Source organism: Clarias gariepinus, chromosome 6, assembly GCF_024256425.1.
Source record: "Clarias gariepinus isolate MV-2021 ecotype Netherlands chromosome 6, CGAR_prim_01v2, whole genome shotgun sequence".
In the NCBI taxonomy this organism is placed as follows: domain Eukaryota; kingdom Metazoa; phylum Chordata; class Actinopteri; order Siluriformes; family Clariidae; genus Clarias; species Clarias gariepinus.
This window is the reverse complement of record NC_071105.1, coordinates 21,070,480-21,214,658: the sequence shown is the minus strand read 5'-3', so window position 1 is coordinate 21,214,658 and position 144,179 is coordinate 21,070,480. Positions and strand designations below refer to the sequence as shown.

At 36.7% G+C, this 144,179-nt stretch overlaps 7 protein-coding genes across 9 annotated transcripts in view; 2 read left to right on the top strand and 5 right to left on the bottom strand.

Moving 5' to 3' along the window:
• oxtrb (oxytocin receptor b) overlaps positions 1-3,310 on the top strand; it is an 11,133-nt gene extending 7,823 nt beyond the window's left edge. The window contains exon 3 of the mRNA XM_053498621.1: positions 3,000-3,310. Within this exon, the coding sequence (XP_053354596.1) occupies positions 3,000-3,226 (227 nt within the window). The 3' untranslated portion in view covers positions 3,227-3,310. The remainder of the gene's footprint in view (positions 1-2,999) is intronic.
• Positions 3,311-23,625: 20,315 nt separating this feature from the next.
• tespa1 (thymocyte expressed, positive selection associated 1) lies at positions 23,626-37,916 on the top strand. Of its 2 annotated transcripts, none has more exons than XM_053498531.1 (12): positions 23,626-23,839; positions 25,331-25,501; positions 27,720-27,762; positions 28,180-28,220; positions 28,409-28,465; positions 29,022-29,061; positions 29,161-29,217; positions 29,299-29,397; positions 29,516-29,724; positions 31,629-32,749; positions 36,723-36,810; positions 37,224-37,916. In XM_053498531.1, the coding sequence occupies exons 2-12, from the start codon at positions 25,342-25,344 to the stop codon at positions 37,322-37,324; spliced, it is 2,016 nt and encodes a 671-aa protein (XP_053354506.1). In that variant the 5' UTR covers positions 23,626-23,839; positions 25,331-25,341; the 3' UTR covers positions 37,325-37,916. The 2 variants fall into 2 exon arrangements, with proteins under 2 accessions (XP_053354506.1, XP_053354507.1); XM_053498532.1 differs by having other exon boundaries at positions 23,627-23,839; positions 29,302-29,397.
• Positions 37,740-43,478, bottom strand: tarbp2 (TAR (HIV) RNA binding protein 2). The gene is made up of 7 exons (XM_053498533.1): positions 43,063-43,478; positions 42,188-42,514; positions 41,572-41,641; positions 41,376-41,493; positions 40,045-40,172; positions 39,024-39,216; positions 37,740-38,396 (listed from the first exon to the last, which is right to left on the bottom strand). Exons 1-7 carry the CDS (start codon positions 43,107-43,109, stop codon positions 38,239-38,241), a joined length of 1,041 nt encoding a protein of 346 aa, XP_053354508.1. The 5' UTR covers positions 43,110-43,478; the 3' UTR covers positions 37,740-38,238.
• A 3,296-nt stretch (positions 43,479-46,774) lies between these two features.
• On the bottom strand, positions 46,775-51,147 carry zgc:66479 (uncharacterized protein LOC327541 homolog). The gene is made up of 4 exons (XM_053498731.1): positions 50,798-51,147; positions 49,427-49,905; positions 49,073-49,220; positions 46,775-48,047 (listed from the first exon to the last, which is right to left on the bottom strand). Exons 1-4 carry the CDS (start codon positions 51,065-51,067, stop codon positions 47,091-47,093), a joined length of 1,854 nt encoding a protein of 617 aa, XP_053354706.1. The 5' UTR covers positions 51,068-51,147; the 3' UTR covers positions 46,775-47,090.
• Positions 51,148-53,655: 2,508 nt separating this feature from the next.
• Positions 53,656-76,548, bottom strand: LOC128526651 (immunoglobulin-like and fibronectin type III domain-containing protein 1). Its single transcript, XM_053498732.1, has 24 exons — positions 76,460-76,548; positions 73,597-73,652; positions 69,918-70,040; positions 68,978-69,117; positions 65,761-65,860; positions 65,632-65,655; positions 60,962-61,007; positions 60,645-60,834; positions 60,372-60,485; positions 60,099-60,267; positions 59,733-60,005; positions 59,071-59,640; positions 58,814-58,938; positions 58,482-58,623; positions 58,072-58,365; positions 57,677-57,973; positions 57,291-57,470; positions 57,016-57,144; positions 56,598-56,906; positions 56,425-56,510; positions 56,033-56,225; positions 55,539-55,832; positions 54,392-54,718; positions 53,656-54,271 (listed from the first exon to the last, which is right to left on the bottom strand). The coding sequence occupies exons 2-24, from the start codon at positions 73,607-73,609 to the stop codon at positions 54,267-54,269; spliced, it is 4,143 nt and encodes a 1,380-aa protein (XP_053354707.1). The 5' UTR covers positions 73,610-73,652; positions 76,460-76,548; the 3' UTR covers positions 53,656-54,266.
• A 17,973-nt stretch (positions 76,549-94,521) lies between these two features.
• Positions 94,522-113,777, bottom strand: igfn1.3 (immunoglobulin like and fibronectin type III domain containing 1, tandem duplicate 3). Of its 2 annotated transcripts, none has more exons than XM_053498728.1 (26): positions 113,688-113,777; positions 107,113-107,174; positions 106,872-106,994; positions 106,620-106,759; positions 106,423-106,522; positions 106,284-106,325; positions 106,138-106,183; positions 105,824-106,007; positions 105,560-105,673; positions 105,297-105,459; positions 104,929-105,201; positions 103,672-104,184; positions 103,374-103,520; positions 103,020-103,166; positions 102,618-102,775; positions 102,371-102,512; positions 101,946-102,239; positions 101,556-101,852; positions 98,395-98,574; positions 98,184-98,312; positions 97,778-98,086; positions 97,588-97,673; positions 97,260-97,452; positions 95,263-95,559; positions 94,843-95,169; positions 94,522-94,662 (listed from the first exon to the last, which is right to left on the bottom strand). In XM_053498728.1, the coding sequence occupies exons 1-26, from the start codon at positions 113,714-113,716 to the stop codon at positions 94,658-94,660; spliced, it is 4,500 nt and encodes a 1,499-aa protein (XP_053354703.1). In that variant the 5' UTR covers positions 113,717-113,777; the 3' UTR covers positions 94,522-94,657. The 2 variants fall into 2 exon arrangements, with proteins under 2 accessions (XP_053354703.1, XP_053354704.1); XM_053498729.1 differs by lacking the exon at positions 113,688-113,777 and adding an exon at positions 112,429-112,480.
• Positions 113,778-114,464: 687 nt separating this feature from the next.
• igfn1.1 (immunoglobulin like and fibronectin type III domain containing 1, tandem duplicate 1) lies at positions 114,465-142,055 on the bottom strand. The gene is made up of 25 exons (XM_053498245.1): positions 141,985-142,055; positions 134,647-134,731; positions 132,394-132,513; positions 131,870-132,009; positions 131,675-131,774; positions 131,512-131,553; positions 131,300-131,339; positions 130,991-131,171; positions 130,015-130,128; positions 129,712-129,880; positions 129,339-129,611; positions 127,727-129,193; positions 125,732-126,238; positions 124,649-124,773; positions 124,209-124,353; positions 123,828-124,121; positions 123,264-123,560; positions 122,992-123,171; positions 122,755-122,883; positions 122,043-122,345; positions 121,844-121,929; positions 120,226-120,418; positions 118,820-119,116; positions 115,404-115,730; positions 114,465-114,860 (listed from the first exon to the last, which is right to left on the bottom strand). Exons 2-25 carry the CDS (start codon positions 134,693-134,695, stop codon positions 114,856-114,858), a joined length of 5,583 nt encoding a protein of 1,860 aa, XP_053354220.1. The 5' UTR covers positions 134,696-134,731; positions 141,985-142,055; the 3' UTR covers positions 114,465-114,855.
• Between the last annotated feature and the right edge of the window lie 2,124 nt (positions 142,056-144,179).

Below are 144,179 nucleotides of genomic sequence, written 5' to 3'. Positions count from 1 at the left end.
ATGGTACATATTTCTCTCTCACACCACTCCTCAGTGGTCACCCATTGTCAGGAAAGCTGTGTATCCCCAGTAAGCTGATGGTTGGTTCCCCTCACTGAGAGGAGATATTTACACTTCCAACCATGGGCTAAAAAGCCTCTAACTCCATCAAGCCTAAGGAAATTAAAGCTGCATGTGCCATCATCAGTCCTAATGTCCTCATGCTTGTCTCTGAAATGACTGTATGTTGTTAAACCTTAACTGTCCATTAGGTCACTTACTGTTGGTAACAATATAGCTGAAAGCTTTCCTGCAGGTAATGCCATATTGTGTATGTATCGTCTAATACAAAGACTAATGAAAAAGGTAGTTGTATGATGGCATTATTTACTGTGGATGTAATAAGTTTAATTTGTGAGGTTTGAATTATATCCCAATTTAGTATCATAGTACACCCTTGCGAAAGGGCATTCATTAGCTGTAGTCAACAAATTACACCTAAAAACAACTTATACATTCAGTTTTAATTGTGCTTGCATGGAATGGCACATATGTAAGTGTTTGGCTTATATTTAACTACATGTCTATTTATTAGAAACATCTTGGGGTATTTCCCCTTGTTAGTCACAGGCCATTAAGCCCTGTCTTGACCTGTCCAAAGTCTGTTGGAAACATGAAAAAGAACATTGGAACAGTGTTGCCAACTATTTTCAACGAAAAGTAGCTAAAGTCTGCTCGAAAAGTCGCCAAATGTCGCTAGATGACGTCATGCGTATATATATTGATGACGTAATTACGTCGTATTTGCATTTTGCGTGTTTTCCCTAATCCTTCCTCATGTGTCCAATATAATTATGTACCTAAGCTTTGTAACAGTGAGTAATATAAGTGCATCGGAAGAAAAAATAAATAAAAAAAATAAATAAATAAAATGGTCAAATTAAATAGTTTTATTTCAAGCAAAGGAGAAGCAGGTAAGTGATAGGTCCGTTGCAACACCGTTTTCACATGTGCAGCTCATTCACATCCATGTTAGCTGCTGTGCAGTCACGGGAATATGCTGCTCCTTTCAGCCGGAGCTAGCGTTTACTGATCAGAGCAGACACAGGGAGATGAGTAACTGTACCGGGAAAGCAAGACCTCGTGCTTACAGGACAGTACTGGCGACATTTGGAAACTTGCTAAGGTTTGTCCAAAAGTTGCTAGATTTGTCACTAGGCGCTTTAAAAAAAAAAAAAAAAGTCGTCAAGGCGGGATCACTTAACGGCGGATTCGCGCATGGGCAATTAATTTGCAGTCAAGACTCGTAGGAGTGAGCATCTCCTGCTGTAACTGCAGCGGGGCGGGGGGACTCCTGCGAGAGGACAGGCCTGTCTGTGAGTGCTTTGGGACGGGGGAGGGGCCGGCGGCGGCAGCTGCTGTGGCAAGTTGAGAAGAGTCAGTACAGACACATCAGAGTCTCCAAAAGTCTCCAGTAACACAAGAAAAAGTCGCCAGATTTGTCGCTAGTCGCTTTTAAAAAAAATTGTCGCTAGAGGGATTTGAAAAGTCGCTAAATATAGCGACAAAGTCGCCAAGTTGGCAACACTGCATTGGAACATAAATATGTATAGTTTTACATAAACACATAATTTTGTTTGAATTATTTCTCTTTTTTATAAGGAATGGGTTTTTGCCCATTTGCTTTGCTAAACAAGTGTTATATGGATTAAGAAATATGTTGTAGAAATCAGTTATTCTAGTCATTTTAGGTAATTAGTGAAATGTCTTTTCTTTATATTTTTATCATTAGCTTTAGCAAGCAAAAACATAAATGCTACTTAAGAGCTTTATATTAATATTTTTACATTTTAGAGATTGATATTTTAAATTAGCCAGTCCTTTCATCTTATTTACAGAAACACATAGAGGTGGTTAGAAAATTTACTTTCTATACTATTAAATGTTAACTTTCCGGTTTGCTTTGTGGGGACCACCTTTACACCTAATATTGAGTAGGTCCCCCTTTTGCTGACAAAACAGCCTTGACTGTTGACCTCTGAATGCCTGGAATCAGACTATTAGTAGCAGACCCTATAAGTCCTGAAGTTGTGAGGTTGGCGCTCCATGGATGCCCAATGTTTTTCCAGAACTTCCCTCAGATGCCTTATTGGATTGAGATTTGGAGACTTTGCAAGCCATTTTAACATCTTAAACTATTTGTGTTCCTCAAACCATTCTTCCCACAGTTTTGGAGTTGCTCTGACCCAGTCATCTAAACATAACAATTTGGCCCTTGTCAATAACTCTCAAATTCATTTCTGCTATCAACAGAAAATCTTTTCAGAAAGATTTTTCAGCTATCAACACTGCTAACCTCAGGATCAAAGTGTTCACTTGCTGCCTAATATATACCACCTACTGCCAGATGTTACTGCAATGATGTAATTACATAAGGCAGTTTTGTGACCTTAAATGTGATATTACTTTTATTTAACCATTCCACAAATTACTAGCCATTAATAGGGAGACAAAAGGTTGTTTAAGGTGACATAACGTTATCAGATGTGTTTTCTTGCAAAAAGTGCTTCCATAACGGGTTCTGAATGTAGGTTTCGGCATGCATAGCACTATAGCATCATTCTTTGATCCATGCTAGAGACGGACAGTTAGTAATGATTATTAAAACACCTGTCACCTGATTGATACATTTAATTAAATGTCTCCATGCTGTTACTGTCTATTATCACCGCAAATTGAATAGTTCTTGTCCAATCAGATTACTTGTTTGGAACTAAATGTTGTATAATAGCATCTCTATATTTTATATATTTTATATTATCTCTATCATTTCTATATTTTAAAGAATCTCATTATTTATGTTATACACTGATCAGTTGCTTGGCTACAAATTAAATTCATGAATATATGGTTATGGATCTTAGATGATTATTTTTTGATGATTATGAAATCATTTAGAAGTAGCAAATAATAAACAATAATAATATTGTGTACTAAACTTACATTTTCCTGTCTTCTAGCAATGGCATTCATTATTGCCATGCTGTTGGCTAGCCTGAACAGTTGCTGTAACCCCTGGATCTACATGTTCTTCGCTGGTCACCTGTTCCATGACTTGATGCAGGACTGTCTGACAGCATTACGCTGTAACTGTATGGTGCAGCAGAATCCTAACAGCCATTCAGCAGGAATAATGATGAAGAACACTGGGAGTCAGAAGAGCCTTACCCAAACATCAACTACATAAAACACCAGACTGCAAGGAAGACAAGAAACTGTACTGAACTTTACTGACTTGTTTTATTAAAAAAAAAAACAAAAAAAAAACATATAGTCAAAAACGATCATTACTATCCAATTCTTTAAAGAGACAGAAACTACCTGAATAATTATGCATTTAAACATAAAATACCCTATTATTCACATTTAAACACCACCCTATTCCATAATGTTTTATTTGTGTTATTGCACTGGAGTAATTGTAACAGTCAAACTTTAGTAGTGAAAGCACTGGCATGACTTTTATTACTAAACTACTTACCTTTGACACAGATCTCTTTCAGAGGTACTCTGGGGACATTAATAGGTCATGTCCAGTTCATTTTGAACCCGATTGTGGCTTTTTTTCTTACCCATTTTTCAGAGCTTGTTCAACTCCCTTATTTAACTGAATTAAACATAATTCTCACACAATGTATTACATCTTCTAAAACAAAGACCTTAACATATGTTGTAAATAAGATGTATTATGACAGTATATAAATTACAGTGTAAAAACATTTTAATAATAAAAATGAAAAAAAGAAGAATATGTTTTTAATACTTTTATATACTATACATATATTATATTATATTATATTATATTATATTATATTATATTATATTATATTATATTATATTATATTATCACCTTTCTCCAACATACTCTTTATTCTTATAAAATTCTATTTAAAAAAATCTGGATGATTAACGTCATATTCCTAAAGTGTTGGGCCACAACAACACATGATAAGATCTTCTATGAGTTTTGGTAAACATTCCACAAGAGTTACAGGGGTCAAAATTTTCTAAATATATGGCACTGTAATGCTCTAGAATTTGAACTGATTTTAAACCTGATAATTAACAGAGTATTTACTTAGAATATGAATGCATCTAAACACTTTGGCAAAGCAAAGTAAAACCGAATATCTATTAATCAGCCATAACATTAACACCACTTCCACATTAATTGAAAAACATTGATTATCAATTATGGAGCAGTAGTAACTGTTGGGATAAAAGGCAGGTCTGTCTGGCCAACCCCACAGAAAGACCAATGCAGCACTAAATGCTAAAAAATAGACAATGCTGACCATGACAGAAAGGTATCAGAACACCTGATGGACCACTGCCTGTCACGCATGGGGCTTAGTAGGCAACTACTTCAAGGTTGTTGACCCGGCCTCCAAAATCACAGCACCCAAAGGATCCGCAATTAACATCCTGATGCCAGACACCACAGCATACCGCTAGAGGACCGGTGAAGCTTGTGGGTTTAGAGCCCTTCTTTTGGCACAAATGGAACCTTAAACTTAAGTGGCTTTAATGGTAATGGTTTTAAAGTTATGGCTAATCAGCGTATGATTGAGTGTACAATCATATTTATAGAAATCATATTTGACCAGAAAAGAGAGAATACTGGAAAAACTTTAATAGCATTACTGCTTTTTTCAGTCAGAACACGAAGTGCATTAAACCAGCCAAGTACATCTTTTCAAACTGCCAATCATGTTGCATCACAGAGCTGCAAAACACATTCAGAGGAAGGTGCTATCTGCCCTTTTGTTCTTTGTGAGCTCAGGGGCACTCACAATTGGTTATGAGTCATTCTGATATCCAGACAAGTGTGAGTATGCCATCCTTCCAACCTAGACAGATGACAATGTTTGCTTACTTGGCTCTTGATCATCTATAGCTGTAGGGAACATGACAGGGATTTGAACTCACGATCACTCAACAATTGGGTGAATATTTTTCCTTTGTGCCAAGAGGTAACAGATTTCATTGTCATCACAATTCTTACATATAGATGATCTAGAGTGTCAGAGGAAAGATCTGAATTTCCATCAAGGGTGAGAGATTTTTGTTGTCATTTATTCATTTAACTATATTTATTGTGCACAACACTTAAGACAACCATTTATTTGTGATTTCCTGTTTTATATACTGTATAATATTCAATGTCCTCTAAAGCTTGCTGATCTGGAGTCAATAACTATGTCTGAATGTGGATGTAGTTTAAAATTGGTTTGCAATGAGAACAATGTGGCAGTGAGCAGGTGTAAAATGAAGCCAAGCTACAGCAATCTGAAAAAACTTGTTTCCTTTGAGTAGCTGGTAAGCAGATATGCCAAGGGGCAAAGGAGAAAATAAAGTCTCACATGCATTCTCCCTCTATGGTAATGTATTCCCTGATTGTTGCTGCCAGAATTGTTATACTGCCCTCAAAAGCAGAACAAAAGTTTAAAGCTAAAAACAAAAGCACAATTTACTTCCCATCCAGCATGATACAATCACCCAGTGTTATTGTAAAGACTCACACAGATTACAGAAGACACTACCTAGCTGACAGAATGTCAAAGCAGGCCTGTTTGAAGATTTCAGTATTGTAATGCTAGAGAATCTTGCTAATTAGTTCTCATTAAACAGTTTATTTCTAAGTTATAAGTAATGATAAATAGTTTAAACTCACTGCTTGGCCATGTAAGTGGACAGATTAACGTGGACAGATACACTATACATTAGATAACTTTTGGATACAGAAAAGCTAGTAGGTTTTTGTTTAAAAGCAACACAAATCCAATTAATTACATATGCTGATTTGTTTGTATTATTTAGAAATTAATTTTACATTGAACTTACGCCATGTTATATTCTTTCCCCTTGGTAATGCCCCTTCCCATACCGTCATATAAAATGATAACACAAATAAGGCTACTGGAATAATTCTTTTAAGTTATGGATTAAACAAAATAAATAAAGATTGAACGAATACAACCCAGACAATCTACACAGAGACAGGGAGACTTAATTCCCTTCTATGTCAACATGGACAGTTTATTAAAATATATTTTTTTGAGATATCTGAAAAAAAAATCAAAGAATGATAAAAATGAAAGTGAATAATAAATAATCTAACATTCATGTGTTCTGTGAGCACAGGTGCATCAGATACCCCCACCAATGCGGTTCCGGAGCTAGTTCAAGAGCCGTTGCCCAATTTCTAAGCAGTTTTCATACAGCCAAAGCACTGGCCATCAGGCAGAAAAAAAACTGTTCTATGGCAGCAGAAACACTTTGCTGAGCCAGGACAAACAACCACTTAGGTCAGGAGCCCCCAGGATTATCATGACCAACTTGATGTTTGTGACAGCCATCTTTAAAAAATAGATTTAATATGCAATAGGCAGCTCAAATGCTTTGTAGTATTGATAAATCCAGGAGAATTGCTCTCAAAGCCATGTTGAAGTTTGCATTTGTTGTTGTTGTTTTGTTTACCACTATTATTTTTTTGCAGCAATTTTTTTTTCCTGCTAGCATTGCTGCTAACATTGCTGAGAAAGAGGAGACGTACAATGACGTATACAGTAACATTATGATGCGTCTCTCTAGCCAATGGAAAAACAAAATTAGTTCTTAGGTAGTTCGCAAATGAACTAGCTCTGTACAGACACTAGCACCAGACAAGAACTACTGAATCACCTGCTGGTGGTAACCAAAACAACAACAATGGCAAACTTTAACATGGCTTTGGGAGCAGTTGACTTTGACTTTTCCCCCAAGGTGAAACAAACTCAAAGTGAAAATTCCCTATAGTAGGTATAGAAAAGAGTCAGATATAGTCAAAAGAGTAAAATATAATAATGAGTCATTTTTAGAAAGAGGGATGATCCTTTTCCAATTCAGTCATTCAGTTTTTTTTCCCCTTACATGTTTGTGTTATATCTTTCACTTTGATGTTAAAAGTTGCATTGAGTAAATCCAGCTGGATCAAATAAAAACTGTGTTTATCACCTTTTAGGCTGCAAAGCAAGAAAATGTGATTATTTTGTCATTTTGTTTTGTTAGACTGTCACTTACTATCTTCAAGGCCATAAGGAAATTTCAGGGCTTTCCCAAACCCCTGAGCACAGTGCATCATGAAAGAGACTTATTTTCCACCTACACAATGTGATTGAGGATATTACATGTTTTTTTTTAATGCAAAAATCCATACTGTCCTTACAGGAGAGTCTTTTGCCGTGTGATGGTTATTGTAAAGCATGTTTGCAGAGTTATGCAAAGAGTTGAAGACACAGAGCTGCAGACATAGAGAGAGTGTCAGGGACATTAGAAAGGGAACAAAAACTAAAATGATAAACACGTTAACCCGCAGAAACAACTATGATGGCGTGATAATAAAATGAATAAATAAATAAATAAATAGTGAACACCTGCAGATCTGGGTCTGTACATTGTCAACAGAAGAATATATGATTATCTATCATTATAACAAATTTACCCTCTTTTTTTTTCAGTGTCTAAGGTGGTAAAGATGCTGATCTGCTTTTTCACTACAGTGTTTATGTGAATGGACAATGACAGGTTCTGTGTGATATAAACACCAAGTTACATGAAACTCTCTCCTGAGGTCTAATTTATCATAAGGTGCTGTAAGCTTCTCTCATGCTTTGTGCCTAATTATACTATCGATTCCTTTGTCTTGCTGATGTTGTTCTCTTGGCACAAGTTATCTCAGCTATTTAACTTCTCCCTGATGCCTTTTTTGTTCTATAAGTGTATAGTCCCATCACAGCAGTGTCACCAGCAAACTTGATGATAAGTTCTAAAAAGCCATTAAGAAATTTAAAGAATTTTAGATGCTGTTCTGGATGCTAAATATGTTCATAGTGAATCACATCTTAACTGAACAAAGCCATTCCTTTAAATCATTTTTGCACTATAACTTTTTCTGGTATTATGGTCTTCCTGTTCTCCTGCAATCTATCTGTGTAAAGCTATCTGAAAAGCATATACTGCCTATAGAAAAAAAAAAGTTTTAGTATTTAAAATACTTAAGAGCCTTTGACTGGATAAAGCGAGCAGCTTATTGGCCTGCATCAAACAAAGAAGAGATTGCTAAAGGTATTATAATTGAGATACAGTAAGAACTGTGCCATGCAATATTAAAACATAAGAAGATAGTGGTGACCTGTTAATTGTGCAGAAAAAAACATGGTCAGGAAATCATGGATGATCCTGATCAGAGATCACTTAAACACTTGGTGAAGATGCATCACAAAAAACCTAAAGAAATCACAGCAATGTTTAATAGTGACAACAAAAGCATTTCCACACACAATGTGATTGAAACTAACAGGATTGGGACTTAACAGCTGTAGCATGAGAGAATCTCTTCTTAGTAAGAGCATAAATATTGGACTTTGAAACAATGGAAAAAGGTCCGACCCTATTGACCCTATTCCAGAGTGATGAGCGTGTCGGGGTAAAAAGGAAAGTGACTTGTGGCATAAATAAATGTTGTCCACCAATGTCCTTTGGGTTTAAATAATTAAAAAGTATATATTTGATTGTCATAGTTTAGTTTGACATCACTATTCGTGCATTTTTAGATGATCCTATGTGTGTGGCATGATCTTGAAGTGAGGGACTTGAGCATTAAAAGTTATGTAATTTAAATATTGAAATCATCTATCAATGCATCTCTGTTCCAAAAACATGTATATATTTTAATTATATTAACTTGATTCATAAATGAATGATTTCGACATGGCGTGTTGCATTTTTTTAGGTGACAATGGTTGACAAGTCATATGATAACACTAGGTGAATAAAATACATTGAAATTTTGATGTTATGTTGATAATTATGTATTTTTTAATGAAGCATGATTTATAATTTTAATGTAATGTATGCATATTCCTCATTTTGAAATTACTATAAACTACCAATGGAAAGCCAATGAGGCTTTAACTGAAAGAAAAGGTTACAGGTTAAAGTGATGAGATGTGATGCAAGAAGAAAAAAAGAAACTTATAGGACAGGAAGCAAATATTCACAAAGTTGCTTTTATGCACCATATGGTCAAATGTTTGAGGACACCTGACTATAATATTTTAACATAACACATCTGCTGTAAAAATAACCTCCAAGGTACAGTGAAAGCTTTCCACTAGTCTTTTAAGGGGGCTGGGGGGAATTCCCCTTTGTTGGCCACTTCATTTTTTTAAGCAGGAAGCACAGCTGACATCAGAGTAATACATCTTGCTCAGAGGTCTATTTATACTCTTTCTTTTCGTAAAAGATGCATTGGGCAAACACCATTGTACCAAATACCAGAGTAGCCAAATAAATAGCATTACATCTATAAGAACTGTAAAAGCTAAAAAGATGAAATATCTCTGTCATTATTATAAACAACTGTACCAGACATTGTGTTCTTTTCAGCACTATTAATGCTTTTCTAAATCCCTCACAACCTGTGTCTTGTTAAATCCCCTAAAAGATATGAGTTAATTTTGTGGACAGGATTAAGAATGCTAGAGCACGAATATTATCCCTTTCTTGTAATCATCAGTGCTACATGCTTCGCTGATTTTACCCAGTTATCCTTCCCTTTTTAAATGAGATTATTTGGGCATATGAATTGTTTAGTCTGTCCTACCGATGTTATGCCTCCTTATTTTAAAAGAGATTTGTGATGACACTGAATCAGTGATTCAGAAAATTTTTAATATTAGTCTGACCACAAGTGTTGTGCTAGGCTTTAAGCATACAGTGGTACAACCATAAATTTAAAAAACTAATCTGGATCCCTCTATTCTGTCTAACTACAGATTCTGATCTGTTTTGATTTCTAAAAATTTTTTAAGTATTGGAAAATATTATCTCTGTACACTTGATGGGGAGAAGTTTCCCTGTTTATCTTGGTGACTCTGTATCCTCCTCAGTGGGTCTCACATGTGGGGTCCCTCAAGAGTCTATTTTTAGGCCATTGCTGTTCTCACTTTACTTACTGCCGTTTGGATCCATTATTAGCAAGTACAGAATTTCTTTTCATTGGTATGCAGATGATATTTAAATGTATCTTTGTTTAAAACAGAGGGAAAAAAATCAGTTCAGTGTAAAAGCATGGATGGCCTTAAATTTCCCAATAAGTATTAATGACAATAATACTGAAGTGCTGGTATTTGGACCTAGTGTAGCCTGTGTTGTGACCCTTTCATAGCTGTTCTCTCAAACTAACTGCTAGAAGCCAAGGTGTTTTACTGAATAGTCTTTTAAACTCGATACAGTAAGCTCATTTGTTTGTAGCTTAGACTGTTGTCTTTGCTTAAGCCAATTTAACATAAAAAACATCTTAAAAAGGTTATAAACATTTTTGTTTAAAGTCAGCTTGATTATTGTAATGCCCTCTAAGTTGGTGCTGGCCAAGTCCAAAACGCTGCTGCGCCTTTTTTAGCGGGAACATGTAAGCAAGTTCACATATCTAAACTTTGGAATGATATGCCACACAAAGTCACTCACTCATCATCTATACCGCTTTATCCTATATTCAGGATTGCAGAGCCTGGAGCCTATCCTTAGGCTTAGGTCACAAGGCGGGGTACACACACACACACACACACACACAAACACACACACACACACACACACAAACACACACTCATTCAGACACTACGGGCTATTTGAGAACGTACTTTGCTGTAACCCTGTTCCCTGAAAAGGCGGGAACGAGATGCTGCGTGAAAACGCTATGGGAAACATCTTGTCATGTTGCCGGTTGTGAAGCACCTGTGTATCAAACACGCCAAATTTTTGGCTTATACACACACACACATAGTGGGACGCAGCATCTCTTGTCGCCTTTTCAGGGAACAGGTTTACAGCAAAGTTACCCGAGACGTTCCCTTTCAAAGGCTACACTCGATGCTGCGTGAAAACGCTATGGGATCGAGAGTGCCAACGCCACCGCACTGCAAATGTCTGGACTACAGGGGTTTTGTAGCGTGTGCGCACAAGGCCGAGAAGGTCTCAGAACTATGTCTGGGTAGCTGACTCGAGGACCCGTGAGCCCGGAGTAGCATGAACATCCAGACTATAAATGTAACAAATGTGTGCGGAGAGGACAACCCTCCGTGTCACACACTTGCTGCAGAGGAATACCTCTTGCTAGTGCAATAGATGAGGCAATCCCCCTGGTTGAATGAGCCCTGATTCCTAGAGGTGGAGTGAGCCCACGCACCTCATAGGAGAGGGCAATAGCCCAGTGTAGTGGCGGCTGCCCCCCGGTTGCAGCCCCAGACCATGTAAAAGCTGCTCTGACTTATGCCACTAGCTGATGCGGTGGACATAAATCTGAAGAGCACATACTAGACACAATAAGTGAAGTCTCTCCTGCTCCAAAGCTGTAAAGGCAGAGGACAGATGGCTTCAAAAACAATAGGGTGCATGTTGGCAAATGTGTGCGGAGAAGACCAACCCTCCGCTTCACACACTTGCTGCAGGGGAATACCTCTTGCTAGTGAAATAGATGAGGTGATCCCCCTGGTTGAATGAGCCCTGATTCCTAGAGGCGGAGTGAGCCCACGCGCCTCATAGGAGAGGGCAATAGCATATCTCACGCAGCTTGCGGCCCCAAAACATGTAAAAGCTGCTCTGACTTACACCACTGGCTGATGCAATCTAAAGAGCACGTACTGGACACAGTGAGTGAAGTCTCTCCTGCTCCAAAGCTGTAAAGGCGAAGGACAGAACGCTTCAAAAACAATAGGGTGCATGTTGGGAATGGAACTTTCGGAAGATAGTTCAGTGAGGATGCAAAATGGCCCTGACTAGTCTAGGCAGGATGGGGAGACTGACAGATCTCCGATCCTCTTAGAGAGGTAATGGCCATTTAGAAAAACCATCTTGAGGGTCAGAAACCTGAGGTGCTGATTCTAGTGATTCAACAAGGGGGCACAAGCCCAAGGATAAATTTTCCTGCAGAAACTCCAGCACTGAAACAATTCGGCAGTGGACTGGGTCTACCTGCTTCGTCATGTACCAACTTTCAAATACATTCCATTTGAGGCTCCATAAGCTCTTCTAGGGGAGGCAGCCCTAGCACTTAGAATAGTCTTAAATAGAAATAGAGCCATCATTATGAGGCAATTGATGTTCTGCATGAGAAGATGGCCTCTCCAGCTCCCTTGGGCCGGACGTTCATCTAAGACCGCACCCCAGCCTATGAGGGAAGCGTCTGTCGTTAGCATCTGCGACAACAAGACGAACTTGAGTGGGACTCAGAGTCAGAAACCGGGGTCTGAACCACATAGGAAGGGTACGAAGCACCTGGCGCGTAGCCCTTATTGGGAATTGGCCCTAGAGTGAAATCCCCTGGTTCTTAGCCACAACTGAAATGCTCTCATGTGCAGAAGGCCCAAAGGTGTCACCGTGGATACAGCTGCCATGAGAGCTAAGATCTCTGAATGTGATGGTCACTTTCTGGTCTAGCTTCATTTCCTTAAGGGTGTTGAGGATGGATTTGACACGAGCGGGAGACAGCTGTGCCCGCTTACGCTCGAATCCCATGTGACACCCATATATGTTGTCCTCTGAACAGGAAAGATCACGCTTTAATGGCGTTGAATCTCAATCTTAAGAAACAAAGATGAGCTAGGATGACATGCTGATGTCGAAGCGCTAGCTACTGAGACTGGGCCAGCCAGTCATGTAATTCAAATACGGATGCTCTGGAGTCATAAGAGCCAGAACTACATCCATGTATTTTGTGTATTTGCGGGTGAGAGTGCTAGACCAAATGGAAGGACCCGATACTGGTAAGCCTAGCCCCCGAAAGCGAACCTCAGGAGCCTCCTGTGTTGTGGCAATATTTCTATTGATTTATTTTTAGATAGCGGTAAAGCCGGCAAAATCTAAAAATTGGACGCAGCCCTCTGTTCCTCTTGGGAACCAAGAAATATCGACTGTAGTAGCCTAACTCGCTGTCTGGTATGGGAACATGTTACATGGCCCCATTTCCCAGCAACTTCTGTCAGCAGATGTGCACTTTCCAGTTTCATGGAAGTTGAGACCACGCCATTGAAACGCAGAGGGTGATGTGAGAACTGAATCCTGTAGTTTCTTTCTACAGTGCTTAGTACCCAAGGAGATATAATTAGCAGTAGCTTCCACGCTGCCAATTTCTCAGAAAGGGGCAAAGTCTCGGCGGCTTGGTTAAACGGGGGGGATGTTAGATGTTCGGCATTCTGAAACATGGCAGGAAAAAAAAACAAAGAACTAACATTTTATTGGAGACTGGTGTTGCTCGAAACACCAGTGGTGGTGGTGGAGCAAGAACACCGATCTCCTGGGGGTGCCAGGGAGAATACTTTCTCATTCTTTGAAAGGAATTCTGCATGCCTCTCCCCATTGGGGGGCCACCCCCCATGGTCCTGGGCACATGAATATGACAATATGCCACTATGACCTCTTTTGAGGCGGATTGCACAACGCACCCCAACCTAACGAGGGAGTGCCTGGCTCAAAAACACTCTCCTTGTGTGTTTCATGCCTCGCAAAAGTCAGACCCAGTCGAGACTGGGTGGCCGACAGTCCTGACTCTTGAGCACGGCGAGGAAGAAATTTCCAGAGGGCTTGTTATATAACTTCGCCTCATGAACCTAGTGGCGACCAAGGTAATGACATCGCCAAGTAAGCCGGAAGGCGAGATGGGGGCATCAAGGAGGAATGCACGATCCTTCTTCTTGATGCCCCTGAGATTCAACCACAAGTGCCTCTCCGCGGAAACCATCGCAGCCATAAAACGACCGTTAGCACGAGCTTCTGCTTTGTTGCACGAAGAGACAAGTCTGTGGCCGGGCATAATTCCAATACGCCCTACCTTGAAGAGCCCCGCCAGTACTCAAGTCTCTCAGGAAGTCAGCCTGGTAGGCGTGCAAAACCGCCATGATGTGCAATGGATCACCAACCTGACCTGCTGCCTAAAAAGCTTTTCCCTCCAGGGAAGATAAAAAGTCTACACAGCTTGAAAGGAAGTAATAGCTTTTCAGGAAGGATTAGGTCCCAGGAGAGAAGTAGCCTGGAAGCGTCTCTTCTATCTGGGTGTCATCATATAAGCCTGCGCTTCCACCTCAACTATATTTAAATAAATAAATAAGTTAATGGCAGGAAAACACGAGATAAATACATTTTACTCCATGAAAGGGTTAACTCATATGGAGATTGCTAAAAAAAAGGGGAGAGAGCGTCGTTGAGGCTCCGCCCCCCGGCCACCTGACAGAACCTGCCGTCTATGTTTTTTTTTCCTTTTTTATTCATTTATTTATTTATTTTTTAAATGCTTAGAGGTTATATGGCTATTACCATCTCCACATAAGCAAGAGAGGATGTTTTATCCTTGCCCATACACAAAAAGCACCAGGGCGCGCTTGAAAGCGGACAGAGGAATTTCCCGATCCGATGAGAACGCGAAAGAAAGGAGTTTTAAATCCGTCTCTCACAGCTCTGCCAGATGCACGAGTTCAAGCCCCAGGAGTGTGCGGTGGCTCGAAGCTTCTCAAGGAATGTGAGGCGCGCGCGTAGCACTTAATTGAAGCAGTAAAGTGTAGAGATCTACACTTCGACCTCCGACATGGATTATACACGCGGAGGGACATCTCTGCCATTATCGGTCAGTTAAACACTTATTTTGCTGGTTAGACACAGACACGCACACAACTAGGTGAAGACAAGAATCTGAGGAATGTTTCCGGTTTACTCCTATTTATAACCTTTTAACCTTCTAGCATTTTATCCGATGACGTCACCCGACCGAGGTTATAAAAGCCAAAAATTTGGCATGTTTGATACACACATGCTTCACAACCGGCAACATGACAAGATGTTTCCCATAGCGTTTTCACGCAGCATTGAGTGTAGCCTTTGAAAGCAAACGCCAATTAACCTAATCTGCAGATCTTTGGACTGTGGAAGGAAACTTGTGTACCTGGAGGAAACCCATCGAGCACAGGAAGAACATGCAAACTCCATGCACAAAGAGTCTAGCCAGGAATCGAACCCGGACCCTGGTGCAAGCCGCCCAGCCCAATACACTTTATATATATATATATATATATATATATATATCATTAAATATTCAGGTTGTAATGGAAACAGTTTTAGATGAGATTTTATGCTGTTTATTATTATAATACTGTCTAAGAATAATAATACTAAGAATATCTAGACAGAAGTGCATTATTTTATACCAATAGTTTGGTAAAATAAATAGAAGACCAAAAATACATCCTGATAATTATACGAGTAGACTGTAGATATGCAGGAGCCTATTTTAAAATCACCTGCCATCCTCATGTCCTAGTTCTTTATATTCACATCAGGCTACTGTTGTGCCACAATTAAGGCAGTGTGTGCTGAGGTGTCTATGTTATCCCCAACTCTTAGCATGTCCCACAGGCTTCACCTGAATGTGCATTCCAACTACATGACCAGTAGGGACATTTTTCATGACACAAAAAATGACACCTCAAGTTGCAGCTGAGTGCATATGTTGTCCCTTCTAGCATTAGATCACTAATCGTTTGTCTGTTGATCACGACTTTATTGCTTTAACCCAACTAATTATGCAGTCTGCATTTCAATTGATCCCAAAGGTGTTCAGGGCTTTGTGCAGGCCATTCGCATTCTTTCACTCCAACCTTGGCAGCCCATGTCTTTATGTTGCATCACAATTTGCCTGCCCTGGATCTAAAAGGCTCAAACATGTTTTTAGCATAACAATGACTCCATGCACATTATTATGCTGTAAAATGGTTGATGCTTTTAGTTTCAGTGCAGCCAAATTGTAATGCTACAGCATGTAAAGACATCATTTAAAGATTTCCCAGGACGTTGTTAGATTTTAAACTTAGCAAAAGCATCTTTAACTGTCCGGCCTTTTTAAAGACTGTGATTCATCTTCTGAGCTAATAAAAAAATTGCAAAAATATGTTTCTATGGTGAATGAGATGGTAGGTGATCTAATCTGGAAAAATGCTCTTGGGTATAATCCAGACACATAATTTTCAGGTAAATTCTAATAAAATTAAGTAGGGAAGAACACATAACAGTGTTTTGAGTATTAATGAATGCCATTGTCATAAAGTTGTATGTGATAGAGTTAATGTGGTGTCCAAACATATAGTGCTTTTGTGTGTAAATGTCAAGCTCAAAATCATCCATTTTGCCAGAAAAGCATCCTGTGGTTTAATAGTTCCAGACAGATGTTGCATACCTGGAAGACTGTTTCATCAGTTTCTCATTGACAAATAGAAAAGATATTCATGGTTATCAGCCATTTAGCAGAGGCTTAAGACCCTCTTGGTGATCACTGGGGCTTGTGTACTGACCTTTGATTCGACCCCATTGACCCTGCTTGACTGCTCCCACCATCTCTCAGGGATCGAGGAAGACATGCGTCTACACTGTTTTCTGTGTTGGCTGCTAGGTGGAATGAACTTTCTCTAAATGTCCGTACAATCAAATCACTGGCAATCTACTTATATTTAGTACCCTTGTGAATCAGAGTAAGGATTGATTTAATGATTTCAACTTCAAATGTAAAGTGGATAAGATAAGAGCGTCTGCCAAATGCCTAAAAGTAAATGTTCAAAATGCTGGAAATGTTCTAAATTTTAAACAGTTTCTTAGTAATTCAGCATGCATGCAGCAGACAGACCATTAAACACTCACATGACTAGTGCAAGTAATAACGGACACAAATATGGTAGTTAAAATTCAAACTCACATCCTCTTTCCTTAAGAAAAAAAAATCACGAGGTTTACACGGTTTCAATGCAATGTAAACATCTGCAAATTTCAATACCAGTCAATAATGATTTCATTTTCTTCAAATTCATGAAACAAGTGTTTCTCCAGACTATTTAAACATTTCACACAGCAAAACACCAGCACATGAGCAAAAGCTTGTCAGTGTGGACCAAGAACAGAAAACACCATGCCTTCTTGTGAACCATGAGTAGTAAATAATAAAAAGTTCAGGCTAGACTTGTGTTATAATCTTGAAAATATTTTTATGCCTCAGGTGAAAGTAACCATTTTCTTTAAATACCACAAGTAGAGTCTATAAGATGAAAGATGGTGTGATATGACCACCTCAAAGAGTGATATGATAAGAGTCAATGATAAAAGAACATTATCATTGTTGTTATAAAACCAAAAATTCTGTCAGAGCTTTTATGTTATAGAAATTTTATTTGGCAAATCAGATTTGAGAGTTTATCTGTGGTACAACAAAGATGAAACCCTTTTAAAAAAAAACAGAATCAGAGGTTATTCAAAACACTGATTAGTATTTTCTAACACATGTTACCCTGAGAAATTAACACCAATTTAATAAGGTCTTACCAAAGCTCAGTTACCTTCTCAGATCTGATTGGTCAAATTAATGTTCTATAAAATAATTGCCCAGACAATCGTAACAACTGATTCACAGAGACATTTGTGGAAATTAATCTATGTTACATACATACTGTACAGTATATATACACACTAGACACTTTATTAGGACCACATGTCCACCAATTTATTCATGCAACTATCAAAACAGCCAACTGTCTGGTAAAAGGAATGTATAACAGCACACAGATGCAGGACAACTCAGTGATTTTACGGTTGTTGGCGCCAGATGGGTGGCTTTGCGTATTTCTATAACTGCTGATCCCCTGGGATTTTCATGCTCAACGATATCCAAAGTTTACTTAGAATCTTGCAATAAATAAAAAACATTCAGTGAGCCCGAGTTCTGTGAACACAATTTCCTTGTTGATGAGAGAGTAACTAAAGAAGGATGTGAATGTTTCTCACATCTTGTAAAACCAAAGATAAGCCCTACCCAGTATTAATATAATGAAATGCTCCTAGTAAAATGTTTATAACGAAATACTCAGTGAGTGTATATTTACTACAATGCCATATGTCATACATAGTGGCCATTTACATTTAAACTAGACTATGAAAAAAACTTACATTTAGCTAGTGGGCCAGCTGCTACTGAAAAATCTCAAATTGGGAAACTTGCCTAGGTAGCAACAAAGATGATTTACTATATCATTCGGTTTAGCAGCTCAACAGATGTAGTGATGATTCCAATAATGGCTGAACTTTAAAAAAAACAGTACTATAAAATATCACTATCATGTTGTTTTAATGAGCAGAAGAAAATTTTAAACGGTTTTAAAAGTATCCCCCCAAAGTTACGTATGCAACTACTTAAAAAAAGCTTAGCACATTGGAAGTGTAAAATATATATCTTTGATATTATGTTCATCTCACCCAGAATCTTCTCATGGCCAAGGAATATGTGCAACATGACACAAGTGTTCCTCATGATCTTTGGTCGAATCAGTCTTAGCAACCTATGCTTAGTCAGGGCTTCGAACATTAACACTTATCTGGGGCAAATAAGCTTTGTATTCTGTGTAATGACTTGTGCAGTGGTCTAGTCAGGAAAGTAAAGTTTTTTGAGGGTGGTCTACCATACCCAGGAAAAGGACTCACCCATTGGGAGTCACAAAAAAAAACAACAAAAAAAAAAAAAAACATGTGTGAATAAAAAAATTCTTTTTTTATGGGTCATAATGACAGAATGTTATGGTGGACTGGGAGATTTAGCACAAGATCTGCTAAAATGTTTACACCAGCAGCAAAAAAGATTTTCAACACAGTTGGAAAGAGGAAAAAGAGGACTTGTATCAAACTGTCCATAATTTTCTGAACACATACAAAATGTAAATCCATCCATTTATCTAGGAACCTCTGTAGTCCGACTAGGGACTGTAGAGGCCAGTGGTGTGGCAGTCTGTAAGTGGGTGTGGGCACTGGTTATCGGCAAAGAAACAAAATGTAGAAAGTATTAGTTGTGAGTGGCCTTTCCATTAATTATGGTTACAAATCAGTGTATGACTCTTGTCATCCATGCTACCATGCGGGTTCTTAATGTGAAGGTTCAGTCCATACAGCAGAGAGCAGAGACAGTATTGTGTGTGTATTTTAAACATTAATCACTCCTGCTTTTATCCTGCTTTTAAATTGTATTGTTGTAAACTTGGCTGCAGTGTACACTTATGCTTTGCACATCCTTTCAAAGCCAAATCCTCTGAACTTCCCATTCTCATCAGTCATCACTTGAACACTCACCCCAACAATTTTAAGGCTCCATTTAAACTCTAGAATATATAAACAGTTTGACAGCAAAACTCTTACTTGAAGCACAGAGTATTGCAAACTGTTAAAAAATATTTTGTTCATGTTTTATTTAGTCATAAGTATGTTTAAATGAAAAGAAAATTGTATTTTAGTTATCCCTAAATTAAAAAAAAACATGATGCATATGACCACCTTTCATCTCATTATCTTCAAAAAGGTCAAAGATGATTGTACATGCTCTTATGAAAAATATGATTCTTAAAACCAATTTATGTTTTCGGATAAACTGAACAGTGCAAATTAGATTCCATGTTGAAAAATTATGATTAGCAACCTCTGCTGCTAAGGTCTGGTAAAGCTGAAATACAGTTTGCAGGTGTCCTTTCGCTCCCAAAGTGTCTTGTCCTGCCATCTAGTGTTTGATAACTGCATTACACCAAAATACCTGCAAACGTTGTGAACTTGCCAAGTTTACTTACTTGACATCCAGACTGACTGGAACTAGAGCTGTCTAAAACACCACAGCCAAGAATAACAATACAACCCTCAAATTAGTCCTGCATAAATGCTTGAATTGGTCCTACTATCAAACTCACAAAGACACATGCCAGTTTCTTTCCCCATAGTTTTTTTTTTTTTTTTTTTTTTTAATGTCGGCGTGCAAACACTAAGCATAACAATTGCTGAAATTGTTGAAAATAAGTAGTGAGAAATTGAGCTGATAATAGGGGAGAGCAGTTAAAGTAATCCCTGTAATGCAAAAAACGATCAAATATCTATGTGGAGTTTGGTTCCTACATTTGACTCAGCTGAAATATAATAACTTATTGTATTTATGCATTTAAATCCTTTACACCATCTGCATGACCATATGTCTTACTCATGTGTTGCATGTGCAATTGCAACAATACAATTCAGAGCAAATGCATGTTTTTAAAAAGTTGCAGTGCTATGAAGCAAAAATTAAACACCAAGGGTGATCAAATATCAAACACCAAGGGTGAACAAATTATGTTCCAATGAGAATTTGGTAAAAAAAAAAAAAATAATAATAATAATAAATAAATAAATAATTATTAATATAATAATAATCCACTGACTGAACTTATTAACACTATTTATACTGTTTAAGCCTGCCTTTCCTTCTCTACAAATTCCAAAAGATATAAGAAATAATTTTAAATATTTTTATATTTTACAGTATTATAGTCCATGTTGAAACAATTGCATCACACAATTCCTGTATATTTTTTTATTTGTATTTTCATGCTGCAAATATCCCTTTCTACCATGTCCCAAAGGCACTAATAAGTTCAAGACATGGCTATTGTTGCGACCCAGTCAAGGGTTGGGCTGCACAGCATGAGTTAAGGATCGGGGTTACAGGTGATTCAGGGAATATGTATTTGGGTGCCCTTGGTGCAACAGGGGATGAGACACAGACATGTGATTCCCTACACCATTACATCAGCTCCATCAGCCTGGACTGTTGACACAAGACAGGTTGAGTCAATGGGTTCATGTAGTTGCTGCCAAATTCTTATCCTACCATTTGTGTGCATCAGCAGAAAATATCATTACTAAACTACATTTTCCAGTTTTGATGAGTCAAAAGTTTGATCCTTAAGTTTCAACAGTGTCTGCTGCCGTCAAAGTGTCGCCACTGCAAACTATCTGATCTGCACACAACTTGGCACAGGTTTTTCAAAAGGACTGCCCTTCCTGACGCAACTCTCCCATTTTATCCTGGATTGGGATTTGGGCACTGCACATGTCAGGCAAGAAACCTACCACTCAACCACCAATGCTTAAGTTTTAATGTGTTGCACATGTTAAGATGCTTTCATTCTCACAAGTGTATGTACAGAGTGGTTATTCTTTCCCTTTAAACCTGTCTGATTATTTCTTGTTGACTTTTGTGTGGATAAAACTCTCATAAGATTACAGATACAGAAATACCCAAACCAACCTATTTATCACCAACAATCATGCCAAAGTCAAAATCATTTTTCCTTCTTTTATGATGTTTGATGTTAAATTTTCCCAAAGGGCCTTACCTGTAGCTGCATTTCATGCATTGCATTGCTGCCACATGATTGGCTGATTAGTTAATCGCTTGAATGAGTCAGTGGACAGGTGAAGAAAATCATATCTTCCTCCCGCAAATCAATTTTCTCTTACACTGAGACCTGTGTATCTGTGTGCCTTATCAGACATAGCTGGTAAATGAGACGTATGGGTCTATGCTCAAACACTCTACCACCTGTTGCTTTTAAACTTATCTGGTCAAGTTAATATTTAATGACATTTACGTCTCAGATGGCAGTTGGTGACTAATTCTGCCACTAAAAGGCAGAAGTAGAGAAATAAATTTTTAATCTTAGGGCTGGAAGAGACAGACTGGATTTGCAGGTAACATCTTGGTACCATGTAACCTAATGTAGCTTAGTCATAAGTGTAGTTTAAGGTGAGATTTCAGTTTTGTTGGCACTCGCAGCAGCAGGGGCATTGTGGGTGCTGTAGCTACACCTGGGATAACCATATCATATTTTTTGTTTGTTGTAGTTTACCTTTAGTAGCTTTAGGGTAGCTTTGCTGAACCTATTATAATGGATTTTTTTGTTTTTCATTTCATAAACCCCATGTGTTGATTTGAAGATGCCAAATAGTAAGGTACAAATTCTGACTCATTCTAATTTGGTCTGTTTATCTTTCTACCTATGCAATGTTGATTCATGTAGCTAACATTAGTTGTATGGACCAACAGCACACCGTTGAAAAATAACAGCATGAGTTTTTGCGATGTACTGTACCATAACTTGGCTGAGGTGTACCCAAACGTGTGTGTGTGTCTTGCTGCTTGAGTAGGCCTGCTTGTGATTCTTGCATGTACAGTTTAGCTGAATAAATCAGAATAACATTGTTTTTTTTTCTATGTGATTTTTTTCGATGCCTTTGTATGTTGTAATTTTGATATGTTTTTATGCCAGTGTATAAAATATTACATAATTTCCTGAAATCATTGTGCATTTTTATTGTATTATATAATACAGAAATGTACAACTGGCCAATCAACCACAGTAATATCATGGTCAGCAAACCAATTAGTTGTAGTTTTTTCACTGTGGGCAGGTGCTAAATCCTGCTGAAATTCGACACTGGTATCGCCACAAAGCTTAAATCAAGAAATGCTCTAAAATGTCCTGATAGATTGCTGTGCTGCCTTGATAAAATACAGTGACCAACACCAGCAGATGACATGGTGCCCCAAATCATCAGTGACTGTGGAAACATCAAACTGGACTTCAAGTATCTTGGATTCTGTGCCTCTACACTTTTCCTTTGGACTCTGAGACCATGGTTTCCAAATGAAATGCAAAAAAACTTTGATCTAAAAAGTTGACTTTGAAACACTGAGCAACGGTCCAGTGCTTCCTTTTTTGGTCTGGGTGTGACACTTTTGATGTTGTCTGTGGTTCAGGAGTTGCTTGCTACTCTGAATGCAACAGTTGTAGCTTATTTCCTGAAAACAATCTGTGCATGGTGGCTTTTGATGCACTGACTCCAGCCTTATGTCACCTCCTGTAAAGTTCTCCCAAGTTCTTGAATTGACTTTGCTTGACGATCATCTGAAGGTAGTAGTCATTTCTGTTGCTTGTACACCTCTTCCCAAAACATTTTCCTTCTAGACAACCTACATGAATACGCTTCAATACAGCACTGCAAACAGCCAGCACCTTTTGTGATTCCTCTGTGGCTTACCGTCCATGTGGAGGGTGTTAATGATCATCCTGTGAGAAATTATCAATTCAGCAGTCTTCCCCATGATCGTTGTTGTTTACTGAACTAGATTGGGAAATTCCTCTGGCTGAGCCAGTTACCTCCCACAGTCCAAAGACACAAAGATCTGGCTAATTGGCTTTCCCAAATTTCCCATAGTGTGTGTGAGGTCCCACATTATAAAAAGGGGATAAGTACAATGGTACATGAGATAAACTTACATTATTTTAGTTTACATGTAACGAATACAAAATTTCACTTTTTGAATAAACTTCTAAAATAATTTTTTTTTTGAGATGCACGTTAGGCTGAGCTGAATATTCCACCTTGTGTTAAACACTAAATGCCCCAGTAACTGTCTCGGAGGAGTAACTGCGTATGCGCGTGCCTGTGCGCGCGTTTAGGTGTATAATCATGCTGCGCTAGATTAAACTTTAGTGCACATTAGAGGGCAAACCCTAAATTTCAGAACACCCTCGTTTCAATATCACCAGCAAAAAACAATCTCAGGTTGTTTTATTGTTCGTACAACGTTTTGGTTAGATCACCGATTATAAGACCGATGGATTTCCTTTCGGTTAAGCGACACTGCAGCACTTCTTCCTCTCGCTGCTTCCGTCATGTGTCGCGCGTCACAACCGTGAAGAGTGTCAGCAGAAACAGCGCGAAAGTTTGCGTCGGCGGAGCAACAATGCCTTAAAAAAAGGCTGTTTGTCTTCCAGGGTTTTTAATCGGTATGTAGGACTTGCGATGCGCCGCGGTGATAAGACATGACGTTAGCACAGCGGTGAATTGTTAAGATGCTGGAATTAGGAGCGGTCTTGTGAAGGTAAGTGTAACGCTCCCCTTGCAGCCGGAAAAAAAAGCAAGGCGAGGGAAATATAACGTTAAACTGTTGCTGTGAAAACACGGAAATTAGTTTTCTTTGCTTAAATAAGCAGACGTTCTCATTAAATACACGCTATACCACGGCCTATATTCTGAGCGCCGCGTTTCCACTTGAGTTATTAAGGAGGAAGTTATCATCTTGTTGTCTGTTGCTTCGTGTCGCTGTCATTGTCTCTGGTGCGAGTGACGGCGCACTTTGACATAAACGTTGGTGTTTTCGCTTCTTAAACCGGGGAAATTCTCTTTCTTCACTCACTTTATTTTGAAAGAGGATGTCTTATCACCTGTAGTGTTAACCTGCTAGAATATTTTGAAGCGAACTTGTTTTGAAGGTCACTAAAATAACCAGTTTGATTTAAAGCATAACCTTTATGGTATGTTAGTGATTCTCTCTCTCTCTCTCTCTCTCTCTCTCTCCTATTGCTTTGATTTGATTGACTTCATTGCTGCTTCACATTCCTAGAATTCCTTTCTGTGTGGATTTGGGCGTTGGAATCAGGGACACTGGATTAGATTTCCATAACCTACTGGTCAAAAGCAATTTTACTAAGGCAAAAAGATGGTTTGGCCTGTCACAAGGTTAAAATGTTACTAGCCAGTCCTCCCTCAGCTTTAGTAAACTGGTAATAATGGCTAGTTGCCAATAATCAAGTGCTTGGACAAGCAATGTTTTTGAATGTAAATCGTTACAACACATTTTACTCACTCACTCATTGTCTGTACTGCTTTTTACTGTATTGGTTGCGGGGGCCTGGAGCCTATTTTATGAGACTTTGGGCATTAGGCGGGGTACATACTGGATGGGGTGCCGGTCCATTGCAGTGGGCGCACGTACACGCACACATGCACATTCGTACACTACAAGCATTTTGGGAATGGCGGTAGCCTAACCTGCAGGGACAGAATGTATCTTTGGACTGTGGGAGGGGAGCACCTGAAGGAAACCCACCAAATACGGGGAGAGCATGCAAACTCCATGCACACAGACCGGAGACAGGAATCAAAACCGGACCCTCTAGGTGCAAGGCGACAGTGCTAACCACTTAGCCGCCCCAAACACGCGTCATTTTAACCTTTTATTTTTTTTTCTTTTTTTCTCAGTGTAGCTACTAACAAGTGTGTAAATGTATGTGGTTGGTCCTATTTAATAGTCTGGTATCCAGATGTCTCTGCCACCCCACATCCAGTGGTCCTAGGATAGTTTCTGTATTCATCAAAACCCTGGCTAGCATAAAGCCATATTGAACATGAATTAATAAGTGAATGGAGATTACATTTTCTTCTTGAAAAAAAAAAAAAGATATATAAAATCTTGGAATATATAAGAAGTCCAGGTCCATATTATCTCTTGTACATGTTTATCTCTATCTTTAATATGCTCTATTTTTATTACATATTACAGCATGCGTATAACGTCTATCTTACCTTTTAGGTCTATTAATAATGGACAGTCCATGTTCTGTAAATCGACGGCAGGCATGGGCTCAGTGCAGCCGCCATTGGCTCACAGTGGAAGATGCAGAGCTGCATGCATCTGCATCAAGTAACTTGCGTACCACTCCAGGTGCACAGCTCTCTCTGCAGGATGAAGTATTTCCTGAAGGTATGATGCAAAGTAGTATGAACAATTGAATTTTATACATTAGTGTTTTACCTACAGAGAAAAGTTATAATTTTAGCAAAATGATCGGGATACACTTTTATAAGATGAAGATTACTTTCCAAGTCTGACATGTAAAGCTTGTAAAGGATCAAATCCAGTGTGTTGGTGTGCATATGATTTCAACTATAATGGCTTTTTGTTCTGTTTGCTCAAGCATGTTGCCCATGCTTGTAAAAAGGAACATATAATAAACAGATATATACATATATTTAGCTATTTGGTTAAAATTTACATGTTTAATTTGTGTTGGTTTTATGTAAGTTCAAAATCATATTTGTACCATTTTCTAAATTTTTTACAAATTATTAACTTTATTATTATTATATATTAACTTTTGTTAAGCAGCACTGTAATATTTGTTCATTCTTTTTTTTCACTCTTGGGATTAAGTATTCTAGTGGCCTTTCTATACTGTAACTAGCTGCACATATTTGTGATTATCAGTGATATCATGAGATTGGATGCATGCTGAGTTTGCTTGTTTGCTGATGTGTTCATAAATATTATAGTTAAACTGAGAATGTCATGTTATCCCTCAGCACCTAGTTTGGAACTCTTTATTTTCACTTTCTGCTTTTTCATTGTAAGCTGAGCTACTGGATTTGCTAGTCTTTACCTTATTAAAAAATATTATATATATATATATATATATATATATATATATATATATATATATATAACATTTATATCACCAAATCTTACTTTTATTTCTTGTTTTATATCTTTAAGGACATCTAACAGGACACTCTCATGTCTTTTGGCAAGGTTATGGTCTCTTGTATCAGGGCATTTCGAATTATTTTTGCAGTGACGAGCCACTTTTCCTTGTTTGAAATTGGTATCTATGATTAAAAAGGAGGATTTTTTATTTTAATACCTATGGAATGAGCCCCAGGCCAAGCAACAAAATGACTTTACCATTGCTTTGCAGAGCTTTAAAGTTGTGGAAAGATTACCATTGGACTGTTAACCCTAAGTATTCCTAGCTATATCTAAAAAGGATAAATTCCATTTTAAATACAATTATAAAAGTCATTTTAAGTAGTTACTGGTGTTGGCATCCAGCACTTATGGTAATCAGTGATCTTTGAAAAATAATTTCCTGTCACGTGATAACTTTGCCTATTATCAACAAAATTGCTCCCTGAATGTTGCACCACCCAGACTTTTAAGAAGATGAATTAACTTACATAGTTACCCACATTATTTTAGACGAAAGATATTGATGTTTCATTTTTTTTTTTTCAGCTTTAAATTACTCTTGTAAGGTTTTTGTGAACTGTTTAATTGGTGGGCGTTTTATTTAGATTTCTTTTTCTTAAAAAAGCAAGCTTTCTTATTTATTAATTTTTTTAAAGAAAGCATGATTATGTGGTAAAGTTTTGATCGGCAAAACCATTGACATTTGAGTTTTATTGGGATTTGTTTAAAGAAAAAGGTTATTTTTATTAATGGTTACAATCTCATTGCCTGATATTTTAAACCGGGTAGATACTGTAGTTCTAAGACACGGTTTTTAGCTCCCAATTAAATCAGTAGGTGCTAATTGGACTAAAACCTGCTACAATTAGTACTGTTAGTGTAGTACATAATGAAAGTATAATGCCACATCAATACTGATCTGTTGCATGTTTGAAGAATATCTTTGTATCTTTTAGGATGGATCAGAAAATTGTAGCTTTATTATTGGTACTCTGTACTAATTAAACAGTTTGCATGAAGACAGGTTGTCTCATGTTTTGTGTAGGAACTAATGGAAAAAGTTTAAAAAAAAATATTGTGCTTAGTAATCTAAATGCAATGTCAGTGACATCCTGTTTGTGTTGTATTACCAAGTACTTAGAATAGATATTGCATAATGCCAGCCATGCTTTTGTATAAAAACAAATGAGAACAATATTTGCAAAGGTTACAGTGAACTGGAGGTGTGGTGTGGTGTTTTTCTTGATTAAGGCAAATATGGCAACCACTTGGCTTGTATTAAGGGAAGGCTTCTAACAGAATTGGTTGAATTTTATAAATGTGTTTGTAAGAAGTTACTGTGTAAGCAAATTATTTTGTGGGCTTGTTTTTATGCCTATAGTCAAAACACAAATAATCTCTCTCTCACACACACTCGCACACACAGGCTAACAGTTGTTTATATGTATTTCCACAGGATGCTCTACAGGAAAGATTGAAACGTGGCTCCAAAGCTGTGGGTAGGTTTAAGTGGAAACTTGTGAATCTGATAAGGTTATGACAAAAATAAGAGGAGAAATTAAATACCAATTAAACCATTAAATAAACTGGAATTTAAAGCAATGACATGTAGAAACATAACCTGAAACAATTACAGCTGGACCTTAGAAGAGAAGCAGGATATAGAAAATGTGAATGATCGTAGTGTTTGAAGTCTGTCTGTCTGTCTGTAAGCGTTCTCCATGAAGTTGTGATTCATTTTCAGTCCAGCAGGTTATTGTGTGTTGCTTTTTTTGTTTTGTTTTTTTAATCTGAGAATCTTCCTGCATGACTGCAATTCGCCCACGAACCATGTTGATTCAGATGTGATAGAAGTAGCTGTTGTCATTTTTGCTTTTGCCAGCTCTCATACTTGTTGTTTATATGTATAAATTCAGAAATGATGCCAGTCAAGAGAACCCAAGCCAGCACACTCTGGGTAAGTTAGGGGGGAACCCTGAAACAATATAGAGCAGTTAGAGCACAACAGAGTTACACATCATCTGCAATAAACCTTAATGTTCCAGAGATCAAGTGGCAGAACAGTCACAATGTATTCTGTACAAATCCATTTTCTTTTAAAAGCATGGTGTTTTCTAAGAGGTAATAAACATATGTCTTTTCTAGAATCTTTGCTGAAGACTGCTAACAGTTTTGAGGATGACCTAAGCCTTGGGGCTGAAGGTACATAAAATCAGTCCTATAGAACAAAACTCCTATAAGTTTTTTATTTATTTATTTATTTTTTAAAGCAGTTATAATATTGATATTTGAAGCAATGTGACCAGTGGTATGGGTGTCATATAAGGTATAAGCATATATATATATATATATATATATATATATATATATATATATATATATATATAGGTATATAAATTTTTTATTTTTTTTTGTCCGTCTGGGTCCTGCCCATAAATTCCATAGGATGAGGCCTGCATAGTTTTAGGCAAGTCCTAACTTGTTAGCTGATTGGATCACTTCTCTCAGTATTTTGTAAGTGATGCGACACTTATTAGTGAGTCTTTCTGAAAAAATTGCCACTGTGGTAATACAAAAAAACAACAACAAATTTAGTCATTCCTCACACCTGGACGTAACAACACAATAATCAATAGCAATAATCAGTGCATTAACTTGTACGCACACGCCCAAATGCAATAAAACAAGATTCATAATTGTTAATGTAAGAAATTCATTATTTTATGATACAATTTTATATTATGTCTTTCTGTTCCAGCTACAGGAGTAGAGTTTGGATTGCAAGATGAAGAGTTTGGGTAAGGAACGTGTTGCATTCAGTCATGGTGAAATCTTTCCCTTGAGGGCTAAAGGTTATTTACAGAGATACTCACTTCTTTTACTGGATTTCTCTCCAGGCCCTGTCCATTACTCCTGCCCCCTCCTAAATCACGTCGCAAAGATTTACACACAAGGTTTAAAATCTGTTTACATCTTTAACAGCTGTTATATCAATGTCTTTTGTCCTAGTAATTCCATATTTCCTATATTGTCAGCAGCACACCTCAGCAGAAGCTTAATCTGCCATTCAGAAACATGGGCCACAGTATGGCATCTAGTATCTTCTCATCCACCACCAATAAGACTGCTTCCAGGTCAGGCATCACAAACAAGTTGTGATTCTCCAAGTGGATTTTCAACTAAAAGCATTGTTTCCATTAACCATTGTCCCCCCCTTATTGTCTCTCACATTTTTCTTCTTGCATACACAAGTGTGTCTGAGGTCCTGCAGTTGTGTGCTGAAGATGCAGAGGAGACTCTGTATCAGTTAGGATTTGGTTGTGAGGAGCCACAAGTAACGGCCCGTATTCCAGCTCGTTTCTTCACCTTCCCATCACAGCTCCGAGGCATCAACTTTCGCCTGTTCCTCGAGTCACAGCTGCGGCGCATTCGTGAAGAGGACCCTAGCCTCTCACTTGCAAGTAAGAAAGACTAGTTTTAATTAGCATGTCAATGGTGGTTTGAAGAAAACATAACTTCAGCCATAAATATTCCACCTTTGATGGTCGTGATCTCATTTCTATATCTTGGAGCATGTAAGGAATTTGAAAGCAATCATCTTCAGATCAAGAAAAGTTTTAAATCAGAAAACCAATTTACATTCAGTTATTAAAGTAGTGGTACATTCAAGGAGAAGTTGTAAAATTAAATGTTGGGAAAAGAACATTACGGTCACTTTTCACGAGTGAGTTGCTAGGCAACTGATCATGGACACAAGCTAATAACTGAGGATAATGATTCATCTATACAGACTATGTAAAGGCACAGTACAGTAGAAATGGGTGATTTCAATGCACATTTCTACACTATGTATAATTTAATTTGCATAATTTCTACCATTATTGAAACATTTGTCACAACAAAATAGTAATAAAACAAACAATACTGCAGAAGTAAAGTGGTGGGCAAAAGTATTGATACAACATGTGACATTTATTATATGCACTGTCATGCACAAAATGTGTGATCTCACTAATTAGTTCTCACCTATCTGGAGCACGAGTTGTGCATATTGAAAGCAGCTGGTTTAGTTGATGGATGGCACAAATATGGTGCAGGACTTTGCTTTGCTTTGGGGTGTCCACCTCTGTATGAAAATAGCTAAAACTTGGGAATTCTCAAGTGAATTACAAATATCTCTGGCAAGAATCTTTACATGATCTTCAGGAAACAATGAAGCAGGCATGGATTGACCAAGTGACACCAGAATACTGCAGATGTTTTTTTTATTTTTTTTTACTTTTTGCCAGATCTGGCAGTTTTTAAAGAATAAAGGACTTAATGTTAGATATTTACTGTTGTACTGTATAGCAAATGGCGGCACGGTCACCTTGCACTCCAGGGTCTGGGTTCGATTTCTGTCTTGGGTCTGGGTTCGATTCCAGCCTTGGGTTTGAGTGCATGCAGTTTAAGCATTTTCCTTGTGCTTGGTGGATTTCCATGGGGTAGTCCAGTTTCCTCCATTGTACAAAGACATACAGTGTAGGCTAATTGGCAGTCCCAAATTGCCGTGTGTGTGTGTGCACGCCCTGTGATGATTGTCAACCTATCCAGGGGTAGGCTCCAGCCACCCTCCGTGACCCTGTATACAGGTTTAAGCAGTATAGACGAAGAGTGAGTGTAAAGACTTTATTTCATTGCATAAAATGAATTATCTTCATTTTGTCATTATTTGAAAAAAAGTTTAGAATGTCATTAAAACATCAAATTTCACTTGTCTCAATACTTTTGGCCACCACTGTAGTCAAGATCAGGCTATTTGAATTTTTTTTAAACACGTTGAACATGACCTTATCATGGTCCTTTAATCTGTTTATTAAAAAAAAAAAAGGAACTGTAGTGTAAAAAAAGAAAAGAAAAAAACTTGACTAGCAGCACAAGCAAATTTTTGCATGAAGAAATAAACTGCAGGTACAGTGAAATCCACCACAACAAAGCCTGCCAAAGAACAAAAGTGATGTGGTCCTTTCTTGTGGTAAACTGTTGGCTGTAAGGCTTCCAGGGAACCGTTTTCCCATGTCCACCTACTTCTAGTTTTTATGAAAAGAGCTTTTCTATTCTATGACAGCATTTGCATGACACTTTTTTTCACTATTCATGAAACAGTAGAAGGCCTTAAAATAATCAAGATCACTGAACATACAACCTGAATTAGGTTTCATGAAATTAATCTAAAACTGATGATTCATGTGAAACCATTTATCATTCTAAGAAGTAAGTAAATTTGCAATACTAATAAGTGTATTACATGTTTGGTGGATCATGATTTGCCTGTGTAAAGATCTATCTTGACATTATCTTCCATACCTCCCCACCCCCTCTCCAGGTCGTTTCCGTCAGGTGGAGGTGTTAACAGCAATGGCCAATGCTTTCTATTCTCTCTACTCCCATGTATCTCGGACACCTCTTCAAAAGCTGGGGCCCCCCGAATTCAGCTTTTCTTCACCCACTGTGGAACGAGGCATCGGTCAACGCTTCTTTGGCAGCATTCGTACTGAACCACGGTCTCCTGTGGAGCGTCTCAAAGACACGGTGTCCAAGATGTGCTTATACACACGCGGATCGGACTCTACCTCTCCAAATTATTCTCCTCGAAAGAGAAACAGCCTTCCCGATGTGGCTGAAATGATGATGGGAAGTGTGAGGGGGAGAGAGACCCATGACCAAAATAAAGGAATGTGTAAACCAGGGCAAGAAGTAACTCACAATGTGAGTGATGAAAAAATGAGCAACCATGACAAGACTACTAGTGCACATAAGCAGAGGATCCAGCGGTGGTCACAGTCAGGGCAGAGAGACGGTGTTAGAGCAAAGGGCTCCCTGTTTAAGTCGGATAATGCATCTCTGGAATCTAGGCATATTCGGAATTCATGGGATACAGACTTTGATGAAGGTTCCTCCAATTCCTTTTTACATTCTGAATCCTCAAAAGATCCTTCTGATACTAATGCACCAGCTCCTATTATTACTTATGATACAGTTTCCCCTTATGTAGTGGAGCATGTACATAAAGCACCTTATAGGTGGGTAGAGACACATGGTGCATCAGTAATGGGTTTATCAACAGCTGGTCATATGCTGAACCCAGACTCATGTGCTAGGACACTTGAACACAAGCCAGTTATCACTGATCCAAAATTATCACCAGCATGGAACAAGGGTGAGCTTATGGTAGAAATACCAGCAACGTCAACAATTTCAGAAGGTGATCCCGTGTCCCTTCACTCAAGCATCACAAAAGAGGCGCCGTGTCAGATCATGGTAACTGGATGGGAGGATGATGCTGTTCTCCACAGTGACCCATTTGAGGACAATACTTATTTCATGTACCCTGGTAGTGCTGTGCAGATGCAATCAGACCAGCAGAGGTACCTGAGCCCCAGCAACCCTTCAAGTGACCTCATCAGCTGCCAGCTGAAACAGGCTAACTCATTTGAGTTGGAGGAGGTATGAGCTACCCATATCTTCCTTTTTTTTTTTAAATATATAAACGTAAGACTTTTTATTTATGAAACAGGTGATGTGTTGAAGCCTTTGTATGCTAAAACAGACATGCATTGTAAATAATAAACAGGGCATGCTGTTGAAGTTGACTTTTATCCAAAAGTGCCATGTCCTGAAGTGTTTTATTTCTATTATACCATAGCAATTTTATTAGTTACTTATAAGAAAACAGTTTGGTTTAACTTGGATTATAAAAGCTATAAACCACCCTTCTTTCAGTTTTTAAAATAATTTTTAAGTTAATAATAATTTCTGTATTATTATGGTTCTTGAAAACCACAAATTCTCCTATGTTGGAAAACTTAATAGCTTGTTTGTGAAGCACTTCCTTCGCATATATCAATTTCTGTATAATAATTGCTATAAAGGTTTTGTGAATTATTTGTTGAAATAGAAATATGCTGCCTATTCAATGTTTCAAAATGGGCAAATTAGTGGCATGCATCAAGCAAATCTTAAAATGGAACTGGATGTAGAACTGTCCAACACAGTATTAAAACATGAAAGTATAGTGCTGAACTGTCAGCTTTGCAGAAGAAATGTGGTAAAAAAACAAAAAAAACAACGCATGACTGTCATCACATTTAAATAAACCTTGGAGTTGCCACTTCACTTTAAACTTGGTTCCAGTCCAAGAATTTGGTTGAGTGGGATTCCAAGGGTGCTTCTATCTAGTGGAAAAATATTGGTACGTTTCATTGTTTGCATCACTCTGCTTGTCCATGTTCATTACATAAAATCTCTCCTAGTTTGAATTATAATTATTTTTTAACAGTATTTTTATTTTCAATTTATGAAAGGTTGTAAGCCGAAAATGAAATGGAAGCAGGGAGCCTAGTTTCAAGGGAAAGTTCCATTAACAGCACACAATGTGCTTAGCAATTCATGTGTGAAAATAACCTTTCATGTTCCCAGTACCTCTCTGAATCCTGGAGTATGCCTGTGCCATCAGGGATCATCAGTGTGGTCTTTCGGTACATTCAGGTAGCCAGCTAACTTAATTTTATTGCCACATAACGTTACTGAGCAACAGAAGCAACTCCAGATTATAACACCATACGAATGTACAATCATGGCCAAAAGTTTTGAGAATTACATAAATATTGGAAATTGGAAAAGTTGCTGCTTAAGTTTTTATAATAGCAATTTGCATATACTCCAGAATGTTATGAAGAGTGATCAAATAAATTGCATAGTCCTTCTTTGCCATGAAAATGAACTTAATCCCAAAAAAACATTTCTACTGCATTTCATTGCTGTCATAAAAGGACCTGCTGAGATCGTTTTAGTAATCGTCTTATTAACTCAGGTGAGAATGATCTCCAGCCTTGTGCTCGTCAAAATTATGTCAGGCTGATTGGGTTAGAATGGCAGACTTGACATGTTAAAAGGAGGGTGATGCTTGAAATCATTGTTCTTTCATTGTTAACCATGGTGCCTTGATGAGAAACGCGTGCAGCCATCATTGCGTGCCATAAAAATGGCTTCACAGGCAAGGATATTGTGGCTACTAAGATTGCACCTAAATCAACCATTTATAGGATCATCAAGAACTTCAAGGAAAGAGGTTCAATTCTTGTTAAGAAGGCTTCAGGGCGTCCAGCTAAGCCAGGAGCGTCTCCCAAAGAGGATTCAGCTGCGGTATCGGAGTGCCATCAGTGCAGAGCTTGCTCAGGAATGGCAGCAGGCAGGTGTGAGCACATCTGCACGCACAGTGAGGCGAAGACTTTTGGAAGATGGCCTGGTGTCAAGAAGGGCAGCAAAGAAGCCACTTCTCTCCAAAAAAAAAACCATCAAGGACAGATTAATCTTTTGCAGAAAGTATGGTGAATGGACTGCTGAGGACTGGGGCAAAGTCATATTCTCTGATGAAGCCGATCTTTCTGATTGTTTGGGGCATCTGGAAAAAGGCTTGTCCGGAGAAGAAAAGGTGAGCGCTACCATCAGTCCTGTGTCATGCCAACAGTAAAGCATCCTGAGACTTTCATGTGTGGGGTTGCTTCTCATCCAAGGGAGTGGGCTCACTCAAAAACACAGCCATAAATAAAGAAAACCAAAACACCCTCTAGCAGCAACTTCTTCCAACAATCCAACAACAGTTTGGTGAAGAACAATGTATTTTCCAGCACAATGGAGCACCGTGCCATAAGGCAAAAGTGATAACCAAGTGGCTCGGGGACCAAAACGTTGAAATTTTGGGTCCATAGCCTGGAAACTCCCCAGATCTTAATCCCATTGAGAACTTGTGGTCAATCCTCAAAAGGCGGGTGGACAAACAAAAACCCACTAATTCTGACAAATGTTATATCACCTGTTATCACCCAGATGAGGATGGGTTCCCTGTTGAGTCTGGTTCCTTTAGGTTTCTTCCTATTGCCATATCAGGGAGTTTTTCCTTGCCACTGTCGCCGTCACCCTTGGCTTGCTCATCAGAGACATTTCAATTTATCATTCATTTATTCATCTCATTATTATCTAGACACATTTTTCTCACACATACACAATTTTTTATTTTTTTTTTACTGAAATTGAAAAAAAATTGTTTATTTTTGTGAAGCTGCTTTGAGACAATGTCCATTGTTAAAAACGCTATATTAAAAAAATTGAATTGAACAAACTCCAAGAAGTGATTATGAAAGAATAGGTTGCTATCAGTCAGGATTTGGCCCAGAGAGCATGTCCAGTCGAATTGTAGAGGTCCTGAAAAAGGGCCAACACTGCAAATACTGACTCTTAAAATAAAAGCCTTTGAAACGTATGAAGTGCTTGTAATTATATTTTAGTACAACAAAGAAACAACTGAAACAAAGAAATAAAAGCAGTTTAGCAGCAAACTTTGTAAAAACTAATATTTGTGTCATTCTCAAAACCTTTGGCCACAACTGTACAGTGGCCACTGTGCATGATGGGAACATTGCTTCATGTTCTTCCCCTTTTATCTCTGATGCACCGATCACTCTGTAATAGGGTCAGCCCCGTTTCGTCATACCACATTTTCCATTGCTCCAAAGTCCAATTTTTATGCTTCCTAGCAAACTGAAACCTTTTTCCTGATTTAGCAATCACTGACCATTAGTTTTCTAATGCCCACACAGCTATTTAGTCCCAATCCTGAGTTCACCGTTATATTTGGAAATGCTCTTACACTATTAAACATCACTGGGATTTCTATTGCCGATTATTATGCAACTTCAGCAAAGAGTGTTTAATCACCATTCATGGATTTTTTTTTTTTATCACATTTCTTCTGTTCCTACAGGTTGTAATATGTTTAAGTTCTTTACTCAATTTCAATAATTCAAAATCTTCTTGACTTGATGCAGGTCATAGAACCGTTCTAAAGGTATAAACCTGTTTTTTATTTATTTATTTTTAAATAATTATTATTATTACTACTGGTACAATTTTTTTCTGGACAGCTCTCCCCAGCTGTGCTACTGTTGGATCACTGCTCTGCACATTTTAGTGTTTTCCTGGCACATACCTTCAATTGAGAGAAAGCAATAAAGCTGTTAATTAGCTGATTAGTTAAATGGGGGTGCTGTGAGCTGAGAAAACACAGCTGTGAAAACAGTAAAATGTCTTTTTTTTTTTTTTTTTTTTTAAATAAATCTAATACACTTACAGTGGTAGCTCAAAGGGTTAAGACACTGAATTACTGATCAGAAGATCGGCGGTTCGATCCCCAGCTCCACCAGGTTGCCACTGTTGGGCCCTTGAGCAAGGTCCTTAACCCTAACTGCTCCAGGGGTGCCATATCATGGCTGACCCCAGTTACGCTGGGATATGCGAAGAAGCAATTTCCCTCAGGGATTAATAAAGTTCTAATTATTATTATTATTATTTATTAAGCATGCTTCTATGAAATAGTTAATTACTTGAGTCTATTCTGAATAATCATTAATCTGTTGGTTAGGTGCAGAGTGTGGGAGAGGAGGAGAACTCATCAGTGGAGCAATGTAGTGCATACACCCTATCAGTCATGACATCTACAGATCAGAAATGTGAGTCATACAAGTTACACTTTTTTTATAACACTGTTTTTACACTTTAATAGCACTGTCTTGCAAAAGGCTTTCCTGCATATTGAATTACTTTAGGCCATTTCTTACTGAGACGAAATTTACTGTAATTCTCTCAGAGGAAAAAAAACTTGTGAACTGTATGTTCGTGTTAAAAAAAATTAACCACACATGAGAACAAGGCCTTATTGCTGTTAACATCGAGACATGCACACGGACTTGCTGCTGTTAACACCAGCGCACACAGTAACAAAATGGTCTCTTACAGGAAGTCATGAAGAAAACCATGAGAGTAGGAAGCCACATTCTCAGAAATTTGCATAGCAGAGAGTAAAAGGAAAGCACTTGCTGCAATAGATTAATGAACTAATTTTTATGTATTCATTGACTGTCAGGTTCACCCCTGAGGGGGGATAGTTTCCAGTCGGACAGCAGTGGCTATGCTGAAGAGGAGACACACAATTCTGTCACTTCATCTAGTAGAGAAAATAGCTGAAGACCAAACCCCACACTTCACTCATCCCTAATGATCTATTTTTTTATAAGAAAATGCATAGGAGCTTTCTCAGTCATACCTTATTTGTTTTACTTTTAAAGCTGAAATAGCCTTCCAACTGCAGCAGAAGGCACAGATATTTGTGTGTAGGCTATTTTTTTTAATCACTTGGCTGTGTGAAACATTCGGCCCTTTTGAATGTATTGCAGTTAGGCAGTACTAACATTAAATTAACTTTTTTGTTAATGTGGTTTTCTCTGGGATTATGTAAGTACATGTTTTAAATATTTATTTTGTTTTATTATAAATTATTTATTTACACATCAATGCTAATCAGTTAAATGGACAAGCAAATGCCTTTACATTGTTTTTGTTTGTTTGGTCTGGTTGTACCAAAAAGGAGAGCATGCAACACTGAATTTAAAATGTTTATTAGTTAAATGTTTAATTCTGCACAAAAAATTAAAACTACTAAAATTGTAATATACAGCACATGATCTTGTACAATATCATAATTGATCATAAAGGGAAAGGGCAATTTTGCAACATGTGAATCCAACAATCAAATAAAGAAAGATGGAGGTAGACTTGATGTACTTTTTTTTTTTTTTTTTAAGTTTTTGTTAAAATACAAAATTAATCTAGGGAAATGTTACGTTTTAAAAGGTCAACTTACCAAGGCCAACAAAACAAGGCCCTCAATAAAAATCAGTCCACAAACATTTTTGGATACAAAAGACTTCATCAGTTCATCTTTCATTAGAGCTCATGGAGAAAAGTCAAGTGTCTTTGGGGCATGAAGAATGGTTTGCCAACATGATGAGCCTATAACCTTCAGTAAGCCCCCAGTTTACAGTACTGTAGTTGACAGTGCTGTTGTCTCTAAGCCCATGTTTCTGATAAAGAGCACACGATCACTTTCCCCCGGCCATGATCTTGAGGTATTGGAGTGCGTTGTGTGCTGCACTGGCCCTTGCTTCATCCTGACTAGGGGCGAATCCATGACACACAGTAATAGGCTGCGTGGACAATTCCACAAGACACTGGTGCAGGCCACTCAGACTGCGTTCCTCTAGATAAAAAAAAAACTTTTATTTAGATTTTTGTCATAAAATGAGATGATTTACAGAGGAGAACCTTCACTCTCAAAGATAATAGACAACAGCTTCTTTTGTGTAATGATGAACTGTATTTACTTTTTAGAGTCAACTTTCTTTTCTCAATTTGGAGATGGCAATGGGTAAACAGAAATCTGCATGTTTTTTGTTTATAACAATTTGGAATAAACTCAGCTGATGGGACAATTATAAGAACTCTAATAATTTAATATAGTAGTATGGCGTCTAATCTGGCACCAATTAGTCTAGACACAGTCTTCATATTAAATTCATATTTTACTTCATAAAGTAAAAGGTGGTTCAAGTTGCAATGACTCAAGTAGTGATGACTACCATTACATGAATTCCATTAAAGTGTAAAACTAAACTGGATCTTGTACTTAATGTATTAGGTAAAGGCTGGTTCAGGCTTGTGATAACTACCATTACATGAATTCCATTGAAGTGTAAAACTAAACCTTGTACTTAAGATTCTGAACTTTTACATTCACTTTTCACATGCAGCTTTTTATTTTCACTATACAAAATTACATAATCACATCAACACAAAAATTTAAAGATGAGGTGACTATGATGCTCACCTATATCCAAATAGCTGACTTCAAAGCGCTGCTCTTCAGACAGATCTTGAAGCAAAGAGCAAAAGTTGGAGTTGGGCAGGCCCAGGGGGTGACTACGCAGCTGCAGTATCTTTTCTCCTGCTGAGTTGCGCAAAGAATCCCATGTACATCCAAAACCCTTGCATTTCCCTCCCTCTAGCCTGCCACCTATGTGCTAAAAAAAAAAAAAAACATATGGGGGGAAAAAGAAAATTATTTAAGGTATTTTTCATTGATCATGTCATGTACAGGTGCATCTCAATCAAAATATCAAAACATGATTTATTTAATTAATTTATTGAATAAAACTTGTTATATAGATCCTCGTTATATAGAATTATGGCTTATAGTTAATAAAAACCCCAAATTCTTAAAATTATTTTTTAATAACCAATTAAGAGAGATTTTTAACACATGTTGGACTACTTAAAAGAATGAACATGTACAGTACTCAATACTTGGCCAGAACTACCTTTGCAAGCAGTGCCACAGATCGATTGCCTCCATCCCACACCACAATGCAGCATGGGAAGGAGGCAATCGGTCTGTGGCACTACTGAAGTGAAGCTCAGGTTGCTCTTGATAGTGGCCTTTAGCACTTTTGTCTTGTTGGGTCTGGTGCGTCACACCTTCCTCTTCACAAGATTCTATATGGGGGTTTAGGTCAGGTGAGTTTGCTGGCCAATTAAGCACAGGGATGCAGCCAGCCTAATGAACCAGACCATTTAAAGGCCCAGGAAACCTTTGCAGGTGTTTTGAGTTAACTAGCTGATTACTGTGCGACACCATGAGTCTCCAATATTCTTATTTTCTGAGATACTGAATTCAATAGGTATAAGCCATAATCAAAATTAAAAAAACTAAACACTTGAAAGGTACAGGTCTGTGTGTATGAATCTATATAATGAGTTTAACTTTTTTAAATAAATTGCTGAAATAAATTGATTTTTTAATGATGTTTATTGAAATGCACCCGTATTTTTTAAGTGCAAACATCCCTCACCATGTTAAAGGTATCATCCTCCACCTCTGCTTCATGGCTACTGCGCATGTCTACAGGAACATCGTGGATCCGTGAAAGCATCTTTGCCGCTGCATTCCTCTTGGCAAGCTTTTTTGATGTACCACTACCTGTGAAAGTCAAGTAAACATGATTTCTTTAAAAAAAAATTTTACAACACAAATCCTTATACGCCAGTATTGTGTAGGTTCTCCTTCAAGTAAGCTTTGTCACTTTAACCATATACATTTAGTACACAGTGAAACGAAACAACGTTCCTCCAGAACCAAGGTGCTACGTACATGCAACATAAATTAGCAGAAAAACTAAACTTACTAAGAGGCCTAGTTAGCTGGCTAGCGGAGAAAAGACAGACTGACCTGACAACATAAATTAACAAAAACTAGCTAGCTAACCCAGGTTTTTTTTTTTAAACAGACAAGTGCATGTGCAAATGTGCAAACAAGAGCAACAAAGTGACAGTGCGACAAACACAACATAACATAAGACTCTATGATGTTGAGGTAGTGGAGAAACAGTAAATGTTCCTTAACGTAGCAGCAAGAATTAAGAAGTTAGTGCAAAAAGTAATCCAGTAACGAATATTGTGCAAAAGAGCATTTACAGGTTGGTGTGTACAATAGTTTGGTAGTGTAGATCAGTGTTTTTGCGCTTGTGTTGATAAGTCAGTTCAGTCTCAATGTTTTAAGGTAGTTGAGTTAAGCTGAATGATAATGTTTGTGTGTGTGTATTATCAGTCTAGTCCCTTTTTGTTGAGGAAACGGATGGCTTGTGGAAAAAAGTTGTTGCACAGTCTGGATGTGTGTGCTCGAATGCTTCAGTACCTTTTTCCAGATGGCAGGAGTGTGAAGTGTGTGTGTGAGAGGGGTGAGAATTGGACCAGTTTGTTCATTGAGATGTGAGGAGTTTAGAGGTCGGGGTGGCAACCTTTGGCTCTTAAACCAGGACTTGTGATGAAATTTCTCATGAATGAACATGTAAAACTGATTGACACTTATGTAAGACTTCAAGTAGGATATAGCGTTATTTTATCTGCAGTAAAAGATTTAATGGTGCAAACATTTTAAAGACAAGCCGTACATCTGTGAATGACAATCCTGGTGGAGGTGGCTTAGAGCACACTGTATTTGTTACCATGAACATTCAAGAAGTAGTACTCCTGATCCTTAAAAATCAACAGATAACTTGCCACCCACTTGCTGAAAAAGACATCTGTCTGTAGGAACTTTACACACAATAGTTTTCTCTAATATACTAACTGAAAGCCATTTACAGGAAATTAAATTTTAAAATGAACTTGAGAACATACATACCAATCTCAACAAATTTCTCTACTTTGCACGTCATTGTGAACTCTTTGCGATGTGCTGGCCCAGACTCTTGTGTGACTGTGTATTCTGGTAAACGCCAACCTTTCTGCACCACCAGTTCCTATAAAAATAAGTAAATATTTTACATTGTTGTTATGCACTGGCAAAATTAACTTAAAGTCTGAAAATAATCTCTCACTTGCAGAGCTCCAACTGGATTGCATTCAGCTTGTTGGCTAGAACTGGATAACTTAATCTCTGACTGGGAGCTGTAAGAAACACTCAATTCAGTCCACACAGTATACAGTCAAACCCTAAAATACTTGTTTAATATTCTGGTAGCATGAGCAGATAGCTCAGTGGTTAAGGCATTTGACTACGGTTCGGAAGGTCCCAGGTTCAAACCCCACGACCACCATGTTACCAGAGTTGGGCAAGGCCCTCAACTGTTCATTTGTATAATGAGATAAAAATCTTGCCTACCTTAAGCAAGGCTCTCAACTGTTCATTTGTATAATGAGATAAAAATGTAAGTCGCTCTGGATCAGAGCGTCAGCAATTAAGTTTCTATATATCTATAGTTCATCAGATGTCAGAATTCTCAAAAAAGCAATGCATGCTAGGCAGTTTTCTTAACACTTTCTCTTGTTGTTGGAAGATATAGCTTAACATGACCAAAAAGAAGAGCAATATAGTTACTGCCATACCATAACACAACCATAACAGCCAGAAAAACTGCAGGGGACACTAAATAAATGGTGCATTCTGATTACACATTAATAATAATAATCCATACACATTTAGAACATCCTTACCAGTCTCCCTCCAAGGGGATGTCTATGTCTTCAAAGTTTTCTCCCTCTATCACACTGCCCTTTAACGCCTCCAGCATCCCCCCTTTCAGCATCTTGAGAGCAGCTTCAGCGGCCTTGTGTTTAGCAGCTTTCTTGCTGGGGCCCTGGCCTGTGCAGCTAATCTCTCCCACAGACACGCGGAAGGTGAAGTTGGGCTGGTGGGCCTGACCTTCGGCCTTCAGCAGGTCATACACCGGTGTCTTGCCTATCCGCGTTCCATACTCCTGCAGCAGACTGATGGGCGTCTTCCCAGGATTCACAGCCAGCATTTGCTCTATACTGAGAACACTGACATAGAGGGGGTTGAAAGAGTGCGCGATAGAGGAATATCATTACAAAGCACAAATGTACTACCACCATCTGCAAACAATTCAGTCCTCTGTGTGTGTGTATTAACGCCTACTATCATTTGCTGTGGGGAAGCAAAGCTATCAATCAGCTACAAAATTAATAAATGGATAAGTAATCAATCACAATTACAATCAGACTAACGTGATTGACAATTTAACAGCTAATAAAAAAAATCTCAATTTAGTCAACATAGTATACAGCCTGGCTGATATGAGCAGACTATCAATAAAGCTAACGTGAAGTATATTACTGTTGCTCGTGTTAACTACAACATACCAGCCTTTATAGGAAAATAAAAACGCTACTTAAAAATGGACAAATGTGTTAAGTGGAAGGGTAAAACAACACAATTTGCAATTACATATCCATTTTTCTTACTCCCCATACTGCAGTAACGTAAATAAATGTATAAGACCCACTAGTATGCTAGCAACGTTAGCGAACCAATCTAAGCTAACAGGCTAACAGTCTGAACAGAAGCTTACCTGGTGCACCCAGAGTTTCTCCTGTCCGGGCTTTTCTCCTCGCTCATTCCACAATAACAAACAGAATGCCCTGTGGATTAATATCGCAAAATCCCCCCCAAAGAAATAAAGACCCCCTTAATATCATGAGCTTATAGTTTTGCTTGCCGGTAAACCGGTGAGGCGAGAGAGCAGCTCCTGCTCGTACACACTCACATGATCACACAACGCACAGTGTGAAGCTAGCGACACTGCAGGCCGAATACACACGCTGGTGTACATGTAGCGCGCGTACAGGTTGTACAAGTCGTTACCTTTATGCCTCGTGTAGTATTCGTTTATAGGAAATCCAGTTACATTTGAGGGTCTCTAGTCTCTATTATAACACAAATATATAAAATATTATTTTGAACAGTGAAGCGCGCAAAAAGTGAAGTGCGCATGCGTACGACGCAAATGTGCACGGTAATAAATCCTGTTCGCTTAAACTGTGATATCACGATTCAGACGTTTAAAAAATGCCATTTAAAAATACACTAACGTAATACACAGATGTACACAAATGCAATAATCACAAACCGATGAGGTTTTAAGGAAACGCATTACATTAACACAAGAAAATAAAACAGGAGACCTAACTCATAATTCCGACATACGGCATTTGTGACACTAATATCTCTTGGTGTCTGAACACAAGAAAAGAAAAGCATCTTAAATAGAGATAAAAAGTAATTACAAAATAAGTCAGCAGTGTGTGTGTGTGTGTGTGTGTGTGTGTGTGAAATTTCACGTAAGAAGCTATGTAAGCCCCTGTGGTCTTGCACCTCTAGGGTTGAGGGTTTGAATGCTACCTGAGGTCTGTGTTTTCTGTCTTAACTTGGTGGGTACTCCAGTTTACTCCCACAGTCCAAAGACATGCAGAGTAAAGTAATTGTCATTTCCAAATTGCCAGTAGTGGGTGCTTGTGCCTTGCAATGGAATGGCACCACATCCAGGTTGTATCCTCCTTGAACCTTGAGTCCCCTGGGATAGGCTTCAGCCCCCCACAAGTTTACACACTTTTTGTGTTCTTGGGTTTTGGCATCAGTAGTGTTCTACCTTGTAAAATAAAATAAATAAGTATAGTTGCAATAGACAGCTTTTCTCATACTAATTTTAGTATGTCTATACTTCTCGTTTTTTTTTTCCAATATGTGACCCTAAATCGTTTGCTCCTCCGTTATTTCTTATAATAAAATCCCTGCAACTATGAGTAGGGTGTGAGGCAGGAGGAAGGAGACAGATACAAGCAATTACTAAACAACCCAAATGACAAGCAAGTTCCGCAAACAGACAGTCAGCACTGTTCGTGTGATATGAGGATGACAAAGCAATCGTAAAAGCGCAAACAATTTTGCAGTGTTAGGTTATTGTGTCCATTTATTCGCTCACCCACTCACTCACTCATCTTCTATACCGCTTTATCCTGTATTCTGGGTCACAAGGACCTGGAGCATATCCCAGGAGGCTTAGTGCACGGTGCCAATCCATCGCAGGGCACACACACATACACACACTCATTCACACAATACGGGCAATTTGGGAACACCAATTAGCCTAACCTGCATATATTTGGACTGTGGGAGGAATCCGGAGTACCCGGAGGAAACCAAGCATGGAGAGAACATGCAAACTTCATGCACACAGAGACGGAAATTGAGCCTGGCCGGGAATCGAACCCGGACTGTATCTATTTAATAAAGTGAAATTACATTTTAAATAAATCATGTATAATATCCCATACAAAATATAACATGATTTTGCTCGGAATTAACTGAATTTTAATTAAAAAAAAAAAGAAATCCTCAGTTTCTTTCCCATTGTTCTGTATCTGCTCCTCCTAATTCATCACAATGTAGTCACAGGACATAGCAGGGAGGAAAGTGCTAGTAGGCACAGTGTAGCACAGGCTAAGGGGAGTTAAAAACATCATCTGTCATCAACCTCAAGGACAAGAAAACCATAACCTCATTAATCTTTGGAATGTGTTCTGTCGATGTTTTTACTTCAGGTGTAAGTAATGATACATTTTGCAGTTTTTTAGAATTTTTCTCAAACCAGTCCATCTGTAACCTGAAACCATGCCATGCCATTCCATACAGGAAAAAATTATATTTGATGTGAACATTGACTGAAGTGCTTAAACCTATCTGCAAAATTTTATGTATTGTGCTGATCCCACATTAAATGCATTAATGCGCTTAAATGTTTTAATGGCACAAAAGATTAATATGCACTTTTAAGTGATTAAACATTGGCATCTCAATTGGACAGGGTGCCTTTTTATTTGTCCTGGCTTGCTGCACAGCTTCTGTTTATGATGATTGGTTGTCTTCTCAAAGGAGCAGAACATCATAACCAGATGCCAATAAGCAAAAGGGCTGTTTTACACTAGTGACGATTAATTCATACTGTTTGAGGGTTGTTCCCCCTGGCATTTGGCTTTCATATTAATAATGTTGTGCCATGCCAGAGAACACTTGCAAACTTGCCTACTATTATTGATATTTTGGTCACAAAGTCAAGAAAGACCTGAGGATGAGATATCTGACGAGATTCTGAATAATGCTCCACACTGATGTTAGTTAGCAGTTAACTTTCACATGCCCCAATGCACCATATTACCATTTTCAAATCAGGTTTGCTGATCTCTGCCTGAGCATGGTACAGAGTATTCAAAATACTGTTCAGTCACTGACACCTACAGTAAAGCAATGACTATGATCAGATAGAAAAGATGATCATCTTAGTGTTGAATAATTTCTTTGCAACACCAAAATACAATATTTTAGGCAATTATTGGATAGAGATAGAGAGGGCCTAGGTATTTTTTCAGATGATTATATAATACCTAGGCCCTCTCTATCTCTCACTCACTCACACACACAATTGGGAGAAAACCAGAAAGACTGAATTAAACCTGTGCATACACACAGAGAATTTCCATTTCACACAGAGTAACCTAAGCCCAGATCAAACCCAGCAGCGTCAAGTGGTGTGACCAATCGTGGCCCTACTCCTAAATGCAGTCATGCTTCATTTTTCACTAAACTGACAATGCTGGTTCTTTGATAATTTTTTTGAAGAGCTTATAGCAGCCTCTACAGGCTTAAAAAACAAAGTGCCCATGAATACGTGCACACTGCCAAATATAAACCCCCCTATTTGTCACTACATTGGTAGCTTTTAAACCTTTTTAGGTTTTTAAGCTTTTGTGACAAAGATGCCATCAGACACCAGAGCTTAGTTTGCACTTGGGATCTGCTGGTAAATATATGTTTACTGTAAATAAAATTACCATTATGAATGACACTTGAGGATTTCTGAAACTCATAAATGAGATGCATGTGCCCATGAGCAATCTCTGGATATGGCACCAACCCCATGACCTTACTGCTGTAAATATGTGTGGTGTTACATTTCATGTGACAACTGCACATAGACCCAGAAGGGTAGGGACAAGCAATGTGGTATAAACTCTAGTTCATTTTAAATGACTGGTCTGATATGGATGGAAATTAAATAGAATCTGTGAGGTAAACAAGCCTTTTTGTAATAAAAAACAAAACAAAAAAACCCTGTATTTTAGAGGTACCTTATTTTACAGGAAAAAGGGGAAAAAATATTCTTGTGTTTAAGTTTATATGCACTAAATGAACACTAACCAGAGGAAAGCAGGACTAAAGAATTGTATTCTCCAACAGTCTTTTTAATAAAGATTAGTGCAAATGACATTCTTAGAAAAAAAAAAAAAACGGTTCTTCACTGTACTTAAAGATTAATTGAAAAATTGATCATTGTATATAAAGTGTGTGTTTAAGGGTTCTATAAAAGCCTTTAACTGTTCTTTTAGAGGGCTAATCAAAGAACCCCTAGGGGGGCAAAATGTCTTACAAGTATAGGAAGATCACATACTGTACTTTCACACAAAGGTCCTTAAAACTTAAATTGAGAAACTAACATGAGAAATACTGTAGTTCATATGCAGTTACATGTTTCTCCTTCAGCCATTATTCTGCTTTTAATGTTTCTTTAGCAGACTTTGCCAAAGGCTCCTCCACTTCTTCCTGCTCAGGCTCAGCTGGGATAATGTCTCTCATTTGATCGTCTACATTCCCATTTGTTGCGGTGTCTGTCTCATCTGACAAAATCGGAATCTCCTCCACCGCAGTCCCAGATTCTTGCTCTGTATCACCATCTTCCTGGGACTTTATTTCTGTAGTTAATATTTTATTTAAAATCTTTTGGATTTCTTCTACAGTATGATCTGTGTTTTCCTCATCAATTATATGTGTGGGCATGTCTGTTTCCTCTGAACCCATCTGCATTTCCTGTGCTGAATTCAACTCTTCTTGCTTCACCGCACTAGTTTCCTCTGTTTCAGTAGGGGTGGTGCTTGAATCATTTAAATTAATCTGATTTGCATCAGGCACCTCTATTGGCTTCTCTGGTTCACTTGTAACAATGTTTGCCTTTTCTGAATGAATTCTAATATCTTCCTCATTTACTTCCACTTTCTTATCCACAAATTCCCCTGTTTTAAGAGTCACTTGATCTAAATCCTCCAAAGTTGTCTGCAGCTTATCATCAACAGTCTCCTTCATTTCATTTGTGACCGTGTGTGCCTCCTGTAAAGTCTCTTTCTCCCCTGAAATATGCAGCTCTTTTTGTTCTTCAGTAGCCCCCACTTCAGTTTCTGTGCCCACTTCGGCTGAGGGAGATTGACTCTCTTTTGTAGGCTTATCCACAGGCCATTCCTGTGGTTCGAATTCTTCAGCAACTGGTTGCTTCCCATTAACTGAATCCTCTTCTTTTTCTCCATCTTCCACTTTAACCTCTTCTCTAAATTTGTCTTTTTCTTTAGTATTTTCCATTTTTTTTCTCTCTTTGTTGTCTGATGTGGTGACCTGTTCCTCAATGTGAACCTCTTCTTCAGGTCTGCTGGATTGCTGATTTTCAGACAGGCGCTAAAATATGACACAAGCAAAAGATTACAATTGGGCAATAAAATTTGCAGGTAAGCTGTACACAAAGTCTAATCACTTTCAGGTATTGGTTGTCCCTGGCCACTGCATGTCGTTCAGGGCATTCAGTATCTGCTGTGGCATAATTTAACCCTCCCTCCCTAGCTCACACCTTAAGTGTTTAATTTCATAACACACACACACAAATACTACAGTAGGGCAGGAGTTGGCATACAGACTGGGCAGGGTGCCAATCCATTACAGGGCACACACACTCATTCAAATACTATGGGGAATTTGGGAACGTCAATTAGCCTAACCTGTATTTCTTTGGACTGTGGGAGGAAACCGGAGTACCCGGTGGAAACCCATCGAGAAAACACGCAAAATCCCTGCACACAGATCCAAGGGAGGAATCGAACCCAGACCCTGGAGGTGCAAGGCAAGAGTGCTAACCACTGAGCCACCCCAAATAAATTACCTATTTAACAAAAATTAAGTCAAAAAGAACAAACAAAAAAACATGTGGCCACTACTACGTAAGTACCCCCCCACCCATAATTCAATGTAAATCTAACTTAAAGCAACAATAACTTTGAATAGTTTCCTGTATAACTATCAGTCCCTCACATTGCTTTGTAGGAATTTTGGCCTATTCTTCCTTATAACAAACTGCCAAAACTGCTTTTGTAAAGATCTGAACACTTGCTGAATTAATCAATCAAGGCCTGCTGATTAACAGCAACTAGCTGCAAATTACCCTCTTAAATTCTGAGGAAGCAGGAAGGGCGGGATTTAAGTATTGCCCACATGTTTTTTTTCTTTTTGGCTTTATTTTCATTTTAAAGTTGTATTTTAAGTTATATGATGTTCATCTGAGGTTGTATTTGCCTAATATTAAACCCACTATGATCACTGATGATTCTTGTTATGTTTTTACACAAAAACACATAGTATTAAAGAGGAGGGGACTAACTTTTGAAAATGACATACAAATAAAATTTCATTGTTGTCAGCCCTGCTTGTACCTGGTTCTGTAAAGCCTCCATCTGAGCTGTGAGGTGGACATAAATTTTGTCTGTATTCGTCTGAAGATCTTCCAGACGATGGTATAGAGACCTCAGCTGTCTTTCAAGTTTGTGAGTCCGCTTAATTTGTTCAGATTCCAGCAGCTCCCTGAGAGGAAAAACAGTGTGGTTAAAAAACAAGCCATCCTTTTCATTTAGATTAAAAGTTTATACTATTCTTTTGACTAGAGCTGTTAAAGTACTTGAAATTCACAAGTACAAATTTGAAATCCACAAAAACTTTTATAACAGCTATAATACATTCACCACTGGGACTTACAGGAAAATAATTACTACAAACGTTTTTATACTCACTTAATATCAATCACCTCTTGTGTATTTGTAGCAAGTAATTCCCGGTTGGTTGCAAATAAATCTTTTATTTCATTGATCTCCCTCTTTTGACCCTCTAACCGGGACATCAGACCATCGACAACAGAGATCTGCTCGTCCAAACGTAAATTGGTGAATGAAAGCTGGCTAGAAAACCCAGACATCTGAAGCGATAGCTCTGTATTAGTACTCAACATGGTGCTGACACTCTGCTTTACAACCTCAAACTCAATACTTTTGTTCTTAATAATTGCACTTAGGGCAGCGATGGAGATTGTGTTCTGCTGAAGCTCTGCCAGTTTGTCGTTCATCTCGGTTTGCAGGGACCACACTTTGTTTTGAAGGTCTTTGGACTTAATTTGCTCAGATGTGGCAAGGGCAAGTTCAACCTGTCTCTGTGCTTTAGCATAGGCATCTTCCAGAGCCACCAGGCGTTCTTCAAAACCACCCTCACTGGCCAGCTGATAAAAGAAACAAAAAGCAAAAACCCAGTATAAACATAAAAAATAAAAAAATACTTCACACATGATTCACAATTTTACCTACTTATAATCAGCTGATTACATGCCTATCTTAAGTGTCATTTACATTGTACTGAGAGTCCTATTTTTTTTTTTTTTTAGCAAAGATAGCCAATAAGAATACCTTTGACAAATAAATAAATTTTAAAATTGTAATACGAAAAGCTACAGAACAAAGATCATTTAAAGGAACCTAAAGTACAATTACATGAATAACACCAGATTAACATGTCATCATGAGTGGGAGAGATGACTCTGTGTGTTTACTAAGAAATGATAATCATGTAGAGGGTGTTTCATAAATGATGTTACATTCTGCTAAAAGAGTTCAGATAAAATGTATATGTAAAGACAAAGGGGCCAGTTTTATAGTTTAGCTTTGTTAGTGATAGCACAATGTCCTTTTTGTTTTGTTTTTTCTTCGTTAAATTAAAAATAGACGCATCACATATCATGCATATATTATGTACTTATCTATGCTATGGGATTTTGGTAACTTTTTTATACAAAAGGCAGGGAATATAAGAGAAGAGGCACCTGCTCTCAAAAGCAGTGTTGTACAAAGAAACATGACACTACTCGAACTGGCCTAGTGAAGCTATTAATGGCCTGAGGTGGTCATTGGGGAGTTTAACACAGTCACAGGCCATGTGCTATCTGGTCAGCTCTTGCTCTTTCTGTACATGAAACTGATAAATGTGTGTTTTGTTTACTTTTTTATTTACTTATAAAAACCACAGCTTATTTAAAGGTTGTTCTATGACACCAAATAATAGTTTTAAATAAGCTTTTTACTTTCCCACGCAGGTAAAGGTCGAACATTTGCGCCTACCTGTGCTGCGTTATCAGGCTCTAGTTGCTGCTGCAGCTTGATGATTCTCGCCTGCATGGACGCCAGCGTTTCCGACAGACTGTCGATGGTTTGTTGGTGATCGCTACAGACCCAGCCGAGTGCTGACCCGCCGACAGCGATGATCAGCAGTAAAACACCCGGGATTACATACTCGCTAAATCCTCGGGACGAATGTCCCGCAGGCGGCTCTAAAGGTAACCAGTTATCATCCTGTTTACTGCTGCTACTCTTTCCTCTGCGTCTCGCCATCGCTCTCCTTACACAGCTGCCAGGTTTACACCCGTGACCCGCTCACCCGGAATAAGCGCCCCCGGTGTGGAGATCGTCCTCCAGCGGCTCGGCACGCGCACTACAGGCGGTTACAAGGTCAAGCGTGTGTGTGTGTATGTATGTGTGAGTCGTCGCTTCTGTGTGACGCTGACCTTTCCAACCTGTTGCTCCGTCAGTATCTTCTATTGTACAGCCGTGAGCAAAAGTTTTGAGAATGATACAAATATAAATTTTCACAAAAATCTGCTAATTCAGTGTTCTTTTAAATTTCATTTTGTCAGATGTTGCTATGAAGTTACATTTTATGCATTTCATAGGTGTCAAATGCTATTATTGAAAATGATAAGAGTCATTATTTGCAGTGTTGACCCTTCTTTTTCAATACCTCTGAAATTCGCTGCCTAGCATGCTCTCAATTAACTTGTGAGCCACATCCTGACTTATGGCAACCCATTGTTCCATATCATTTTAGTTTGTCCACCCACCTCTTGGAGATTGTCCACAAGTTCTAAATGGGATTAAGATTTGGAGTGTTTCCTGGCTATGGACCCAAAATCTCGATGTTTTGTTCCACGAGCCACTTGGTTATCAATTTTACCTCATTGCAATGTGCTCTGCCATCATGCTGAAAAAGGCATTGTTCATCACCAAACTGTTCTTAGATGGAAGAAGAAGTTGTCTTGACGAATGTTTATATTTAATGAATGAAAAGTGCATTACAAATAAAACGTATTATTATTATTATTATTATAAGAGTAAAAAAACATTAGCTGTACCATTTAATATTGTGAATGCCATCATCAACAAGTGGACAAAATAAAGCATACAGTATGGTGACATTCCCCAGATCAGGATATTTCTCCAAAACTGATGAAAGATGTATTGGATAAGCTGCCAAAAAAAATAAAAGGAATTAAATGAAGTAACATTAAAGGAGCTGCAAGAATATCTGGTAATAGTAATACAAAAAAGTAGAAAAGGAGAGGATAAATTTGCCCACAGTGGAACATGGGTATGACAGCATCATGCTATGAGGCTGCCTTTATTAAGCTGGAACTGGGGCTCTTTTTCTAGTTAGAACAGTACTTATATATTTTATACAAAATAATATATTATACAGAACTAGAAATACTGATATATTTTTGCCCAGTACCTGCAGGCAAAACATGCTTTAACAAAGTATTAGTTAAATGTTTAAAGAGTGTACACACTTCTCCAACCATCTTAATACCCCCTAAGTCCCCCCTGTATTTATGTTTGTTTTGTTAAGTTACATAAAAGGTACAAAATTTCTGACATGATTATCCTGTTTTTTTTTTAACAACACAAAAACCTGCAATTTTAAAAGGGTGCAGCAGTAGTTTAAAGGTGTTAAATATTGTTTCAAGCCATGTCACTAGCAACTATTTTTGCTGCATTTGGGACCATGATGCATGTCACCATAATATTTTGAAATAGAATTTAAATATAGAGATAATGCTACAGCAATCAAGCTTTGTGTACAAGACAAATAAGATGCACACATGCTGCCTGTGGTTCTCACTCAATGTTAGAAAATGAAGAAATCACGGAAGTGACACAGTCAGATGTTGTAAAAATGGACATTAAGCAGCATAATTACTCTAAGCAAATGTTAATATTTTGCTGTTTTTGAGGTGGATTTTGCAGGATTATTTTATGACCATAAGCATTATTTCAACATCATTTTATCAAAGTCATTTTAACTATCAAAAGTAAATTGTGTTTTGGGTTGTTCTGGGTGGTCGAGTTTGCGTGGTTAGCTTTCTGGCTGGAAATTTGTATGGATGCATGTTCAACATTTTGTTCTTTCAGCCTTTTGTAGAGAAAAATAAATTACCCTTAAGAGCCCTAAAGCTAAATGCATTTAATGATTTGTTACATGAATTTTGTGTTTCATTTAGGATTTTCTGAATAAGAGTATTTGCAGATGCCTGAAAATGATATAATCTGTTCATTGGTATGCATCTTTATTTGATCTACATTACTGGTTCCCAAATATAATACTAAAATTATGGCAGGTGGTCCTCCAGGACCGGAGTTGAGAACCACTAAACCAACTTCTACATTTCTTAAAAATAAAAGAAACCAGAGAAATTGAAAGAAAGATGCAAACTGTGGACAATTCCAAAATCTAAAAGAGCCTGCATGCTTCCTTTTAAATGTTAGGGTTAAGATTAGGTGTGGCTAACAATAACTAGCTGCATTGATAATGTGATTGGAAGGTTCTCACAATAATAGAAATATGTGTGTGAGTTAGAGACACAGACCTAGTAGTGAAAGTGAGAGAGCGACAGAAAATGAGAGAGAAAGTTATAAACTCAGTATTGGGCTGTTTTGCTACGAAATAAAAAAGACAAAGAAACAAAAAGTAAAATATGTCAAGTGTACGCCAATGGATCTTGGAGGATAATGAAAAACATAGCTATCTAGCGGCCTTGATGCAAACTACTTCAGAACACCTTAGAGTTTTATCACTGTGTTCTTCTGCTGATATACATTTATCATAATTATACCACACTGTTGTTGATTGACAGCAGTATATTTTTTATTGTATTTTTACAGAAACATGCAGGCAGGGAGAACATGCCAAACTCTGCACAGACAGAAACCAAAGCTCAGGATCAAACCTGCAACTGAAAGGCAGTAACACCACTATACAGTATAATATGAAGCGAATTATCACAATCACAAAAAAAAATTATTTATAAATGTTGTTTTCATATTTTATTTCATAATGCTGCAAGGCACAATAAGATTGTTGTTGGAGATTTTACTTTTAAATTTATTGAAATGTTTTGGTTTGAAATAAAATAAGATAGTGGCATTCAAAATAATAAAATAAACCGTTCAAAAAATTCAAAATAATGTATTTTTAAGGCTGATTGAGATATTGTCATTTACCATGCAAATCAAAATAAGCTGATTATTCCAATTTCGTGTAATGTCAGTTTGTTTTAATGTGTATCCTATTGTTGAGTAATTCACTAAAAAGACATAGCTAATTTCAATACTTAAAGCACACATTCATTTCGACACACGCAGTTTTCCCCATTTTTTCCACAAAAAAAGGAGTAATGTGTTAATAATATAGCATATAGCTTGCTTTGATCCAGGTTCTCTAGCTTTTGTTTTTCCACTTTGCTATAGGTAGTTTCTTTCATTCTGGGGAAAGAAAAAAATGGACATATTACTTAGTTTGGTCACCGCCCACTTGACACAATAATCAATAAAATAAACTTTGTTTTAAATATCCTTCTGTTCTGTTTCAATCCAAATGCACACCTCTTACTGTCAGCTTGGTAGAACTCTCAGCATGGCCCAGAGAGTTCTCTGCCACAACTTTGTACTCTCCTGTGTCTTTGGGGCCCACCAATAGGATGAGCAGGGAGCAGACTCCACATGTGTTGGAGATGTAGTAATTGATATTTGTGTTGATATTAACATCATTGTGATACCAGGTAACATGAGGGGTGGGATTGCCACTTACAGCACAACTCATGTAGCATTCGTAGCCCTTTGGAGCTATATGTAGTTTCAAAGGCACCGTGAATTTGGGAGCTGCCTGGAAGTTCCGTTTCTTTGGTTCTGGTGGGTTTATTATTAATTTACCTTGAGAGAAGAATAACAGCATTTAGTACATGATTCCAATTATCTGGAAAGACACAAAATGCATCGTTCATGGTCTATAAATTAATCTCTGGCACTGTTGATAGGTCATTTTATTAATCTAAACTGGTTTGTGAAAGCAAGTGCTAAATCAGATGCAGTATAGCTTTTAAAACTTTCTGGTTGGTGGCTAACATACATTGATCAGCTATAACATTAACACGATCACCAGGTGATTTAAATATCATGGAGTATCAATTAAATACCAGTAAACTGGTGACATGACCACGAAACACCAAGACGCACCCATGGCCACAGGGTTAAAAAAGCCAGCATGTCAAGTCCAATCCCACATAAAAAGCCAATGCAGCACAAATCACCAAAAAGTCAATGCCGACCATGATAGAAAGGCACCAAAAAATCCAATGCACCACAGCCTACTGCGCACAGAGCCCAAACTCCCCAGATCATGATCCAGTAAAACACCCATGGGATGCACTGGAAAAAGAAGTTCAGTGTGTGAATGCCCCACCCAACAAACCACAGCACCCAAAGAATTTGCCGGCAATGTCCTGCTTCCAGACACCATATCATTCCCTAAGAGGTGATGTGGGGCCACAAAGGGGCCATAGCCACCCTGGTGGCACAAGGGTAACCCAAAATATAGGTTGTTTTATTGTGAATATTTTTAATGTTATATCTGATCAGTGTACTAATTATATTTCATAAAACAAGAAGTACTGGTTTAAGATATCATTCATATTATACAGACAAAATACAGGGTGTGGAAAAATATATTTTGTGAAATTATGTATGTCCAAACCTTTCTTTTTAACAGCTCCCCATATTGCAGACTCAGATGGTTCAGAGAGCCCCATATCATTCTTAGCATATACACGGAACTTATACTCTCTACCCTCTATAATAACGATGGTAAATTTGTGGTTAAAGAGATGGTCTGCTACTGTCCCCCAGGTCTGTTTAACAGAGTCTCGTTTCATCACCATGTAGTGGAGCCGGTCATCTCTTTTCTCATCAGGAGATGGAGTCCAGGTGAGGGTTAAAGTTCCCATAACATTCTGCTCAAGTTGAACTTCTCCTGGAGGTTTGGGCTCATCTGAGAATATTTTAATGATACAGTATTATTATTAAATAAATCCAAGCCTAAATCTTGGGAGGTAATAAATACCAGAAATAACGGAACCCCTTTCAATTTAGAGCTGGAAGTGCTTAACATTGATAAAGGCTACATTTTTAAATGAAAAATGTAAAGGAGTCATGCACATCATATGGCACTTATGATACTATTTTTATTACCAGTGACTCTAATATCAATGTCGAACGTTTCCTGGCCGACCATATTTTTGACAATGATAGTGTAAATGCCACTGTCTGATCGATCGGATGTTGGAATTAGCAGCTGGGAAATTTTCTCAGAATTAGTAATTGTCACATGTTTAGCCACAGGCACATTATCCTTCAGCCAAATGACGTCTGGTAAAGGTGAAGCCTGCAAGTAAAAAGGACAATAAAAAAACCTGAATAATATAATTCAATAATGCACCCATTTAAAGATAATTTTTATTAAATGTATGTTAACCTGTTAACAAAGACCAAAATGTATCAGTAATATACAGTATGGTGTCAAGCTACACTGGATCTCTACAAGTTTTAAACAATTGTCAGTGACTGTCTATAAACTATAGTACCTCAAAAGGTATGGAGGCCCGAACTGTGTTTCCAGCTTTTACAACCATTACATTTTTCATCTTTCGTTCAGTGAATTTTGGTTTTACTGTAAAAGCAAGTTAGATTGAAAATGTTAAGTTATGGTAAATGTTTTTAAAAACAAAGGCAACAACAAAACAATATTTGTGCCTACCAGGTGGAGGCATGGCAACAGTGTAGTTGTCAAACACTTTCGGAGGTCCCTCTCCTCCTTCATTGGTTGCAATAACCCTTACCCAGTAGGAGTTTAAGGGTTTCAGACCTGTTACAGTGAAAGAAGTCTGAACAATGGCATTTGTATTGCAGCGGCTCCACTCAATCTGGTCTGTAGGTCTGATTTCCACAAAGTATCCTTTTACTTCATCTTCAATTCCATTCTCCACATTTGGTTTAGTCCAAGCCAGGCTTAAAGTGTTGTAACTAGAGTCAGTTACCTTGAGATCTCTAACCTTCCCAGGCGGCTCTATGGTAAGAAAAGTCACATCGAATATCGAAAAGTTAGACTGTTATTTATATCTGTTACTAGACAGGAAATATGACCAATCTAATTGTCATAATATGCTGCATCATACTTTGGGGGTCTCGTGCAAATACACTTTCAGAGGGGCCACTTGGTTCTCCAGGACCACACGTGTTAATTGCAATGACTCTGAATTCATACTCCACTCCTTGCATCACATCTGTCACTGTAAACTTTTTCTCTAAAAATAATACAAAGGTAAACATTTTTGACTTAGGGTATTGAATCTTAGTAACATCTGTATCACTATGAAAGATTTTAAGCAACTAATGGCACATAAGTACAAGTTATGTTTAAGAACATCTTGACATGTAGTGGACAAAAAACCTCTAATCGGCTCATCTGGAGGGTTCACATGATTCCAGGTGTTACTGCCCTTTTTGCGTTTCTCCAGATTGTAGCCTATAATACTTCCCCCACCGGTGTTGGTTGGCAGGGCCCATGCTAGCTTAATGCAGTCCTTAAAAGCACTGACCACCTTAGGACATGCAGGCTGACCAGGGAAAGCTAGGGAAACAGACAGTTGGATGAAATGGTTAAGCATCAACTTTATCCAAGTAGCAACATAAGATGTTGATGTTGCTGCAATTTTATTTATTATTTATTTATTTTAAATTTTTTTAAATACCAATGGATACACAACATTGTGATACACCCCAATGGATTACACTTAGTTTGGTTAAGGTTATACGGTTCCATATTTAAATATGTACCCAATGTGCCAGCTGCAATATCATTAGTTTCCATGATATCACTAATCCCTTCTGAATTCTTGGCACTGATCCTGTAGCAGTACTTTCTGCCACGCTCAATATTTGTGTCTCTGTACTTAGGTTGTCCAGGGATTTCTCCAATTTTAGTCCAGGTGTTGCGTCCCACTTGCTGTCGCTCCAGGATGTAGTTGGTTACAGGGCAGCCTCCATCATCTTTTGGAGGCCTCCATTTAATTTCAATAGCAGATAATGAACTTTCTACAACATCTATAGGCCCTTGAGGTGGTGTTGGTTTGTCTAAACAAACAAGAAATATAAAGATTATCAAAAGGTTTTTATTACTTTCTAGGTATCTTAACCACATTTTACAATGCTGGTTAAAAAAAACAACATACCAAGAACAATAAGGTTAGATGTTGCCTCAGTGGTAGCAAATTCATTTTTAAGTTTGATTTTGACTTCGCCTGTGTTTTTACGCTGACATTTATTAAAACGTAGTCGGCTCTGAGTGTTGGAACTCTCAATCCTGACACCGGGGCCTTCCAAAAGCTCTATTTCATCTTTTAACCACTGCACTCTGATTGGTTCCTTTCCTGAGAATGGAAGCTTGAAAATGGCATTTTCACCGGCTTTTACAACAACACCTTTTGAGAACTTAGCCATGGCATCTGCATCAATTTTTGGTGGATCTAAATATGAGTGGAGAAGGTAGAGAGAAGTTAACTTCTGTACAAAGACTTTGGTTGTTTAAGTGATCTGATTACAAAGGGGAATAAAAAAGAAAATTATTATCTGACGTTTTTACCTTGAATAATTAATGAGGCCTCTGATTTACGTCCTTCTGCTTCAAACCTATACACGCCTGCATTGCCCTCCTCACAATTCCTTATTTTTATTTTGTGAATGCCACCTTCCTTGGAAATAGTAATTCCGTTCATAGACTCTAACTAACCCACAAAACATAATGAAAATAAAGTACATGGGAAATGTTTTTTTAAAACATTTATTGTACTGTTTTAAGAAAAACAGATTAAAAATGGATTAAATTAGTTTCGTAAAGACAGAGTACCAAAGGGTACACATTATGTCCAAATGTTGCTGTGTCTTTATAAAAATTTGGCTGTTAGAATGGACTACCTTTTGACCATCTTTGTACCAAATTCCAACAGAATCTTTACTGCTGAGTGTGCAAGATAATTCTGCTGTCTCTCCAATATTGGCAGCAGTATTAGATAGTCCACTAAGAAAGTGGACCTCTGGTTCTGAAAACAAAAAAACAGAGGAAACAAGGTTGACTGTTGCTATTTATTGCATAATGGTCATATTAATTTTTGGATTACTACTATGGTATAAACCATTCATTTCTGTTTATTAAGACCAGATCTTAAACATACCTTTCTTTGTGTCAGGGACCAACTGACCACTTCTTAGGTGCTTTTTATGTTTCATGTCTCCAGTTCCATCCCCATCCGTCATGACACCACCTGCTCCATCCCCACTTCTGCTATCTTCCTGTAATCCACTTACTCCATCTTTTCCTAATTCATCACCTGATAGTCCATCTTTTCCAGATCCATCACCTGATAGTCCATCTTTTCCAGATCCACCTTTTTCTGATCCACCAAATGATCTACCAACTGACAGTTCATCTTTTCCAGATATATCTTTTTCCAGCCCGATACCAGATAAGTCAGCCTTTATTGATCCACCTTTGTCTGAACCATCCCCTAGAAGTCCATTTTTCCCCAGCCCATCTTTTTTTAAGTCACCTTTTCCCTTTCCCCCTTGCCCACTTCCACCTCCCATAATTCCATGTTTTTCAGTCCCATCTCCCATGCTAGATCCATCACTAGGTCCTCTGTCTGTTTTGGCTGTTGTGCCATGCAGCTTCCAGGCCTGCTCTTTACCCAACTTTTTAGCATTATCTGTACCTCTCTGGTCTTTCCGAAGGGCATTTGGGTCTTCTATATAAAGAAAGCATAATAAATGGAAAATATGTAGAATTACATATTTATTTTAAACCAATGGCACTATTAAAAAAAAAAAAAACTTTTACCTTCCACACTCAAAGCTGCTTTGGATGAATTAATTCCAGCAATAACTGTGTAAGTACCACTGTCTACTGGTTCACAGTCCTTTACTACTAATCGGTGAGTAAGCATATCTTCTGAAACAGTTATATCGTATTTATCCCCCGGCTCAATGAATGCATCATTGGCATACCAGGTAAGTGTTGACACAGGATCAGATAATGCGCATTCAAATGAAGCATCTTTGCCTTTGATCACAGAGACATCCTCCAGACTGCTATCAAATTCAACATCTGCAACTGTGAAAAAAGATGGAAGCAAAGTTGGTTGTGCTGCTACAGTGCAAACTTTGGATGCACTCTAGACGTTTTGAATTTTAAATTTAGTCTTACTCTCCAATTCAGTTGAAAACATGTTTGAATCTTCCACATTCAGTTGATATAGGCCTGCATCTTCTGGGTCAACATCATTAATGGTAAATGTGTATTTATCGCCGACTTTTTTCAGATTGTATTTAAAAGAACCTTTAGTGCCATCACCATAGTCAATTAAATCACCATCCTGGAAAGAATAAGTTTAATTAGATAGTGTCCACCTAAGTGGAGTTATTTTATAGTAATATCTACATATAGAAATATCACTGCAGTTGCACTTGTGTCTCTCACCTTGTAAAGATAAATTTTGCTATTGGGATTCTTGAGCTTCATTTCAAGTTCAAATTGAGCTTTTCTATTTGGTTTGAGCAATATTGGTTTCATATTTTCAACCTTTTCAACATACTGGGAAAAATAAAGACAACAGTGGTAAATAAAGTACAGTGTATAAGCTTTGCAACTAAACAAATCTAGCTAAATGAAAAAAATAGTAAAAAATAATAAAAATACATGGTAAACACTTTAAATTCATCTTTGACTGCAACAGTGTGAAGGTGTTCATACCTTCGACTGTGCGTCCTCTCTTTCCTTTTTCATCTGGTTAAGTCTTTTTAGCATCCATCGGTAGTCAGTAATCCCAAAGTCACGACAAATGCGCTCATAGTCTTTCTTCTGAGCACTCAATAATACCTCCCAAAACTTTGGGTCCACCTCACCCTCTTTCATGGGTTTTGCTTTAGCCTTTTTCACAACTCTGTGCAAAAGTGGTAAAGATATTTGATACCAAAAATTTTAAAAGCGGCTTTCTATTCATACATATTAATTTTAAAAACTGTAAAAAAAAATGTAGATCCTTTAACTATTTGATTGTGATACTTTACACTGTTTTCTTCAGCATTTTTCTAAAGTCTTCAGGTTCATTTTGTCCTGAATTAAACACACGCACACGCACACACGTACACACACACACACACACACAAAACAAGTAAATCAATGATAAATAAACCATATCTGTTTGACCATGAGCCATTTAATTTCTAGTCTAAAAAATATGCCATTATCTTTTAATTTAATTTAAGCTTATACTAAATGTTGCAAATTTAGTTTTGAATGACTACATTGTGCATTTGGCAGTGAATTGCACCCTAGTGTTATGTTTTCGTTTTTGCTGTTGTTATTATTGTTGTTGTTTTTTTGTTTTTTTTTAAGGACTTTTAGTTGTTGCTATTGGTCCCAGCCTTTACAGTTTTAGTTTTATGTGTGATTTAAGTTTAACTATTAGTGAGAGGAATTTATTTGGCTAAATTAAGCAACAAGAACCTTCCCTTCCCGAACGGCTCTTCATTTAGTGCTACTCCTGCCTTTCATAATTCAGCTGACATTAGTAATGTTTTGACCTGTGATTGGAAATGTATGCACCTTTAACACTTAATTTATTTAATGTATTTGTACACACTTGAGCACATTTATCCAGCATCCAACATTATTAAATTATAAAATAAAATAACACTGAATAGAAAATATTCAGCCACTTTATGGTGTGCTTATGGCTGACCATTGTGGTAAAAAAAAAAAAATCAACCTGTGGTGTATTAGAAAAATAAAAATAAAAAGACATCGAAAAAGAAAATCAGGTCCCTGACATGAGCTGGCACTCATCATTCACATAAACGTTCTGGCTCATAGAGCAGGAATTCATCACTATCAGTCATATTATTTAGTATCTGGTCTTGCAGCTTTTCTTTTGTAATCAATTTGTTACTGTTCTGTTTGGTTTACTACATTCATTCATGTTTAGTTTATTTTTCTGTGTGGGTGAACTGTTTTGTTTATGTTAAATAAAGTCTACATCTGCTATTATGTCATGTGTCACCCACCTCTCTAACATGACGGAATTAAAATGTTATAACCTTACGGCATAGTAAAATGCAACTGGTCGGCACAGGCTATTATGCTTGAATTACATCATGTTATGTCCTGATTAGCTGTAAAATAAATCTTGTTTGCCATGTTCGCCTAGAGCCAGCAGCAGTAAATGGCAGACCATTTATTCTTCCTGCTGGTTACTGTTTTATATCCTTACAATGACTGCATATATAGAGATCTGAATTGTAATACAAACATGAAATTAAAACCTTGGCCCGAATTGTATTGAACTGATGACCTTAGCTGTTAGCCCTAAACTAAGCCATTTTAACCTTGTTAGCCCTGAGCTAAGGCCTATTAGCCTTGTTAGGCCTGATCTAAGTCCTGTTTGCCATGCTAGCCTAAAGCAAAGTCCTATAGGCCATGTTAGCCCTGAGCGAATCCATGTTATTCCAGTTAGGCCTGAGATATAGCCAGAGATTTTTGTGAGTGTAAAACCGTTTCCTGTTAGCCCTGTTTACCTGATTCCTGTTTTGCTCTGCCTAAGTCATAGTCTGAGAACCCAGAATTATGCTAAACTGACTCAAAAGCACATGTCATGCCGGGCCTGAATCATACCATATCATACTGATTTACACCCTGATCTGCCAAAAATATGCCCTACACCACCTGTTGACTTTGTGTTGGTACTGTGCTCTTCTCTAATTCCCACAAACAATTCCCTGGGCAAATGAGCCCTGTGTTCATGCCCAGGTCTGCCACAGGCCCCATTCCAAGTCCCACCCAGACCCATGTCACAGCCTTGGCACTGGAGGGATTGACCTAAGACTTTGAGGGTATTGTCCCAGGCTACCATAGGCATGATGTCAGGGTTGTACAGTATGTTTTCTTTGATGATGTCTAAGCAGTTATTAATTTTTTTTTGGATGAGAGTGACTGTTAAATGCTTTTTTCATAATTGTAAAATGTATTCTCAATGATTAAATTCAACAGGATGTCTGCATGAAATGTAAAGATAGTGGACATATGTCCTAGGTAAAAAATACCAGGACAAGCCATGGTTTTATAGGAAAATAAGCAACAAAGAGGGTTAGTGTGCTGTGACCTACAGTTGGTTATTTTATTGTATCTGCTTATCCTGACATGTTTTATTACTCTTTTATTAGTAATAAAAAAAATCTTATATAATAGTCTTTTGAAACAATTACATAATTTGTATTTAATTAGAAATTCACACACTATTTTTATATATAATTTTCTGCATAAACAAGTCTCAAACCACCCCTATATGGGGGCAAAGGTTTTACTGTGACAGATTGCAAAGTGTCTTAAGATACAATTTAAAAATTAGTTGTTTATGTAACAGCCTAAGCAGCAACTTAATTTCCCCTCTTGTCTAGTCCAACCACTCAGCATTCAGTTCACTGACCGAATTGTCTGTCATCACCTGCACCAGGTTTTCCCTGTTTATGCCTTAGGTAAGATGCCTAATGTTTTCATGCTTAAATGAATCATACGTCACTGAAACTGGTCAGGTACAGGGACTGAACTGAGAGTTAAAATAATCATCCAGGAGGCATGGAGAACAAATTTTTTTTCTAGGACTACATTAAAAATGACAAGAAAGTCTGGTTCTTTAGAAGTAAAATATGAAGAAAGGAAGGGTGGCTGAACACATGACATGACATGACAGTACTGTAGGTAAATTTAATGTAGTTGCTTATCTGCAAAACAAGTTAGTTCCGTTCTTCTCTCTTTATATCTGCTGAACATTTACGTAAGGTGCTTATACATATCAGACTCAACAATCTCCTCAAGTTCTCTCACACGCTCTTGCTTCCTCCTCTACACTGGCTTCCTGTAGCTGCCCTCTGAAGATTTGAAACAATAATGATTGGCCACAAATGCTCCCTTCAGGGTTCCAGCATGAGTTGACTGGACACCACAAATTTCTGTTCTGGTCCTCTGGTAGTGGAATGAACTTTATTTTGCTGTCCAAACATGGGCTGTCTTTAAACAAAGACTTACCACTTAAATTGAAAGTTCTATTGAAAGAATCCCTTATCCTGAATGTTTTCTTGTCATGCTGCACTAATTCTGCTTAACAGGATTTTAGCTTGATGGCCTAACCTAGTGAACTATCATAAGAAATATTTTAAAGACTGCAATACACTTCTTTAAGTCATTCTGTATAATGTAAACTACTAAATACCCTTAAATGCTGTAAACAGGCAGTGTATTGCAGGCCTCTTAAATTTGACCCTGAATGGCTAAAATGTATTCACTGATTTTCATAACAGCACACCTCTGACAATATTGATACAATGGAACCTCGGATTGCGAGTAACGCAGTTTGCGAGTGTTTAGCAAGACGAGCAAAGATTTTTAATAAATTTTGACTTGAAAAACGAGCAAGTCTTGGTTTGGGAGTACGGAGTATTATGTATCACACATGCGCTTCTTTTTTTGCCACCGAGCGTCACGTGATCACAACTGAGCCAACTATTTTTCTCTCTCATGTGCTGCGGAATTGTGAATAATCGTCTCCCCTGCTGGGTCTTAGTGCTTGTCTCTCTCGGGTATAATCAACATCCGTGCACAGGTGTACTGTTTACTATAACACTGTGACCACGTGTGCGTGTAAAACATATTTTATTCTGTGTTTGTAAGCGCGTGTGTACAGCGCATGTGTACTGTTTCTTATAACACACGTGTGTGCGCGCGTGTAAAGCAAAAGAAAGTCTCATTAGAAGGTTAAAAATCCATGTTCTCTCTCAGCCTCAGTTCTCTCTTATGTGTGTGCGCGTGTAATTTAACACCGTGCCGGGTCACACACACTTTTTCTCTTTCTCTCTCGTCTTTATTGTGTGTGTGTGTGTTTGTTTGTGTGTGTGAAGCCCCTGTCTCTGCTTCACACATACACAAACACACACTTTGCTCCTCACAGAAAGACTGCTTTGTCGCGATTCTTTTTAAAGTTAAAATCCAGGTTCATTTGTTTGTTTGTTTTACTTCACAGCAGTGTTTTCATTAGTATGCGCTCACACGAGTGTCATTAGCGATGTTCCTTGGTAATTTTCTAACAAAACACATTAACTTTTTGTTAATGTGTGTTTATGTGAAGTCCGAAGGAGAAAGGTTTACTGTGTAAGAAAGTGTCATTAGAAGGTTAAAAATCCATTTTCTCCCTCAGCCTCTCTTATGTGTGGGCGCGAGCATAATTTGACACCGTGCTGGTTCACACACTCTCTCTCGGGATGGGAGGGGCTTCACACTCACACACACACACACACAGAGCCCCTGCGCGCATAAACAGAAACACAGGAAAATCTATCTGGATTTATTTTGACTTTTTTTAAAGGTAAAGTGCTGGTTAATTTGTTTTATTTTTACTTAATATTTTGTGTTAATTATTTTTATGTATTTATTTTTTTGGGGCTGTGGAATGAATAATTTGAGTTTCCATTATTTCTTAATTATTAATTATGCTGGTAATCCAAGGTTCCACTGAAGTTGTCAGAGGTTTATTATAGTATATTGCAGGGATTTTTAGAGTGGATTTTCATGTTATTTAATCCTGAAACTTGATTTTAAAAGAGATCATTAATTAACAAAGTAAAATTTATAACCATTGCTATATTAAAGCTTTATGTATGGAGAATATTCTTATACATACAGTACATACCTGGCCTGTTTTTCCGGATGTCATCTGAAAAAGAAAATAATTAAAGCTGGGATAAAAGGACACTTATTATTATTATTATTATTATTATTATTATTATTTCTATATCTTTAAGTGTAAATTATGTCTTACCTTGGATAACCTTAAGCGTTGCTGTACAAACAGCTTTTCCAAATGTGTTTGTAGCAAAACATTTGTATACATCTGCTTCATCAGCTGTTACATTTAAAATCTGTCATGAACATTAACATAATCTGTATAATTGAATATATACTAAAAGATTTCTTTTTTTGCAAAGCATATGTCTATTTAAAGGAATTTACTTACTGTTTTAAACAAATGTTGTTAGTTTTATTAATGAATCCCTAGAGTATGTTGTCATGGTCTTTTAGCTACTGTTCGAATATTTGGACACTATAGTTAATATGAGGCTGGGCCTTATGTACGATTGATAAATTGATCTTTAAGGCAATTTCTTTATCTCTTCAGTACTGACTTTCAAAATAATTCCCTGTTACAATCATGTTTTGTCTTGAGAACTGTCACCTGCACACAGCTGTTTTTTCAAAGGCTCTACTTCCTTCCTCAGCAGAGCTTTTAATTATAAGGAAATTACATTGCTGTAGCATTTGCTTGACGACAAGAGGTGAATAAAATTTTGTTCATTGATTCTCCATTGATTGATTCTTTTACTGATTGCAACTTATTGCAGGTCCTGGCACAGTGTCTTAGTTGGCATAAATGAGTGTGGACTGTTTCAATAATTACTGCCAAGTATTAGCATTAATACAAACATTGAGTTAAAAACAAACCCATTTTCACTATACTTGGCATTGCTGATATGCTGTACACTGGTACTGTAAGTGAATTGTTCCAGAAGAAAAGACCCAAAGACCCAAAATGTCCTTCAATTGTACATAACTATCTATTTAGGTTGAGATAAATTTTTGTGCAACACACAACAACAAAGTTGAAGAAGCCCACAGACAAATTAAAACTATTTTAAAGATCAGTAGTGGTACAGCACTATTAGACCTATATTGTGGCCTTGATTAGCCCAGTGATATTGGTGAAGTTTGAATGCCACTGAATCATACTGAAAAGAAGATTCTTGGTACATTTGTCTATATACTGTATAGTATAAAACTAGGTGAGTGCCTGGTGCTCGGGCCACTCATGTAATCCAGGTGAGTTCAGCCTGAAATGGAAACATGGAGACTTTATTTGATGTAGAGTTGGGGTCAGGTGCAATGAAAGTGAGGCAGCAGGCATGTAATTAACAGACTTAGATGGCCAGACCCTTAGAATGGAACATATCTTTGGAAATGTGAAATGACACTTCACTGGTAGGTAATAAGCTTCAGTTAACATGTAAGATGGAAAGGTATGGATTAGAAATTGCAAGCTTCCCATCCAAAAACATAAGGGTTTTCGTAAAAAACTACAGAGTTCCACCAGCTGAGAGGAATGGAGGCTGTGGAATTATTATAGGTCTTGTGTCCAAGCCACACATTGTTAATAACAAACTTGTTGCTTGTAAGTGTACATCTTACTTTTGAACTCTGAGCCAGTGGTAAGTCCAGGAGAGCCCTGTGGTTTGCTTAGAAGAGAATGGAAGAAGCTTCAGAGAGATTGAGATTAATTAAATTTTAATTATTTCCTCCATTACGGAGTAAGAGCATTCTAAGTGCAATCTACAGTAAATGGACCACTACTTAATCATATAGAAAGCTGCTGTAGCTAAGAGATACTAGAGGTGTTGAAAGCCATCAAGTTAAAGAAGGATGCCTTTCAATATTACTTGATAACATATTTAAGGGTAGAATTTAGGAGCAAGCATCTGGGTTCCGTTCACATCTAGGAACATTGAACCACTTTACCTGTTGTACAGCTTTATAGGGACATAAGACTGTGTTAATACTGTATACACACCTTTGTCAATTTGGAGAAAGCCTATGACCAGTGTTGGGTGTAACACGTTACAAAGTAACTCATTAGAGTACTTGGATTACTTTTTTAATGTAACAAGTAATCTATCAGTTATTTAGTTACTTTAAAAAAAAAAAAGTGTGTGTGTGTGTGTGTGTGTGTGTGTGTGTGTGAAAGTCGTCCTACAAGCCCCACCCTGCTAACCCACCCCCCGCTGTTATTCCTGCTGTTATACCCCTATCTCACCTATGCGGTTTGACTACGCGAGGACCGACGCGCGAAAAGATGGAAACCTATGGGAAGCCAAACATATAAAAAGTGGGATGACACTTCGGCACCCGATTTAGCCCTCCTGGGCCACTCTGATAGAAATAGACTCCACTCACCATAAATTTACATTTTACCCCGCTGTGATGTGCACATACAAACCAGACATGGCAAGGCACATAGTGGAAACGATTTTAAACAGTCCTGACATTTTAAATAAGTTACCACCGAACACTGCATTTTCATAAAGGATAAATAAACATAATAAATTTAATTAGTTCAACTTCATAATGTCTGCCAAAGTCCTTATAGCCTAAGCATGAGAAAACAGCTTCCACTTTGTGCACTCTAAACCACAGCAGGATCGCGCATTGCTGCCCAGTGGGGCAAACGCAGGTTTGTGATTCGAGCAGCGTCGCTCAAGTTGGTCCGCACTGCGTGATCCACCGGGATGCGCAAATAAACCAAAACATCTCTGACTAAAACAACATGCATGAGGAGTTTCCATTTCCTGCAATGGAAAAGTACTCTGACTAGTTACTTTAATCAGAAAGTAACGCTGTAATGTAACTGATTACTTTTTAATGACAGTAATTTTGTAATGTAATTAGTTACTTGAAAAAGTAACGTCCCCCAACACTGCCTATGACCATGTGTAATTTGTTGTGGGAGGTGCTGCAGTAGTGTAGGTAACCTCCATCACTCTCTTGTGCAATTCTGTCTCTCCATTAGCACAGTGAGATTTGAAAAGAGAGTTGTCTCAACTTCACTGGCCCTTGCAGGGCTGCAACTACAACTCAACCAGCACCGAGAACCAGTGCATTACTTTCCCTCTTTTTTTCAATTTTTTCACATAATTATTGCTACTCATTATATGAGTCTGTTTTCTGTCCACTAGCATGTCAGCAAATCACTACAGTATCATGGTGGTTCAATGAGTAGCTTTGCAGTCTTACAGACTCAAGTTCCAAGTTACTTTCTATGCAGTTTCACCTGCCCATGGGTGTTTCCTGGAGGTTTTCTCCATCTTTCTAAATATTTTGGAAATCAGAGCTTATTGACGTGATTGTGATTGTTTATCACACCCCATCGTTCCCAGAACAGGCTGTAGGAAAAAGCATTTTCTAATGTGAATGAATGAATAACATTTTACCTGCAATAAGTATAGTCCAGTCTCTTTATCATATTTAGTATTGTATTTTACTGGATCAGAAATTTCTCCCTTGTTACGTGCCCATGTGATGGTGGGTTTTGGCTCTCCAGTCACCAATGCTTTGAAAGTGGCTGATTTACCTGCAATCAGGAAAAGTTATATCATAGCGGTGTTTTAGTTAAAAACAAAGCTGGGCTCCACATATCTAATGTTTACTACAGTCATGGACTATAGGCAGTCATTGTTTCATATCTTTGCTAATTTGTTATAAATTACTTATAATAAAATTATACATAGTAAAAAATCAATATAATCCAGACCCACATTTCTTTGTTTCCCTCAACCGATGAAACACTTTTTAACCAGTAAATTTTTTACCCAGCCATTAGTTTTTAAATCATTTTAATCTTTCATGATATTGATGGTTGATAAAACCGCAGTTTTTTTTGTTTAAATCAAATGTAAATCAGGGAATTTGTCTGCTAGTAAATATTAATGAGTTTGTCCAGTGTCATACTGTAAACTCACTCGTTTCACTCTCACTCATTATCTATACCACTTTATCCTGTATTCAGGGTCACAGTGGCCCTGGAGCCTATCCCAGGAGGCTTAGGGCATGAGGCAGGGTACACAACAGGCAATTTGGTAATGCCAATTGGCCTAATCTGCATGAGGAGACCAGAGTACCCAGAAGAAACCCACCAAGCACGGGGAGAACATGCAAATTCCATGCACACAGAGATGAAAATTTAACCTGGCTGGGAATCAAACCTGGACTCTGAAAGGCAACAGTGCTAACCACTACACCACCGTGTTGCCTCATACTGCAAACATAACTATTAATTGCCAAAATTATTATTTATTGTTATTATTATTATTATAGAGGTAAGATAAAGCAGATCTGTTGTACTTAATTCTATAAAAAAAAATGTATCAATACCTGCTTGAATGTTTATAGCCATGGGTTTCCTGGTGAAATCTGGGGTACTTTTTCCAGGTGGTATTTGTTCAACATATTGTGTGATAATAACACCAGGTATTCTGGATCTTTTCTTGATTGCCACTGTTAACATAAAAAAAGCTATTAAGAATCTACATATAGAAAAGTAATAAGCATTCAAAAAGAATTTGTGTTAGTAATATGCGTTAGGCGTCTGCATTCTAATTAAAATTATTATATTTGAAAATGTAAATTATAATTTGTCAGCCACAAGGAGGCAGTAAATTGCTAGAGTTATGGTTAATCCACACTCACAGGATACAAATCATTTTAATATCACAGTTAATTAACATTAACTTCTAACTAATAGCAGTAAATGATTTACTAAATTAAATATGTTTACCTATATTTTAACATGCTCAACAAATAAAGATATTCATAAGTTTATTCAAGCATGCTCACTGTTTTTCTTCACGGTTAACTCTTCTTACATACATGGATGATTCATAGAGTATCTGGTTTTAACTATTTAATTAACAGTTAAAAAAAAAAGGGAAAAGGAAAGAAAGGTTATTTTTCCCCCCTTCTTAACCCAAAGCAAAGCATCTTCAACAGAAAGTGTGGCAATGGGTGCACATAAACACAGACGTAGATATAAAAGTCAATATTTAGTTGCTGGAGGCAACTTAATTTTTTTTTTTTTTTTTTTTGTTACAACTATGCCTGTTGAGAAAGAAACTGTAGTGAGAGAAATTTATTGCAGCTCTGTTAAGTGTGAAAGGTGTAGTGTGAAAGTATTACATAAAAAACTAACACTGAAAATAAATACATTAAAATCCTATAGACACAAAAAATACAATGCATTATTAAAATTAGGTGCATGTATATATGTATATATGCATGCATTTGGTAAAAATAAGGTACTTTAATTTCTGGGTAAACTTGCAAGGTACATAATTAATCTGTCAAAGTCACTGGCTGTAATAATGATCTACAGACTTTAGACTGCCAGGTTCGGCTGCAATCTTTCAGTTAAGGTTTAGGAAAAAAACAAATAGATCAAACTAATGAAGAATAAAACAATAGTGTACTTGCATAGCTACATGCATGTTAATTATAAGGTGTGAGGCTGTATCTGTCTGTTATTAAAAAAATATTTTATGTCACATAGTGTAGTAATACAAGTAGTTTAGTGGATAGTGTTGGAACCTTCTTCACAAGTGGACGAGGTTTAATTCTGAAATGTATAGAAGCTGTTTTCGCCTTAGAAAAAGAGAAAAGTAACTACAGCGTCCTCTGCTGTTGTTGCCCAATCACACTTCACCTTTACTTGCAGAAATGCATCTCTAGTTAGTAATTATATCAGCTCTAGCTACAGTAGTGTTGGATTGTAAACACCTAGTTTCCTTAGTTCAGCAGTCATCTGAGGCTGCTAGGTACCATTCGCTTAAGTATATATTATGTTGTTTTATAAGAATCAGCTGGAATTTCATTTGGAATTCACGTAATGGACTAGTTCAATCTGTGTAAAAGTATGTAGTTTCCTGCTTTATTATGAACCTTGCAAAAAAATTTATTTAGTCCAAATAATTACTTTCAGAAGTTACATAATTAAGTGAATTTGAACAATAAAATTTGTGCATTGTGATTAATTATTGTATTTTCTGTTGTGCATGCTATGTTCAAATTGTGTACTGTTTTGTATTGTTTCCTGGGTAAAATAGAATGTTTATAATTTTAAAATCCGTAGCTGTTATTTTGAAGCAATACAAAAATAAGTAAATCATATTTTCACACCCCAATGTAGGCATGAAACTATGTTATCCATTTCTTTCCAGTGCCACAGTAAAAATGTTTCTTCTCTCATCTCAGGTTGATCATCTCCAGAATAATTTCCTGAATTGGGAAATTAGTAATCAATAGCTCAGTTGATGATTTTATGCCCTGGACATGATTCACTGTCAACTTTTGGGCCCCAGGTACCATTAGCATTATATTCCAATTAGAGCAAAGTGGTTCATTCATTGGAGATTGTCATCACTGAATCTGACCCTTACTGGACACAAATGATCCTACAGGTCACTGCTGTGGTTGTGGATTGACTCCTCTGGCAGTCTTCTTTGACTGTCTCTGGGTCTGTGCTTTGAATCTCGAAGATTCCACTCATATTTAGAATTTTATTCAACATTATTCACCCATTCTGATACATCCCCCCCATTTTGTTTCACAAATATTATCCAAAGGCTTGTACAGACGCTCTTTAGCCATGTTGCCTGCTACTCTGACAAGTGCTAGTGCTGTTCTTTTCGATTTCCTCCATTAAGGGTCACCAAAGAGGATCATCTAATCAGCACATTTTATTTGCACACAGGTTTTATGCTGGGTGCTCTTCCTGATGCAACCCTTCCTTTTTTTTTACCTGGGCTTGTAACTGTTACCAATGGTACCCCGCAACCCCAGTGGCTAGGTATGGGGCATTGGTTGGGGAAGCCTACCACTGAGCCACCAATGCCTACTGTACCAATGCAAGTCTTAAAACCACTCCGTTAGAGGGGTTTTAACCTCTCCTTTCAATTTGTATGTGAGATAGTGATAGAATGTAGAATGTATAGAATTTTCCAACTGCAGACTGGTGAGGACAAAAACTCAGGTATGTTTTGCATGTGTGTGTGTGTGTGTGTGTGTGTGTGTGTGTTTAATCACCAACACCTCTCTGTTTTGACTGTTTGCCATATCTATTACCTTTAGGTCAAAATTAACCCAACACCATATAAAGCAAATAGGTAAGGGTAATGTAGGATGTGTTTTTTAATTAAATTGAGTTCATTTACATAATCTTAAAAGAAAAAGAGCGAAGGACACCAAATTGTAGTGAAACAACAATTTTAATCTATTTATTATGTCCAGCACCAGGGTTGACCACATATTCAAATTTTTCAGTATGCACTACAGTGGAGCATTTGTTGAGCATACTCAATAAAGTTTAGTCTAACATGGTCCAGGCTTATCCAGTTAGCGCCCTTCATTAAATAATCTCCAGGATGGTGCCCCTTATTTGTCAGGTTTTTCTGTCAACCATTTTAGCACATTCTCCAATTTTTTCAGATAAAATCTATTTTAGATGCCAATAAGGATATATTAAAACCTTTACTTGAGGTTATATCAGGTTTAATAGATGTTTTAATGGCATTCTAAAGTTTACAGTCTTTGAGGGAAAGGTACAATGCAAGAGACAGATAATTTTCTTATTTTGACGGGTCAGCTAAACATTCTAACCTGAATACTAAACAATTAAAAGAATAGAAAAGAAAAAAAACTTTTAAAATTGACAGAAATGATTAAACAAAACAAAATTTATTTATTTAGTTCATTTTTATCTGAGCTAGTAGTAGTTGTGCTGATGCACAGTCAAGGATCCCAATCTACTCCCAATCCTTAATTCTGTCCTTCAGTCTTATACTGAGTGCTATTATAGACTGCAGTAGGTCACTAGTAGGGGCTCCCAATGCACCCGATTCAACTTATGATATAATTAATGGTCTTTCCTGATTTAGAGTGCTTGTTTTAGAGAGGGAAAATATTCAAATGTGCAAGATAATAGGTCCCGGGGTTGGTCTGTCCTAGTTTGCTGTCAGTTACATAGTGCTAAATAAGAAAAAAGAAAAAAAAAAAGACTTACCTCCAGTAGACATCTCTAAAATCTGTTTTTTAATTGTTTAACAAGTTGGCTTGGCTCTGAAAGAAAAAAGATTGACAAAGTACTCCATAATAATATTTACTTAAGTATTTATTTAAGCAAGCATTCATACACATTTTCTTCCCAAATATTTCCTTTATAAAATGATATTTCCATTTAGGCATGCATTTGCATTATAAATAATAACAAATGTAGTTATTATTATTGCAATATTCAGTTGGACCTTCAGTGTCTCTGAGTTACAGTGGGGCAAAAAAGTATTTTGTCAGCCACCAATTGTGCAAGTTCTCCCACTTAAAAAGATGAGAGAGGTCTGTCATTTTCATCATAGGTATACCTCAACTATGAGAGACAAAATAAGATTTTTTTTTTCCAGAAAATCACATTGTGGGATTTTTGAAGAATTTATTAGCAAATTATGGTGAAAAATTTCACCTACAAACAAGCAAGATTTCTGGCTCTCACAGACCTGTAACTTCTTTAAGAGGCTACTCTGCCCTCCTCTCGAAACTCCACTATGGCCAAGACCAAAGAGTCGTCAAAGGACACTAGAAACAAATTTGTAGACCTGCAACAGGCTGGGAAGACTGAATCTGCAATCGGTAAGCAACTTGGTGTGAAGAAATCAACTGTGGGAGCAATTATTAGAAAATGTAAGACATACAAGACCACTGATAATATCCCTCGATCTGGGGCTCAACGTAAGATCTCACCCCTTCGGGTCAAAATGATCACAAGAACTGTGAGCAAAAATCCCAGAACCACACGGGGGACCTAGTAAATGACCTGCAGAGAGCTGGGACCAAAGTAACAAAGGCTACCATCAGTAACACACTGCGCCGCCAGAGACTCAAATCCTGCAGTGCCAGACGTGTCCCTCTGCTTAAGCCAGTACGTGTCTAGGCCTGTCTGCAGTTTGCTAGAGAGCATTTGGATGATCCAGAGGGGGATTGGGAGAATGTCATACTTTATGCTCAGATGAAACCAAAACTGAACTTCGTGTTTGGAGAAGAAATAATGCTGAGTTGCATCCAAAGAACACCATACCTACTGTGAAGCATGGGGCTGGAAACATCATGCTTTGGGGCTGTTTATCTGCAAAGGGACCAGGATGACTGATCCGTGTAAAGGAAAGAATGAATGGGGCCATGTATTGTGAGATTTTGAGTAAAAAACCTCCTTCCATCAGCAAGGGCATTGAAGATGAAACGTGGCTGAGTCTTTCAGCATGACAATGATCCCAAACACACCGCTCGGGCACTGAAGGAGTGGCTTCGTAGGAAGCATTTCAAGGTCCTGGAGTGCCCTAGCCAGTCTCCAGATCTCAACCCCATAGAAAATCTTTGGTGGGAGTTAAAAGTCCATGTTGCCCAGCAACAGCCCCAAAACATCACTGCTCTAGAGGAGATCTGCATTATGGAATGAGCCAAAATACCAGCCTTTTGACCAAGACTTACAGAAAATATTTGACCTCTGTCATTGCCAACAAAGGGTATATAACAAAGTATTGAGATGAAATTTAGTTTTTGACCAAATACTTATTTTCCACCATAATTTGCAAATAAATTTTTTAAATATCCTACAATGTGATTTACTGGATTTTTTTATTTTTATTTTGTCTTTTATAGTTGAGGTATACCTACTGTATGATGAAAATTACAGGCGCCTCTCATCTCTTTAAGATGGGAGAACTTGCACAGTTGGTGGCTGACTAAACACTTTTTTGCCCCACTGTAGATGCTTGAGTCATGACGGCAGGGTAATAGTGAGCTGAATTTAATCAACATCCACATGGACATGGTGATCTAACCTCTCTTATTCACATAATAAACCAGGCCATCTTTCTTTTTCAGGAATCTGATGTTGAAATATTTTTATTTTATTTTTAATATTTCAAGAGCTACTCCTTAATTTATTATAAAATACTTAATTTATTTTAAATAAGTCTTTTCCTTTTTTATTCTTTTAAAACTATATGCCACTTGTTTTAAAAAGCTTCTGTGGGAAATTATTTTGTAAAACAGACATTAAAGCAGATATAGAAAGAAATACATCCAGTTTTTTATTTATTCATTTTAAGGACTAACTTTTATGCTGTGACCTTAATGATTTAGTGTAAATAATTCTAATAAAGATATATTAGGATTTTATCTAATTTATGCTGCATGTGTAGTAATATGAAACTGAGGATAAAGCTTTTAATGGCATTCTACAGTTATGAGATCCTTCTTGATGCATCAGCAGCTATTTAGGCTCTGCTTTTGATAGGTCACATACCTAGTAAAGCTATGAGGGACATGCTGGCTGTCATGACAGCTCTGCTAAAGCAGGAATATAAATAAATACATTAAAGAATAAAGGAAGAAAGAAAGAAGGAAAGGAAGGAAGGAAGAAAGAAAACACTGTCCAACATACAAAACATTTATAGATTTATTGGTGTAGTTTATTTAACTACTGTTTTTGTGGATAAATGAACCCAGAGATGAGAATCACATCTCAACTACTTGAATACAGTATTAGTTCTTAACATAAATAGACTGATCAAAAGTTAATACACAGACAACATGGAAAAACTGATTTTAATATTAAACACACATCTACACCCTGATTTCCTTTTTTTTTTTTTTTACACCTTTGCTAGAGGTACGCAGTTTCTCCAGTTGTAGGTAGATATCCCAATTTATTTTTCGATTAGTAAGTCATTCATTCATATAAATCTGCATGACAACCCAGTTTATGTAACACATGAAAGATGCATATGTAAAGATATCGATCAGGAAATGTGATGAGATCATCAGGGAAGTATCCTAAATGCAAAGTTAGATATAAGAACTATTGTGCTTACCTTCAGATTTTTGTACTGTAGTTTTGACTCCTGGATTTTAGTGTAACCGGTCCTCTTACAACAGTGAAATAATGGTAGGTCAAATGCACAACTCCATAGGTGGTGAAGTCAGTCAGCTGTCAAGAGTGTTACGGCTTTTATTTGGGAGAGGCCCACATTAAGGAGGGGGTCCTGCATGTGGTCCGTTCATATTTCATATTTAAGAATGAGATCAAAATTCAAGACGATTTGATGCCTTTTCCTTTTTTATCATAAAATAGAATATGGTCACATCCTGTGATGGTAAATATATATCATACATTGCCAAGCAAAGTAATATTATAAAAGCAGCAACTTTTTAGCAAAAAGACCTGTTTCAAAGACAATGTATAAACAGTGAAAAATTCCCAAAAATTCTAGATGACTCTCTGTCATAAAGCTCACTGGGTGTTAAAATATAAAACAGATTTAATTTGTATTTTGATACATGTTTTTATTTTTATTGACCACTGCATGATTCTATATGTGGTATTCCATAATGTTAGTGTTTTCATTATTATTATGAATAGTGTCAAGGCAGTAATAAAATTTTCTTAAAAAGTCCACTTTACATAAGAGTAACTAGTGTGCAGAATAAACTTGGTAAAAAGGACGCTCTACGAGTCCTTACTGTCAGTATTATGAGGTCTCTAACCTCATCTCTGTGTCATGTATTAACATGCTGTATCCAGTTTCTTACTGTTGTGATTCCAACAGCACTGGATAAGATGTCCCATTTACAGCATATAACGTCATGTAATTTGATCGATTGTGGTCCATGTTTATAAGACAACTGAATGATATCTTAAACAACACCTTTAAGTGTGAGGAATTTTTCCACTCACACCCAAGATGTGTTGGATATAAAGCTCTTATAAAAACAATGCTTGGAATCTGCTTAGACATGTTGAATGTTGAAATAATCCCAAAGCTCATTTTGAAAAGTATGAGTATGGGCAGTTTTTGGCAATCCTCCTGTAACACGGTTGTATTTCACATTAACAGGTGCTACACTGACAGCTTTCTCTTAAAACCTCAACATCCTGTGTGTCCTATTTGTGAAAACCCCTTTTAGCATGGCACGACAATAAAATATAAGTGTCACAAAAAATATTGGGCAGTGGAGTAAAGGATCATGTTTGATGTTTTTTTGACATTTGACCACTGCAGGCATGAATAATGAAACTTCCTACTATCATGAACTACAACTAGACTCTTGGTAAAACGCATAGTTCTAAACGATTCAGTTTAACAGGTCTAATAGCTGTACACATTGATTTAATTTTAAATAGCCAATGAATATGATTATGGAAAAAAAAAAGATAGATAATAAAGTACCATAAACTTTTTAAAATAAAAATATTTAAAATTTTGGATGTTATGAGTGTTTTGACCTCGGAAGTAAAAAAAAAAAAAAATACATAAATAAAATAATAATTAGATAATTTTTTGGAAAATTCTTAAAGTTTCCTCATTAGAAAACAGGAACATCGCAATATAAGCAAGTATGGCTGTGTTACATAAAATTCCTGTAGAGGTATGCGTTAAAAAGGATTATTGCTGATATATGACATAAAATATTGGAAGCAGACAATTCTAGAATCTCATTGTATACTGTAGCTTCTACACACCTCTTTACATAATCTAACATGCCCAACCACTGTTACTGTGCACAAATTAAGGTCCATAAAGACATTGTTTGCCAAGGGTGGAGTGGAAAAACTCAAGAGGCCTGCACAGAGCACTGCTCTTAACCCCACTTAACAGCTTTGGAATGATTTGGAACCCTGAGTGCATGCCAGGCCTCTTTACCTGACATCATTGCCCAATCTAAATTACAGTCTTGTGGGTGAACATGCACAAATCAAATCCCTACACCCAGGCAAAATCTAATAAACAGCCGTCCCTAAAGAGTGGAGGCTGTTATAACAGCAAGGAGAGACCAACTCACTACTGAAGCCCATGGATTTGAAATATATTCAAGAAGCACATAGGGTTATGATGCTCAGATGTGTACACACCTTTGGTCATGTAGGATACACCATCCTGTCCAAGGATGCTGGGAGTGAAGGTGATAATATGAATAATCTTCGACTGTCAGGATTTCTTCAACTGACAATGACAAGTCCAAATCCATTGTCATCTTTACTTGACAATGACTTTACAATATCAATAATATTAAAACTTCCAGCATTCCCGCCTCCCAAAAATCACCCCTAAGAATCTATACCTGTTCTTATTTATGGCACCTTCATAGGACTGCCAGCTCATTCATGTATCCATTCAATAATTCAAATGATTTGAAAGTAGCATAATCTATAAATGCAGATCCAGGTTAAAAACTTCACTTTACACGAAACATTACAATAAAGAAAATGTGATCTCAATGACTTTGATGTTGGTATAATTGTTAGTACAGGCTAGTTTTAATATTTCACTAATAATGCAAACTGCTCAGATCCTGATATTTTTCAACATTGCTACTGAAACATGATTGGCTAATTGCATTAATAAGCAGGTGTACCTCGGGTGTGCCTATTAAAAGTTTTTAGGATAATTTTTAGAATTAGCTTACAGGCTACTGCAACTGGTATTGCATCTATTTTTTAACCAAACTATGCTCCTGGGCAAGATGAGTTATTGACAAATTTGATATTTATTAGAAGGATATTCGGGAATTAAATGGCAATTAAAAACACTGGCAATAAAAACACAGTTGTCATGTTATTACCCCTGTAAGTGAGATGGTGATATTGTGGTGCTGTGGGATGCTTGCTGACCCTGGAGTGTGGTAGGACTGTTACTAATACCAAGTAGCACTGATATTAATTTAACTGATAAAACATCACTTTGTAAAAAGTCAAATCTTAATCAAAGGCCAACATCATCACAATAATGTACTGGTGTTGTGAAAATGAGAGGTAGAACTGAATAAAAAAAGTTAGTTTTTCCTCACCACCATTGCCTCTGGCTTGCTCATTAGGAATATTGTGACAAAGCTTAAAATTATTGCATTTTTTTATTTCTAGCACAACAACCTTTTATGAATAAAATAGCTTTTTACAACGGTTCCACAAACATAATTTATTTTAAATAGATTTAATATGGCTACTGCCAGAACTTATTAACCAGGACTTAAGGAAGCTGGTGGCTGGCAGTTAGCGAGCGACATTTAATTAATTAAAAGTAGTTTTAAATTATTAGATTCAAACTTAGAAACTTACAATCAATTAAACTTAGAATCAGTTACTAAGGAGACATAATGTTGTTTAAGATGACATAATTTTATCAGATGTGTTGATAGTGCTTTCATTTTAAACATGGACTATGGCAGGTAGCTGCTTTCTCCTCAGGACCACAGGGACTATATCAACCTAATTTCACTAAAGCTGGCATCTGACATTTAGTGTAATTAACGGTTATTACACCTGTTATGTGAAGTGCTGCTCATTTATTGTAATTGCAGTTCACTTAGGTACTAATTAAGAACTAACTCTTGTATAATTCATCATGAATCACTGTAACTGCACACACAAGAGCTGAACTCCAAGAGACTCTGTGTGTGTAAACATGTAATGTGAAACTTCATCTGACAGCCATATTTCACTGAGTGTCCGCTGTCATGAAATGCCAGTTTCCTCATATCCTATTAGTAAACTTGACGTATTTTCTGTCAAATATGGCTCAGATTTTTCTATCTGTAAATCTTACAGTTATGCCTGGCATTTTAAGACATTGCTTAATAATTAGTTTTAATAAAATATTTGAATAAAGTTTAAATTATTATATGTTTGCATATATATGCTTCTTTGCTTCAAGAGGTTAAACATATTTGTGTGTTGGGGCTATTTTGGAAATGCTAATTTCCACTACAAGGTAGTCACCTGGAATGGTTTTCAGTTCACAGGTATATGCCTTCTTAATGTGCTTATGACTATCAGTTGTCTTGTGCGAAGGAAGTATGGGTGGGTACAGAGTCAACATCCCTATTAGTGTTACTACAGCTATTGTACAAATTCTTATTATGGTAAGAAACACTCAGTTAAGTAAAGAGAAAAGACAGTCCATAATTATTTTAAGAAATAAAGATCAGTCAATCTGAAAAATATGAATAAATTTCAATGTGTCCCCAAGTGCAATCCCCAAAACTGTCAAAGACTACGATGGGCTGTCCATGAATGATGTCTGTCCCAGAAAATGAAGACCAAGAGCTCCCGCTCCTGTAGCAGATAAGTTTCTTACAATTACCAGCCACAGAAACCAATGAGTTACAGCACCTCACATTAGGGCCCACAGAAATGCTCCTCTGACTTTCAAAAGGCAACATATTTAAACAACCACTGTTCAGAGGAGACTGTGTGAGTTGTTCCTTCCTGGTCGAACTGTAGCAAAGAAACCATTACTTCAGAGGACGCCTACCTGCTTTTACAGAGATCAGCACACCAGCGGATGATCAATTAGTCAAGCGCTGATAATTAGCAGCATATTAAGCAACTTATCCACAGACACCTTCTTCCATTGAAACAAAAAGTGTTGAACAAAATTATGTTTTTGCTTGTCTTTGATTGTTTTTTCCATAATAAAAAGATTTGCCATGACCAACTATAATCAGATAATTTTTAGCTTTTAGCTCTGATGATCTACACACCTAAATCTGCGTGCTTTAAGCTGGAAATGGTGAGTGCAAACATAACATCAGTCTTGAAAACAATGGAAACACTGGTTTATCATTCTTTAATCAGTTGATTTATGGTAGGGGATGTCTTGAGAAATATTTAGCAAAAAGCTGTTATGTACAAAAATAAATCACAATAGAACAAGAGCAGAGGTAGTACAGTATATAAATTACTGTATGTAGTTTTAAATTTAGTACAATTCCATACAATTCACGTAATCATCAGGGTGCTTAAAATACGGTTTCACTAAAAATCCACAATGACCAGAAATGTAGTTTAGTACTTAACTATAAAACTATTATGTTTGTGTTATGATGTGCTAACTGCTTACTGTTGAGACTTTTAGCACAAACCATCAAAGAGGGTCGACTGGGCTCTTCAGTTCCTTATGCGTTGAGAACTCTAAATTCATACTCCAATCCTTCAGACACTTTACAGAATATTTCAAGGCTGAAAAAGGGCAGACGTTTGACTATTTTCATGCATATTAAATACATTGATTACTTTAGTTAAAGCATGTGTGGGTGCCCTGAAATCACTTAAAATTCAAAATGAATGTGTCAAGAAAGAACAAATATAAAAACTGCAATGTATCTTCATTATTGTGAGGTCATTAATGGAGTTTAAAGCCACCCACTGTTTTGTGTTTTTTTTTTTATCTGTTTCTGCAGTTAGTAGATCAGGATTTAGTTCCTCTATTTTTCTCTGAATTAGCTCTGTCCAGATTAATGCAGTTCTTGGAGGCACTAACAATTTTAAGAGAAGCCGAAGGGTCAAGGAGTACTGCAACACAGTAGGAGGTATTATTATTTGTGTACTCATGTTTCTTTGTGTATTAGAATAGAATACTATCCATGACTTTATGCCCTAAAATGTGAATGTTAAATACAAAAATATGTTGACAATTCAGGTTACTTAAAGTGAAAGGCCACATTGTCGTCTGTCTCCAATTGGCAACTGTCACCTTCAGAATTTTGTCCTGTTTTGGCTTGATCAGCCGAGACGTCCCCTAATGTTTCCTATCATTTTTGCCTGTTTGCTGCTTTTCAATTATGTAATTTTTCACTGGTGAGCATCATCATTACTTGGTGGGTTCCACTTGAATTCAGTTACACACAATGTCAATTCTAATACACCAGCTGGGTTTTTTGTTGGATAGGGTGTGCCTGTAAAAGAACAAATATAAGCATAATTATCATAAATAAACAAACAAGAAAATAATATTGCATTCATCTTGACAATGTGCCCTACCTTGAAAAAGGCTTAACAGTGCCAGAAATGTTTTTAAGCTGGTTCTTCATTTATACGGCATCTGAGTGCAGGCAGTCAACTTTAACTCCATCAGCTCAGAACCTTCAGAAAACTATTTGATCTCCAGTGAATATTGTGGTGGCATCTTAAAGGTTGCATTTTAGCCCACTTTAGCTATTACAGGTTTGGAGAGTTTGGACAATTCATTGTGGTTAAATTTAGTAACATTTAAAGAAAATACAAGCTCAGATCCTTGGTATTTTTCGTTGCTTTGTTTAAAATTAAGTCTGGCAAGTTTAAAAAAATCCAAAACGAAACAACAATGAAGTCATAATCTTACAGTACATCCTGGGTTTAACTACATGTTTAAGTAAATGTATATTTCATCAAATATTTTTGTGCAGTGGCTTTATTTTAAAACTAAAACAGAACAAAAGAACCTTTTTTTTTCTTTTAAAAACAATATTGCTATAACAAAATCTCTCACAGAGCACCTTATAAGGAACCTGTACATCATTCATGGAGTTATGTAATCAGCCTATAATGTGGCATAAAATCATACAAATATCATAAAATAAAATAAAATCTCATTTATCTTAACCATGATCTGATTGTTTGTTACTGATTGTTTGTTGCTGCCTTAAATATTTTCTGTAATTAAACACAGTTTGTGTAATTTAACACATTGTGCACCCCCTTGGGATGGATGGGCCAATACAGCAGAAGACCATGTGGGGTTTCTCTTCTGTCAGTCCAGGACAAAAACTAAGCCTGCATTGGGGACAGATTCAGCAAAACTGTATAGACGAAGACAAACACAGTCTGGCCTGTTGAATCTTGATTTTTGTAGAACTACACAGATGGACCATGGACCAATCTTGCCATGTGTCAACAGTTCAGAGTGGTGAAGGTGCTTTGATGATGTAAGGAAGGTTTTCTTTACATGGTTAGGGCCCGTTAGTAACCACTGCTTAAATGACATGGCCTATTTGAGTATTGTTGCTGACTATGTATATCCCTTGATAGGCTTAATTTATTATCTTCTAATGGCTAGTTCCAGCATAATAATGCACCGTGTCACAAATCAAAAATTGTTTAATTGTTTAATGGTTTAATGAACATGACAGTACATTCCCATGCATTGGGTTGCGTCAGAACAGGAAATGGTTTTCACAACATCTGAAAAAGCTGCAGGAATTGTGTGATGCGATCATTTCATTTTATTTTATATTTAATATTCATGCTATATTCAATAGCAGTAGCAGGAAATAACACTTCTATGTAATGGATGTTGATAATATATATGAGTGTGTTACCTTTTTGGCTCAACTCAGGCCTAGTGAGTCTGTCTAGTGACACATTCTGATGGCCTGCCAGGGACTGCATCTTCTGACAGTTGGCTGGTCAGTCAAGCTTGATCATTTAACAGAAGCACAGATGGATGTTGGATATTGAGTAAATGGCCACAAATATAATGCTGTTCTAGATCACCAATTTAAAGGTATTATGAATACCAAATCACACTGTTATTGCACTTGAATGAATGTGTTATTTCCAGCACATTAGTTTGAAAAATGTAAACAGTAAAAATAAATAAAATGTTTTGACAGTTTTATTATTTTTTTATTTATTTATTCCTTCATTCCCTTCTTCCTCCTTTTTTTCGTCCTTATTTATGATAAAAGAAGTTGCATGCATTTGTTGAATTTTTCCAGAATTTTGTTTCTCGTTAGCAAAATCTCGTCATGGAAAAGGTATAATAAAAAAAAGAAAATAATAAGTCATACATTAAAAAAAAATTGATTTTGTAAGTTATATTACATATTACATTTAACCTAAATAAGTAACATTGGTTAATTATGCTGCCTATTCGACACTGGCCAAGTTGACATTTACTGGAGGCAGAATTTGCATTACTGTTGACAGAAGAAATGTTTGTGTCATCTCCAAATTTCTCCAAGCCTGATCTTACTTCCTCCACAGGAGCTCCTGACCTAAAATTAGCCTTAAACCATCATTATATGTTCTACTGAGATATAAGCTATAACTTCAAAGAAATGAAAAATGTTGAGCAATAAATAGAATCATCTTAGTAAACTGCACTAAACTGACAACTCTATAGGGTGCTTTTTTGCCGCTTTTTATATCAGCTTTTTATGTGTAGTTTGTAGTAGTTATCCAAGTAATTAATAATCCCAGTAATGTTCCAAGGCTGGTTCAGGTTCGATTCCAGCCAGGATCAATTACTACTGTCTCTGTGCCTGTTAGCATGTCCTCCCTGTTTCCTCCCACAGGCCAACACCCACAGTCCTAAAACACATTTCTAATGTGTGTGCCCTGCGATGGATTGGCATCCTGTACAGGGTATACCCCACCTCATACTTTAAGTTTACTGGGATAGGCTACAGGCCTCCGCCACCCTGAATACAGGATAAAGCAGTATAGACAAGTGGAAAAAATGGTGGAAATGTGATAAAGGGTATAAACCTGAATCTGTCTCTCGTGCAAGTTTTACATACTTAAGTCTCCTAAAACATATTAAACAATGATGCTATTGTTATAAATCCTAATAATAATAATAGTAATAATCAGCATCATCATCATAGTAATTATCATCATCATAATAATAATAATAATCAACATTTCTGGTATTTTTTCTCAATTGTTTTTGTTGTTATTGTTGTTATTGTTTCTTTTCACTCCTTTTCAACACACATAGATAAAAAGGTGCCTCTTATCTGCTTTTTATCAGTTTAGAACATCTTATCCGTTCAGCTAAAATAATGGTTAGGTACAGGATGTCTGTAGTGCATAGTATTCTTAGAGTGCCACCTTGTGGCAAAGGAAAATCTATTAATGACAAACTATATGATGTCTGTTGACACAAAAGGTTTGCTATTTTGTGCCTTTGACATTTAGGATTTGCTTGTTTGTGTCTGTGTCTGTATTTGTTTGCTTTACAGAAAATAGTCAATTGGTTCTACCATTTCACTCGTAGTGTTTGACTTAGTGTGTGAGTTTATTTTATGTCTGCTAAGATAGGTTTCAGGCCCGTATGTATTATGTAAGTGGTATAGATGATGATGAATGAGTGAGCATTTCTTGCAAACTACAACCTGAATAGTTTTTTTCCCCTTAGATGTTTTTCAAGGAAGTTTATACTTTGCATCATAATATTGTAATGTGTCCATTGCAATTAGTGTAATATACTTACTTAATATATATATATAAGTATGTTTATATATTTATTTAGTTATTTTTGTCTATCCCATGTCTAAATTTGTAAAGCAGTCTATACTTACCTACACGCTTATGAGCCAAAAGCAGGACCACCTTGAGACAAAAACAATTTATGATACAGATGCAGAAGACTTGCTGTCTCCTGAAGCTGCTACTTCTTTTTCTGGCATAGCTCTTTTGATGGGTGATATAATCTTGTCTCTTTTGCTTTGCAGCTTGTTTTGCTGCTCTCCTGCAATATTTGTCATATCGTGACCTGATCCTTCCGTCTGCATTGTTTTTCACACTTTGTTCTTGCCACATTGGTTTGGACTATTATCAGCTAGATCAGGAACCAATAATGACAAGTAACATGAAAAATATTTAAAAAGATATATTTCTTTAGTAACATGGAAGATAGATATAGAAGACTATTATTCAAATAATATAGGTTATGCTTTTTAAATCTATCACCTGTACTAAAAGGGATTAAATCTATTTTTTACTATTAGACAGGCATTATATGATGTGATACCTGCCACTACAATATATATGCCCTTTTCTACCTACATACAGTCTTTTACCACAGTCAATAAAATAGCTTCATTTCAGAAATTGTTATGTCATATTTTTCTCCCTGTTCCAGAGGGACATTCCTTATGCACCCTCAGGGATTGTGAGAAGGGATTAGCTAGAACACACTCAAGCAATGTATTTTTTTTATCACCTAAATCTTTACCAGGAAGTACATCTTTGCAACTATGATAAATGTATTAGTAAAGTAATCATTACTGAGCATCAAATAGAGCTTATTAAAAATATTAATTTAGACTTTATGTAAATGGAGAACATGGTCATATTTTTAGGAATATGATATGTTATGATAGTAAACATTTAGTTTTCTCCATCCTAGACATTGAATCAAAGTCCAAAGCAAGATCCCTTAGCAAATGCTGCTTGGAATTGATGGTAAGTTATGCGTGGTACTTCTCCTCTTGTCTACAAGTATACCTTGTAGATGAATACCCAACAACTTGGGTCTCTGGGTTTCATTTCAATGTGCTTCAGGTTAGAAATGCTTTTAACAAACTGGAGAGAAAAGAATAGCAATAATTCTTCATTACAATAGAGTACAATTTTCAAATTGAGTCGAACTCATCACCTGAAAGGTCTTTGAAATACCTTGGCTTGCTCCTGTTCTATTTCTTTCTGTTTTTAGGTTCTTTAGCATGCACCAGAAATCAGTCACTCCATATGCAGCACAAATGTGCTCATACTCTTTATCAATGCTGGCCAAAATCTTCCACAACTTGGAGTCAGTTTCTCCCTTCTTTTTTGTACACTGTTTTATGTAGATTAAAAAAAGTTTTAGAAACTAAAAAGAAAAAACAGTTAAGTTTTTTTTTTTTTGTGTGTGTGTGAAAAGTATCTTTTACATAATATGTTGCTTTATTCCTGGTCTGGGTCCTGGAATACTAATGTTTGAAAATCAGAAATGTTTTTTGTACTGACTTAATAATAAAGTTACACTAGTACACTAACAGTTTGTTCACACACACACACACACACACACACACACACACACACACACACACACACACACACACACACGCACACACACACACACACACACACACACACACACACACACACACACACACACACACACACACAGAGTTAGTGTAGTCTGCAGAACTGTTGAGTCAGAAGTTATCTGGACAAGGGCCTTGAAAACAGATAATTTCTCTGTTTGACAAGACACATACTGTAGACATAATGCTTAACGTAGTGTGAATTATTAACAACAGATGTTTGACTTTCCTTAAAAGATTAAAAGGAATGGTAGCACTGAACAATATCGTTCAATAAGAAATGAGAATTTGAGAAAATAATCAAGGTTTGATTCATCGAGCAATATTGTAAAGAAATGTTGAAGAACTTGAATGATCAAAGTGATCATTCTCTTGAACGATCAAAGTGATGGGTATTACAAATATTTGAAAATTTTAAATATTTCAGAGACCTTCAAGAATGCAGTTAAAGGGTTACAAATGAAATAAGAAATGCTTCTGCCATCCAGATTGTATCTGCACAACTGAGAAACTTGTGTATTGATCAAGGTTAGACCTCTAAATAGGTTTTTTTATGTATATTGTGAATGAGCCATGCTGGTTGTTATTTAGTTGGTCAGTTTTTATTACTTCTTTGACGTTTTCTGCCATATTTTGCTAATAATAGTCAGATAAACAGGTAAATCACACATGATATCTGAAAGCATACGAGAGGCATGGTGTAAATGTTTGATACTGCAATACTGTTGCATACTGTACGATATCAGTTGATAAGTCATTGACATAAGCCCGTTGAAGTATTTTACGCAATTAAGACTGTTGGGTTTTTACTGTGTTACAATGTATTAAAGGAATACATACTGTACATGAGGTGATTTATAACACCTTTAGGGGGCACTCACGACTTGGCGGTGAGTTGCCTGACTGTTTCATATTTAAGAACCTATTTTAAATTAATCCAACATTTAGTTTGTCAGCCAACAGGAAAAAAATGTTGACCATCTGTGTCAAAAAATATTAATATGTAAATATATAAACTTAACTGACATGGGTGTCATTGGAGCAAGTGATTTAGTTTCCTATCCACAGTACTGTAGATAGCTAACATCTAGCCTGATAAAATGTGGACTGATAAAATCAGAAATATAGGTTCTGGAATTTGCAATCATCAATTTAAAGCACAGCATCACACCATCTAACCACATAAATGCACAAACATTACTTGGTGTTTTTTTTTGAGAGAGAAAGCAAATAATTTTTGAACTTTTACTTTTATTTAAATGCAATGTTTCAAAAATTTCCCTCACGAAATCAATAAAATCTACCTACCTACCCACCCACCTACCTACCTATCCACCTACTGTACCTACCTATTTATCTATCTATCTACATTTTTATCGACTATTTTAGTCATGATATTGTAGCCTAGTCTGACTTTGATGTAGTTAAATTTAAAACTATAACCGTTAAACTCTCCGAAGTGGCATGTGGCCCAAGACCAACCCTTGCTGTATGCCTTACATATTGACTAATTCATGGTTGACAGTTACTATAATAATATCCTTTATATATTTTATGGGATAGATATAAGTTTGAAATAAGTTTAAATGGGATTTAAGTATCTTGTCTGGATCGTGAGTGTGTCCTGTGTGTGCTTGTGTGCCCTGCAATAGATTGTCACCCCACCCCCACCCCCCCATGCCGGGAGTCCTCTAGGATAGGCTCCAGGCCTCCTATGGCTCTGAACAGGATAAGTGGTAGGAAGAATGAATGAGAGATAGCTTTAATTTTTGGTAAAGGTTACATGAATATTTTAATGTTCTTATTTTATATTCTTAGGTACTTTTTAGTATAAAAACGTCTCTTCATCTTACAGTTTCTTTTTCTTATCATTCTTAAAGATGAAATGATGTGCTCTCCTTGATACAAAATATAGGCATTGCATATAATTTTTTTAAAATCTGTAATGCAAATTTAATAATGTAATACTAAAGTAATGTAATACAAATATAATAATAACAAATTTAATAATGAAGTATGGTAAATACATCGATCATTCAGTCCTGTGAACATTTAGATCATAACTGATGAATGCCAGACTATTCAACCAACAAAATGGTTCAGAATATTGTCATACAATATTTAACCACAAGCTGTTGTGTGATATTCTAATTTAGGCTTTAATTGACTGCACCTATGAAGCTGTAGAAAAAATATAACATGCTTTATAAAGTGTTAATCCCAGACTCATCAAACACAGGCAGGTGTAAATTTGGCCTGGAACCGCCCCCTCCCTTCGTCAGCACAAGGGCACTTCTCTTCTGGTGTGAATTTCATAGCTGAAAATGGTCCACTGACAGAACAAGGGCAACTGACTTAGTTGGGGTGAATTTTTATGATGCCATACAGCTGGTTGCATATGCTAACAGTAAATGCAGTCACCTAATGCCAGTATACTTGCTTGAGCAAAGGCATGGCTTAGGAAGCATTGCCTTCTCAGTGTGTGAATGACAAAACGCTCTCCAAGGGCATTTTGATTCAGATATTTGGTACAGCTTTTGAATCTAAGGGTAAATCTAGATTTTACGCTTTCTATAGTACTTGTATGTATATTGTTTATTTACATAAATAACCTACTTGTTATGTTTGACTGCTAGTTGTTATTTTACTGTACATGAAGAGTGTAAGTAAGTGATCTTGTGCTGTCATATTTGCTATGTGGAATAACTGAATGAATGAATAAATAAATACATAAATAAACCCAAGCAGAATCAATTTTCTGCAGATGGTTTACTATACTTTGAACTCCTGTCAACACACTACTTTTGGATTTATTAATAATTATATAAAAATACACTATATAGACAAAAGTACTTAGCCAAAGTACTGTTAACTATTGAATTCAGGTGTTTCAATCAGACCCCTTATCCCCATTAAAGAACAATCTTAATGCTTCAGCATACCGAGACATCTTGGACAACGCTAAGATTACAACTTTGTGGCACCAGTTTGGAAAAGCCCTATTCTATTCCAACATGACTGTGCCTAGTGCACAAATAATTTTGTCCATATGATGTATTTCATACCATAGCACAGTTAAATTCTTAATTCTGTAACAACTCAATTTTATTACAGCATGGCAGCATAATTCTAACGGTAACATCTGTTGCAAAAACTCTGTTAGTAGTCCTGGCTGCAATTAAACCAACAGATTGATTAACACACTACTTCTTAAACAGTTTGTACGCACACACATGATTAGCTAAAAATACTAATATTGGTCATCAATTATATACCATTATACTGGTGATAGGATCTAGGGCACTGGTAGCTCAGTGTTAGGTGTTTCGCCTGCTATGTGGAAAGCCCAGGTTTAATTCCCAGCCACTGGGCCCAAGCCCGGTTAAAATGGGAAGGTTGCGTCAGGAAGGGCATCCGGGATAAAACCTGTGCCAAGTTGTTGTGTGGACCGGATATTCAGCTGTGGCGACCCCTTGCTGGGGGCAGCCGAAAGACCAACAAAAATACTGGTGATAGGATGTGTGTGTGTGTGTTTGTGTTTGTGTGTGGTGTGTGTGTGTGTGTTCAAATGTCTCCAACCTTGGAGAGTTGGAGACATTTGAAAGGTCTTTCCAATAGTCACAGATGAGACTGTTCCTAGAAATGTTCTGCTGGCAGAAATCTTCATATTATTCTATGTTATCGACTTGAAAAGGGACAAAATATAAGTTGATTAGTTTAATAAAAAAAATATATCCTATGGTAAAGGAGAATATCGCCATGTTGTTGTAGAATGTTTTAATGCATATAAGGATTCTCTGGCTAATAAAACAATGCTTTAAAAATATGTACTACACATTTTGCTCATTAAAAACTCATTTTTACTAGATGAGCCTTAATTTAGTGTCTCTGCACTATATAATTTAATGGCTTTCCTGCTATATTAATGTCAGTAAATAAAAGACTCATAATCAAGCAGGTGCCTTAGGAAACATGCAGATATACAATGTGCAATTTACCAACTTGTATGCTATTTTAAGACAATAAACCCTCCAGACTGAACTTATTATTATTATTTGAAATAGAATGTATCATTTAAAGATGTCATATTAGTTCGTATTAAGTATTAAATGTGTTAAAATCCAACTTTAAACATTAAAAGAAGTGTTTCTTTTGCATTTTTGTAAAGTATGAATACTTAGAAAATGAGTATGGGTAAATATATTAAACTTTCATTAAAACTCAATTAAACAGTGAGAGGAAAAAAAGCTTAAAAGTTAATAGGTCTAAGTCACAGCAGTCTGATAATAAACTTATCCTTAGTGTGATGATGTTCTCTACTCTTAGTACTCTGCTGCTCTGCCTAATAGTCCAATGTTTCCTCCGCCTCCACAAGGCTAATAAATCATTTTGCAAATGCCAGAGCCAGTTCTCCACCCCAATATTTTACTATCCAGTGAATGCAGGAATAAGGCTTTTAAATTAATTATTGGGTGATCTATCTGAAAGGATGCTAGTTGTGTAAATAGTTAATGGAAAGCCAGTAGAAGTAAGAATGTTTTATTATAGACAGAAAACTAAACTAATCTAAAATATTTTAGTGATAACACCATGCACAAAGTAGTGATACCCTTTAAATCCTGCTCATGAAGAGTCACATGGGGGTATTTTTAAGTCTTACTTTTTGTTAGTAAGTTAGAAGGGAAAACCACCAAAGTGTCCAGGACAGTGGGAAAGCAAGGCCAGGGCAAATAAACACTCCTGTGGTCCAAGAGGAATAATATAGACATCAAGTGATATAAGTGTCAATTGTTTTTACGGTTAAAGTTTATCATACATGATATTTGTCACAAATACTAGAAAAATTAACTTACAAGCTGCTACAGTATTTTGCATTATACTATATTTTACATAAATACAGGAAATTCTACAGTTCCAACATGATTTTAAAGAAAGCTACAATCATCAGGGACAAACTGAACATTTTTATTCATACGTATTCTAACAAACTTATTTCAAACTCATTTCCATATTTTTTTATTTTGTGTTTTGAATACCACTCGGGAGCCCAATTCAGTTTCAAAGTGCCCACCCCATCATCTGGAGATCACTGGTTCGATTCCCGAGTGATGCTGTAGCTTCTCGCAGCGGAGGGACTAGAGAGAGCTGATTGGTCGAGTGGATTTGGATGGGAGGCACTTACTGTAGTGCTCTTATATTAATGGCTCTACAGCCAATCATGGGCATCTGTGAGCTCACGCAAGCGGAAAGCTCAGAGAGTGTTACACTGCCCCCAAAGGTGCGTGAGCGAGCAATTTGAAAAGATTTGGTCGGCTGGTGTCACATGGTTTAGAGGAAACACATTAAAAAAATTAAATTGAATTGTGTAATTTTGTTTTGTGTAGAAATATAACAAAGGTTGTAACTATGATGCTCTGTGCTAGTATTCTCGTAGAGTATTTATTGGGTGTAATGTTTTAAGTGTAAACATTTTCCTTGCCTTTTAACATTAGACCTTTATAATTAATGCAAACACGTAAAAGTGAATATTCATTTAGGGTGCCAATAAACCTGAAGCTAGCACTATTTGCATGTAGGGATAATGGCATAAACTGTACAGTATATAGCCCCTCCACGCTCTTATATTCAATGCTAAAACTGTAAAAAGTTGAGATAGCAAAATAAGTTAAATGCTTTGTAAAGATGCATGGCAAAAAAAAGAGTAGATATCACAGCTATGTTTAATAGTAAAAGTAATAGCACACACACAAAGTGACGAGAATTCAGTGGATTGGGACTAAACAGCTGTGTGGCCATAAGAAAACCTGTTTTCTATAGGGAGCATGAAAATTAGACTTTGAAGCAATGGAAAAAGATCTTGGTCTGATGAGTCCAGACTGACCCTATTCTAGAGTGATGTTTCTGCCAGGGTAAGTTGGGGAGCACATGAAGTGGTGGAGAGTAATGCATAGTGCCCAGTGTACAAGCCTCTGGAGGCAGTGTTATGATCTGCAGTTGCTTCACTTGGGCAGGTCTATAGGCCCAGTTATGTTAGGTGGGAATAAAATGAACTCAGATGACTACAGTACTGAATAACCACACTATCACATCAATGGAGTTTACCTTGACACTTTGCTTTGAGATGCTTTGACACTTATTTTAGTTTTATATGCTTGTCATTCCAGGCAAACATGAAGGAGGCCTTTTGTGTGCAGAGATACAGTATACTGTATGTGACCTGATACTGTTGTTGTTCAAGAAAGCATTTGTTACTGTGCTGAAGTAACGTCAAGGGGGGACTATGATACAGGATGAAACAATGCACAGGACTGTGTAATACCTGATAACACGTTGCTTATAAAATGGGTTTTTAACTATCCCACTTTCTTTTATTGCTTCAGGTAATCCATGACAGAATTCCAGTTGTTTTTTTCAGAAAATTATATGTTACTTTATTTACTGGCTTCCAAGTTTTTTTTGGTTTGTTTGTTTTAATGAAAAAAAGTAAATCAAATAAATGTAAAAAAAAAATGATGCCTAAGACCAAGGCATAGTTAACTTATTAGATTTTTAAAAACTTTTTAGTTTTTTTTTTTTTTAACAGTCCAGTTACAAAGAAATCTAGTTTTTCTTTAGACCCTTGTAAATGTCTGTGGGTGTTCTAGTCATCTGAGGTGTTCCATTTATGGAAAACCTATAGTCTCTCTCTATCTTCAGAGTTCATCTCCCTCTTTTTGACACCCACCACAACTATCACCTAACTGCATTTCTCTTTTATTATCAACATACGGTCATGTTCCCTTGTAGGGTTATTAATGAAAGACTATAAACTGTAGCCATGGTTGATACAGTATAATGAGTGCAATGTCCAATGTCAAATGTGTTTTTAACCTTTTAAAAGACATTCTGTATGAGTCATAGCCAGATTACATCATTGCATCAATGCAGACTACATGTTAACAGTACTTAGAAAAATGTAATATGTTTGACTTGAATCTGTGTTAAAAGTTAAGCTCAAAACAATGACAAAGACCAACTGGCAAACTTTTCTTTAGGCTATTTAGCTGTAATTTAGTATATTTGGCTATAATTCACATGATATTTAAGAATTTACTTTGTGACTTATGTCTTAGGGTTATGTGCTTAAACTATTTTAATAATGATAAATATCAGATTAAAGAGACTAATAATATGGGCCATGAAAGTATTGCATTATTACACCTTGTGTTATAATGTTCAGAACAAGGTAATTTGCTTATATTATATATTTTTGTGTTTTAACCATACTGTTCCATGCATGATCTAATATACCATGATCAAAATCATGAACATTTAATTTTTTTATTTGTTTAGCATCTATTAAATAAAATTATTACTGGCACAACTTAAACATAACTTGAATGGTTATACATAAGTAACATTAACCTTAAGAAAGCTCTGAACATATCCATGGCAGCATCTCTTCATTCTGGAATTAAAACAGAAGAAAGAAAAAAAAAAACGTGTAAATATGTGTGAAGCATTGTCTAGCACTGAATAACCAAAAGCTGTAGTATATGACGTATATATTTAGGTAAACAAACTGACAGGTGCAAATGCATTTTTTTTTACCTAGCCTGTTTTTACGCTATATATTCACACATCATACCTTTGATTTTGAGTTGAGTGATGCACTCAGCACGACCTAAAGAATTTTCTGCAACAACTTTGTACTCTCCACTGTCTTTAGGCCCCACTCTTAGTATTAATAAGGAACAGACACCACACGTGTTGGTGATGTAGTAATTGGCATCTGCGTTGAGACTGATGTTGTTGTGGTACCAGGTCACATAGGGGGTGGGATTGCCCCTCACAGCACAACTCATGTAACATTCATACTTCTCTTGACAGGTATGTGTTTTCATTGGGACAGTGAAAGTAGGTGGTGATTCAAAGTTCAAGGCCTTGGGTTCAGGCACACGGACGGTGAACCTTTCTGCAAGAAACATGTACATAAACGTTCAGCTACATGTGTTAATCGTGACATCTTCATCTTAAGTTAGTAATTAATTGCAAAACAGTGATCTACCTTTCTTCCTCACTCGCCCCCATGTTGGGGACTCAGAAGGTTCAGAAATCCCAATATCATTTTTAGCATACACACGGAAGTTATATTCTCTTCCTGGCATGATGTTGGCAACTGTGAAGCTGTGGTTGAACACTTGGTCAGCTACTGTGTGCCAGGTCTGCTTGACCGAGTCACGTTTAGCCACCATGTAGTGCAGACGGTCATCTCGCTTCTCATCAGGAGAGGGGCTCCAACAGACGGTTAATGTACCAGAGACATTTTCCTCCAGCTCCACTGGCCCAGGAGATTTTGGGTCATCTGTGTGACAGACACATGTGTGTGACAGGGTTTTCTAACATTCACTAAACAGCCCAACTCTGTTCTAAGCCATCCTGAATTTATTTGAATTCTGACTTCTTTAAAGTATTTATGCTTCTTCATGCAGTGTGAGCTTTCAAAACATTATGTTCCTGTGTCTCTCTGGAAATTGCTGGAGAATGTGCATGTAAATGTTTTAGAAAAGCCAAAAAATGCATTGGCACATTGAGCAGATATGCCATAAAACATTTAACAAAAGTTATCCTAACTGAAATGTGGGAGTAAGCCAAGGCTAATCAAGATATTAGATTACATTCTTGGAAGATATTTTGCTGCTAATTAAAGCAGATCTCAGGTCTTAGCACCAGCTTGTGACCATAGAGTTTGGTGGGGCAAGACAATATCCATACCAACACAAACTGAAATAAAATCGACCCGAGAGGCTATTACACTTCACTGATGCTACTATATAATCACTATTCAGAGTAACCTTGTAATTGACTGTTGAAAGTAAATCACAAACATACATACAGTCTAGTACTCTTTAATTTTTCTTTCTTTTTTTTTTTTTAGACTTTGTTAAACTGAGTTCATTACAGGTTTTAGGCAAAATTTCCTGCCCAACAATATCTCAAAACCCATACACAAAAACTTGAAACTAGGCCAAATAACCTTGGGACTGGAAAACTTATTTTTGCATGGTTACTGAAACACCTCTATGATCCCTCTTTCTGTCACCTAATCTTTGCAATGTAGCTTACAATAGAGATTGTCCTGTGGAACATGAAAGCACTGTATACACAGGGTAGATCTGAAGTATGTTTAAAACACTTCCTTTTGTAGTAAAAACTGCAAACTTGGCAACACTGTCATTAACTATCTTGGCACAGGATAATGTATAAGACAAGTCATGCTTCCTGACTCTTCCACCAAGAATGGGTTCTTTTGCAATTCCCATTTTTAACCAATAGGAGCAATATTTACTCTGTAGAGCTACAGTACCACATGTACTGTATATGCAACAGCATTGAGAACAATTAGCAAATCAGTAAAATATATCAGCTGGTATCTTTCAAATAGAAACATTCATTGGTTTTAATTGTTGGTCACTAAAAATAGCAACCAGCATTTTAACAGAATTTAGTCGTGAATGAGGACTAAATATTAATATTTGTTGAGCAAATATTTACTGCCACACCTGCCTCTGGGGATGAGCCACCACTGGCGTATCTTCCCCACAGTTGGGTAACCTTCTCACCAAGTCTAGTTACCTTCATTTACTACCACAAGACTTCACGCTACATACAGTATATACATACTACTTCTTTTGGCCACCAACTAGCTAGCTCGCATGTGAAGACTAGCACTTGCTGTCTCCTAGACACATGCCAGCCTTAACTTAACAAGATTAACCTTAATCTTAAATATATTTTCTACCCAGTAGTGAGTTGGAAAAAAGCATGCATGAGCACATAAATGCCCATACATGGCTTAATTGAAAGATGAGAAAGTAACTTCTTTCATCTCACAAAAAGAGCCAGGCAAATTGGTCTATTGGACTTAAAATCTCCTGACTTTTAACCTTGACCATTACTGGATATTTAAAAAACAAGGGACTTTCAGTCTTTCCTTAGCAATGGGCATTTTTCTGCCATTAACTGATTTAGTCAATCTATTGCCTATTCATTCTGGTCTCTTACCTGTGACCCTAATTTCAATACTGAAAGTCTCCTGGCCGACCATGTTCTTGACTATGATGGAATAAACTCCTGTATCAGAACGCTCCGCAGATGGAATCAGAAGCTTAGATGTTCCTTCTGTGTTGCTTACAGTCACATGTTTGCATAGAGGCATTCCATCTTTGAGCCAGTTTACTGTGGGCATTGGAGAAGCCTGCCATCCAGAAGAAAAAAAAGGTTTGACATTATATATGTTTATAGTATTACATCATATATTGTATGTTTATAGTATGATTATAGAGTGACACATTTATTAGATCATTTTTTTGGCTTGTACAAATTGTAATACCTCAAAATTAATGTTCACCCGAACAGAATGTCCAGCTCTTACCACCATAAAGCTCTTCATTTTTCGATCAGTAAATTTTGGTTTCACTGGACATTTAGAAAAAAAAATAGTAAAATTTTGCATATATTACAAATCTATACTCATATCATATTGGAATAAAAAAAAAGAATAGTTAATTGATCCATTTAACCTGGTGGAGGCATGGCAATGATGTAGTTGTCCAGGTCCTGTGGTTCACCTTCTCCGCCTTCATTAGTTGCAACCACTCGTACCCAGTACATGGCCATGGACTTAAGACCAAGAATTGTGTAGGAGGTTGTGATAATTGCATGGGAGTTGCAGCGAGTCCATTCTGTGTTCTCAGCTGGTCTTAATTCTACAAAATATCCCTTAGCCTCATCCTTTACCCCTTCTTCCTCCTTTGGTTTAGTCCAACTCAAGGACAAGGAAGAATATGTGGAATCTGACACCTTCAGATCAATAACTTTACCAGGTGGCTCTGCGAAAGCAAATAATCATTATTAAAGTTTATTTAACATTCAGCGAATTAAAGCAGTAGTAGGTATTAGTGTCTAGTTCATGTTTTTATGACTCACTTTTAGGATCTCTGGCTATCACAAAGTCAGAAGGGGAGCTTGGTTCTCCAGCACCAGAGAAGTTGATGGCTATGACACGGAATTCATACTCAATCCCTTCTACAACATCTGTAACTGCATATTGTTTGGCTGTAGGCAAAGCAAAATTAGATTTTCATTGCATAGTTGTACATTTTTAATACATTGGCAGAAGTTTAATCTTAATTCTAACCTTTAATTTCCTCCCCTATAGGGTTTACTTGGTTCCACAGGTTGCTGCCATTTTTGCGTTTCTCCAGGTTGTAGCCCACAATGCTGGTTCCTCCAGTTTTGGTTGGCGGGGACCATGACAAGTTGATGCAGTCTTTGAAGGCACTTACAATTTTTGGTGTAGAGGGTGGTCCAGGAAATGCTGTAACCAGAAATTTAAAATGTATAAATGTTTCATTAAATGCATACATTTCAAATATCATAAGAACGGTTGCATATACTGTAGAATCATGCTCCAAAGTTATTGGCCAGATACTGGTGCGCTTCAGATCATTGACCTGATGTAGCTCTTGGGTTTTTTGTATTTCTCTGACAACTGCACGGTTTGACCTTGGGGTGAATGTGCTAGGACATCCACTCCTGGGAAAACTGGCAACAGTCTTAAATGCTTTCCACTTGTGTAAACTCTTTCTCACTGTAAAACACTAAACTCTAAAATGTTTGGAAATGGTTTTATATTCCTTTCCAGATTTATGTGAAGCAACTTTATTTCTCTTTTGAAGACAATTGTGTTAACACACCTGATTTCTCCAAGTAAACTGCAACAAACTGAGAAAACTTTTGTGGAAATGGAAAAATGTCTGTAGTTGTAATGTACATTGTATTTGCCTAATACTAAGACCCACTATGATTTGTACTGTATACTGTATATATAGAGTTAAAAGTAGATTGCGAGCATAATTTTGTTTCGGAAACATCTTTGTATATCAAAGCACTCATATATCAAGGGGAAATTTCCCCCATAAGAAATGATGGAAACTCCAATGATTCATTCCACACCCCAAAAATATTCATATAAAAATAAATAAAACAAAATATAAAGTAAAAATAAAACAAATTAACCTGCACTGTATTGTGTGCATGAAAACACACACACACACACACACACACACACACACACACACACTAAGGGAAAAACTGCTCTGTCTGGAAACTTCTTCAACAAGGCGCCTCTTTAATGACACATGCTTTTGCTTTACGCACACACATGGTCACAATGTTATAATACAATAATAATATAATTTAAACAGTAGATGCGTGCACGAATGTTGACCATACGAGTGACGCACATGCACTGACACTGGGCATGGGAAATGATTACCAACAATCCCGCAGCGCGCGCGAGAGAGAGAAGAACCATTGACTAAGTCATGATCATGTGCCCCTCAACTGACTAAGGGCAATTCGTACTACTCGTATGTCAAAACCTCACTCATTTATTAATTTAAAATGTATTAAACATTTTTGCTTGTCTTGCAAAACGCTTGCAGAACTTTCGATTCCATTGTAGCATCCACAGTATGATCAGGAAATTATATGCCAGGAACCAATAACATGAATGTTCAATGTTTATTACATTTAACAGTATGTTTTACATAATCAACAGCAAAATCTGGTCATGGTTGCGAATAGATTCGGCATTAGCACAAAACACAGCAACATAGAATTGCTTGTGCAAGTTTTAGCAAAGCTAATGAGTCACAATGGGACTAATAAAAGGAAAGAGAACCAAACAGTGGTTAGGGAGAGTGGTCAAAATAAAGCGAGAGAATCCCAAATGGAGATCAAAACCTTTGCTATTCATCGTATAACACAGGAGGCAAACAGCAACCTGAGGTATTAAACCCTCAGTATATGGATGCAGAAGAAATCTGACTTTGAGATTGAATTTAATGAGGGGTCCATAAAAGTGCTTGACATCAGGATCAAGACAAAGACAGGAGCAGAGACTTGACTAAAGGTCAGAATCAGTGGCACAGATTGATTTAATAGTAAATACTGTGTTAGACTGGAGTAAACAAGATAATGGTCCAAATGAGTGGTCAGTAAAATAGAGGCACTAAAGTGACCAGAACCATGGTATGAAAGATTAATACACCTGCCATGACACTGCCATCACAGCCTGGGATCAATGGTCTAACAACGCTGTCACACAGGGCAAGGAGTCTAACCTAGACTGCCCCTTGACAGTGAGCTACTTTAAATCACCCGTCTTGTTAATGAATCAAGCTAAAAAGTAAGAGGCCCATTAACCCTTCTCCAAGCTGAGTCTTAATGCTTCTTTCCTGAGTTACAGGCACCACTCATTCACCATCATCAACTGTGAACAACAAGCCAATTCTCAGAAATAGACATTTTCAGCATATGAGTTAGCACTGAAGCAGAAATCTTTTCAAACTGTGCAGACTTCGATCACAACAGATGGCAAACTGGGACAGTTTCCCCACCAATTAATGTAGCCCTAGCTGTAAACTGAATGAAGGCTGACTCATAAGAGGACAAACGAAGACACAGAAAAAAACATACAGCCAACAAGGCACATTGAGGCTAATATTCTAAAATCAGTGTGAATAATGTTTAGGAGGAGAATGAAACAGAGCAAGAGTGGCACTAGGAAGATTTAGCTGGATCGTATAACAAGGTTTCCATAAACATAATGAATATTGCAAGCAATACAATGAAAATGTGTGGAGGAAAATGTTTGTGGATTTTGCAGCCTGCAGCTCATCTCCATCAAAATGACTGTTAAAATAAAACGCTTTACACAATAATGTAATTTTCTGCAATAAACTGCGGCTCTGCTTTACTGAAATAAAAAAAGGTTGTGCTTGGGACGTTTAGTGTAAAAATGTCACGTCGCATGCAAATTGGTACACATTTTTTCTTTTGTTTGTACCTGATAAAAATCATGTCATTTGACCATTAATTTACATCAATTTACAATAATTGGAGTATGTTTCATGTGAACTTTGTATTTATCTTCTGAGGCCATCTTTATTTTTACAATATTATGGATAATTGACATCTCCTTCAGATACACTGATGAAGTTCTGCGCAAAAACTTCATTAGCTGCTTTTCTGTATAAACTAATATGGGCTAATGGTGTTTTCTTTAGTCGTAATGCGTTGAGGCTTTAATTTTGATGAAATGCAATGGAATTGCTGTCACTTGTTATAATGCTCTATAATCCTTTTTAAAATTGCATTACTGTGCTGTGTTTTTCCTGTTCTGATACACTTGGTTTAACCAATCAAGCCCCTTAAACTTTAAACTGTTTTGGAGCAGGTACCATGAGAGAGAGAGAGAGAGATACACAACAATCAGTCATGCAGCAATTTCACCTTTAGTCCCAGCCTGTATGTCTTCTGTCTCAAACACATCACTGGTGCCTTCTGCAGTTAAAGCCCTTATACGGTAGCAGTACTTTCTGCCATGTTCTACATCCATGTCTTTATAGTGGGCCTCATCTCCCGTATTTCCAATTTTCTTCCAAGTGTTTCGCCCTATCTGTTGTCGTTCCAGATTGTAGTGAATTACAGGAGAACCTCCATCATCTTTTGGAGGCCTCCACTTAAACTCCACACATGAAGACGAGGCCTCAATTACCTCTACAGGGCCCAATGGGTTGGTAGGTTTACCTGTATTTAGTAAGAGGAATAATATTGTGGATTTGTAAAAGTATTTAAGCCACAAAAAAGTGCTAACACACAACAGGTCTAAACATTACTGACCTAAGACTATGAGCTTAGAGAAAGCCTCAGTAATCCCAAAATCATTCTTTAGCTTGAGCTTGATTTCTCCTGTGTCTTTGCGCTGGCACTTGGTGAGGAGAAGGCAGCTGTTGCTGAAGGACTTTTCAATCTTAACATTTATGTCATCCAGCAGCTCCTCGCCTTCATGGTACCACTGCACTTTTATTGGCTCTCGACCCATAAAGCTCAGCTTGAAGGCAGCATTTTGGCCAACTTTGATGATTACAGGCTGGGAGAACTTGGACATATCATCTTGATTTATCCTTGGTGGGTCTAGATATAAATATATGATATACATTCATCTAAACCAGTAAACATATGTATTATGATTTGTGGACTAAAGCATGCAAAATGTTGTTTTAAACAACTTAAATTGATTTTTAAATTGAATTAAATACACTTACCTTCCACAGTGAGCATAGCTTCTGTTTTACGCCCAGCTGCCTCAAAGCGATACTTTCCATTATCAACCTCTGTACAATTATTAATCACCAGTTTGTGCAATACTCCATCTTTGATAGTCATCAGGTCATCTGTAGATTTTATCTGTGGAGACACTACAGTGACCTTTTGACCACTGTGTTTATTTCTATGAAGCTACTGTAACTCTTATTTATGGCCTACATGTGTTCAGTATGCGGACATACCCACCTCTTTCCCATCCTTATACCACACGCCATCACAGTTTGCCTTGTTTATCTTGCACACCAGCTGAACTGAATGGCCCACAATGGCTTTGACATCTTGTAAACCACTGGTGAAGTAAACCCCTTGGTCTGCACAAGAGCTTGATTGGCTGGAAGCTTTGTCTACCACAATTTGTAATATGAGTTACAACACGAAAATGCATTGTAATTTAATGTGTCAGACCAGTACATCTTTATTATTTACTGTATAACTCTGGTATCTTACATGCATTTATATTATATAATTTATAACTACTGTATTTTATAATTCTATATTCTATTATTATAAATAATTAATAAAATAATCACGCTTTGAGAGGGTATAAATACTTACCTTATACATGCTACTGCTATGCAGGTGACTTACCAGTTACAGTATCAGGGAATAATAGCCCTGTCCTGTCTTTATCCTCGCTTTGCTCCTTCCCAATTATTTCTGAATGCTGTTTACATTCTACTCCTTGCCCTAATCCATCACTTCTCTTCCCAACTTTTAAAGGTACTTCCTCCATCTCTGTGAAGAAGAAGGCAATCTCAAAAATGCATATTTTCTACAAGAAAGTACATTGTAATTGTAATAATAACTCTGGTAGCTTATATGCATTACATAATTTATATCTATTTAATACCTAATGCTTAGCATTCTATTTTAAAAAATCAGCTTTGATAGTGTATTTTAAAAAAATGCATTATCCATTCTGATGCTATGCAGGTCACATACCAGTTACAATGTCAGGGATCAATGGCCCTGTCCTGTCTCTGTCCTTGCCTTGTACCTCACCAAATTGTTCTGAGTTCTGTTCACATTCCACTGCTTGGCCTGAACCATCACATCTTTTCCCAGCTTTGAGAGATACTTCCTTTACCTCTGTGAACAAGAAGACGAGGATCAGAAATGTATATATATATATATATATATATATATATATATATATATATATATATATATATATATATATACTTGTATAGTGTATGAAAATGTTTGCTTTATACATGCCGATGCTATGCAGGCGACTTACCAATTACAGTATCAGGGATCAATAGCCCTGTCTTTTTACTGTCCTTTCCTTCCTCCTCACCTATTAGTTCTGATTGCTGTTCACATTTCACTGCTTTCCCAGCTCCATCACATTTATTTCCAGATGTTAGAGGTACTTCCTCCATCTCTGACTTATCTAACTTTGGCTCTACTGTCATACTTTTAGAGACAGACTTGGGCTGATTGTTACTCTTGGTCTTAGGTTTGTCTTTAGTATTCTGGGATGTCTGTGGAATTAGCTCAGCTGCAGGCTGTGCTAGAGGGTTAAGAAGAGGCTTGACTGAAAGCTCAACTGGAGGCTCAACATCATTGTGTGAGGCCTGTGCAGGCTGGTAGGCCTGGTTTTGTTTGAGCATTGCTTTCCTCTCCTCTCTTTCCTTCTGTAACTTGGCTTGCTGTTCAGTTGCAATCTTTGATAAGTCAGTTCCACTACCTCCAGCCTGGGTTGTTTTGCGTGCTGCTTTTTTTCCATGCTTGTCCGAGTCATTGTCAGCTGTTCCAAAAGACAAACAGATGCAGAAATGTCACTTATTATTATTATTATTATTATTATTATTATTATTATTATTATTATTATACAAGTAAATTATTTACTCATTCATTTTCCATACAACATATCCTTTAAAGGTCATGGAGGGCCTGAAGCCTAACCCAGAGAACTTAGTGCACAAAAACATCTTGTATGTAATGCCAATTTATCATAGGCCACATGCGTCACGCAACCAATCATAAAATATGAATTTGAAAAAAGTGAAAATGCTAGTAAGCCTACAACACATGTATTTCACTATGGAGAAAACCAAACTACCCAGTCATAACTCGGTCAGAGGCAAGATTCAGGCCCCCAAGCCTGATGATAACCAAGCAACCATGTTAAACAAAAAAACTAACAATTTTTAACAAAGAAAAATGTATATGATTATGTATAAATATAATATCTTACTCCATTACTTATTTCTACCAGATGCCAGATGTATTGATAATCAGCACCAGTTAAAACAAACTTTGTATTACAACTTGAAATTGAAATCAACTTAATTAATTCAATTTGCCTCTTTCTCTTCAATATTGTGGGTTATTTTATGGCAATTCATGAGTTTAGGTTAATTTAAGTTCCATGTTGTATAGCACAATATTTAAAAAAAATCTAGTACTTATGCATGAAAATAAAATTTTCCTAATTTATGCACTAAACAGTTTAAGGCTTAATAACAAACATGGTCAAACATGCACCTACCTTCCACTAACAGCCAGGCATTGCATGATTTGATTCCAACCACAGCAGCATATATGCCTTTATCCACCAGCATACAGTCTTTAACTACTAATCTATGCACCAACATATCTTCAGACACAATAATGTCATATTTCTGGCCTTGAACCAGTGAAACATTCTTTCCCATCCATGTGATCTTTGGAAGAGGTGCAGACAGAACACACTCAAAGACTGCATCCTCTCTTTCAATCGCTTTTACCTCTGTAATCTTTACCAAGAAGTCCACATTTGGAACTGTAAGCACATAGAACAGGTTATAATAGGTATAATTCAAAACATGAATTAGTGTTTATAAGTATGATGTTGTTCCTTTCTTTACCAAATCTTACTTTTTAGGTTTGTCGAAAAGATGTTAACCCCTTCAACATCTACTTGGTAGAGTCCAGCATCATCTGGAGACAAACCATCGACAGTGAAGATGAAGCGTCTGCCAATTTGACGTAGACTATGCTTCTGACTTGTATCAGAAGAAAACTCTACCAGTTCACCATCCTGTAGCACCAACAATGCATCATATTAACTTCTGCCTATGTATGATTTTTGTTTAGCTACAGATGTAAGTGAAAAATGATACTCTTACTTAATGTCTTACTTTATAAAGGAAGATTTTGGCATTGGGATCCCTGAGGTCCATTTCAAATTCAAACTGTGCACAACCAGGAGTTTTTATATCAATATGCTTCAGGTTGCTCAGGTATTCAATGTACTGTTGGAAAAAAAGGAAATTCAGATCTCTAAAAATAAATGAATACAATATCTTTCATAGACTTTGCAAAGATTTTTCATTAAAGCACATTCATTATTGTCTAAGCAAATAAGAACGGAACACTTTTAAATGAGATGCCTGACATTTTACCTTTGCTTGCTGTTCTTCTATTTCTCTCTTCTTTTCATTTAATTTCTTTAACATCCACCGGAAGTCAGTCACTCCGTATTCAGCACAGATGCGCTCGTAGTCTTTCTTATCAGCGCTCAACAGTAACTCCCAGAACCTTTCGTCGACCTCTCCATCTTTTCGCTCCTCTTTTGCACGATTAGCTCTGTATGAACAAAGGACACAAAAATGTGGCCGATGTAGCCAGTCTGTACGATTAACAAAGTGTCATACAGAATCTAGACAGACTGACAGGATAAAAGTGTTGTGTCCACATCATGCTGGAAGTATCATACCGAGTCTTTAAGACCTTTTTGAAATCAGCTGGTTGTTCACGTTGAGCTAGAAAAAATGAATGGAATGAAATGCAAGGTATAATGTATTTAAAACCCTTTTAACTCAAAATTTAAATGAAAAAGTGCATGACGTTGGGCAGACCAACCTGTTCGTGATTCTTGCAATTCCTTGCTCTTCTTGAAACCAACTGTAATAGAGGTCATTTTAAAAGGTATGTTCTGGTTTTCTAACATTTCACAGCTTACATTTTACACAATGGATTTGAATTTTTGGATGCTACTTACTCTCAATTACATTAAGTGTGGCAGTAACAATAGCACAACCAAACTTGTTTTCTGCCAAACACTTATAGGTGCCTGCTTGGTCCACAGTTACATTAGGCATCTAGTAAGTACAATATTCATATATGACAACAAATTGGGTGCCATTAAAACCATGAACACATTACAATAACGTTAACTACTGAAATGGGATGATGTACCTGTAGCTGGTGTTCTCCGGTGACTGGCTCATACACAATGACGTACTTTTCAGCGTTAGAAACTTCACCATTATTTCGAGTCCATCTTACAGTTGGTGTTGGATCTCCTGTGACGATTGCTTTAAAAACAGCTAACTTCCCTTTTGGAATAAAATAACCAGGGTCAACAATGTTTTACAAGAGTGCATCACAGGATTATTGATGGATTATTATCCATTATCATTGAAATAAAGAAAATTAACTTTGTTTAACCTTCTTGAATAGTCAGGGCAATGGGTTTGCGCAAGAAGTCTGGGTGACTTTTACCATGAGGAATTTCCTTGACAAACTGAGTGATCATCACACCAGGAACTGTGGATCTTTTCCTAATGGCTACTACAAAAAAAAAAAAGAAAAATAATAATATTTAAATATAAGGGATGTAACCTGTTGAACAATACTAATGTTTAATGTAGCACTGGATATGGATTTCTTGATTGTGAGTGAGACCTACATTGCCCTGGAGCAGTGGACTCCTCCTCCTTTGACTTCATCTTTTCGTGCAGGATTTCCCTACTATACACATCACAGTCATAAATAAATGCTGTATCACACACAATTAACACTTTGAGGACCCCTTACAGTAAGTCTCAGGAACAATTTGTGCAGTTTTTGAGGAAATTAGCTGCTAAGTTTTACTGAGATCCACCTACAGTTCTTTTGAGGACTTTGACTGTTGTGCCTGCTTCATTTTTGCATGCAAAATCTAGCAGCTTCTATTTTTCTTTTGTATGAAAACTGGTTGTTTATATCATGTGCTTATTTATTTTTTGCTTTATCTTTTATTTTTGTGGTGGAATACTGATGTTTGAAAATCAAAAATGTACTAACTCCCTAAAGTAAGCCCTAACTCCCTGTACTAAGCCCTAAAAAAATCATGGGAACACTTAAAAAACGACATTTCCAAACTGTAAGGTTTTATAATATTGTAAGACAATGTAATCTAATAAGAATATTCCTGTCCCTTCCTCATGCCTTCTGTGGTAGCACCTTCTATATCCTGTATCCAGACGAGGATACATCCAAATGGCTCTTGTCTGCTAGAATCCTTTTGTTTAATCAGGAGAATGCAAATGTATCTCCTCTCACCTGTCTGTCTCCGGGTCCCTCAATGACTGACATGTTAATTACTGGTTCTTTTGATGTTCGGGACGTAGCACCGTTTAAATGTGCTCTCTTTGCTGAGAATAAACAGAGATCTTCAGACATCATGCCTGCATGTGTGTGTGTGTGTGTGTGTGTGTGTGTGTGTGTGTGTGTGTGTGTGTGTGTGTGTGTGTGTGTGTGTTAATCTCTCCCGGTCGATTGGGCCCGGACCGGTAAGTGTATCAAGGTGCGGTGGACACAACAAGAAATAACTCTTCTTCTCTTAGCTTAAAACTTAGCTCAGACACACTTCTTCTAGATTTTTAAACCTAACACAAACCTAATTTAAAAATGAATAACTCAGTAATATTACAAAAGAATATTTGCATGCCTGGAAAGAAAGCAACATATTACATACAACAGACCAGTTTTCAGATGTAAACAAAAAATCTAATGTAGGCTCCTGGGCTTTGCATAAAAATAGGAAAGATCAAGTGTGACAAAGTTACCAGAAGATCTCATATACTTTAGCTTGCTCAGTAAAACCTCCCAGCTGTTATACTGTGCATGCTGCAGTTTTTGCTTATAAAATTGCACACATCAACCACTAATGAGAATTTTCAAGTAAACTGCGCATTTTATTACTCTTCATTGCTCTCTATAGAAGTTTCTTTTAAGGCATATTTTCTTATGGCATTGCTTTTTTTTGTATGTGCCTCAGATGTTTTCACAATACTGTAAGTAAAACAGCTGTTAGGTTTTTTGAAGTTCTTCTGGTAACTTTGTCACACTTGTTGTTTTCCATTATTAAAACCTATATGATGCTATAAGACATGTGCACAGTATACTAATAATGTTTTATACACAAAAGTAAGTAAGTGATAAATATATTAAAGTTATTTTCCTGATTACAGGCTATGTAAATAAACAAAATTTACATTTTTACAAATAACCTTCATTAATTGTCAAGGAATGCAAAAGTAAAAAAAAAAAAAAAAAACATTCCTATAAGATGTGTTTGAATATGCATTTGCACACAGTCATTTCAAATCATCTGCTTTTCTTCATAAAGTGAGTGTGATATCAAATTATATTATATGATTTTTTTGGACAAAAAAAATTTGCAGACTGATTGAAAGTACAAAAGATTTGAATATAGGCATTTAGAATATAGGCATTTATATTTTCTCTGTCACAGTGTATTTGGACTTGAACACAGATGCATACTTTATTTTCAGTGAAACAATGCAAAGGTTTAATATTGTATTACCCCAATAAATGGCTTGAAAAACATTTAACAGAAAACATGCGGAAGATCAATGACAAATAAATGACACAGAGTTGTCAAGATGCAAGCTGCTACCACACACAGAGAATGTGTTGTCACTCAGCATGATTTCCTACTATGAACACTATAAAATATAAGATTCATGGTTAATTTAGGCTTGAACCTTAAAAAAAGATATCAGCCGTATTAAATAATTGTCTTCAAAACATTATAATCACCAAATTCGTACTGTGTGTTAAATGGAATTAAATGCCCATGAGTGAGTATTAAAAATGTAGGAGGGGATTTGAAAGCAAAAATGTTACTTTAAATAAAAAAATACAATCTTGCATTTGGTTTTTAAAAAACAAAAAAGAAAAACAAATTAAAAACACTGTAACATAAGCAATTTCACAACATCTTGGAAAGTGCAAGAAAATCACATCATCACAGTTTTACACAATGTAGGAAGAAATATGGAGTTGTTATGAAAGAGTTATGACTATATATTATATATTCATAAAAACATTTTTACATAAGAAATATATTTGAGAAGGAAAAATATATATATGCTATATATATGCTATACACACACACACACGCACACACACACACACACACACACATATATATATATATATATATATATATATATATATATATATATATATATATATATATAATATAATTTATTTATTTATTTATTATTTTGCTGTGTGAAGCTGCATTACTTTCAGCCCACAATAAGTGAAAATTCCTCTTTCCTGTCAGATGTAGAAAGTCACACCTCGTTTTGCAATAGCCAACCCATACAAAGTGTTAATTTGTGAAAATGAAAATAGCAACTGTATACAAAAGTGGAAAAATGTATTGCACTCAACCAAAATAGCAACTAGCCAAAAAAGAAAAAAAAAAACACCTTAAATATGCTTTGACTAACTTTATCCCTTTCGAGTTCTGTCTGGTGAATAAAAAATAAGTTTTATCATGTTTACAGTGTTGGGTTTGTCCTCTGAAACAGTGAGTTTCAAATGTGGCAAATAGGCTCCTGTCAGAATTCTGTGGGAAACTCCATCTGGCTGGGATATAATTCACAGCACCGCAAATCACGTTAGGAGGGGTGCCATTTACACTTCACTGCAACCTTATTGCATGTCCACAGCAGGAATGTGTTACTGACATATTTTGAGTAAACCTTCAACGTATCCTGGTTTCTGTTAAATTAAGTCATATAGCAAAAAAAAAAAAAAAGAAAAAAAGAACATGTGATAGGGCCTAAAAGACGCTGCTCCTACAGTATTTAGCTTTCATTTAGGACATGATTCATGCTAGCAATTAATTCATATTTCTTCTACTCATCGAATCAAGTGTAAATAACTTGCTGACAGGTTAGAGACTTGTCAAATGATTTAGATGAAACTGGAGCTAGCTCTTCCATGTAAAATGACACAGGCTTTGCTGTATGGGTGGTACAGGGAGAACAGCATGTCTCTTTTAAAACCAAGTGTCTTAGATAATGCAATGAGATTTGGATCAGTTTTACTGGCTAGTGAGGTGGTAATTTAAAACACAATTAAATCCAGGAATTCCTGTGATGGCAGAATACCTTACATGCACTTGGAAAGCTGTCAAATGGCTTAGCCTGCTCTTGCTTCAGATAGTTCATGTGCCCTACAGTATAAACCAATCAATCAGAGAGCATTCACTGAGGAACATTCTCCCCTACTTAGGACACTTTTCTTGTCTAGGCTAATAAACTTTTTTGGATAATGTGAAGGTCAAAGCACATAGAATATCTACATGTGCTGATTTTTTAAAGTACTCACCATGATCAATTATTGGTTATCCATAAGAATGAATAGAGACAATATGAGCTATGGATAGATTATATTATATTATATTATATTATATTATATTATATTATATTATATTATATTATATTATATTATATTATATTATATGAATAGAGACTATTCATGTAATGAACGAAATTTTCAAAATCACCATTTAAGCTGTTATTTTATAACCAATTGCACTGTAGCTCATATTCTAGGAAGGTTCTAGGCCCTAAGGTAAGCGTTACTAGAAAGGGGACAGAGCTGCTGCCTGCCAAAACACATCTGATAATGTTATGTTTCTAAATTGCTCCAAATTGCCTCTGAACAACCCATGCTGTATAGCAATCTTTTGTTACTGCTGGTTAATGTGACTATGAACTTCCACCAGCACAGACAGAAGCTTGGACAAGCTGTGTGGGAGGTGATGTGTCTCTGTAAGCGATACAGTATATGACTGCACATGCGTGTCCTAAACACAGCACCTGTTCAAGGGTGTGTTTGATTTTGTCAAGTTAAAGTTGCACCTTAAATATTAATGCCAATCTTGGCTTTTTGTACACAATGTCAAGTGTTCCTAATTCATTTCTGCTGCATGCAAGTATGGAAATATAGAAACTTTTTTCAAGTATACATAAAGCTGAGAGGAAGTGAACAATATGAAGTGATTAAGGTTGCAGTCATAGTAGTTGTGGTAGTCGTAGTAGTCGTAGTACCATCAAGAATTTAAAACTACTTTCACACCAGCCCTAACCTTAAAATAGCCACTTTTCCCAGTCAGCTGTACACAAATAATAGTTCTTGTCCATGATATCCATATTTGTGGGGTTGAAAAATAGCAATGCTTAAGCAACATAGTTTTGTGAGTGATTTATGAATATGCCTAGGAGGTGCATGTGCATGCGTTCTAAGATGAAAAGTTTCTACTAGTAGCACCAGGGCTCCTCAGATTTTACGATGTCAGAATTCTCATCCATGTCTGGCTCACCCTTCTTTCCTACATGCCGTATATAATATAATACAGTACCAGTCAAAAGTTTGGACACAAGGGACGAACATAAGTTGGGATGTTCTTTCTACATCTAGAACAATACTGGAGATCTTTATACTATGAAGTAATATGTATGGCATTAGGTAATTAAGTAACAACAACTCTCAGTTGGTATGTTAATAAACAGAGGTCAGCTATTGTAAAATAGTTCTTGTGAGTACAGTATTGTCAAGACATTTGGCATTTGCAAAACTCATCGAACATCATGATGAAACTAGCTCTCAAGGAGACCATCCCATGAAAAGGAGAAGTTAATTTAGAGTTACCAACCTTTAAAATCACCAATTAACATTACCTCGGATAAGAGCTATTATAAAGGCTTTACAACACTGAAGTAACAGACATACCTCAATATCAACTGTTCAAAGGAGATTATTGCATATTTTGGACGCCTTCAGTATTATTTTACAATGTTAAAAAAAAAAAAATCAGGAAAGATCATGGGATTAGAAGGTGTGTCCAAACTTTTGACTGATAGCGTAGGTGTATAATTATAAATTTGTACTTAATTAATTAATTCCTATTCAGTACCTGCTACATCCGGCCAGGTTTACAGTGTCTGCAAATCCTCCTGGGCGTGAAGCTGGAATACAACTTAGATGAGATTCTTGTTCATTGTACAGCTCTATGAACATATTAATGCACACCTAAGGGCAATTTATCATACTGGCATCAGTGCTAGCAGAAGTCTCTGATCCTGATCCTACAGTGGATGTGATGCGGATCTGCCGGAGGCAAAGCAGATCCGAGTAGAATTTGGATCGGGATCGTCTGCTGTCTGGGATGGAGACAGGGTAAAAAAAAAAGGAAACTCGAAGAAAACCCATGCACACACTTGGAGCATAAGAATCTCCACTGAGACAATAATATGAGCTCATAATCTTACCCAGGGGACCTGTGAACCAGAAAATAGTACATACAGTACCGTTCCACCATGCTGCTTTATGGTATAAGTAGCTGAACTCGTAATGATGTTTCTTTGTTCATTCAGCTTTTAAATTATCTTTTTTTTAATTTAATGTGCCATCCGTTAGTCAGTGGTTAGAAATATAACATACCAAAGTCCACACACATACACACACACACACACACACACACACACATTTTATTTTATTTTTTATGTATCACAGCAGAATCCTACAGTATATTACTCTATCCTTTCCTAATTTATATTTTATTTACAGTAAAAACAAACTTATAAAGTAATAAAGCATTGATATAGAAAATTGCATTTATAAATAAACTGCCGTGACTAATTCTTTACCCAAAAACTTTCTTATACTCTGTGTTCTGCCTCTAATGCACCTTCAATTGCAAAAACCAAAATGATCCATATATTTGCACCATAAAACATTTAAAATGGATCCCTAATCAGTCACCTAATTGTTTATTTTATGGCAGGTTTAATTTCTTTGCACTTAAAATGTTGTTATAATGTTAATTAGTGAAATGAGATGGATGAAAATATGAACTGGGGATGCTGTATAAATAGTTCTTAATTGTTACCATGTAGAAAAGACACATTGAAACATTTTCCACAATATTTCAGCAATATGTACAGTATGTCTACTCTACTACTAATAGTTAAAGCCCCTGCTACTGAAAAGGTGTGGATATCTTATTATGTGTAGTGGGTATAGAATGTCTTTGCCCAGCTGCATGTTGTTTAACTCCTTATGATATTTCAGTGTCAATCCTATAATTTTTTGTGAGATATAAATGCAATGTAAAATGCAAACTGCATTATTCTTTACCCTTGAATGGTGAAAATCAATAAGGGATTGACTTACCCTAAATTGTTGGTTAGAGTGCAGTGCATAAAGAAAATGTGTAGCTCCTCACTAGCGACAGAGGTTCAGAGTGCAGAATGCTGGAGAGCGGCTTTATAATCTAAGCCCTGGCATTCCAAGAGGGTACGTTCACCACTCACTAAGAACATGAGGGGCTGGCTTTTAAATCACAAAATGACCAGTAAAAGGTATGCATGTGTGCAGCTTTAGTAGCATCAGGGGAGTGCTTACAGTATCTTGATCTATAAGACAATTATTAAGTGTGACTAATAAAAAAAATAAGCCATAAAAATTTTTATTCTTAACATTACAGGTCTTAATAAGGAAATATTAAAGGTTTGAAAATGAAGTAATTTATAGAAGCTGTTTTTTAAACAAGATGTGATTTATCATAGTTTTGTTGATGGAACTGAAATAGTATTTGTTGCCTCCTGTTGAACCCTAGGATGCAGTTTTTTAATCTTAAGCTCTGTGTAAAAGGGCACTGTATTAACCATGGTAGATGTGCTCAGTGTAAATGAAATGCAACTTTGCATCCATATATAGACCAGGGAGAGGCAAGTGCAGATCATGCTGCTTTAGTGACACTTGCATACTGTGACACCACACACATAACATGTACATGGCCAGAGTTGATGATGTATATGCTGACCATTATGGCTGGCTATTTGACTCCTAGTTAATGTTAGTGTAAGTATCTGCCCAAAATAACAGGATGTTTAGTGCTTTCCCTTATAAGACAGAAAACTAAGAAGGCATAACCATGTTGTGGCTTTTTTGTCTGAATTTTATTGCACATGTATTAGTGGCAATGCATTACTCTGAAAGAGTACATACCAGTAGTATGAATATATGTTTTTGACCATAATAACAAGCAGGAACATGTTATATAAAACATTAATTGGATACTGGCTCACGCACAAGTCACTCATGATACTACAAAGAATTTCAGTTACTTTAAGTAACCTACAGTAAATAACTTATATGCCACTTCATCAACTTTAATATTGTATTTATTCCATTTCTTGGCTTAAAGGAAAATGTTGTGAATGTATGAATTATATTCGTTACTTCTACAGTCAGCTGACCTAAAAATAATTTTTTATATATATAAATATAAGACTTGATGAAGAATTCTTTTTTTTTTTCTCTTTGTCCAGTTTTGGCTTTATTCTAGGAAAGAAAAAAAAAACATTATAAAATTTCTTATTATAAACAACAACAACACAAATATATACATATATTAACGGCAATCCTTGTGTTTGTTCTATTAATTATGAGACCACTAAAATGTGTGTGTGTGTGTGTGTGTGTGTATGAAAATTGGCCATTTGTCCAAAAACTTCCAAAATTTATATATATATATATATATATATATATATATATATATATATATATATATATATATATATATATATATATATAATATATATAACTGTGCATATACATATTTATATATATTTATATATAAATAGACACTGGTCAGAGGCCATTTAACTACAGTGAACTTATTGTCATGAACTAGGTTTGTGACATTTGTTTGCTTCCTGTGGTCGTAAACAGAAAACAAACAAATATCAAACATTTATAAATGTACATATTACCTTTTTAATGTATTACTTATTTTCAGTTTGATTTTATTGTTGCTGTCATTCTAGTGGAACATGGTGGCATAAATTGTAACATGTAGAATGAAAGGGAAACTTAAAGGTTTACCTCTGACTGTCAGCCTGGTGGAGCACTCTGTTCTCCCTAATGGATTTTCTGCAATGACCTTGTACTCTCCTGTGTCTTTGGTAGCCACCCTCAAGATGAGCATGGAGCAGACACCACATGTGTTGGTGATGTAGTAGTTGCTGTCCGTGTGGATATTGACATTGTTGTGGTACCATGTGACACGTGGGGATGGATTGCCTCTCACAGCACAGTTTAAGTAGCACTCATAGCCCTCTGGAGCAGCATGCTGTTTCAGGGGCACTAAGAATTTAGGAGGCCCCTCCAGGTTGCAAGGTTTTGTCTCGTGCAGAGTTAAAATGTACTTCTCTAGAGGAGACAAATGAAACACCATATTTCCAACAGTGATCTGTTACAATAAAAAAAAACTACCTGCAATGACACCTGTAAATATTTCCAAAAGACAAAACTAAGGAGAGCTGAGAGAATAAAGCAAAATCAAAATACGTTTTTGTAAGGTGTCGGACCACCAGAGAGCCACAGACCAGCTTTAGTGCATCATAGTATACGATTGCTTCATTTACATTACCTTACTCATTATTATTTGAGCCATGTGTGCAGGGGCATTGTCATCCTGGCTGAGGCCATTCACATCAGTAAAGCATTTTTTTAAGATAACTTTACCTTGGATAACTTGGATCAGCGTGGCTGACCAGGACTGTTGTTGACAACAAACAACAAATCCAAACTCTGGATTATCCATAACATGATGAAGTACATGAGTAATATATCCCACGACCCTTGCTGTGAAAGTGGGGTAGATTCTCAGGAGGATGTCAGGTGGAAAGGCTGTAACAAAGTGCAGCTGTCTGCTACTGTATCTGTGTAGTGATCTAAATATTCACTTCTGTACTGTATATGTATTTATACCCCATATAAATGAGAGGTGGGTAACACCATTCTAAATTTAATATGAATGCTGCTGCTATAGTGAAAATGTAAGGGGGGAAAAGAACACTAGAAAGTAGAAATGCCAGCTCTATAAACATCATACTGTAAATGAAAAATGTACAAGAGGCATTCAAGTCAAACTGGGACTTTTGATTGTGCGGAATAGCAAACCACAATTAGACAGGTACATTTTCTGAAGAAAATGTGTGTGGTGCTCGCCGCGACAAAACTTTTATAATGACAGGCTATGAGATCGGTTGCTAAGGTGCAACCGAGGGCCAGGGGTAGCTCAGTGGTTAAGGCATTGGCCTACGTTTTGGAAGATCCCAGGTTCAAACTGTTGGACCCTTGAGCCCTTAACCCTCAACTGCTCAGATGTATAATGAGATCATAATGTAAGTTGCTCTGGATAAGAGCGTCTGCCAAAACCGAAAAGACAGATTTGTTTCCCAAGTTAACTAAGCCCCACCCTGTGTCTCTTCGACAATGGAAACCAGAGTTAGGTTGAGTTTTAAAGTTTTCTTGGAAGTTACCATTTTATGTCAATGGGGCAAATTTGGGAACCTCTTGTGCCCCAGGGGTACAATTTATAGCCTCTTGTGGGATATTTTCTGACACAAATGTGGTGAATTTGAGTTTTCTACCAAATTCTTGCTCTGTGCTTGAATCCGTCAAAGTTGGTCTCAATGTTAAGCCCATGGGATTTTTTAAAAGTTATGTCAAGCACCCCACCTAATTAAGTTGCACGATTTGACACCTCTTTCATGGATCTGCGACAAACAGTATGAGCCAAATTCCCCATTATATGTCAATAGGGCAAATTTGGGCACCTCTTGCACCCCAGGGGTACAACTTATACCCTCCTGCGGGGTATGTTCTGACACAGCTTGCAAGCCTCTTCAAATGTGGCAAATTTGAAATTTCTACCTAATTCTTGCTCTGCGCTAAAATTAGTCAAATTTAGGCTCAATGTATAGTCTATGGGACTTTTTGGGGTGGTAAATTGCCGCCCACCCATTAGAAAAATTTCCCAAATAACCCACCCGATTTGACACCTCTTTCATGGGTCTACAACAAATGCTACAGCACTAGTTACGCTCCACACTTTTGTACAAAAGAAGAAAAAAAAAATAATAATAATAATAAGCCTGTGAGATAATAATAGTGATGCTTTTCAAGCACCACTTAAAAAAGAATAATAAGCCTTTGCAAATCAGAAACTACCTTTATGTCTTGATATAATCCCTTGCTACACTAATGCACTTATCCCAGCATTTCACTAGTGCTTGGAGACCATCAAGGTACAGTAGATTTCTTAGTATGCAGGAGCCAAGATCAGACTGCCTGCTTTTACGTCTAAAATGCTGGCCTCCCAAAAACTCTTTTTTAATGTCCCAATTATGTGGAAATTCCTTGGAGCAATTTCAGGACTATGGGAGATCTGACAATAATCACATTCCTATAAGTTGCTCCATTCCTATAAGTTGCTGAAAATTCCTATAAGTTGGCACATTCCTATAAGTTGCGAAAAGTTCTAAGGAACTGAAGTGAGCTCAAAGCCACATGAGCTGGGATTATCATTTACATGTGGCTTTATTCGAAACTTTAGCATGTTTTCTGGGGCTAAGAGCCAATGTACGTTGCTTGCAGTCTTCTGAAAGAAATTCACACTTTTCATAAGTAATTTCATCACAAGTCTCACAAAATGGTCTTTGTTTGTCTCACAAGATTTATGGTTGAACATTCACTTGCTCACATGAAAGTAAAAACCTCCTGCTTTGAGGAAATTTTATTGCGTTGCAAAATCACAGAACCTCTTAATGGAAGCTTAAAAGAAACTGTATATATTAATTGTATTATTTTGTGCATTGATCATGGTCATATAATATTTTAAAATTTAAGAAATTAATTTGTTGCTCAGACAGTTAATGTGAATCTGTTTAACCGTCTTTCTACACTGCTTATTAGGGCACTGATGTAGGTATTTAAGCCTATTAGGTTATATCCTATAGAAGATTTTTCATATCATATTTAAGTCCTACAATGTTTTACAATATTATATTTTCTATACTCACTCAAACTGTATGTCCTAATTTAGCAAAAGTATTTATATTTGTCAAATCTTCCTTGAAGGAAATAGTGTCTGTGCGGAGGATTATAGGCAATTTGCTGAGACGAGCCATGTCATGCCTCACTGTCTTTTGGAAAAGTGTTATAAAGAGAGAAGTGTCCCCAAACCCCTGCAGGAGAATCCTTTCAGAAGGATCCTGTGGCATTGTGGGCAGCAGTAGCATTTTGATTACCTTCTGTTGTTCTAGTGCTACAGTGCACTGTACAGGGCATGCACACTTAAGTATAGTACAGGCAAGCTTTTAGATCTGTACTGGCCTCTGAGAACTGGTCCTTTTCTGATACAGGAAATTATTAAATAGTCAGTGTATGACAGGATAGAAAACGCTCTCGATTTAAAGAATTAAATAGGACTGTAGCAGAGCCTCATTACAAACCTTTTTTCTCAGTAATTAGCCACTTCGGTGATTCAGAGGGAACAGATACTCCCATGTCATTTTTGGCATAGACACGGAACAGGTACTCTCTTCCTGGCAAGATGTTGCAGGCTGTGAACTTGTTGTTGAAGATGCGATCAGCCACTGTGTGCCAGGTTTGTTTAACAGAGTCCTTCTTAGTAACCATGTAGTGTAGACGATCATCTCGTTTCTCATCAGGTGAGGCCACCCAAGAGATTGTCACAGTCCCTGGTACATTCATTTCGAGTTCCACAGGCCCTGGAGGCTTAGGCTCATCTATGGAAAGATGCAGGTTCAATAAGCTTTCAAGCGTATTAGCAATAAAGAGTCAATTTCATAACAAGTGGGAATAGTATTGGTTTCAAGGAAAGTGAGCAAAAAAAATACATTAAATGAAAATCAAATGATATTGTATAATATATGATAATACACAGTAATGCAATTTGCTGTATTACAAACTTTAAAACTAAATGTTTTTGTTTTGTTGTTGTATGTCTGGGATATTTATGTCTGACATGTTTTTCACAGAGCTTTTCACTCTCATTATGAAAAACACACCAACCGGGCGGATATCTTTTGAAAACATTATGGTAATCCCTTTAGTATAATTCAAAAAATCAATACCAAGCTACTCTATTGGCTTATTTTGACCCACTATATAACACTTAAGTTGGTTTTAGTTTTATTAGTTCTGCCTGTATGTATTTCTGTATATGCATTGCCTATAATGGATTATCTTTGTGGACACTTTGAAGAAAGAATTAAATTTTCTTTACAGAAGGCTGTAAAACAAGACAGCAATTAAAAAAAATATATTTGTGAGAATGCAAATTTGTTTACATATATTTAACATTTTCTTATGGGAATAATCTGTCTTTTTTTTAATGTAAGAATATATATTGTGTAATTTACTGCAATTAATGCAAATAATTTAGGAGCTGTATACTTGTCTAGAAAATTACATAAATCAGGAATATGCTAATATAAAACTCAAATTATGAATTATTTTTTCATTCATCTTCTATACTGCTTATCCTGTATAGGGTCGCATGGGCTTGAAGCCTATCCCAGGAGACTTTGGGCACAAGTTGGCAATCCATCACAAGGCACTCAGGTTTGGGAATGCCAATTAGCCTAATCTGCATGTCTTTGGACTGTGGGAGGTAACCAGAGTACCCAAAGGAAACCCACCAAATATGGGGAGAACATGCAAACACACACAAACCTAAGGTGGGAATCAAACCCTCGACCTTGAAGGTTCGAGGACACGGTGCTAACCACTACACCACAGTGCTGCCTGCTATTAATTAAGTTTGTAAATATATCCATATTAAAGTATACACAAATAGATCTGTAGAGAATTATGGAATGGGTTGCAAGTGTACCTGTGACTCTAATCTCAATACTGAAGGTCTCTTGGCCAACAATATTCTTTACTACAATGCTGTAGATTCCACTGTCAGCCCGCTCAGCTGATGGAATTAGGATCTGAGAGCCTTCTTCAGTATGGCTAACAGTGACACGTTTGGAGACAGGAATGCCATCCTTAAGCCAAATGACCTCAGGATATGGAGATGCCTGAGAAGACACACAGTGCATTTTTGTTTGTGTGATTAAACCCATTTAAACACCATAACCATCAATGTCGGTGCTTTGAAAAAGTATTCATTTCCCAACTTTTCCACATTTTGTTATGTTACAACCACAAACATAATTGTATTTTATTAGGATTTTATGTAATAGACCAACACAAAGAGGAAGGAACAGAATAAATGTTTTTCCAAATAAAAAATGAAAAATGAATCAAAAATTGTGTGATGCATTTGTATTCAGCCTCCCTGAGTCAATACTTTTGAATACTTTTGAATACTTTTGAATACTGTAGAACCACATTTTTGCTGCAACACTTTTGGGGTATGTCTCTACCAGATTTGTGCCAGTCTTTCCACAGTTTCTCAATTGGATTTACTTCTAGACTTTTGACTGAATAAACATAAATATGCTTTGATGCAAACTATTTTATTGTAGTTTTGGCAGTATGTTTAAAGTCATTTTGATGCTGGAAGGTGAACCTTAGTTCCAGTCTCAAGTCTCTTGCAGACTCTAACAGATTTTCTAAGATTACCCTGTATTTGGCTACATCCATCTTCCCATCAACTGTGACCAGCGGGCAGAGGGAACTGTGTTCCCTCTGCCTGCTGAAGAAAAGAATCCCCACAACACGATGCTGCCACCACCATGCACAGTGTTAGTTTTCTGCCACACATAGCATTTTGCATGTAGGCCAAAAAGTTAAATTTTGGTCTTATCTGACCCGAGCATCTTCTTCCAAATGTTTTCTATGTCCCCCACATGGTTTGTCCCAACTGCAAACTGGACTTCTAATGGCTTTCTGTTAACAATGGCCATCTCTGACCTCCCTTTATCTCTGACATGTCTGGTGTGTTTCCAGAGCTTCATGATGCTGTTTTTTCACTAATGTTCTCTAACAAACCTCTGAGGGCTTTACAGAAGAGCTATTTTTATACTGTGATTAAATTACAAACAGCTTGACTAGTTCTTTTTTTTTATAAAATGACTTGTAAAAGCAATTGGGTATCAGTAAAGGGAGCTGAATACAAATGCATGCCACACTGCTAATTTTTATTTGTAAAAAATTGTAAAACCTTTTTTCCTCCACTTTACAATTATGTGCCATTTTGTGTTGGCCTATCAGATAAAATCCCAATAAAATACATTTACATTTGTGGTTGTTATGAGACAAAATGTGGAAAAATTCAAGGGTATGAATACTTTTGGATGGCACTGTAATTATAAACTCTTTACACATGAAGTAATCCATGACATTTTATCATCAAAATAATCTTTGGATTAGAACCAAATATACTTGATAGTGGTTTCTATATGATATTTAAATGATGCTTTAATGCATTTAACCACTGGATAATTTATTCAGTTTTACATGTTTATTAATATTTAATGAAAGAAAAAATGTATACTTACAACAAAGTTAATATTAAATCGTCCTGAGTTTCCAGCTTTGACTATCATGCAGCTTTTTATTTTGGAATCCCTAAATTTTGGCCTCACTAATTGAAGGGAAGCACAATATTAAACATCAAAGAATTAGTATGTGTTGCATTTAACTAAATAAATAATGAGACTACATGTAAAATTAGCCTATTTTACCCCAATAACCTACCAGGAGGAGGCATAGCTATTACGTATTTATTTATCTGCGTAGGTTCTCCTGCCCCTCCTTCATTCACAGCTATCACTCTCACCCAGTACATGGCCAATGGTTTTAGTCCCTTTACAGTGTAGGTGTTCATAATAATAGCACTGGTATTGCAGCGATTCCATTCTGTGCTCTCTGCAGGTCTAATTTCAACAAAATATCCTTTTGCTTCGTTGTGTTTTTCCGCTTTTGGTTTCGTCCAAGATAGGGTCAAAGTGTTATATGTAGAGCCTGTCAATTTTAAATCAATCACTTTACCAGGGGGTGCTAAAGGGGAAAGAGAACAATATTAATATGTAATAGAAAAAAAAACAGTAGGGTGAATAGTGGTAAAGTGGGACAATGGGTAAAGTGGGACAGTTAAGCTTAATAATTTATATCTTTGCATGAATATATTTTTATTACTAAAAATCAACAATGAGTTCATCATTAGCAAGTATGTGATAAAAAAAAATCTGTGGCTATGACATCACTTCCAGGGTGTGGCACATCATATTTAACAACCATTTTCAGAAAGTGTCCCACTTTACCACTATTCACCCTATTTTATATATTTTGTGGAGGTAGTGCAAAAAATAATAAATATGAATGTGTTTAACTGTATTGCTTTTTCAGGAAATAGATTTCTTAAATTATTCTTATTATTTTTTTGACTGAGCAAAAAAGTTTGCATTACTTTTAGGATCTCTAGCAGCCACAACCTCTGATGATGCACTAGGTTCACCAGGTCCAGATGTGTTGACAGCAGAAACTCGAAACTCATACTCAATGCCTTCAATAACATCTTTACAATCATACTTCTTGGCTGTGGAAGGCAATAAAGGCTTAAGGTCATTATAATAAATCTGCTATTTGGTAAGAATGAAATACTATAATTTTACGAAGCCAACCTAAACCAATTAAAACAACAAACTTCTAATTGGTTCCTCCGGTGGATGAACAAGGTTCCACACATTGCTGCCTTTTTTGCGTTTTTCAAGATTATAACCCAAAATATCAGTTCCTCCAGTGCTGGTTGGAGGGATCCATGACAAGGTGATGCAGTCCTTGAAGGCACTGACCACTTTAGGAGCAGATGGTGGACCACAATATGCTGAAAATTGAAAAAAATGTATGAAATACAATATGTGTGAAAGTGATTTACCCTTAAGGGATTTTTAGTGTCAAAGTAAATGGGAATCTCACATTTAGTGCCAGCTTGTACATCTTCTGTCTCCATTAACTCACTGATACCCTCTGAGTTTTCAGCTATAATGCGGTAGCAATACCTTTTACCATGTTCAACATCTGTGTCTTTGTAATGGGGCTCCCCAGGAATCTGCCCTATCTTCTTCCAAGTGTTGCGTCCAATTTGATTACGCTCAAGAAAATAATGAGTAATTGGGCAGCTTCCATCATCTTTTGGTGGGCGCCATTTAAACTCAATGCATTTTGGGGAAGCTTCAATTATCTCCAGAGGTCCAAGAGGTGGAGTGGGTTTGTCTAATTAGACATTAAGACCACATATAAGATTTTAATGCAAGGAAAAATAAATAAATAAAAATAAATAAATTTTATATATATATATATATATATATATATATATATATATATATATAGTGTGTGTGCGTCTGTGTGCGTCTTTGTGTATATACTGTATTACTGTATAGACATATACTATATACACACACACAAACACACTCACCAGTACTAGCAAAGTGGTTGGTGAAAGTTTGTACAGGGTTTAAAAAAATTATTCAATTGGCTTACCAAGAACAACCAGATTAGTAGTTGCTTCAACAGTGCCAAAATCATTTTTTATTTTGATTTTAATCTCCCCTGTGTCTTTGCGCTGTAATTTGTTAAGAGACAAACGGCAGTGGCCTTCAGTAGTAACAATCCTACAGTTTGCATCTCGTGTAAGTTCCTCTCCTTCTTTATACCACTGTATTTTATTGGCTTCACGGCCAATATATGGTATTTTGAATTCAGCTTTCTGATTTATTTTCACCACTTTTGGTTTGACAAACTCTTCAAGGTCTTTTGTAGCAAATCTTGGTGGATCTAGGAAATAAAGATTACTTAGAACTCAGAAAAAAACTATGTTCATGTGTACAATATACAATAAACAGATAAGTGGTTAAAACACACCTTCAACAATAATCATAGCCTCTGTTTTACGGCCATCAGCTTCGAATTTATATTTTCCAGAAAACTCTTCTGATACCTTGTGGATTTTCAGTTTATGAGTAGCACCATCTTTGCTGATGGTCATACCCTCAGTAGAACCAGAAATCTAAAATAAAATAAAAAAATCCTCTAATTTCATCATTTAAACTGTTCTAGATCTTACTCAGTGGAAATATGAGGTTAATACATTACTATGATTACAGTCAGTGCTTAATCTTTCTATAAGGATGAAGTATAGTACAGTAGAGTACATTATTATCTCTCTTAACTCGGCTTAGGTTCCTTCATATATTAGAGGGACAGAGAGAGAGAGAGAGAGAGAGAGAGAGAGAGAGAGAGAGAGAAAGAAAGAGATTGAATTAATTCAGATTAAATCTGAAGAGAGCCCTTACTGTACATACCTCTTTTCCATCTTTGTACCAGAGCCCCTTAGAAGTTGCACTGCTGAGTTTACAGACCAGCTCAGCTGACTCTCCTACAATAGCTCTACAGTCTTCCAGGCCAGCAGAAAAGTGAACACCAGCATCTACAATAATTTAAATATGTCTTTTCATCATTTATAAGTAATATAATATGTAATAATGGGAGTATATGATAATACTTACCAAACATGATATGCATTCAAGCTTGTTATTTTATTTATTTTTTTTACCAACACCATGCATCTAAATGCATAAAATACATTGAAATTTAAGCCAAAAAATCTTTTTTTTTTCTTTTTTTTTTTTAACAAACTCTAGTACTGACAGGCTTTCATCTCTCCTCAAAGATCATGGCATAAGAGATTTTTCTACTTAGATGCCATAATTTTCCTTTTGCAGAGGTTCAGTATTCCTCTGCTTTTGTACTGCCAGACCGACCAAAACTATCTTCTTCTGCTTCTTTTTCTTCTTCTTCTTCTACATCTTAAAAATGGTGTTTTCTTGTTTTAACCATAAATATAATTGTTACCACAGTATCAACATTTAAGGCATCCTGGCTTATGCCTGTTGTTTCTTCCTTTTTTGATCACTGGTCTGTCAGTTAAAAAGATTCTATTAGCATCTACTGAATTCAACGGTCATTTAGCTTTAATAACCAAAAAAACAAAAAAACAACAACAACAACTATGTGCTAAAAAAAAAAAAGAAGTGTGCTTGCTTTCATTTTCAGCTGAGTGCAGTGGTGTCCTGTGTTAGTGTTTATTCACAATTCAGATGTGCACCACTCCGTTTGCTTCTGTGCTAGTTTCTTTATTGATCTGAATACTTATTTTGGCAAGCTTGGTAATAGAATATACACTCAATGTAAACACAAACACTTGCATATCAAGACATTTTTTCATGACAAACAACATAACATAGGCATTATACCAAACATCCAAACAGTGGCTCACAGACATTTCATAACCTTCAAAGCAATGGCCAATCCACTCCTGTCCCAAATAATCTTCTATTAAAATTTTGCTTCCATGCATGTTTGATGCAGCCTTTATTATTTCTTACCAGTGGTTGCCTCGGGAAGCAGGGGACCTTGTTTTGTGTGGCCTGAACGCTTGCCAGCCTCAGCTGACTCATCTTTGGTGATTTCAGTGGCCTCTCCACCAGGTGGTGCCCCCTCACTGCCCTTGGGTTTGACACCATTGCCCCCTGGGTTGGCAGCCGGATTATCACTTGTTTTACCAACTGGATTACCACTTGGGTTATCTCCTGGATTTCCACTTGGATTATGACCCAGGTTTCGACTTGGGTTATGACCAGGGTTTCCACTTGGGTTATGACCAGGGTTTCCACTTGGGTTATGACCAGGGTTTCCACTTGGGTTATGACCCGGGATTCCACTAGGATTATGACCAGGGTTACTGCCTTGCTTGTGACCTGGATTACCAGTTGGGTTATGACCTGGGTTATCACTTAGGTTATGACCCAGGTTTCCACTTGATTTATGACCTGGGTTTCCACTTGGATTATGACCCGGCTTACTGCTTGGGTTACCATATGGGTTGCCTCCAACTTCAGGTATTTAGTTTCATCAGTTATTGATGAGCATTTAGAAGATGTTTGGTGGCAGAGAAGATTGTAAACAACATTAAAAACAAGTAACATTTAAACAGTTACAAAACAATGACAAATGTAGACATACACTGTGCTTTTATGCAAATTATAAACTTGCCAAAAAATTATTTTAAAAAAAAGGGAAAAAGGAATTATGCTCTCAAATCTTTTCTTTTCAAAGTTTGCCAAACTTCTTAATGTTCCATTAGAGCAAGGAAAAAGTTTAATCTGAAATGTTTTTTAAGATACTTGTTCAAAACTATTTAGCTAGTTAGGTAATTTTACCAGTAAGTAATTAGTTAAATCAGGTAATAATTATGTTTTCTCAGCACAGATAATTAAGACATGTGGTTGGCACATAAAAAAACAAATAGACACATAAAGCAAATTAGTATGCACACATATAAGACATAAAACACACAATAGAGCACAAGACAGAACTGCAGAACAAAATGCATGTGATTCTGTGGATAGCGTGATAAGAACAGTGCATATATAGATTAGGAAAATGATGGATGGTATTATTGTTAAAAAGAACTCCAATACCCCCCACAATGTGTACACATTACAGTTTTACAAAAAGAAGTAAAAGAGATTCCAGCAATACACAAGTGCATGATTATTCAGGAAACATATATAAATACTGTCAGTTTCTAACAGGATTAGTTTTTTTATTTTATTTTGTCAAATGCCCTCATCATGATTAATAAGCAAAGCATGCCAGTTTATCCGAAAAACCTTATCTTTAAAGTTAATAAAGATTCTGCAACATTTACTCATAATTCACTTCAGCACCACTGTTAACATGCTAATGTATTAAACAGTTCATGATGGTGTCGGTTGAGTCCTACTATCGATTAAGTTAAAAGGTGCAGGTGAAACTTGTTCTGCTACCATAATTGTTAGTTTAAATGGTAAATGATTTTTTTATGTGTTCAGCCTTTTTTCTTTTACTTTGCATGGTCATGCAGGTTTTTTTAACAAAAACAAACAAACAAACAAACAAAATTGCAAAAAGTAACAGCTGCAGGTACAGTACAGTAAATGTAGCAAAAGCAGTGACATTTAGCCAAGTCAACACATGACACATCAAAGCAATGGTTAACAAGGGCACATGACAGAAATTACAGTGATGGGGATCAGTGCAAAGAAAATAAATAGTATGAATATTGCTTATAAATGCTAGAATATGTTTAATACTGTATGTGCTTCTGTTAAGCACAGGAGTTTTCATTTAAAATGATCTGACTTGAATATTTTATATTAATAATAATTATAATAATGTTGTAATTATAATAATGTTGAAGTTATAACCATTAAATTTAGCATATCACATATCATAATAGGGCTAAATGAGAGCTTATGTATAAGAGGTTCGTTTGAAAAACATAAACAGCTTTATCACTGTGGCATGCATACAGTACATGTCTCTGTATGTTTCCTTACCTTTGACAGTGTCAGCCACTACATCTTCTGTTCTTGCATGCTTCCAAGATTTACCACCAGATACAGACTCAGCATCAGCACCATTCTTTGATAAGGCATCAAACCCTGCTTGGCCCACATCCCCACTGGCATCACCAATGCTTCCTGCAAGACCAGACCCTAGTGCAGGATCAGCACCCCCTGCAAAACTAGAACCCAGGCCTAAACCTCCTGCAAGGCCAGAACCTCCTGCTGCACCAGATTCTCTTGCAAAGCCAGAACCTGCTGCAGCTCCAGAACCTCCTGCAGCTCCAGAACCTGCTGCAGCACCAGAACCTCCTGCAAGGCAAGAACCTCCGGCAGGACCAAAACCTCCTGCAATGCCTAAACCTCCTGCAAGGCCAGTACCTTCTGCTGCACCAAAACCTCTTGTAAGACCAGAACCTCCTGAAGCTCCAGAACCCCCTGCAGCACCAAAACCTTCTGCAAGGCCAGAGCCTGCTGCAGCACTAGAATCTCTTCCAAGGCCAAAACCTCCTGCAAGTCCAGAACCTCCAGCAGCCCCAGAACCTCCTGCAGCACCAGAACCTCCGGCAGGACCAAGACCTCCTGCAAGGCCAGTACCCTCTGTTGCACCAAAACCTCTTGCAAGACCAGAACCTCCTGCAGCTCCAAACCCTCCTGCAGCACCAAAACCTTCTGCAAGGCCAGACCCTGATGCAGCCCCAGATCCTCCTGCTGAACCAAAACCTCCAGCAGCACCAAAACCTCCTGCAGCACCAGAACTTCCTGCAAGGCCAGAACCTCCTGCAAGGCCAAAACCTCTTGCAGCACCAGAACCTCCTGTGAGACCAGCACTTTCTGCAAGACCAGCACTTTCAGCAAAATCCAAACCTTGACCAGCACTTCCTACAGAACCAGCACCTCCTTTAAGATAAGTACTTTCTGCTTCCCCCATTGTTCTACCCATGCCTGGTCCACCTAGTCCAAGTCCATCTATTGCAGCTAAATTTTTACTAAGCATGGCAGCAGCAACAGCTCCTGCCTTAGCAATGTCCTCGGCACTCAAGCCTGCTTCCTTAGCCTTGGCCTCAGCCATCTTTCTGGCATTTGCTTCAGCTTCAGCTTGAGCCCTTGATGCTGCTGCCGCAGCAGCTGCTTCAGCTTGAGCTTTGGCATCTTTGTCTGACATTCCTTTAGCTTTAGCTGCTGCAAATGCAGCCTCAGCAGCTTGAACAGCAGCTGCTTCTTTTGCAGCTGCAGCAGCCCTTGATGCTGCCAGTGCAGCTTCAGCTTCTGCTTTGGCTTTTCCTGCAGCAGCATCTTGGTCAACCTTAGCTCTTTTTGCAGCGTTTAGAGCATCTTCAATCTCCTTCTTGTTTTTTTCTAGCTGAGCTGCAGCAATTTTAGCCAGGTCAGCTTCACTGCCACCCGCCTGTGTAGTCTTACGGGCTGCCTTTTTGCCTTTCATAGCAGGATCTTTATCAGCTGCCAAAGACACAATTGTGAATTGTGAATGTCTTCTAGTTACTATTACAAATGATTTTTTTGAATTATACCTATTAAAAGAGTTTAATCTATGTTTAATATATTAAGATATTTGGTGATTAATACATTGTAGAGAGAAACCTACCCTCTACCAGAAGCCAGGCACTACATGAATTTATGCCAGCAATAGCAGTATAGATTCCAGCATCTACAGGCATGCAGTCAATGATTTTCAAACGGTGAATCAGTTTGTCCTCAGAAACGGTAATCTCATATTTATTACTATGGGATAATGGATTATTTTTTAGTGTCCATGTTATTTGGTTCATCGGTAGGGAAGTCACACACTCAAACATTGCATCTTCCCTTTCTTCAGCCTTCACTTCCTGAATCTTTACCAGAAAATCCACAGGGGAAACTGAATGACAGAAATAGAAAATGACAGAAATAGAGGCACACAATAAGCATTTGGATTCCCCCAAACTGTTAATATGCTGATAAGAATTTGAATGACTTACTTTTAAAATCTGTTGAGAATATATTGATTCCCTCAACATCCACTTGATAAATACCAGCATCCTCAGGACTAAGATTTCTCACAGTAAACACATACTTTTTTCCAACTTGCTTCAAATAGTGTTTCATCTCACTGTTCAAATCTTTGCTGTACGGAACCATGATGCCATTCTAAAAAATAAATGCAGATAATGATTGGTTGATTGAAAAAAAAAACATTTAAATCCAAAACATATCAACTTGAACATTTTCATACAGAGGCATAATATTTGATCACAACAAAATACTTGGTACATGGTCATTACTTTATAGAGAAAAATGCGACTGTTGGGGTCCTTCAGTTCCAGCTCCAGCTCAAAAGTTGCAGAACCTTCTGATTTCACTTCAATGTGCTTCAGATTACTGATGTGTTTAATGAGCTAATAAAAACAACACAAACTGTTATATATACTGTATATAATATAATAACTGTATATACTGTATATAATATAAAATCTCTCTCTCTCTCTCTCTCTCTCTCTATATATATATATATATATATATATATATATATATATATATATATGTGTGTGTGTGTGTGTGTGTATACACACACACTACCGTTCAAAAGTTTGGGGTCACTTGCAAATGTCTTTGTTTTTGTTTAGTGATTTATTTTCTACATTCTACAACAATACTGGGGATTTCAAAACTATAAAATAACACATATGGAATTAGGTAATTACGTAACAACATAAAAAACAACAGTTAGTTGTTATTTTAAGACACAGAGGTCAGCCTTTCTGTAATAGTTCTTGCAAGAACAGTATTGTCAAGTGCATTTGCAAAATCCGTCAAGCACCATAATGAAACTGGCTCTCATGAAAACTATCCCAGGGGGGCGAGACCAAAACCTACCTCTGCCGCAGACGAGAAGTTCATTTAGAGTTATCAGCCTGAAAAATGACCAATTTACAGCTCCTCAGATTAGAGGCGTTATGAAGTCTTTACAGAGCATAAATAGCAGACACATCTCACCATTAACTGTTCTAAGGAGATTAATGCATATTTTGGACGCCTTCAGCATTCCTTTACAATGTAGAAAGAAATAAAAATCAGGAACCATCATGGAGTTAGAAAATGATCCCAAACTTATGAACAGTAGTATATATATATGTGTGTGTGTGTGTGTGTGTGTGTGTGTGTGTGTGTGTGGGTGTGTGTGTGTGTGTAATATATCCACATCTCAGACTAAGATCAGAGATTCATTTTAGTGTTTTACAGTAAAATAGTACAGTTTACCAAGGCCTGCTCTTGGTCTCTCTGTTTCTTTAGTTCAGTCAATTTTTTTAGCATTCCACGATAATCAGTAATGCCATATTCAATACAAATGCGCTCATAGTCTTTTTTGTCAGCAGACAGTAACAGATCCCATACTGCCTCATCAATTTCTCCATCCTTTTTTTCAAACTTTTTGCCAGCACTGCAAATGGAAAAGAATCTTAGTATTTAGCAAAATGACCTATACACAGACCTATATTCAGTTTTTTGAGCAAGCTACAGTAATAAAATATAGCCTAGTCTATAGATTGTAGATATCAAAAGTAATACCTTCTCCGAAGCTTGTTTCTGAACTCTGCTAGATCCTCCACTGAAAATAATGGAATGTATTTGAGGATTATTATAGCGTTACTTAGAAAATAACTCGATTTTTTTTACTTTTACTTTTTATATTTATATTTTATTAAATCATTAGTTTACAAATCAATTATGTAAGTATATAAAAGAGGAATGGATAAAAGAAAAAACGCTCCACAACATACAATCTTCTGTTTTTTTCATTGCTTTACTCTTTTTGAATCCAACTGCAATAGAGAAATGAATTCATTAATTAATTAAAATATTAAAAGGTAAGTGTATGGTATGAACATTAGTTGAAATACAAGATTATTAAAATTGCATATTACTTGAAATTCTGTACTGTACCTTCAATCACATTTAAGACAGCAGTGCAGACTGCCCTTCCATACTCATTTGCAGCAAAACATTTATATGTGTCAGCTTCTTCACCACTAACTTTAGGCATCTGTGAGGGAATAAAATACACACCGTTTTTTAAGTAGTTAGACCATAAACAATTTTCCTAAAGAGCTTGTTGTCCAAAGTGGAAAGTATTCTAACCTCTAAAGTATGTTCATTAGTTATAGGGTCAAATTTGTTCTGGAACTTTTCTGGATCACTCATATCTCCTTTTGCTCTCTGCCATGACACAATGGGTTTGGGTTCTCCAATCACGATGGCTTTAAAGATGGCTAATTTACCTTCAATAGGAAAAATACATTTTTAAAACAAAGTAAAAATGCTGACCATTAAAAAAAATCTTTTATTAAAATATAAACTAACATGTCAGTTAAAATAATTTGTGTACTTTTACATAAATGTAAGTTCAAATTGTTCAATTTTCATATTCATCATTGACATAATTTCCCCCTTGTTTCATTTCTGAATCAGCCATTATTTTTATTTTCGTTATTATTATTATAGTTATACTTAGTATTTTAGTATTACTGTTTCTATTTTAGTTAATTCATTTTTCTTATTACTATTTTTCTTCTTGCAGTAAATGATTTCACTGATTAATTATATTTCCGTGCATATAATATTGTACAGTATATTAATCTACTTGATTTTGCTAATATACATACCTTCTTGAATAGTCAGAGCAATGGGTTTGCGTTTAAAATCAGGAGTAGATTTTCCCTCTGGCAGTTCCTCCACATACTGTGTAATCATAACCCCAGGAACCTTAGATCTCCTTTTGATACCTACAAACAGCCATATGAAAACTATAACTTTTCCAGAAATGTGTAGTTTAGCAAAAAAAATAAAAAATACTCACATGACATTAAATGAAGAATAACATAACAGCAACTTTACAATTTTAGGGTAAAATCACCTTCCTGATGAATTTATGGTTCTAATTCTCTTCATTAAACCTTTATTGAAAATAAAATAGGTGGTGTATATATAAAATGTCATCATTTTATTATGAAAGTGACTCTTTTATCATGTCATTTTTATGCATTTAAATAAAGAGCAACAAGTACAGTATGAAATGTTAATTTGATTATGATCTTTAATGGTTAATTGTATCACAGGTAGAAAATGTAATGACATGGAACCTTCAATGGCCAATAATTATTCACTTTAAATAGATTTCTTAAGTAGTTGTTTTTTGTTTGTTTGTTTATATATATATATATATATATATATATATATTGCTTGTTTGTTTGTTTATTTGTTTGTTTGTTTTTAGTAACGTTCTCTTTTTTATACTGTATATCACAAAGCTCATAGGCTGTACCATACCAGTTACCTTACACCACTTGGTGCCCTTCCTTTTTTTCTTGGAAAGCTCATTCCCTGTTTCTGGTTTAACACAGAGGTTAGTTATTATTAGATAATTAATTATAACAGGATTTAGGACAAACACAAAACTGACAAAGAGTAAACACTAAAAGCTTTGCCAGAAAAACCCCAGACTATCCAATGATGTATTCAGGATTTAATGTAAAATGGAGTTTTGCCAAAATGCACATAGGAAAGGAGCATAGTATTGATAATGTACTACATAATTCAATACTGTATATTAGCATAAATTAGTAAGCTCATGTGTTAGAAGCTGAACATCAAGTAGACATATAATCTATTGTAGTCATTAATTATCATAATCTGTGGTTTGGGAAAAAAAGAATAAAGGACCGTGTGCATCTATTCACTGCTAATTATAACACAGCATTGTTGAAGTTTTAAATCTAATTGGCCAGAAGGTTTTTAATTATCTATAACAGCAGCTCTATACATACTCAAGCTGTTAGATAAATCACTAGTTCTATTAATATGTGATGGTTTCTAAAGGAACCATTTCATAGGGACTTGTACATTATGGTGGTCACATAGCCAGTAAATAACCTATAATTATTGCACATTTATTTAACATTGAAGACACTGAATGCATGAAGGCATTCAGAATAAAGTATTGCCTTTAAGATTTTCTGCACTGAGAGCGGAGCAGATAATTTTATTTTGTGACTTCCCAGTAACATGAGAATACATTTTTGTCTGGTAAGAGAACAACTGTTTCTATACCCTTATAACACTTACAGGCCTTAAGGATTCTTTGGTTATTCATTAAAGGGTCGCTGTAGAACTCTACAATGCTTAGATTTCCTGTAGGAAAGGATTCCCAATGAGAACCATTGTGAAACCTTAAAGCACCTTTAAAGAACTCTTTTTTTGTAAGCAGCCCACCTCAGCAGATGTATTCCTTACATAATTGCTATCATCCAAAGCATACACTAGGTTGAAGAGTGAACTGGTGAAGCATAAAATAAATCCCATTTATGCCCCAACTACTACTGCTGCATTCTTGTTGACCCCAGCAAGCGTTAATATCTTGGTAACAATTTTATTTTTAAATTGCTGTAACTCTATCCCCAGGGATTCAGTGATTTCTGTCTCTAAACCTCTGAAAAGATCAAAATGTGTGTTTCTCTTATTCAAAATGATTTCACATATGCATAATTCAATGACCTTCAAATTAATACTAACTGTATTTTACTTAGTATTACTATTACTATTACTTACTATTTAGCTTATTATATTATTTCCTGATTTGCTAAATGTTTTGCATCAACATGAAAGTAATTCCAATATTTAAGTGCAGGTTGTTGTTTTTTTTAAGTTTGTTATTAATTTAATAATGAGAGATAAATTAACTGTTGATTTTCAGTTTTCAAAAAGTTTTAGATAACAATCAAAAAGCTTGCCTGCCTAGTTTAGAAGATAAATAGATGGAACACATAAAAGTTGAATTAAAATTCCTGTCATGATATTCAAATGTCTAAATACATTTAAAGCATGTATAGTGCTACTGCAGAATGAATGGTTGTACTTACCACCCTGCTCTGTGGCAGTTTGATCTGTAACTTTTGATTTCTTCCACATTTTTAAATTCCTTTGTAAGTGAAGATTTCACTTTCACTAAATGACAGACAGAGAGAGAGAGAGAGAGAGAGAGAGAGAGAGAGTTTTATTGTTTAATTAATTGATTTCCATAGGTATGTCTTTCAGCTTGTTTAAAGTTCACAATTTCTCCTTTTTTTTCTTACAGTATGTAATAGAGTCATACAGTCTGAGACTAGTAAAAATCTTGTTTTTCATTGCAAGTGAATACTACAAAAAATGATATGGGTTTGTTCAAGTCAAACCAGGTGATGAAAGTTCTCATACAGTAAATGAAGACATGAAACCAAGTAACATTTACAGGAGACTTCTAACACAGTAGAGTGATGGGACTCTTGCAGTTGCAGTCAAACATTTGAATGGTGCAAACATTTTAAAGAAGGCTGTATATCCGTGAATGATAATCCCGGGCCGAGGTGGCTTGAAGCCCACTGCAATCATTCCTGTGAACATTCAACAAGTGGGACCACTAAACCTTGAAAATCGCTTAATAACTTGTCACCAGCTTGAGGGAGAGATGAATCTGCCAATGGGAACTCTACACACAATCATTCACAAAAACCTCAATTATAGTCACTCAGCTGGGAGCTATAGTCACATTCCCAAACAGCCCTGACCTTGTTCCAAGCCATTTCCACCTGTTTGGGCCAATAAGGGAGCTCCTGGGAGGAACATGAAAACACATAAAACTTTCTGCAGTACCATGCATTGTTTCTTAAATAGTGTAATTTTACCTTTTTGCTTGTCAGGGATTTAAGTTTGTGTAAAACCTTATGATCAATTTTGTATCAAAATCATTAAAATGCTGTTAAAATGCATGCTTCCAAAGAGAAGATTGCTTATTCACTTACTTATTATTGTTTACAGGGTCACAGAGCCTAGAGCCTATCCCAGGAGACTTAGGGCATTTGGCTGGGTAGACCCAGGATGCCAATCTGTCGCACAGCAACACATACACACACTCACACATTATGGGCAATTTAGGGAAAGCCAGTAAGGCGAATCTGCTCTTCCTTGGACTGTGGGAGGAAACCGGAGTATCTGGAGGAAACCCACCAAGCACAGGGATAACATGCATACAGAGGAGAAAATTGAACCCAGACCCTGAAGGTACAAGGTGACAGAGCTACCGTGCCGCCCAAAAAAAGATTATAGAGATATGGAAAATCTAATCTTTTTTACAAAATATGGTCAATATCACAAATATGCCTACATTTAATATTGACCAAAAATAGTGCAAAAAAAAAAAAAAAATCAAAGATTAAAGATATTAAATTTTTCGGTTTAAAATATTTTACAATTCTAAAGCTTTCTGTTTATTTTCACTTGTAAATAAAAGAAAAAATTTCTCAGATTCTTGTAGACTTTTTGGACCCCACTGTTTGTTTAATAGCTCCAGAAAAAAAAGCAGTTCAGGTTTTGTTGTGGTAGTCAGGTCAAATGAATTTGTTTTATCATTTAAATACAAGAATAAGGATGTTTTCACAGTAAATATCATTAAAATTCCTTACATTATATTTGCACCAAAAAAAATCCCAGTGGGAGTGATGGAATGTGACAGTGTAGTACATTATGTTGTCCAACGAACTTGATCAGTGGCCGGTCAGAAGCCAGCAGCTCCAGCCATTCATCTCCTCTCAACATGCACAAGTACACACAAATATTTCACCAGACACAAATACTATGTCCCCTCTTTGCATGTGGTGACAAGATTTGAGCACTGACATCTTCTTTCTAATAGGTTTGGAGAAAGTATGCCATTTGTTCAAGCAGTCATCTCTTAGGATGGTTGGCTATAACAATGGTGCAGTGCTGCAGTACTCTTCGCTTGTGGAAAGCCTTTAAATTTATCATTTTGTTTAAGGTTTCTCTTACAGACATAAAATCTGCATACTTTAAGGCATACTTCTCATCATGTTGTTCCTGTATATGTACATGTCCCTTATTTTACATAAAGCCTATGCTTTCAGCAGCTCTATTTTGAAAGTCTCTGTAGGGGATTGTTTAGGTGAAGATGCATATAATGTATTTTCTAATATTTTTAATTGCAGCATGCAATTTTCTAAACTGCATGCATATTTAAAAAATGTTATTAGATACAATTATACTTTTTATATACAAGTGCTAATGTTTAATAACCTGAAAAACTGGTATTGATTTCTCCTTCTGAACATATGTCACCAGTTTTTGTTTTATAATAACTTTAATATTTTGGAATTACAAATAAATTTATGCATTTATATACGACACTATTGTGCCTTTTCAATTAACTGATAATTGTATTATTGACAATTGTCTTGGATGCTTATAGTTATATGTCTTGTATGCTTTTTATAGCAATGGTTAAGGTTTCATAGCTAATGCTGGTGCCTAAAAATGAACCAGTGTCGTCTCACACTCTTAAGTAAAGCAGTCAGAAATCTGAGCCGCCTTAGCACGTGGAAGATGTGTCTTTTCAGCACCACCACCTGACTCAGTATCATCTGCTTTAACAGCAGGAGTATGTAATCAGTTAGGTTAATTTAATGAGAGATTTATTTAGTTTAAAACTAGGGAGTATTTGCAGTTTAACAAATTAATTTGATGTAATTGAGGATGACTTGATGAATCAGACCTTGTTATTATTGGCTTTGTATGTGCTTCGCTGCTAAGATGGACTTTTTTATTTTCTATGGTGAGCCATGTTTTGTAACTGAATTACCCATCAATATGCTTTGCAGCTGTTACCAATGGGCAATAAAAGTAGTTTGGAACTTAATGTCACAAGTTTAATGACCTTATAATGTTTCGCTTAATAGAATCACAACACAGTCTGTTTTTTTCTTTTTTTAATGCATATATGCTAGAAGTTTACCATAAGGTCATCAATTAAGTGGATTAATACATTGCATTATTGTTATTCCTTACATTATTATATTATTATATATTAAAGAGGTCCTATTATGCTTTTTCAAATATTTGTGAACATATACTATCTGCACTATCTGTGACACTGACAGTGCACGATAAATGAAGTTTTTGTCTATTAAAAAAAAGAATGGGCTCACATTCCCCTAAATGAGTCATTAGCAAATCTATTTTTACTCTGTTACGGATCCACGTCACTCCGTAACATATTTGCATAATGTCCGCACACGTTCTACGTCACGAACAACTTGCTCACCCACATTCTACATCACGAACAACTTGCCTGCCCACGTTCTACTGTACGCCACGAACAACTTGCCAGCCCACGTTATATGTCACGAACAACTTGCCCGCCATCTTATACTTAACGTTACCACACTCTTGTTAATGTGACCGAGCATTTATGCCAGGTTCGCTTAAACATTTTGTAATATAAAAAAAAAACAATAAAAACGAGAGCACACAAAACCCTTTTTAACTGTTTATTCTCCACCATTCACCAAAACTGAACTTAAAACTCACATTTTTTTGCATGCGCGCTTCGCGTGTGCAGATGCATGCGGAAAAAATGCATCCACACACGCGAAGTGCGCATGCGTCTTGCCACTAATAGTGGAGTAGTAATGGTGGAACAGCACTGCCGTGCTGCCATTATTTGTTTGGACGAGAGAAGAAGAGATTGTTGTGGATTATTTTCTTTCGAAGATTTTTTAACCAAATTATCTTTGACTGGACATATTCCCCGGACTTCTCACCCTCCGTCATCGGCCTCTCAGACTTCATTAACCCCGGTGAGACCGAACCATTCTCCTCTAACACACATACAATAAACACAGACTTCGGACATTTTCCACTCACTCGCACACATACACATACCGTTTATTATATATAGTTTGTAAATATTGTTTATATTTTTGTTGGCTGTGGTGCACCTTTTTCCTTACACGTTAGTGTTTGTCCTTTTTGCTCACCGGCCTTTTAACACAACACCGACACAAAAATAAAAGCCCTCTTGATTTTGTAGCCACAGTTAATATAAAATTAGCTGGTCGTTACACGGTAAAACCGATGCCATCTTTTCTATGTATTGACGGCTCTCCAGAGCCATTGTTCATTTATGGGTGGGGCGTTTCGTTTTCCGACACACGCTGCAGCGGTTGACCAGTTATAAATCACCGCGCAATCTGACCAATCACAGCAGTGAGGGCTCACGGAAAGGAGGGGTTTAGACAGACTGAATCTTCAGACTGCTTCACACGAGTCGTTTACAAATCATTTAGAAATGGGGTAAAATTAAATCTATTGTTGGTGAAAACTGAAGTGTTTTTTGACCTTGCATACATGTAAACCTGTTTTAAGAGACTCATTAAGCAATATTAGCAACCTTTAAAATGGCATAATAGGGCCTCTTTAACCACCATCTGAATCATATATGTACAGAGTCTGTGTGTCGACACACTTTTTGGCTCTCATTTTCAGTCCAGTCCATGGACATGATCACTTTCAGAGGAATGTTTTTGTTTGTGATCTATGAATTATTTAAGCATACAAAATTTAAGGCTTGGATTAGTGAGGAACAGGTGCAGTTAATGACAGATGATCATTGATTAGCATACTAGTGATGCTGAATGGTTTACCCATGAGAGGGGAAATGAGATTGCTGCTGAGGTTTCTACATAAACAACCAATATTTAAATTGCATCTTTAGGCACTTTGCAGCCTTTGTTTCCATTAATTTAATTTTATGTAACCTAATTTAAGGTTTTTGCATAGTACTGTATGTGTGACTCAGAGGCATATTAATATAGATCCTTTATTATTTCCTGATATGGTAGGGTTTAGTGCATGTATGTAACTAAGCATAAAAACAGTAGTTAAATATAATGTATACATAATTTATCTTTATTTGTATTAAACTGTCAGTTGCTGTAAAGTGTTAAGCTCATTATTTAATACAAAAATATGCATTTCACTTTCCAGTACAGCACTTCTTCCTCATGTCCTACTGTAAGTTTACAGTTGTATTTTATGATGTCACAAAAGAAAATTGCTGCTGCTTATAACGTACCTGTTTTTTGTTGCATGCACATTTGTTTATTTATGTAGGACGATTTACCCACTGTTTATAATCATTATCATCATCATTATCATCATAAAATTTTCATGTGCTTTCACTGCCCTGGCTGGCATTGCTCCAATGTCCATAACATTGCCACGGTAATATTTCTACAGCATTCTCACAACAAAAAATAAAGGTTTAATTCCCATAATCAATATCAAGAATATAAATTGTAGGTCTGTAGATCATATGTCAGTGTTATTAAAGGTGTAGTTTAAGTGCAGCCTTGAAGTGTCCTTAAATGTACATTGACTTGCCACTCACAGCTGTCAAATGAATCTGCACAGTGGAAAAGAATGTAGCACAATCTCTGTTATGAAAGATTTTTTTATTAAGTGGTGTGCAGTGTAATTTTCTTACAAATTCAGTTTCTTTCAGTTAAGAGGGGCATTCAAGTAAATCCAAGACTTTTGATTGTGCATAATAACAGAACACTGTTATGGGAGTTAAAACTTCCTTTATTTCTCTATATAATCCCCTGCTACACTAATACATTTACACCAGTTTTTCACTAGTGCTTGGATACAGTACCACAAGATAAAAGGTTTTCTCAGTATGCTGAAGCGATGATTGAACTTGCTGAAACACTGGTCTCCCAGGAACTCCTTTAATGGCCCAAAACATGTACAGTAGAAATTGCTTTGAGTAAGGTCAGGACTTTCAGTATGACAGGAGATGTGACACTAACTCCCAGGCAAGTTCCTTAAATGTGCCAGGGGTCTTCATGTTGTTTTTTTATCCCTTTATGAGCTCTTGATCTGAATATTTTAGCCGGAACATTTTGAAGATATAACAAACGTCCAAAAAATAATGACACAGCATTGACTTTCTTGTAGCAATGACACCTGTGGATGGGTGTGATTCATTATGCAGCAAGTGAATGGTCAGTTTACAAAGCTATTGGGCTGGAAGCTGGAAACATGGACAAGTGTAGTGTTCCACGTGCCTTTGACAAGGCTCAAATTGTGATGAAGTTTGCTTAATAAGTCACTGACAGACAGATGTCAGAACACAGATTGCCCACTAAGATTGCTCATGCTGACTGTTTGCTCCCAAAAGTCTTGCTCTGGGCAATGTTTTTTGGGCAATGCTTCGGTTCTGGCATTTAAGTGGGTTTTACTTTAAAATGTACCACCTACCGGAACAATGTTGCAGACCAAGTACATCCCTACATGTCTACGGTAGTCCTTACTCATAGTGTCCTCATTTAGCAATACCACACACATGCTACAACTGTTCAGCAATGGTTTGAGGAATATGACAAAAAGTTCAAGGTGTTCAAAAAGTTTCATCACATCTTTAGAATTGGAATTGGAATTGTGATAAACATAATAGTGGCAGTTTATATTAATTATTATAGCTTCTAATGAATCTAACATAAAATGTGTTTCATACAATTTCCTTTTTTATTCATGGATTTTTTTTTTCCATCATATGGCTTTTAAAGCCATTATCAGTGGAAATATCAGGTTGCATCACATTAGTAAATTCATAAGACATCTCCTTTTAGCTGTCAAACATAGTTCCCCAAGGGGATGTCTGACATCCATTATGGATTTACACGTGTAACAAAATACAATACCTGTCAGCACAACAACTTGCATAAAACATGACGTAGGCATTTCAGGCCCCTAGCATTTTACCAAACTCTGTTCTGGGACTGTCGTCCCCCCAACCCCCCCATCTATACTTAGCTTTCACCCATCACCCTTTTGTATGACTTCATACCAGCTGACCAGCTCTCGAATTCCACACCGTGAAACATGAACTGTGAATATGAACTTGGTGGCTAGAATTTAAATGATTTTATAAATGTCCACCAAATCAAATTCTAGTTTAAACATGAGCTGTACAGAATGCCACAGAAATTTATGGGGTAGTAAGAGCTGGTTTCACAAGATTTACATGTGCACATATGTGTTCATACACAAATGCTCATAACTATGGGTAAAGCAATGGAATCTTGGGAATATCTGTCTTCACTTCAACACCACATTCAAAGTCACTTAAGGTTGTCAACAGTTCACCTAAACATTAATTTGACCTACAGATAACAAAACAGATTTTACTGATTAGTGACCAAGTACTACATTGGATTTTTCATCTATCCATCTATCTATACTGAACATTTCCTTAAACTTTATTAAAAAGCAAGTTAACTTTCTTAATTATTTTTTATGCTGATCATAATTGCACAATCATTAATCTTCCAGTGAAGGGAAAGAAGAAGGAGGAAACATCCTACCTGTTCTCTGTCCTGTGTGCTGACCTCCCAGCTCCACAATGTAATGCTCTATAATACTCCCTTGATATTTGTGTGCCTCTGAGTTGTGTAGGTAATAAATTCCCTGAGCAGTGTGTGTGTGTGTGTGTGTGTGTGTGCGAGAGAGAGAGAGAGAGAGAGAGAGAGTTGTCCCCTGCACTCACCCTTGACCAACATCCTCTCCCACAATTGTCTCCTTTCTTCACAGATGGATGGGAAAATTCGAGAATTAGTGCTTGAGCGAGTAAAGGAGTGTAAGTGTGTATCCTGACAGTTCGGTCAGTGAGGTATTTTTCAGCGCTTTACCTGTTGACACATCGTAATACTAATTTAGACATGATCCAACTCACCTTAACACTGACACCAAGAAGTAGACAAAAAGGTTAATTAAGCTTCTGTGAAAAAGTAAGACTGCAGTGTGTGTATTCAATCCAATAAGTTAGTTTAAGAGAAACAAAACACCTCTGAAAATAATTAACCTGCTATATATGCTATGGAACATGTTTATGTACGATATCTAAATGTTTTAGATTCTGAAAATGCTGATGTTTACTGCATGTTGAAAGTGAGAGAAGAAAAACCACAAACAAAAAAAAACCACATCTCTCACTGCAGCCCATTACAATGATAACTGATTAGAAGACAAACTATTCATACAATTCATATAATACTGTGAAAATGTCTCAGGGACAAGAAAAAGAAATGCTGTAGACAACTGTAAAGTGTAGGAAAATGTATTATATAGTATAAAGTACATTTTGGTGTGACAACCTTTTAAAAAATGGATTTGTCTTCTCAGGTACATTGTGTGAAGTTTAAGAAAGAAAATTGGTTGGTAAGTTTTTCGAAGTATCTTGGACAATCTCTCGCAGTTCCTCTGGATACTGTTGTATTTGCCTCTGCTCTTGCAGATAATGCCTGCCTTTTTCCGTCTGAAAAGTTGTCTCTTACATATGGTAATCATTATGGTCTGTACCCACTGAATACTGTACATATGGTAACTAAATGAAAAGTCATAAAATAAACAACTAAGGTTATTTTTTTTGGTGCGCCACTAGAATCCAGTATTCCTCTTTCATTCCGTATAAGGATAACTGTAAGGGTCATATTTGCCGAATAAAAATGATAAGGAACATAACCAAAACAGACAGTGACATTTAGATGACCTGAGATGGATATCTCGGCACTTATAATAACCCTGACATTCAGTAGTCATGAGAAGATCCAAGAAAAGTTGGCTAGCCCTTTTGGACAAAGGTCAAGTGTGGATGATGTTCGATTTAAATTGTGACACTGTACGATCAACAGGTCTTAGATGGAAGTGAAATGACTGAGAAGTATTGTGCAGCAGGGAATTTTACAATAGAGGAAGCCTATAAACCTTTACTTTCACCACATGGAGGTGGGGAACTTTTACTGTGTTACCTCAAACAATTCAATTAAAATGAATGGTCTTATAATTATATGAACGGTTTAAATACAAATATAAATTATTTTGGTACTTTTAAGGAGTATTTGTTTTCCTTCAAAGAAAAACAAGAAATACTACAAACAGACAAAGTGATAGAGAGTAAGATGCACATGGTTATTTTGTGCAAATTAGTATCAATAATCAATTATAATAAAACTCATGCTCTGATTGTGTTTTTAAATAGTAAGCCATACTGGCAGAAAATTGGAACAAAGAAAAAAGACATTTTAATTACAAAAAAATCTAGAGATCATAAAGAAACGTAAAAACAATTCAATAAGTTAACAAAAATACAAAAAATAAAATACAACATTGTCATTATCGACAAGGTCACATTTATCCCATTAGGGCACATTTAATTTAAAGCAATATGATAGACAGACAGACAGACGAATAGATAGATAAAGTAGAAAAAGTGTCTGATTTCACATGTAATAATTTTACCCAGGCAAAGTATTTTGCTAATGATAACTGTCAGAAAAAATGTATTACTTGTATCAGCCAGTGATATTAAGTGCACTAAGTACCATAGCCAGATATTAAACCTGCCAATATAATATATATTAAAATAAAAGATCACTAGAATGCCTTTCCAGTGTTCCTGGTTTCTATTTTTATTGGTCTGTTCTTTGCAAGGAGTTTGCAAGTTTCCATATATATCTAGCAGTGTCGAGCAGCGGAACGCAGCTGGCTGGCCGGGTAGTAA

Bases quoted from the DNA above. Each gene is read 5' to 3' on its own strand.
- igfn1.3 (XM_053498728.1), bottom strand. From the start codon at position 113,716: ATGCACTGCACTCTAACCAACAATTTAGG. The intron at 107,175-113,687 runs GTAAGTCAATCC...TGATGTGTATAG, and splicing joins ACTCTAACCAACAATTTAGG to TAGGGAAATCCTGCACGAAA. The intron at 102,776-103,019 runs GTAAGTCACCTG...AAATTGTGGTAG, and splicing joins ATTCCCTGATACTGTAACTG to ACAAAGCTTCCAGCCAATCA.
- zgc:66479 (XM_053498731.1), bottom strand. From the start codon at position 51,067: ATGGCGAGACGCAGAGGAAAGAGTAGCAGCAGTAAACAGGATGATAAC. The intron at 49,906-50,797 runs GTAGGCGCAAAT...TTCTTTTATCAG, and splicing joins AGCCTGATAACGCAGCACAG to CTGGCCAGTGAGGGTGGTTT. The intron at 49,221-49,426 runs GTGAGTATAAAA...TTTTCCTCTCAG, and splicing joins CAAGAGGTGATTGATATTAA to GGAGCTGCTGGAATCTGAAC.
- igfn1.1 (XM_053498245.1), bottom strand. From the start codon at position 134,695: ATGTGGAAGAAATCAAAAGTTACAGATCAAACTGCCACAGAGCAGGGT. The intron at 132,514-134,646 runs GTAAGTACAACC...GGCTGTTTGTAG, and splicing joins AACTGCCACAGAGCAGGGTG to GTATCAAAAGGAGATCTAAG. The intron at 132,010-132,393 runs GTATGTATATTA...TTCCTATTGAAG, and splicing joins TGCTCTGACTATTCAAGAAG to GTAAATTAGCCATCTTTAAA.
- tarbp2 (XM_053498533.1), bottom strand. From the start codon at position 43,109: ATGAGCGAGGAGAAAAGCCCGGACAGGAGAAACTCTGGGTGCACCAG. The intron at 40,173-41,375 runs GTATGTATGTTC...TGACTTTCACAG, and splicing joins AGAGAAATTTGTTGAGATTG to GTAGTGGTACATCAAAAAAG. The intron at 39,217-40,044 runs GTGAGGGATGTT...TTTTTTTTTTAG, and splicing joins AGGATGATACCTTTAACATG to CACATAGGTGGCAGGCTAGA.
- tespa1 (XM_053498531.1), top strand. From the start codon at position 25,342: ATGGACAGTCCATGTTCTGTAAATCGACGGCAGGCATGGGCTCAGTGC. The intron at 27,763-28,179 runs GTAGGTTTAAGT...GTATAAATTCAG, and splicing joins ACGTGGCTCCAAAGCTGTGG to AAATGATGCCAGTCAAGAGA. The intron at 29,725-31,628 runs GTAAGAAAGACT...CCCCCTCTCCAG, and splicing joins CCCTAGCCTCTCACTTGCAA to GTCGTTTCCGTCAGGTGGAG.
- LOC128526651 (XM_053498732.1), bottom strand. The intron at 58,939-59,070 runs GTATGTTTAAGA...TTTTGTTTTCAG, and splicing joins GGTCCCTGACACAAAGAAAG to AACCAGAGGTCCACTTTCTT. The intron at 56,907-57,015 runs GTATGATGCAGC...TTCTTACCATAG, and splicing joins ATTTGCACGAGACCCCCAAA to AGCCGCCTGGGAAGGTTAGA.